Source organism: Chelonoidis abingdonii, chromosome 2 (assembly GCF_003597395.2).
Source record: "Chelonoidis abingdonii isolate Lonesome George chromosome 2, CheloAbing_2.0, whole genome shotgun sequence".
NCBI classification, from domain to species: domain Eukaryota; kingdom Metazoa; phylum Chordata; order Testudines; family Testudinidae; genus Chelonoidis; species Chelonoidis abingdonii.
The window spans coordinates 138,239,996-138,384,174 of NC_133770.1; the positions used below are offsets into that span (position 1 = coordinate 138,239,996).

General features: G+C 41.3%; 1 long non-coding RNA gene across 1 annotated transcript; it reads right to left on the reverse strand.

Annotated features, from left to right (window-relative positions):
- Nucleotides 1-14,851: 14,851 nt before the first annotated feature.
- Nucleotides 14,852-15,875, reverse strand: LOC142046213 (uncharacterized). The gene is made up of 2 exons (XR_012655109.1): nucleotides 15,577-15,875; nucleotides 14,852-15,261 (listed from the first exon to the last, which is right to left on the reverse strand). It is a non-coding gene; the product is annotated as an uncharacterized LOC142046213 (long non-coding RNA).
- Nucleotides 15,876-144,179: the final 128,304 nt, after the last annotated feature.

Here is a 144,179-nt window from a genome sequence, read left to right on the forward strand (position 1 = left end):
ATTCTATGAGAGTTTTTCCCCATTTGAATTACTACATGGGAGTCAACCCCAGGGAATATTAAATATGATTCATGAAACCTGGGAGGGAGAGGAGTTGAGGTCCACCAACTCAGTACTGTATGACTGAGGGAAGTTAAAGTCCCTGGGTGAGTTTTCAAATGAGAACTTGTTGAAAGTGCAACATGATCAGAAGAAGAACTATAACAGAAGAGCCCATATCTGAGACTTCTAAACAGGAAATGAATTACCACTGCTACTACCTGCCTCTGACTCAGCTGGCTCAGTGGCTGTGGCCCTTTCACATCGTGCGAAGGGCTGAGAGTGAAAATTACCAAGTTCGCCAGTCCAGGAAAAGGAAAACAACATAAATATATCACATCAAGGTGTGGAAAGAACGGAAGGATCTCCTCACTCTGCTCCCCACAAGCTTGAACTCAGCCCCCGTGCCACAATGGTTCCCCAGGGAAGGCTTACAACCTGAACAGCAACAGCAGATACACAAATTTAGCAACACATTCACCTCCATGTTTTCAGCAACACCAGGCCAGATGCACTGAGAGTTCCATTGTATAGAGAGTATCAGGGGGTAACCATGTTAGTCTGTATCCACAAAAACAACAGGGAGCCCAGTGGCACCTTAAAGATTAACATTTATTTGGGCATAAGTTTTTGTGGGTAAAAAACTTCACTTCTTCAGATGCATAGAGTGAAAGTTACAGATGCAGGCACTATATAAAGTCATGTGAAGAGAAGGGAGTTACCTCACAAGTGAAGAACCAGTGTTGACAGGGCCATTTCAATCAGGATGGATGTAGTCCACTCCCAATAATAGATGAGGAGGTGTCAACTCCAGGAGAGGCAAAGCTGCTTTTGTAATGAGCCAGCTACCCCCTGTCCCTATTCAAGCCCAAATTAATGGTGTTAAATTTGCAAATGAATTTTAGTTCTGCTGTTTCTCTTTGAAGTCTGTTTCTGAAGTTTTTTTTGTTCAGGAATAGTTACTTTTAAATCTGTTATAGAATGTTCAGGGAGGTTGAAGTGTTCACCTACTGGCTTTTATATGTTACCATTCCTGATGTCCGATTTGTGTCCATTTATTCTTTTACTTAGGGACTGTCCAGTTTGGCCAATGTATATGGCAGAGGGGCATTGCTGGCACAAGATGGCATATAGTAGACTACATTAGTAGACATGCAGGTGAATGAGTCCTTGATGATGTGGCTGATGTGGTTGGGTCCTCTGATGGTATCGCTAGAGTAGATATGGGGACAGAGTAAGAAACAAGATTTGCTACAGGGATTGGTTCCTGGGTTGGTGTTTCTTTGGTGTGGTGTGTAGTTGTTAGTGAGTGAGGGCATGGCAGGCTCAGGGTAGAGGGTTGAAAGGAATGGGGGCAGGGCTTGTGCAGAGCCAGGGGTTAAGCAGTGAGCACCCCCCAGCATATTGGAAAGTTGGCACCTGTAGCTCCAGCCCCAGAGTTGGTGCCTACACAAGGAGCCATATATTAGCTTCTGAAAAGCTGCATGTGGCTCTGAAGCCATAGGTTGGCCACCCCTGGGCTAGGATATGGGGTGGGGGGAAGAGATGGAGGGTAGAAAGGCTAGGGCGGCAGGGGTAGGACACAGGGGGCAGAGAAGGGCTAGAGGAGAAAATGGGAGGCCTGGGTAACTGGGGTGGGGGTAGGACACAGGTGGCAGAGAGGGGCTGGAGGACTTGGGCAGGGGGAGATGTCAGACAGGGGTGCCACTTCCCTAGTCATTGTTTACTCCAAGGGTGCTCCTTGTCCAAGGAGAGATCACTGGGCCTGGGCCTTCCAGCTGCATGGTCAATGCAGAGGCCCCTGCACATGTATTAATGAGCCCAGGGTGCATACCCCTGCTGATATTCATTAACAGCTTGTTAATGTACTTTGATTTATTCATGTTTCAAAGAGGACTAGATCAAAGTGCATGAGGATGCATATGGATGGTTAGTCCACGCCGAAGCAGGCTAATGTGTATTAGTTTGCTGTGAATCTGCCACCCTAAGCAGTTGCCTAGTTTACCTATGCCTGGAGTGGCCTCTATTGAAAGACTATCATATTGTAGAAATAAAATAAAACCTTTGTAACAAGTGCTGGTATGGCATTTCTCATTTCTAGAAGTTGGTCCTAGAAAAAGACACCAAATATCACAATGGTTACAGTTGGCAATACTGCACTTAAGATACCTGAAAGGAGCTGGATTTTAACAAAGGGCTTATCCCACCTTTTCCCTTCCCCTCCCCTTTGCCTTCCATTTGAACATCAGGTCCATTTCAGGTGTCAAGTGGAGCACCAAACTATTCAAGCCCCAAAAATCACTGATCACTTTTAGAGCTGATTATGTTCTTAGTCCTCTTTCTGGGAGCACAGTATTCAGGTCCCCAATAACTTTGACAGGAGCTGTTAACTCTTTCATTCCTACTTCAGTTTAAATAGGAGCATTATAAATCTACTTAAGTCCTACATTCCCAGCAATTCTACACAGGAATTTCCTTTCAACTCCCTTTGTTTTTACAACAGCCAGCACTGTAGCATATCTGTAGATAACAATCTAGATCCAGGCCCTGTTATAACCCAATAATTTAGCCTTTGCTGACATGTTCACTTGGTCACCAATGGCCTCTCTATAACTTTGCTTAGTAAAGCTGATGCTTTTACCGTAGATGTTTTATCACCCAAATTGCTGTTCTGAACATGACTTTTTATATCTACTCATTCCACTGTGGTTTAAAAAAAAGACAATATTTTCTACACTCTTTAGAGACAAATGTAGTATATCTTAGAGGGAGAGATTGTTTCCCTATTTAGAAGAGACTTTGAAAAGCAGTTCAGGTGAATTACGATTTTACTAGTGAGAATGCATTCTGAACAGGAGTACCTGGTAACTTTATAGATCACCAAAAAGAAACTGTAAAGATCTGTATTACATAATAAAAGCAGAATTGAAGTAATAAATTATGAAAACCAGAACAATTAAAATATACTACTAACAGTCATTTATGGATCACCAATTTCTTTCTTGAAAGAGGCAGGCCACAATCAATCAACTCTGACAGGATACAATTATAATCCATACTGCCCTATGCCATGTTTGGAAAGGAAAAAATAATGGTTCAAAATTTCTAGGAAAAAATTTAGTGGTTTAAGTTTTCATGCTTCTCTAGTATTCTCAAATAGCTACTGAAAACGGCTATTTTTAAATGCCAACAAAAATCAATGTAGCATTGCCCGTCCTCTCCCGCACCTCCGTTCTCTATATTGATGCTTTTCCTTTATTTATTGCTGGATCATTTTGAATTGCTCTGTGTTGTGAAAAGTTAAATAGGCATGTTTATAATCTGTACATCCTCTGCTAAGGATTTTCTAACCCTGGATAATACAGGTGTTAAAATATGTGAGTTACAGAATACAAAGCGCCAATTAGTTACTGTACCTTCTGGAACATACAGAGCTAGAAACATCTGGTAACATCCTATGAAGTTTATCAAAAAAGAGAATCATTATTGGAGGTGAAAATCCATGTGTGATCTAAGGTAACATGTAGGACAGAGTCTGGTGTAGCAGTGTCTCAAAACCTTTGTGTTTAGAACTTTAGCAAGCACAAGGTCAATCTGTTGTATTTCATGGTGACTGTGAAATCATTCAAATTAAGTTTAATAGTTTTTCCTCTCTGAATTCCAATGAATGTCTAATAAACGTTGCTCTGAGCTTTTTTTTTTTTTAAGCAAGTCCCTCGTTTGAACGAGTTCCTCTTCATGTCTAGTTAAGCCCAGCTTGCAGTCTTCCATTACAGGCATACACTCCTAAAACGAGTGTATGCTGGGAAAAAAAATAAACATATTTAATTTGATTGAAATAAATCTGTTTCAAGTTTCATATCTCTTAGGCTTCTGTTCTAGGCTACATGAAAAGTATGAAGCTCATACAAGGAACTGCTAGAAAAGCAAACATTGAGCAATTCAAGTGGACGGTCTCTTATTTTTTCCAAAGGTGGATAACATTTTAGGATTCAGATTTGCTTTTGGACTAACTCCCTTCTGAATCTATAATGAAACAGGGTGACCAGATCTGCTAGGAAGCAACTGCTTCTAGCCCATTAGGGCTTTGATTTAGCAAAGTATATTAGCATATGCATGGAGTTAAATATACACTGAAGCATTATGCTGGAGTGAGGTGTAGCTGGGAATGCTTTACACTTCTATTCCTATTCTTTTTCTGTGGTAGCTTTAGCATGTGGAAAGAGTAATATTAGGGCAATATTCAGAAGACTATGAAACACTCCTTAATGCAATGGGTCTGAATGCTATTTAAATACATTCCATCTCCTTTCCAACTTGAATTTTGTATCTATGCTGTTAAATTATTCTGATGAGATACAGGACTCTGTATTTACTAGAACCAAGTTACCTGCAGTGTTAGCTGATCTCCCATTTTGATGACATCTAGAAATCTGATCACAACTGAACATATACTACGGAGAATTTCATCCAGTAAAGATGAGCAGCCATCATGCATGATGTGCAAGAAGGCATCTGGGCTTTTGAGTTCAGCTGGTCAAAAAAGCTTAAGGGAGTCCTAGCCTGGGTTACAACCTGTAGGACGTGCCATTGGTGGGGTTCAATGACTGTAATCATGAGACTTAATGCCATTAGCTGCTAATCAGTGTTGTAGCCTATAGGGCTGCCCTGCTTACTTGCCTATATCTATCTGTCTATTTATATCTTTTCTTATGGATTTCTTATGATTATTTGTTTTATTATTATATTTATAGGTTATTATTAAAGTATTTGAGATGTAACATCAGGCACCTACAGGCCACATCCTGTATGTTGAGCTAAGGCAAAGTTAGCATAAATATGTCTGGGACCTTTCATCCAAATAGATAGTGATTAGTTTAATCAAAAGCTTTATCATATATAATACCATAAGGTCCATATATGGATGTGACCTTTAACATAGATAGATAAAGGATGTATTGAAGCAGATTGGCATAGGGGGCTTCCTAAGTTCATACTCCTTTAAACTTAACAGGTACACCACAAAGAAATAACCAAAATAACCGGGTAGAACCAGGGCCAGCTCCAGGCATCAGTGTAGCAAGCAGGTGCTTGGGGCGGCCAATGGGAAGGGGCGGTACGTCTGCCTCTTTGGCAGCAATTTGGCAGTGGGTCCCTCGTTCCCTCTCAGAGGGAGAGATCTGCTGCCAAATTGCCACTGAAGAGCCGCTGATTGCGCCTCCCCCCCAGCTCCCTCCTCCCCCACTTGGGGCGGCAAAAACCCTGGAGCTGGCCCTGGGTAGGACAAAAATAACAGATGTGAGAATGATCTAATGCCATTAATATGTACGTATATGTCATCAATACATACAAGCATACCAACCTATGGAGTAAGTGCACCCTAACATTTTGTGGGTGAGGAAACCAAGGTAGGACAGAGAAGGAGGGCCTGAGTGCTCAAGCTCTGTAAGACAGGAGATCCTCCATGCAAAGAAAGCTTCTGAGCTTCTAAGTTTCAAAGCATCTAAGTTTCAAGACTTCTTTGTTTATTAGTCTGTTAGTTTTAGTTGTAAATTTTAATTCAGTTAAGTAAAATTCCAAATTGGCTTTGATAGCTCTTCAGCTTCTCCTAAGCTCTGCACCTCCCACTCAAGCACTGAGGAACCTGGACTTGAACTCTGTTGACATGCCAGAGGTGAGGCTACTCCTTTGTCTCTAACCACCAGGTTACCAAGGAAGGGTGTGAGTATATTAATCAAAAGCTTTATCATATATAATACCATGTGTATCTTTAGAATAACAGTACTGCATTTGTAACTCTGATTATTTTATCATTTGATTACTATTTAAGTACGATTCCATTTATCTCAGTAAAAGTCTTTAAGACTGTATTTGTCTCAGTGTGAGCATCCTGTCTTACCCCGAGGGTCCTTTGCAAACTCTGTGTAGCCTGATTCCAGGAAAGAACCTTATTATCTTCTGATCAGGTTAACTGGCAAGCCTATAACCCATACTATCCAAATTAATAATAATAATCTCCTAAAATCAGGCAACAATGCACAGAGATGAGAGTCAATCACTTGTACGAAAAATCTTTTTAAACAAGAAGATCATAGGTAGGAATAATCATATTATGTTATATAGATGCCTCTTTCTTAGATTTCAAGGCCAGAAGAGACCAATCTGATCACCCAGTCTGACCTCCTGTGCAACACAGCCTATAGAACTTCCCTCAAATAATTCCTGGAGCATATCTTTTAAGGAAAAAAACATTAAATCTTGATTTTAAAATTGCCAGTGATGAAGAATCCACAAGAACCCCTGATAAATTGTTCCAACGGTTTATTACCACTCACAATTAAACATGTGCACCTTATTTCCAGTCTGACTTTGTCTAGCTTCATTTTCCAGCCATTGGATTGTATTATATCTGCCCCTGCTAGATAGAAAAGCCCACTGTCAAATATTTGTTCCCCATGTAGATACTTATAGATTTTAATCAAATCACCCTTTAACCTGGTCTTTGTTAAACTATGTAAATTGAGCTCCTTATGTCTGTCATTACAGGGCATGCTTTCTAATCCTTTCACCATTCTTGTGGCTCTTCTCTGAACCCTTTCCTGTCCCTTTGGAAGCCACTTTGTGCCTCTAAGGTCAATGCAGAGGAAGGTGGGATAATGACATGAGCTATGGGTAGGAGAGGCCAGGCTGGGGCCTAGATCAGAGGGCACACACTTTGTTCACCTTCTAATATCACAGACCTTAGTCTCAGGCTGAATCTTCCAGTAAACTAACCTTAGGATGGGCAGACGGGGCTATCACAGCCATGGCGAGTTCCTTGAAATTGATTGGAACCATGCAACAAGGGACAAGGGAGGGATATGAGGAGCCAGTGCTGTGCAGGGGCACAGGGCCTCCAATAGGATGACACTAGCATCCCATGAACCCTCAGAGATCCATCAAGTTAGGCCCCTCATTTTATTCTGGAAGGTTGAGGAACACCACCCATAGATAGCATGGCTGGAGAGGAACTGTGTAAAGGAATCTTCAGAAATTCCTTTCCCCAGAGCTCCCTCCCACAGATTTTACTGCAAGAAGGGATAGTTCAGATCTTGACCATGAGGCAGCGATCACCTCCCCCGACCTTTCCTGCCAGATAATGAATTATTTGAAGTATTGCCAAAAGACAGAGATTTGAATTACTTTTTAACAAACTTAAGGCAACATTAATTACTGTTCTGCGTTTTATTATTCTTTGGATAAGGAGGGGATTAAGGGTGCTGGTTAAAATGTCAGAATAGAGAGAGAAACAAAATGAAATAAAGCAGGAGTGTTGAGCTGGATGGCTTTTCCCTGTGTACTACTGCAGTTTATGTTCCTATGTTCTCAGAATGTTTTTTACCCAATACATCAAATTTTGTTACGAAACTTTGGAAGGTGTTTATACATTTAAAAAAAGTATATAAATACATCACCTACATTAATACTGAGCAAGAGGGCCTGATTCTGCTGCAATTCATGCTGGTGGAAAATGGTAGTCAGAACTCAAGCCACTTGTGTTACAACAGCATAAAGCCAGCTTAACCAGTAACGGAGATGAGAATCCGACCCTAAGCCTTAAGGGTGAATTATTGTGAACGAGGCTTTTACTGTCACAATATATTTGGTTTAAAAGAAATGCATTTGAAGTTGTAACCTGACAAAGAAATACAACTTTTATGTATCAGCTCTTTGTAAGAGTGGAACACACAGTACTTTGTACCTAGCACAGCAAATAGGTAATATAGTAACAAAGAATTTTAAGCCATTGAAGCAGTTATTTGATTTATTGATGAGATCAAACCAAAATCCCAGGTCCCAGCAGCCCACAATCTTTTATAAATTCAAATCCACATCCAAACTTCTGTGACTAAATCAAGGATTTGGGTTCAGTCCATTAAGAATCATGCCTAAACTCTGGAAAATTTGGATTTTGATAGAATATTGAAATTTTGTCCTCTCTCTGTTTTTATCTGTTTGGTACAATGCCTGCCATTAGTTAAACACCTGTGCAACCGCATGGACTTCCATGAGTGTAATAGAGGGCAGAGTTTAATAGCAACAGAAATCTACACACCAACAATTTAGGCAGTAACATTTACACAAATGTGGGTTACTTTTTGGTCAGTGAAATAAGGTCATTGTTTCCACGTGCAGCATGATTGCAAAAATGGTCAACTCTGAACAATTCTAAAGGAGTTATATAAAAAAATGGAAAAATACAGCTGCCCATATCTATCTAGAGCAATGAACTAGGCATAACAATAAGTCATATTTCTCTCTCACCAGTTGTACATCAGGCTTGGTCTATACTTCAGTGTTTGGTCAAAATTGCTATGAAGCTGAGTTGACCTAAGTACAAGTGTGGTCACAGATATGTCAACAAAAGAATGCTTCCTTCAACCTAGCTACCATTCTTTGCAGAGATAGTGTTCCTACACAATAGAAAAACCTCTTTAGTCAATGTAGCCTATATCTATTTTAGGGTTTTGCTGGCATAGCTGTGCTGATGTGACTAAACCAGTGTAGTCTTCATAGCGGAGACATACCCTCAGCTTCAATGGAGTCATTCTTATTTTATACAGCAATGGTTTGTCTACACACAGGTTTACACCAGATTAGTTAAATTAGTCAAACCTCAGGGTAAACACTCTTATTTCGGTTTCAATGTGGTTTTACTCGAATTTCAGTTTAGTTTATGTTTGTTGGGTTTAAGTTTAAGCTAAACTGAAATAAACCACAAAGTGTCCTTACAGTCTTTTACACCAGTTTAATTAATATTAAAAATCACACCGTAAGTTAAATCCTTTCAACTCAATGTGTAGATAAGCCTTAAATAGGAGGAAAATCAAACCCAGTATTTATTTATTTATTTATGATAGTGGATTTTTTGTTATTAGTTATTGTAGAATTCAGCCAATAAAAGAAGCATCAAAAAAACTTTTAATGCTGATCATTCTAATCATTGTCTACATGCAGAGTTGTACTGGTTTAATTTAAGGTGTTATTTTACACAGCTTTCATTAAGCCAATGCAAACACTCATATCAGTTTAAACCAAAGTTTATTTTAGTTTATCATCAGTAGAAGAGGAACAGATCTGCAATAAGCCACACTTAAACCAGAATAAGAGTGTCTACATAGAAGTTTGTGCCAGTTTAGCTAAACCAGTGCACGTATCTATGAACTGCAGGATAACATACCATCCTCTTAGCATTCCTTTCCTGAGAAAAATGTGATCCAGCAGTTTATTGATGACTACAATAACTTCTCCTTATTGTTACAGGGATTGTCTTTTGCTGGATATCCCCAACAGTTGTTTACAGTGATTCATGGATCACTTGTGGTTTGTTGAGCGCTCCCAGGTGGCCCATGAATCTGCTTCAATGTAGTGTCTTTATAATTTACTGTTTTTGTGTACTAGTATTCAGCCCAGTGTGGTCCTTTACCTACGGAAATGGATCTATGCTTAAGTCTGTTTTGTTCTGGCTTTATAACATGCCCAAACAAGACTCAACTTTTGGCATACTGATGCAGATTTTTAATTTTTTAAGCCTGAGACAGTCCCTAGAAAATGTGTGTGATCTGATCTACAAAAAACAAAACAAAGAAGATACCTCAAAATGGTTTTGAATTTCTAGAGATTAAAATAGCTACTGCATATTTATTCCAAATAATTCAATAGCAGTAGAGCCTCAGAATTAGAAACACGAGAGTTACCTATTGACCAGTCAACCACACACCTCATTTGAAGCTGGAAGTATGCGATCAAGCAGCAGCAGGGACAAAAACCAAAAAAACAGTACAGTACTGTGTTAAATGTAAACTACTAAAAAAAGGGGAAGCATAATTTTTCTTCTGCATAGTAAAGTTTCAAAGCTGTATTCAGTCAATGTTCATTTATAAACTTTTGAAAGAACTACCATTACATTTTGTTCAGAATTATGAACATTTCAGAATTATGAACAACCTCCATTCCTGAGGTTCTATTGTAAGAGTAAACTGAATGCTGATAATTAATATTAGAAATAATCTGGTGATCTGTGTTAGGAAACAGCCTACATTATTCAAGAAATACACATATAATTCATTCAAAATATTAAACTCAGAATATTTCACCTGAAAATAATTAAAGTGATTAGAAGTTTATAATGAATATTTCAAATAGAAATCCTCAAAACTTTTCCTATGAAGTCTATAATAATATTGGACTATATAGCAGTTATTTATCATCAAAATATCATCACACACATAAAAAAACTACCTCAAAGGAAAGCATGATGTATTTAGAGATCAGTAATTTCTCAATTGAAACATGCTGAGGAAAGTAGCTGAACAGAACAAAAAAACTGTAGATGAGCAGAATCTCTACACGTGTATAACTCAAGGCAAAGGATTAAGTGTGTCAAAAAATATTTCAGACAAATAGTTTATTTGCCAAAAATTGCAGTTTCATCAACCCAAAAGTATTCATGAAGTGGACAATTATTTGGTGAATAACTTCAGCTAAAAAAAAAATCTGGGTTAGATTCACAAAGGGATTTTGGCACCATTCACAAAACGGTTAACAAAGAAGCGGGTGGCAGCTCTTCCCTTAAAGTCTTTAGCCCAGTGGAAAGAGCATGTGGAAGAACAATGTTCAGTTGCCTCCTGTGCCCCATAGAAAGAAGGAATTTGAAATCTGGTTTCCCAAATTACAGAAAAAGCAGCAGAGAATCCTTATAGACTAACAGACGTTTTGGATCATGAGCTTTTGTGGGTGAATACCCACTTCGTCAGATGAAATTACAGAAGACTGCCTTAGCCACTGGGCTGTTCTGAAGCAAGGTCTTTCTCAATCTCTCCTGTTAAAGCTGTTTCACTGGGTGTATATAAACAGCCACTGGAGCAGGGACATGATCTTGAATCTCCCACTTTCCAAGTGAGTGCACTAACCACCAGGCCTATAAAAGCACTCTTTCTGGCCCAATAGCTAGTCAAGTTTGTATACAAATAAAATTACTATAGTTGCCCACTGACTAGTAATGTGTCCTATTAATTTCAGTGCGCTTTAGGTCAGACCCAGAACAAGGCATTATTCAACATGTGTAAGTATCAGAATCTTGCCCAAAATGAGAGTGATCTCAGAGGGAATATCCAGAAAGTAGGCATTTTAGCAAGAACATAAGAACAGCCATACTGGGTCACATCAGTGGTCCATCCAATCTCCAAAAGTGGCCAGTACCAGACCTTCATGGGGGGGTGGCAAAGAACAGGGCAATTTGGGTGATCCAGTCCTGTCTTTCCCTCCCAGCTTCTGGCGGTCAGAGATTTAGGGTCTTCCTGAGCATGGGGTTGTATCCCTGATCATCTTGGCTATTAGTTATTGATGGACCCATCCTCCAAGTATCTAGTTCTTTTTTTGAACACAGTTATACTTTTGGTCCTCACTACATCCCATGGCAATGAGTTCCACAGGTTAATTGTGCATTGTGTAACAAAGTACTTCCTCTTGTATGTATTAAACCTGTTGCCTAGTAATTTTATCAGGTGACCCCTGGTTTTGTAGTGTGGGAAAGGGTAAATAACACTTCTCTATTCAATTTTTCCTCACCATTCTTGATTTTATAAAGCACTATCATATCCCCTTAGTCATTGTCTCTTTTCTAAGATGAACTGGTCTAATCTTTTATTCTCTCCTCATAGGGAAGCTGTTCCATAGCTATGTTCATCTTTTTTGCCCTTCTCTGAATCTTTTCCAGTTCCACTATATTATTTTATAGATGGTGTCAAAGTTAGACTCAGGACTCACAGTTTGTCAGACCACTCTGTTTTATTAGCACAGCGTTCTGCTAATAACACCCAGATAATGTGAGTGAATGGCCATGCAAGACCCAAACAGTCTTATTTATACAGATAAAAGAGCGGGAATTAGACAAAGGGACAAAGAAAGCAAAACAGTAAAATTCACCTCGGGCACAGCATGCATATCCTACTTCCTTACTAACTCTTATCGATCAAAGGCTAATACTTCACCAATTGCCCTTAAACGGTGCAATTGTTCTATGTTAATGTCTGTATTCCTGACACCTGGATTGCAGCATCCAACAATTTTGCTTAAAGGTACAGACAACATTTCTTTAATCCTTTCTATTTTTACAATATAATTCATTCTACTTTCACAAATCCCTCCTTTTGGTCAAGCGCACGCCATGACCAACAATTACTGGGTTCCACAAATTAACCGTTCCTTATCTCTTTGTTCATCAGTGATATTCAAAATCATCATATTAGCACTCTGTTTTGGGGCAGTCACCTGGGTGACACAATTCTGGATTACAACAGGAGATTAACTGAAAGCATACAAAAATCACTAAGATTCCAAACAGGATAGTTAGGGCTCCCTGAAACAACCAGTTTCCTATGCCAGAGAAATTGAACAGGTTACTTAGCCACTTCCATAAAGAACTCGGCTCTACATGGGGAAGATATGCGATTTGTTCTAAGTGGCTAGCGCGATCTATTATACCTCATTGGTATCGTCAGGTATAAACACACAACATTCTTTTCCAATGAGAGCACAGGTCCCTCCTTTGGCCGCCAGCACTATGTCCAATGCCTGACGGTTTTGGAGGGCCACCTGTCGGATCGCCCCTGTTTCTTTGGCCAGGGCTCTTAAACTTTCTCCAGTTTTATTTGCCATTATTTTAAACTACTGCTTGTAACCTCAGGAGCCTTTTTGCCTGGTGTATTACTCCCCCAAGTGGGATAAAGGAACTGCCAATAGCCTCTTCCCAGGTGTCATTACTGTTCCATATTGTGTTAAACAGACAAGGTCCTCCAGTGAGGTCTGGGGAATTGAATGGGTAGCCAGGACAGGAACACCAGTTTGAGAGTGGGCTGGGATGTGGCTGCAGACCCAGCATTTAGAAATATTAAGGGTCTGAGCTATCCACACTTGCTGCTGGATAAAAGAATTGTCATTGTGGACCCCAGACCTTAAGACACCAACAGCCGAGGAACAGGCACCACCAGAGGCGCATGTTGGAGGCAGGGCCCTTCTGGTTCTGACAACCTCAACTGAGGGAACTGCAGTCACAGTTTTATGTCCACCAGGCAGCAGGCGCTAGGCTCACTACTGCTTCTTCTTGGGCCTTGCTTTATGTAGTCGTCTGCTTCTGGCAACCCTTACGAGAGCGTAGATTGTAAGGTATTGCAGGCTGTTCCTCTACGTCTTCTTCTGGAGTCAAAATTGACTCTGCGTGGTCCTGAGGTGGTGATTGGTTCACTGGGGGTGGTGCATTCTTACACTGCGAAGCATGTATCCACACTCTGAGATGCCAGACAGTTTAACAGCCGTCGGGGTAGTAAGCAGTGCCTGATGATTCTTTGATGTTCTTTAAGTCTCTTTACTACTTCTTTTCCTTGACTCTGGCTATAACAATGGCCTTCACACCTTATCTTTTCCTGATGCATACACATTCCTCATTCACACAAACAGATTGAGAATACAAACAGTAGTATTTTATATCGAGCAAAAAGGCATTGCAAATTAAACCTTGCTAAGTTTTACAATTAATAACCAAGACAATTTACATTGAGACCCAGGCCTTCAATGTTTCTCTAATTTACTTAACATAGACACAATAGAGAATCCTGTCTCTTACTACTAACTAAATCTTAAAACAAAGAGTTAAGAGAGGGCCAATTTGTAATGCATATGGGAAAACAGAATCTTATAGTCCCAGGGGGTCATTTCTTTCTGCTATTTAAAAAAGGGTGGCTAGCAGGATGAATCAAATTATACTTTAAATCTTATGGGACATTATAAAATCCTGCTCCTACATATCCCCCTTTTTGACACTAAGATTATTAATCGCCAGTGTCACTTCTTATTTAGTCCACGTAATAGAAAAATACTGGGAGGTGATTTGGGCCTGTGGCTTTAGCTTTGCACACATTTGTTTTATCCACCAGCACATTTTAAACATTTCAATTAAACACATACAATTTAAAACCAACCATTATTAAAACCAAAAACAAATTACATTCTTTTTGCTTGTAGTAACATTAGTATGCCAGTAGTTGTGGGAGACCATCCAGAAAATATGTTATACCAATGGTAAGCTGTTATGTTTTTCTGTAGTGGCAATTCTTAACATGTCCCCATTTGGATATAATATGAATGGTGTATTTCCATTGTTTTGGTTTTTTCTATATATGAATGGTCCAGTTTTTTGTTTTTGACATTTTTTTTTTATGCAGGATAGTGGCTGCTGGCTTTAGCTTGCACACGATGTTTTATCCACCAGCACATTTAACATTTTAATAACAAATACAATTAAACCAAAAACGAATTAGGGCTAGCAACATATTTGTAACTTGTTTGCCATTTCAGGCGAAGCGTGATAGAGCACTCGCTAAATCATGCTTACAGGAGCTGAACTTGGTGTTGTGTGGAAATATAATTGATAGGTAAACCATACTAATAACATTACAATGCTCTGGGGTGCTCAACACTTTAAACAATCTTTCCCTAAGATAAACACATAACAAGCATTAATACGTACTGATTACGAAGACAAAAAAAAGATTTTTCTACCCCTTTTGGGGTGGCATTGATTATTACTTAAAAGATTCCTTTCTTTTACAAATACCCTTGCTGATTGCAGGCAAAACAGAGGAATTACCCCCATATTTTTCTGTTTTTTTTTGTTGTTGTTTGTTTTATAGGCAGGCCAGGTTTTAATGGCTTCTACTTTTTAAGGGTTTTGCGGAAATTATTCCACTGTTTAGTTGTTAAATTCATGAGGTGGTGTACCTCAAGTTTTTCCTCTTATATAGCAGACCAAGTTTGTAATGTTTTTCCTGCTGTGTTAAGCTTTAAGTTTATTCACAGGTAATAGCTTAGAAGCATCATTACCATATTACTTTAAAGGATTTTTCCAAAAATCATACACACTATAAGTTGTTACAGGGGTACTTACTAACATTAAATTATTTTAATGTTTAATATTAACAAGAACATAAGCATCAAATCTATTAAAGGTATCTTGTTATACCATGCCTTTCATGTAGGCAATTTGTTTGCTGACCAGGTATGTTCTTTATTTGCAGCTTCTTTTGTGCTGGCAGTTCTCATCTTTCTTTATCTGTTAAGTAATTTGCATCAACACAGGCTTGGCTTTTGGATTCAAAGCCATCAGCAGAGCTCAGAGACTCTGGGCTTGGCTACACTCACACTTTACAGCGCTTCAACTTTCGCGCTCAGGGGTGTGAAAAAACACCCGCCTGAGCGCTGCAAGATGCAGCGCTGTAAAGCCTCAGTGTAATCAGGGCAGCAGCACTGGGAGTGTGGCTCCCAGCGCTGCACGCTACACCCGTAAAGGATGTGGTTTACGTGCAGCGCTGGGAGAGCTCTTTCTCAGCGCTGCCGCTCTGACCACACTCACACTTCAAAGCGCTGCCGTGGCAGTGCTCCTGCAGCGCTGCCGTGGCAGCGCTTTGAAATTCCAAGTGTAGCCATACCCTCTGTCTTAACACACAGGGATCTGAAAAAGAAAACACAGCCTATTGTGGCTCTTTTTGGAGCCCTAATAGGATTTTAATTCAGCAGCACGTTTCATTTGCATTTTTTTTTACCCCTTTCTACAATATACACTGCATGTATCCTAGGGAAAATGCACATTCTTTCTATACTATAACTTTTTAAAAACATTAGCCACATCAATTTTTGCATAAGGTGTAACTGTTTCTTTTGTTCTTACAGAGCTTTCATGTACCCTTATCAAAGTGACAGTCTGATTACACAGAGCTATTTTAAGGCTCAGTGTTTTTAACATTGCTTAGGAATCGCGTTTCGGTCCAACAGCCGCAGTGGCAACACACAAGACCCAACAGCTACTCTCAATTTGCCCTGGCTTTCACACCTACGTTTAACCCAAATGTCTGCTTCATGTTGTCAGATTCCACTCCCCCAGACACACAGAAACCCTTACGGTGCCAATCCCCACAGAGACCACCACAACTCAAACACTCCACAAGAGTACGATAACAAAGACAAAACAGTCCCAGTCACAGGGAAAAATGAAATAATTACCCTGACTAGAATTCCTGGGTCAGGGATCCCGGATCCCTACAGATACAGATGACCAACAGGTGGATCGTAGGACTTCAACTGGATGGTTGGTGCGGCCTTTCGGGGTTCTAAGTGAGCACCATATCGGGGCCAAATGCCCAGGTCTGGCTGCCACGGGGATCGTCCTATCAAAAACGGTCAGGAATTCACGCATTGCCCGCAGTGAAGACAGTTGGCCATCCACCTCGGGCATGGAACTCCAAATTGTCAAAGTTAGACTCAGTCTCACAGTTTGTCCAAGACCACTCTGTTTTATTGCATAGGTGCTCTGCTAATAAACCCAATAATGTGAATATGCCATGCAGACCCAAAAACATCTTATTATACAGATAAAAGAGTGGGATTAGACAAAGGGACAAGAAAGCAAAACCAGTAAAATTACCTCGGGCACTAGCAATGCATATCCCTACTTCTTAACCTAACCTATCGATCAATAGCTAATACTTCAACATGCCCTTAAACATCAATTTTCTACTTAATGTCTGTTATTCCTGAACCTGATTGCAGCATTCATACCAATTTTGCTTAAAGTAAAGACGAGCATTTTCTTTAATCTTTCGTATTTCCAAACTATATTCATTCTACTTTCACAATGATGACCAGAACTTAAACACAGTATCACGGTGTGGCACACCAAGCACTATATAGCATTCATTATGATTTTTCTGATTATTTTCTATCGCCTTTCCTAATAGCTCCTAACATTCCGGTTAGCCTTTTTGACGGCTGGTTCACTGAGCTGAAGGTTTCAGAGAACATCACAGTGCTCCAAGTTTCAGAGTAGCGCCGTGGTTAGCTGTATCGTGCAAAACAGAACAGGAGTACTTGTTGGCACCTAGAAGAGCTAACAAATTTATTGAGCATAAAGCTTTCGTGGTTACAGCTCACTCTCGAATGCAAGAATGGAAATATATTCGAGGATATATCTATAGCACATACAGTAGAAAGCATGGAAAAGGTGGGGTTGTCTTCACAACTCTGAGAGGCCAATTAAGTTATAGAGAAAAAACTTTTGAAGTGAATAAGCCCAGTACAGGCAGTTGAAAGAAGTGTGAAATACTTACGCTGGGAGATAGATCAATGTTGTATGGCTCACCCTTCCAGTCTCTATTCGAGCCTAAGTGATTCGACTATAGTTGATATAATTCAAGTTCAGCTTTCTTCATTCGAGTCCTGTTTTTGAAGTTTTTCTCTTGCAAAAGGGCCGAAACTCAGATCTTTTTATGACCAGACAGGTTAAAGTCTTCTCCAGCTACTGTTTTGACTATTATGATACTGATGTCAGATTGTTCCATGTTAATTTCTTTACGTGAGACGTCCGGTTTGCCAATCGTACATGTCAGAGCTCATTTGCTGGCACATGATGGCATAATCACATTGGTGATGTGCAGTGAATGAGCCCCTTGATGCATGGCTATGGGTAGGTCCTATGTGATGATGTCACTGAATAGATATGTGACAGGTGGCATTGGGCTTATTGGTGGCAGGAATAGTTCCTGGGTCAGTGTTTTTGTTCAGGTGGTGTGTGGCCTTGCTGGTGAGTATTTGCTTCAGGTGGGGTGCCTGTAAGTGAGGACAGGTCTTTCTCCAAATCTGTGAGAGTGAGGGATCATCTTTTTCAGGATAAGGTGTAGTATATTTGATGATGCCGTGGAGGGGTTTCTAGTGGGGCTTGAGCAGGTGACAGCTCAGTGGTGTTCGTTATTTTCTTTGTTGGACCTGTCCTTGTAGAAGGTACTCTGGTATTTCTGGTTCTGTCAATCTGTTTTTCACTTCAGCAGGTGGTACTTTAGTTTAAGAATCATGATAGAGATCTGTAGGTGCATTGTATTGTCTAGAGGATTGGAGCAAATGCGGTTGATCTTAGAGCTTGGCTGTAGTACCAATAGACTGTGTTGATGTCCTGTGGAAGCTGGGCATGTAGGTAAGTAATAGGCAGTCAGTAGGTTCCCGGTATAGGGGGTATTTTTGTGACCATCCGCTTATAGCACATAGTGTCCAGGAATGGACACTCGTGGGATTGATCTAGAGTAGGTGCATGGTGGGATGAAATTATTGAATCATGGTGGAATCCTTCAAGGGCTTCTTTTCCATGGTCAGATGAAGAAATATCATCAATGAGCGCAAGTAGAGTAGGGCATTAGGGGATGAGAGTAACGGTGAAAGTTTCATCCTAAGTCGGCCATAAAATGGCCATGATGTTGGCACAACTGTGGGGCCATGCGAGTACCCCATAGCAGTGCCACTGACTTGAAGGTATATATTGTCTCCAAATGTGAAATATTTGTGGGTGAGGACAAAATCACAAAAGTTCAGCCACCAGGTTAGCCGTTATATTGGTCGGGGATACTATTCCTGATGGCTTTGTAACTGTCAAAGTTAGACTCAGGACTCACTGTTTGTCAGACTACTCTGTTTTATTAGCACAGTGCTCTGCTAATACACCCAGATAATGTGAGCACCATACAAGACACAAAGCTATCTTATTTATACAGATAAAAGGGGGGGGGAACACTTAGCAAGATAACAAAGGAAGCAGAATCTGATAAGTTTACCTGAGCTAGCCATGCATATCTTATTTCCTTACTAACTATTATCGATCTTCTGTTAATATTTCGCCATTAGCACCCTTGTTTATGCCTAATGTTTCTTTTCCTGACACCTGCATTTCAACATTTCTTATTTCTGCTTAAAGGTACATACAAGATTTCTTTAATCCTTTTTTTGTTTTGTCACTCACTCTGCTGTTGCTTCAGAGGTCACTGTTAATTCGTATTCTTTCATTAATGTGGGGCCATGTGGGTACCCATAGCAGTGCCGCTGACTTGAAGATATATATTGTCCACAAATGGGAAATAGCTGTGGGTGAGGACAAACTCACAAAGTTCAGCCACCAGATTAGCTGTGACGTTATCGGGGATACTGTTCCTGATGGCTGGTAGTCCATCTTTGTGTGGAATATTGGTGTAGAGGGCTTCTACATCCATAGTGGCCAGGATGGTGTTTTCTGGAAGGTCACCGATGGATTGTAGTTTCCTCAGGAAGTCAGTGGTGTCTTGAAGATAGCTGGGAGTGCTGGTAGCATAGGGCCTGAGGAGAGAGTCCACATAGCCAGACAATCCTGATGTTAGAGTGCCAATGCCTGAGATGATGGGGCGTCCAGGATTTCCAGGTTTATGGATCTTGGGTAGCAAATACAATACCTCTGGTCGAGGTTCTAGGCATGTGTCTGTACAGATTTGTTCCTGTGCTTTGTCAGGGAGTTTTTTTTAGCAGATGGTGTAATTTCTTTATATAATCCTCAGAGGGATCAGAAGATAACGGCCTGTAGAATGTGGTACCTCCAAGATCTCTTTCTTGGGTGGCAACAGCTAATTTAAACCCAATCATTATATATGTGTAGTTCAGATTATTTTTTCCAATGTGCATAACTTTGCACTTATCAATGTTGAATTTCATCTGCCATTTGTTGCCCTGTCATCCAGTTTTGAACCATTTATTCCTACCCTTTGTTTCCTATGTTTTAATGAATTACTGATCCATCAGAGAAACATCTCTGTTATCCTGTGACTACTTAAGTTCAATAAGAGCCTTTGGTGAGGGACCTTATGAAAGAATTTCTGAAAATCCAAGTACATTATAGTCACTGAATCACCCTTGTCTGTGAGCTTGTTGACATCGTCAAAGAATTCTGCTACACTGGTGCGGCATGAGGATTCTAATAAAAAAGGAAAAGAACTACATTTTTAAAGGTTGTTAAGGCTAGTTTTAAAATTTGGTTCCACTGTAAACTCATTATACCAATGTGCTTATTGGTATATTTGGCATAAAAGTTACTGAACGTGGTCCATTAAGTATTTATTATTTTACTTATCTACAAAGGGCTGACAGTATCACTCAGAAAAGATAGCTCTTAATACAAAGAGATTTGTATATATAAATCAGAAGGATACTTAAAATGTGACATCCCAAAAGTTGAAAATTCAGTCAAGCAAAGGATATAAACATTGTCCAAGCCCTGCAGAAAAAACCTGGATGTTTCTGCATATTTAAAAAACATGTATTCACTTATGCATGGATTACCAAAGTTTTAAAAAATCCACAGAATTTTGATACGATTGACCCTTCCCATGAAACTCCTCTGAAAATTGACACCTTCTTCACCAAACTTTGATCCACCCCTTCACCAGATACCCTTGAAAACTGAGGAGCCTTAAAGCATTCCCTGAGAGTGAACAAACCAAGTGTCTGATAAACCAAGGTAAAGACAATGCAAATACCCTTCCAGCAAACTCCTCTCATTTAAAATAGCAACATGACACATAGTCACTCCCTTATTTTTAGAGTCTTCTAAAACATGTTATGGGACCATCCAGGGATTACAATACTAAAAAGTAATTGCTAATCAGAAGTTTGGAGTCTGCTTTTACCTCTTCCTTTAAGTTTACTTTTACCTTCCTGAAGAAAATTAACCTTTTCAGTCTTCAAAGAATATTCAGGAACTTAAAGCTTTTGTGGGTGCCATGTCAACCAGATGGAAGCTGTGCCCATATGTTCCAATTCTGGAAGCCTGATTAAAGAGGTACAAAGAGAGGGATAGTCCTCCTCCATTGTATGGACTCAGTGAAGGGGAAGGACAGTGATCTCACTGCCTATGCAGAGGAACATGATAGAGGTAAGTAGGTGGGAAGATACAGCGAGTCCTCCTATGTTCTCTTTTGCCTGCTTTGTTTTCTGTTCTCTTCTGCTCATTTCTTACATTTATGTTTATTTGTATTTTGTGTATTTTTAAGTGCAAACAAATAGTAAGTCTGCCACATGTGGTGCGAAATGCCCCAGGCCCACATTTCCCAAAAGATGCACAGGATATTCTGTGGCTCCCCATCCATGAGAATCGCTACCTCTCCTTTACATAAGCAATCTCTCTCTGTCAAGGTTGACTTGCTTCTAAGATTCACGCTGAAAGCTGCCAGACTCTCTTCCTACAGGGTACACAATCCATATGTCCCTTCAATGGTAATGTTGCTTGGCAAGGATGGAACATACTGATTATCAAGAAACTCACCAGACAGAGAAATCAAACATGTATCATGTAGTCTTGGGATGTTAGATGGGGTGGGATCTGAGTTACTACAGAGAATTCTTTCCTGGGTGCTGGCTGGTGAGTCTTGCCCACACGCTCAGGGTTTAGCTGATCGCCATATTTGGGATCAAGAAGGAATTTTCCTCTGGGGCAGATTGGCAGAGGCTCTGGAGGTTTTTCGCCTTCCTCTGCAGCATGGGGCATGGATCACTTGCTGGAGGATTCTCTGCAGCTCGAGGTCTTCAAACCACAATCTGAGGACTTCAATAACTCAGACATAGGTTAGGGGTTTGTTACAGGAGTGGGTGGATGAGATTGTGTGGCCTGAATTGTGCAGGAGGTCAGACTAGATGATCATAAAATGGTCCCTTCTGACCTTAAAGTCTATGAGTCTAGTCTTGATCTCTTGTGTATCTTATGCCAACCCCCATACAACCACTGCTAATCCTCAATTATTGTTTGCCTTTATTCTCAAACTCACCTTGGAGCACATTTACAACATCTCAAACATCAGTTTAACAGGTTTTATTAATGATTAGGTCCACACTTTCAAAGTGGCAGCCTTAGGTTGTCATGTGCAATTTTCACGCACATCTTTGCTCTTGCAACCTACTCTAGGTTCTTGCATTTCTAGCTACCTATGAATGTAAATCAGGTAGTCAGAAGTGAAATACACGTTTGCAGCTGCAGCTCATTTTTTCAGGGTAAAAAACAGTGCATTTTTTAAAAATTGCAGATTGGACCTCCGAGGCTACCATTACCAACTACTGCTAAAACTGCCAAGGTTTGCAAATGCATTTAATATACTACCTACAAAGGCTATTTTAACAGAACATTTGGGTTGCAATGTCAAAACTTCAAAGTGAGATGCGGCAGATGTGCTGTAGTCCATGCAACCTTAGTTTTTTTCCTCATGCTTCTGCGCTGTTCACTGACTGAGGCAGAGGTCCTTTGGATAAAAAATGTAATCATATAATTAAAGACTTTATCATAATGCATATTTGCAAGACGGCTGAATTAAGATTGCATGGGCAACTTTAATTCTGCCATTTCCTAAGTTTTGACAGCCTGACTTTGAAACCTTTGAATTCTTTTAATGTATTTTAATGTATTTTTCTGTATGTAAAGCAAAAGGTAAACTCAACATTTATGTGCAACTGTAGCAACCCCATGGTGCATCAGCAGCACAATTTGATCCTTGAACTTTCAGCATTGCAGGACAGAGCACTTCATCTCAAGTGGTAGCCATAACTATGTTAACTGGCACTAAGAGAAAGCTCTTTTTGAAGAGGTGAGGATGGAACACTGGATCCAGGTGCTGAGTCCAAGGAAAACCCCATCAAAGCGTTCTCTCCCATCCCCTTTCCAGGAGTTGGGTGAGCTATTGCCTCATTTGGCATGTGTAGGAAAGAGGAAGGGCTGCTGGGAGCATGTGATGAGCCTGGGGATGTGACTAGGAGGAAGGAAATGGACCAATAGAGCCAGATGCTGACCCTGGGAGCAGGAAGAGACCCATTCACCCTCAATGATCTGGCAGATCCCAACTTTACCTGTACACTGTCTCTTACTGCTTTGGGGGAAGCTGAAGCCCTATTCTAGTTTTCCTGTGTGTTTAGGTATTTAAGCTGACATTTTTTCCTGAGGAAGATCAGTGAGAAGGGAAGTGGTAATTTTTGACAATTTCTATTTCAGCAAAAACTGAACTGAATTCATGAGACAAAGAAAAGGCATGTCTCTAGCCTGAGGCCCTGTCTCCTGCAAAACATCAAACAACTGCTATAAATAATGGAGATATGAGAGCTACTCAAATAAAAGTTCACAAGAATCTTTTGTAATAGAAATTGTTAGGCAATCTAAAGATAGAGGTCACTACCAGACTCATTTAATTTAAAAAGATATTCTCCTCACCTATATAGGATACATTAATTCTTTAATTGCTGCTCACTTATGTAATAGATGCAATGGCGGTTCCAGACACCAGCGCTCCAAGCACGTGCCTGGGGTGGCAAGATTCGGAGGGCACCCTGCCAGTCCCTGTGAGGGCGGCAGTCAGGCTGCCTTAGGTGGCATGCCTGCGGGAGGTCCGCTGGTCCCGTGGATTCAGCAGCGGGTACGCCGAAGCCACGGGACTGGCAGACCTCCCACAGGTATGCTGCCGAAGGCAGCCTGCCTGCCGTGCTTGGGGCGTCAAAAAAGGTAGAGCCGCCCCTGAACAGATGTATTAGGTAAACTGGACTTTATGTGAGTTAGTGTGTTATACTGGCTAGAAATCCCTACAGTTACTGAAAGGTAATAGTTGTTTATAGCTATTCGTTCACTGTACAATGCTACGGTAGTGAGCACTGTTTTTTTTTTCATCTGGAAGTGTGCTTCCAAATGAAATAACATGATCTACTGGGGAGAAAAGTTTGAACTGCGAGGGCTTCTAAACTATTTAGATTTCTGTTTTGATCTTTCATTCCATGGAAGTATTTTTTGTACAGTAAAGGTAAGTGGTCTTGTAATAAGCCTGTGTCCCAAATCTGGACCTTAGCGTCCAAAATCTGGGTGCTTAGCATGAACCTCCCCCAAGCTTATTACCAGCTTGGATCTGATCTCGCTGCCACCAACCAGGGATCCGTGCCTGGTACACTTCTGGTCTCCCAAAATCTTCTCTGGGGGACCCCAAGACTCAGAAACACTGAGTCTCATCCCAAAGGGAAATCAACCTCCTCCCTTTGTCTCCTCTTTATCTCATCCCCAGCTGTCCCTCCCTGGATTATCCTGGGTGATACTGTACTTAAACTCCTTGAATGCAAAAGAGAGAGGGCAATTTACCTTCCCCCCTCCTTCCTCCCCTGAGGCTATGCAGTCAAACCTAGTCAAGCTAACACAAAGAGATTTTCCCCTCCCTTCGTTCTGTAGCCTTAACCAGAGAAAAACCTCAAACAGGGTTTAAAAAGAAAACTTTATATAAAAAGAAAGAAATTACATAGAATATCAACTCTGCATTAAGAGATCATACAGAGCTATTGCTTATAAGAAAATAGGAATAAACAGTCTGATTCAAAAGATAGCCAATTTAAACCAGTCCAGCAAAGTACACACATGTAAATACAAACTACAATATCAATCTATTGCTTTTCCTTTTGTACTTACAACTTGGTAACAGCAGGGTAGAAAGAAGCTTGCAGATAGAAAGAAAAGCTGTTCTCTCATAGCCGAAAGAAACAAAGAGACAAGGACAAAGCCAAAAACCTCCAGAGGTTCCCTCCCCTGCTTTGAACAATCCGGTTTCCTGATTGGTCCTCTGGTCAGGTGTTTGATTCCCTTTTCAGGTAGAAGAAACATTAACCCTTAGCTATCTATTTATGACAGGTCTGTTAAGGACATTCAGAAGAATGGTTTCTGATTCTGCAGTTCAGAACAGTTACCTGGATACGGGGCATCCAAATGAGTATCAAAGTGCAACATTTAGAGGTGCTGGTAATTCCACGGGTAGCCTTCAACAGAATAGTACAAGTTTAATTGAAAGCATAATTCTGCAGGCCAAATCTTTATAACTGATGAGTTCTTCCCAGCTCATGCATCTTTAATTTCAGTGCCCTGATAAATAATGCCTAGCTCTTATAAAGCACATTTCAACAGCAGATTTCAAAGTCATTAGCATCATTAGTCCCATTTTACATATAGGGAAACTGAGGCACAGAGAAAGGCAGCAAGTTGCCGAGGTCACCCACTAATAGAACCAGAGCTCCTGAGCCTCAGTCTGATGTTCTAGTCCCTGGGCCACACTGCAATTCTGGCAGCTATAAGCACATTTTTATTTATAAAATTGAAAACATTTTCTACAGACTCAATGAGACAAACACAGAACTGAAAATTCTTTTTTTTTTACCATTTCATTTTTTTAAATAGTCCCTTTTCACTGTATAACAACATGTTGTAGGTAAAATTCTAATGAGGAAACAGGAGAACCAAATTGTATATATGAAAAAAATTGGGGACATGAAACTCTAGGTTCATTTCATTAAACCAACTTTCAAATCGCCTTCTCTCCATGATGTCTAAATCCAATCTATAGTAATCAATTCCAGGGTGAGTACCTCATCTTTTACATCATTAAAAGGCACTGTAGCAGCATGTTTCTTGTCTTTTGAAGAAATAGAGTTATTATATTAATCAGTATGCATCTAAAAGGGCAAAAGATTTTTCATGTTACCCTAGATAGGTCTTTTGTGCCATAAATTAGATGAAGATTGAAAATAATCTGCATTGTATCTATTGTAGGCTACAATGTCAAACTACAACGATCTATATGATTTTCCTGTTTTCTATTTATTTAGACATATGTTGTGCTTATCCTATGCATGTATTTAGAAGCCCAGTGTTTAACAAGAGATATGAAACAGTCTGAAAATAAAGCCTACAGAATATTTTGCCACCATCAGCATAGTTTTAATGGCTTCACCATAACCGCCCTCCACCACTGAATGAGCTAGATGCTGTCTAGAATTCACGAATCCCATCAGGATGTGAGCCTCAGAAATGAATGACAGTGTTACGAACCAGGGGATGCTCATAGTCAGGTCTATTTGTATATATAAAACCATTGCCTCCTATTGTTTCCATCATGTTAATATACACTATATTTCAGTCTTATTGAGGCTCATTCTCAGACAGTTCATGCATATCTATACCCCAATCTCCCTGGGAGACTGAGTAAGTCACTGGATTGCACCAGTAGGATCTAAACAGACAGAAATAAATATGGAGCTGTGTCTATCAGTATGCTGAACACCCTGAAAATTGTACTTTCTGCTTTTAGCCCATACATAGATTGGGCACGAAGTGTGACTAGAGGCTGAAGAATCCACTTGGGAGCACCCTTGGAGCAGTAGAGCAACTTCCCAATGCCACCATTCCAGAAAAAAAAGAATGGAGCCACTTGCAAGCAACTCCTGCTAGGATCTGCAGTTACATCAACACTACTAGCATGGAGGTAGCAATATTGCAGGCAGCTATAGATCCAGAAATATTGGCATTGATATATGATCTTCATCCATAGCCAGCAGGAGATTGTTAACTAACCCAATAGGTATTATTTCCATAATATAGCCAGATGTGATATGATCATCTTACATCCTACTGAAGTCAGGTTGCAGCCATGCTGTAGTTTCCCCTTCTAGCAGGATACTTGACTTGGGGTTTAGACCTCCAGTGGAACCAATACAAAATCTTTCCTTCAAGGGCAAATAAGAGCCCAGACCAAAGTCCATCTGAAATAAAATCCACAGTCTTTCCATCCATCCTCCTTGTTGGGTCACAGAGCTGCGAAGACCAGTCCATCATATCTAAGATGTCATGATGACATTTTTCCTTCTCTGGGCCCCAGTTTCATTTCCAATTCCTTTGTTGCAAAGGTTTTTCTACCACCACTAGCTGGCAACTCACACCACTAAACAAGGGTCTGGCCTAGAGACTCTGACTCTTCATCACCCTTATCTACTTCATTAAAACAAAACAGCTTCACTTTTCCCTGGGCCAATTCCTATGTTCTCTATCTCCTCCCAGACCACCTGACTAGCTCTGTCCCAGGCCATTTTCTGACAGCCCATCTCTGGCTCCCTTGCCAGGCCTCCCCTGGCCTTTTTCTAGCTTCTGACTGCAGCCCCTTTGTTGATTCCTCTTCCATAAACCACCACAGAAAGACTCCCCTGTGTGCAGGGGAGGTGAGTTATATGGCCCTGTGGTGCCTGTGCTCCAGGAATATTCAGGGCCCAGGGGCCTGGCTCCACCAATATTCGGGGCTGGGTCTCTCTCCTAGTTCACCTGCCATCTCCCAACATCAACTGCTGCCACAGCGTCCTAGTGGCCCCTATCCACTAGGGCCAGAGCAGGCTGACCTAAGCTGACCCTGACCCTACCCTTCTGCCTCAGACAGATGGACCCTTCCATTTTCTGGCAGGACCCTCCATCAGCACAATCCCCCCCACACCTGAATTCACCACTCCTGCCCCATGCTGGGCAAGGGGAAGCCCCATCCCCCACCCCCAGTGAGGCTACAGTGATGGGCAGCAGAAGAGAAGGAGGTGCATAGAGGAGGAGGCAGCCCCCCCAAAACCACAGGGGAGGCGAGGGGGATTTTTGGACCTGAAAGAGGCCTTGGGAGCATGTGCAGTGCCAGTGTTGTGAGGTTAGTGTGCTGCCAGGGAGGAGTGGGGGGCTCCTCTCCTGGACCTCGGTGCTACCAGTGGGGCAAGGGCTGGTGGGGAGTCTTCCTCTTTGGCCTGGCAGAGGAGAGTCCACCTCTCTGGCCCCAGGGCAGCCTGCCTGCACTGCAAAACCCTCATCCCTGGCACTGCCTCACCGCAGACCCTGCAGCCCCCCGGACACCAACCCTCTGCCCCAGCCCTGAGCCCCCTCCTGTACCGTGAACTACTCATCCTCTGCCCCACCCTGCAGCCCTTGCCCCACCACCCCAACCCTCTACCCCAGCCCCTCCCACACCCCAAACCTCTCATCACCAGCCCCACCCCAGAGCCCTCACATTTTTACATTTTTTTTAAAAAAATATTGGCTGAAAAGGCAGGTGTGAGGGGGGAGGACTTGAACCTGTTCTGGGCACCACCAAAAATTGTACAAACCTGCCACTTCTGCCTGTGTGTACCCCCAAGCAACTCTTTTTCCAGCAACCTTACTTATTGGCTGTAGTCATGTGACCCTCTGGAGGACTATAAATCCAAAAATGGCTGTTCTTAAAGGGCCAAAACTTGGAACAGCAATGAGCTAAACTCAGTCCTATCCTCAAAGGGATACCCAATCTGAAACCAAAGTGAGTGGGGGGAAAGACATTTAAAAACAGTTATTTTGCCACAATCTTCTTCATAATTTTTGGACATTTGAAAGAATGAGAGATGGAGGTATATAGTCATAATGGGAAGTATTTGCTTTGGGAAATTTTTTTAAATTAAATCACGAAAGATTCAAGTACATGAAAATTCACACAAGACACACATTTTCAAGTGCTTGTTCATTCTAAGTGCATCAGTTCTTAGGGATCCAAACTGAAACACTTAAAGTCTAATTTTCAAAGGTGCTGAGCAGCGAGAGGTCCCATTTAAGTTTCAAAATTAAATGGATACTTTTGAAAACATAGGTCAATGGCTCAAGGTCACACCACAGATCAGCAAATCGGTGTCAGAACCTGTCACCTAATTTGTCTGTCTCAGGTTTCTCATCTGCAAAGTGGGTGAATAATTCAAAAATAATTCTTAACTCTTTGTACCTCAACATGGAATGGGTTAGCAGAAGGTTCCTAGCCTTCAAAAGTGCCCAGTGATTTGATGTACTACTTGGCATCATCTGCCAGAAGCCACCTGCCCGCCCTCTAGGGATGGAGTTCAGCCGAGGCATAACTGTCCACACACTTGCAGGGGACAAATTGCAACCCCTTGTGTCCACAGTGGTGAATCAAGCCCCCTGCATGTATCCATTCCACAAGATCCATTCTCCTCATATAAGGTCAGTGGCTTCAGAAAATGGTCTTAGGCTGCCTAGTCAGGCTTATTGTAGAATTTGGGGATACCTGGTGGGCACTTCTCCATCTACCAACTTTAGGTGATACCTATTCTACAAGAGCAAGAAATGACTAAATAAGGAAAGTAAGAACAAGAAAACAATGAGCGGCAGCTGCTAGGGTAGGTCAGCCATACTACCTAACCCTGCCTTAATGCAGCAGCTAGAACTGGGTGAAATTTGTGGACAAAAACTTTCTTTTTTGCAAATAGTGCAGATTCAGCAACACTGAAACATTTCATGAATGTGTCACTTTTGCTGAATTTTTTTGGTTAGAAAAATATCTGAAAAAAAGAAATATTGTGAAAAAATCAAAACATTTTGTTTTGACAATTTTCAAAATGAAAGGCTTCAAATTTTCATTCAAAAAGAATTTCCAATTTGAAATTTCCTTTAATTTTATTTTTAAAAAATCAAAAAAGTGCTCAACCTCAAAATGAAACATTCCATTGTGGGTTGAACAAAATGTTTTATTTCTCCCACAATGATTTTTTCTACTGTTCAATTTGTTGAAAAACATTAAAAAATCTATAATTGTCTCAGCTCTAATAGTAGCTGATACAATATGAGAGCTTCTCTCTTCCTGTTGCTGTCAGGACAGGCTGATTCCTGACATACAAAATCATGGTGAAATTGGGGGAGTAATGGTATCACATTCTGGGGTGCAATCCAGATCACTGAGGGGTTGTGTCACCACCTACATCGTAACCTTGGGTGCCTCAAAATGCTTTGCTGTTGTAGCTCCCATCTCTGGGCTGTTTGTGATCCCAGAGAGCATGCAGGTCACACACTGTCTATGTATAGCAGAAACCCTCATCCATCAACTTCCAGCAGTCTTGGTTACTGCTTTCAGGGTGATCTCAAGATACTGTGAGTCCCAGATTTTCCCCCAAATCTATTCTGCATTGTCCAGCCCTCTCCTGGGTAGTTCAGATATTATAGGTCCATTGTCAATTTAAACACAAGCCTGGATTAGTTTAGATTAAGAAATAAAGCAAGTGTATTTAACTACAAAGAGATTTTAAGTGAGTACAAGAGAAATAAAGATAGAACTCCTTCTGGTAGCTAACACTTAATAGGGTAACCTTGGTTCAGGATGAAACCTTTACCTCATGTTCCCAGGAATGCTGCTGTCCCAATTCTCAAGTCAGGACACCTCCTCTTTGCCCCCATAGTCAAAGGACTGGTTCATTTGTCATCTTCAATGAAAGAAAGAAAGAAAGAAAGAAAGAAAATGAATTTCAGGTATTCTTGCCCATCACTTTTATAGTGCAATCACTCTTTGAAGTGGATTCTGTGATGGGTTGGACCATAGATTTTGTCTATAGATATGTCTATAATTTTCACAGACATAAATGGGAGTGAAATTAACTCCAATATGCAGGACACACACAAGGGTCTCTGCATGGCTGAAACCCTGCAATAGCCTCACAAGGGGGTGGGGAAAAGATGTGCAGAGCTGCCATGCAGGAGGTCTCTGCATATCATATGCGGGACAGCCTGAGGGAGTGGCTACTGCAAAGAAACTTACATTAAGTTTAAGTAAAACTGCGATGAAGCTACCCTACCCATGGGCAGAGTGGGTAGCTTGCTATTGCATATGAACAAGTGCCTTTTTTCGTGTTTGTGGAAATCTAAATAACAAAAAAAATTCCATCCCCCAAGCCCTGAGGAAGTCTTCATACAAAGCCCAGTCACACAGGGAGAAGAGAATTTTAAAAATGTTTTTTTTGTAAAAGGGGATTATCCTTATGCCAAGTTGAATCCAGAATGAGCCCTTCTATGCCACATTTAAATTACTAATGAAACTTTACATATGTATAATGGAGATGTTGGCTACAGGCTTCGTTATAATGAAGTTAGTAACCATTCCTGTAAAACACGCAGCAAAATAGCTGTTTTGCAGTTATTCAGATTCTTGGGTTTCTAATATATACTTCCTGAGAGTGGAGGAGAGAAAGGTATTGGCACTAAGTGTAGCTGCACTGACATTTGAAATATAGTGAAAATACATTTATTAGAGGTTTCTTATGACAGTTAAATAAAAGAGTCTCTTGAATGTTTGCCCTTTTTTGGTGGAAATGTAAAGCAAAAGCAGCATTCTTCAAGGAAAGATCAGCTTCTATGAAATGCCAGAGTTTTCTAAAAAGACCATAATTTTTTAATGAGCTGAAGAATGAAAAATAGGATGTCCCGCCGTCTTGATTTTGTTTAGAGACTTTACGGTGCTTTTTAATGCCATGCTAATGCCTGGTGGTATTTTGGCAGCAACTCCAGCTCCTTACTTTCCTTTTGGGTCACATTGCAAGATATGAGCAATTCAAACATGTTCTCCCTTCAATTTTAAAGGCCAATAATAGTAAATATGTTGACCAGATTCCTCATTTCAACCTACTTCAGAAAAACTATTTACTTTTAAGAACATTGGAATGCATTCAATTCAACAAGTATATAGTAGCTGTTTGCTAAGTTGTAATTAGATTCAGAGGGAGATCAGGATTCAGCAGCAGGCACTTGGTATTAAAGTATTTTTTCCTTCATTCTTTGTAGTATTTGATTGGTTTGTGGGAAGTCACATGGTATCGCTTCTGATCCTTAGTTGAACGGTAATAAATAGCAAATGATGAATAATGAACACGAACTTGCTTAGCTACAGATGTCATTATTTGCATTAAAAGAAAACTATTTTTACTGGATGAAATTCACTACAAAGTGGAGGGGCAACCCAAGGTCTTTATAGAACTTCAGCAGTCAAAATAGGACTTAATAGTGCATTGCCCTTGTGCTGGTCTTTTGCACAAGGATTAATTCATCCAGAGACAACAACTATTCTCCAAATATTCATGGAAACAAACAAACAAAAATTGTTCATATAAATATTTATGAATAGTGAGTAACAAAGGGACATGAAGGTAACTGAGTGAAAGAGTTTGGAATATTCACAAATATTGATGAGCACATTGTTGGGAGAATTCATCCAGCTCTATTTGACAATTTTCAAGGCACTTTTTAAAATATGATATGAAACTTAATATATAGGCCCAAATCTAAATCTTGCCTCTAAAATTGCACCTTCAGTTCTTTGTATCTAAGTTTATAAGTGTATGTATTTTTAGATATCTGTGATTTTGCATGAATAAAAACTGAGTTTTACATGCAAGGTGCCCTTGTGTGCCCAAATGCAGCTATGTACTGTACACAATTCGTATCTGAAAAGGCAATCTATGCTCAGAGCTTTGAGTCTGATTAAACAGTGCTACTTTAAGAGCACTACATATTTGTATAAATTAGTAGTCTTATTTAAGAGTATGTTGTAATTCAGATATGTATTAGATGTGTAATTTTTTTCAAATCAGCTAAAACGCCTTTGTAATTTATATTTTGGTCCACATTAAGGAGGAACTCCATATGTCAAAGACTCAGAGAAGTAGCTATGAGTTTATTGATTATGTATGAATATTCACAGAGCAGTGACTTTTGATCAGATTTCAAAGGTATTTAGGTGCCTAAAGATTCAGATGGTCACCTAGTGGGATTTTCAAGAGCACCTACATGTCTATCTACATCTCTAGGTGCCTAAAAACCTTTAAAGATGTGGTCCCATGCTCTCACGGTCCTGTCACAGTGTGTCATTGACTTAGTATAAAGTGAGGATGAAATCTCTAGTCTCAGTCACTTCTTTGCATGTTCCAAAGACCTACACATGAATGTGTTCAGGAAATCTCTACATTACAATTACTCACTAATAGAAACTACAATTCTCTCAAGGCCCATTTGTGCCACCTGCACTAGCATTGAATGGGACATGATTAAGGGTGGCAAAATCAGGACTTCAGTAGGTAAAGTTATATAAATTAGTAGTAGTATCAAGCTTACATGAACATTTATGTTACCAATACACTGGACATTTGCACTGCATGTTACGTAAACTTGTTTAAAACATTGATTTGCTGTAAAGATTTACATTCAATTTACTGACGAATACATTAGACCCAAATATGCATAAATCATTAGTATACGTACACAATGTAAATATCCCAGGCCAGATCCTCAGTTGGTGTAATTTAACATAACAGTTGACTTCAACTGAGGCATGCTTACTGACACCAGCTGAGGATCTGGCACCTTGTTTCCTGAAGAGCTAATTCACAGTATATCAAATTATCTCATCTTCAAGGCTGGGTTAAATGTCTCTTTATATGCATTTATTTGTCCTCTTGCACTAGGAATATATTGTGCCAAATATCCAGCAGAGGTTCTGCAGAATGCACGGATAGTTCATCATACTACTGAGATTTGGTTTCCAGCAGGAAAAAGAGCTTCTGAAAATTATTTTATCTTCCACAGATTCTTGAGGTGTTTTGTTTGTTTTTACAATTTCTTCCAAGCCTCTTGCCTTTTACAACCACATCCCTGAGCTACAATAACTCAGAGAAGCTCATGTTTGACCTTCAGCCAAAATCCTTTACAAGCTCATGTTTTACCAAAATGCTAAGCAAAAATCTGTCACTGTCACATTCACTTTGAACCATTCTGGCACTTTCAATGTTTTATTAAGAATGATATGTTGAAAATATCTTATTAATCTATCAAAAGTGCAAAGAAAGCTTTACTTTCATAGTTTGGTCTCAGCTTATTACTTATTGTAAATCTTTTTATTATTATTATTTTAAGCATCATTTAATGTATTAGTACACTGATTGCTGTCTGTTAAAAGCCATGGAACTAAATGTAGTATTTCTGTTGACATCAGGTTATTGTACAGACCATTTTAACGACCCATATTTTAACCAGATTAAAGATAAAGATTAAACATTTTATAAGATGGACACTTGATAGCCAATGAAAATTAATGTTCAAATTCAGATAAATTATATGCCAACTTGTAAAACATTGGTATTATTTTTGTCATGCAACTCTTCAAAGTTATGATGTTGGCGTTATGTGTCGCAAACACAAACAAAGTTTGACTCACAAATGGACAGACAAAATAGGGGAGAAATAGACTGTACACTTTAAAGGACTAGGTAGTGAAAAATGAATAAGGAATGCTATATTTTATGCACTGTGGTAATCAATAGTGAAAGCAGTTTGCAAACAGTAGAGGGACCTTATAGAAAAACCAAATATTCCAAAATAAAAGGTCTCAGAGCTAGTTTCCCAATATTACATATAATTAAGTTGTATTGGAAGATGGAACATTTTCCAATATACTCAACAATAGAAAACATAAATGTTGTATATTAGAGGTAGTCAGAAAATGGGAGCGGTAGAGATGAATTGCAAATATTTTTGAAAATTTTCATTTTTGTCACACTTTTTCAAACAGTATAGTTATTATACTACCCTATCCAAAGTAAATCCAGGATCACAGACAGTAGGCTCAACCCTTTTATTAGTAGAACTTCAGCAATCTGTTTCAGACTCTGTACTTTTGATACTTTGCTCCTTTCTCATGCATTTTACCCTAGGATCGCAAAACACTGAGAAAATAATAAACAAATACACAGATGAATATTAGTTAATCCTAACAACATTCCTGTGATATAGGAAAATTTGTCTTAATGCCATTTTTCAGGTTTGAGTTTAAGTTAAGAGACTTGCTAAAGGTCAGACAGCAAATTAGTAGCAAAGATGGGAATATAGGCCAGCAGTCCTGATTTACAGTTGCCCGTTCTATCAGCTAGACTTAGTACCTTCCACTCATCAACAATTATATGCTATTGTCACTGATAGGAGAAAATGGAGCAGAGGTTCCATTTCGTTTCAATCATGTGATTCACAGATTCCTAGAAGGGACAAACCGAGGGACATGTGTCCACTTTTTTATTTTCATAATAGGAGAGCAATGAAACAGTACTTGGCCACAGAAATTTTGATAACTGGCAGAACCCACTGGATGAGATTAAAGTGACCCCCTGACTCTAAAGCCTCTCCAGCACTCCTATGTTTTTGAGTGACCTCTTTAAATAATCTGTGCCATAAAAATGACATGAAATAACAAAGTTAGATATAGCTCATCATGCGGTGCCAAGTAAAAAGCATAGTCCCTCACTCTTGGTTAGAGTGCACCATATTTCAACAAATCCAAGGTCAGATATAGCCTTTAAAATAAATTTAGGAGCAGATAGGAGTTTTTGATCTATAGCTTAATCTACCTAAACTGCTTTCTACAACACAAATAAGATCGCCTCAATTATTATATTTTCAATGATTAATTCTCGTACTGCAGCAAATACCTTTTTTAAAATAGGAATTCATCTTTCTTCTCACCAGGCACATAAATGTTAATAGAAATTGCAGAACCTGGTACACTTCCAGGAATTGCTACCACTCTGCTTGATTTCTCCTTAATTGAAGTCTTTAAAACCAAGTGAGTCCTTTTTATGAGCCAGCGTAGCTACCTCTGTACTATTTGATCTGCCTGAAAAAACAAAGATTTGACCTATCCAGGATCTAACTAGCTTTTCATGTTCTAATTCTGTCTGAAGTGTTTCCTGTAGCTGAGTTATGTCTGCACTGTCCCTCTCAAGTTCAGCTCAGGCTTCTTCTTCCATTTTAAAGAGAAAAAGTGTCCTTTTACATGTAGAGGTAGGTGGTGGCTTTAAGCTACCGTCTTTGGGGTAGATGGTGAGTGGTAACAGTGAGGAAGTGGGGATCCTACACAGCAGCACCCAGAGTGGTGGTATCTGCTGTACCTTTTACAGGGTGAAATCTGCATCATTCATATCCTCTCTCTCTCTCACACACACACACACACACACAACAGTCAGCTTGTGCAGCACAGTACTAGAACCTAGGCTCTGCTTGTATCTTCCATTTCCCACTCCATTTGGGATCCAGCACTATCAGCTGTAGTCAAATTGGCCAAAAGTCCTTCCACTGATTTCAATGGAGTGGCCATGGTGGGGGCAAGGACTGAGATAATGGCTGGCAGGGCCTGATTAATGCAGGAGTTTTAGGGGCTGCAGCCCAGGGCTAAGGGAGGCCTGGTGCAGCGGGGCTCAGGCAGGCTGCCTGCGTGCCATGGCCCCATGCCACTCCTGGAGGCGGCTGGCTACCTGAACATCTTTGTGGCCCCTTGCAGGGGAGGGAGATGGCTCCACACACTGCCCCCACCCCCAGCACTGCCCCCGCAGCTCCAATTGACCAATAATGGGAGCTGCGAGATTGGTGCTTGTGGGCATGGGCAGCACATGGAGATATACTGTCCCCATCCCTCCAGGGGCGCGCAGAGACGTGCCAGCAGCCTGCTGCGCCACCAGCCGGAAGCCACCTGTGGTAAGCGCCTCCTGGCCAGACCCTGCACTTTACACCCCATTCTTCACTCTAAACCCCAGCCCCAGGTCAGAATCCCCTCCTGCACCCAAACTCCCTCCCAGAGCCTGTACCCCTCACCCTCTTCTGCACCCAATACTCTGCCCCAGCCTGGAGCCCCCTTCTGCACTCAAACTCCCTCCCAGAAAGAAACTAATATAACAGCTGTTCTAAGGTAAGAAGTAGGCTAGTTTGAATTAATTTAACTATATTCTACATGCTTTAAGACTGAAATGTAACCACAGAATGGCTTTATGTTAATTAAAAGGCAAGTTTAGTATAGTGTTAATAGCCTCGATGCCATAACTGTGATCATTTTGTTTTAAATTAGGAAAAAAACTTGTATACAGGAAACCCATGAAATCTAATAGCTCCAGGCCCACAGGAGAGTTAATTCAGCCCGGATGGCTGGCCCCATTTAAATCCACAAGGAGGTGTAAGTTCCTGGGAACTTCTCTGCCATTCCACCCACTTTGTGCAGCCGCACAGGGCTAAACACATCGCAGCTTTGAGTGGGAACATACTTGCCATTTGTGAGAAAGGTAAATAAAAAGGCAGACCACAGATGAGAAGGAGGCAGAGGATCAAGTATTTCTATATATAGCATATAATTTATATCAACACGTTGCAAAAGTACCTCTAACCATGAAAAACATAATTCTGGTACTATGCATACAAAATGTAGGCAATGGACTATTTAATAAGAACTGATAAAACATGCAAATTTCTATCTTTTTCTTAGCCACAAAACTTACAAATTCTGCACATATCATCTGCAAAATAATGAGGATTCATAAACAAAAATAGATCCAAACATGAGCTGTAATTAACAATTGGGAAACAATCAAACAAAAATAGCCCCAAAACAATCCTAGTTATCCTCTCCTCTGGACATGACACTGTGTCATTCCGCATACAGGCCAGCTGTTCTATTTAAGATGTTGGTGGGGGGACACATTGTCAAAAGTTCAACACTCACATCTAGCACTAAAATTTCAAGACAGCTCAGCTCCCATTTCTGCTCATAAATAAGGAGTGGATTTTTGAAAGTGCTCAGTACCCATCAGCTGCCAATTAGATATTTGCTGCAAGTAATCTGGCTATTCTATTTGGTACATACATGAGAGTTGCAGTCTTTTTAAAATCTCACTCCATTTGTCCATCTTGCTTATTTTGTAAACTTTCTAGGGGAGGACTGTAGTTTGCAACTTTTACAGCATTAAACACCTACACAGTTCTCGGCTATTATTATTGACATACTTTGTACCACACCAGATTATGAGGAATAAGTGACCTGAGTCGAGGCAATGAGTGTGTGTGTCCCCAAAGCAGGGACAATATGTGCGACCATCCCTGGCCACCCATTTCTCCCTCTGCATATGTCCATTCTCTCCCATGCTCCTCTTTGCACAGCTGCTGCAGTGCCTTCACAGGGTTCAGAAAGGAAGAGAAATGATACCACAGAGACTGGAGATATGTGTGTTTGTGAAGGATCACTTTCATACACCGATCTTGGGGAGAACAATCCAAGTGAAAGGTTTTTCTACAAGAACACAGAGAACATAAAGACACCTTCCATTCATTGCAAAGAATTGTCTATGAGCTATTTAAGTACTGCACCCGAAAGGCGTAACTATATACATTCAGTGATATGCAGACTAAAAACGTGTGAGAGATTAAAGGGAATGAGAAAGCTTTTTTAAAGCATCACACAAAAGAATCTCATGAAGGATTTAATTTCTCAAATTTAAAAAAGGGCATCATTAATTATTCCCTTGAGGAAAAAATCCCTATTTTTGTTAGTGTCCAACTTCAGACCTGTGTTCTCAATAAAATCAGCTACATGTTCAGGAGAAAGAAAGAAAGAAACCCTTGTGGTTATTCCAAGAAAAGCACATGCTGGCTAGGTAAAATGGAGCATACTGTATCTTGCAGCTTTCCAGGGCTTTAACAACTTCCCAGTACTGTCCTCTTTTAACAATAAGCATTGGTCTGAGTTACTCAGGTAGCTCAAAATTTTGGCTCACATGCTATAATTTTCCTAGGTCAGAGTTCAAAGTTGCCCTGGTCTAAAGCCTATTGAAATCAATGAGAATCTTCACATTGACTTCATTGGGGTTTGGATCAGACCCTACAATATTAGGCTATGCTGCTGTTTTATGGTATGTCTACACTGCAGCTGGGAGCAAGCCTCCCCATGGGGGTAAACAAATTTGTGGTAGCAGAGTGTGAATTAAAAATAGTAGCGTGGACATTTTGGCTTGGGGGACAACTCAGGCTCTGTAGTCCACCCAACCTCCAAGGTCTGAGGTGGGGTGTCTAGCTCAGAGTTGCAATATTCACACTGCTATTATTAGTGCACTAGCTTGAGCCCTGCTAGCCTGAGTCGGTCTAGGGTGGGACGCTCACTTTTATCTGCAGTGTAGGCACATCCTCAAGAACTGCCATATGCACAGCTCTTGTACGAAATGTAACTGTTTAGAAACAGCTATAATTAAAGTGGTACAACCTCCTAGTTGTATGGTATAAAGATGTCTTATAGCTGTGTGGCTTATTTCCTTATATTTAGGGGAATAAGTTGTACTGACATAAAGACCTTTATTTCAGTATATGTGTATCCAAACTAAGAGGTTGTACCACCCAACTACCTGTATAAAATCACTCCTCCAAACAGAAGTTAAATTGGTACAAAACCTGTATGTACACAAGGCCTTAGCTTCCAGTCACCATCAAATGGTTTGTTCCAAAAATTAGGTCTATCCACCCCACTGAGCCATGTGTCTGTCTTCCTGCATTACCTTCCTCCTGCTCTTGGAGGTTCCCTTGCAGCTGGAGACTCAGAATGTATTAACACAAACTCTGCCATGGGTTGGTAATAGTGCTTAAGATGGTGGTGGACGGGTCTCAGGGGTGCAATGTTTTTATATTTTATTTTGGAACCCTCCTGGCCTTGATCCTGTAGTGCAAACTCATGCCATTGGGAGTTTAAGTGGGAGATGCAACCCCAAACTTCATTTTCTAAATAAACAAATCACTTCCTTTCCTCTTATGTTTCCATTCAGGAGTTTGAGCATCATTCAGCCCTAGAGGAAGCAAGTCCCCAAGTCAATACTCCACATCCATTGTACTATACATATAGCTGACATAAGTCAGCAGGAGTCAAAATAAACACTAGCATGTGATGTACCTGGAGGTGGCAATTCTGCACAGTCCCATGCACATGCGGTGGAACATTCAGATGTTTAGGTTACCTGTGGATTTTGGTTTGTTTGTATGTTTGTGTGCTTACATTCTAATGACTCCTCTTTTCATCCTTTGAGTGCCCTGACTCTCAGAGCTTCTTCTGAGGCATTGCAATCAAGAAGACCACTTGTGTTTGAGTTCAACCCTTGTATAAGTTTTTACAGAATTGGGTCCTAGGACTATAATGACCTTATTTTCCTTTTTATGACTGCTTTTTTAAATTTTATTTGGGGGGATGGGTTTGATTGCTTTTTATTTTAACAGTTGAAAAGGGATGACGCCAAACAGCACAAACGTCTAGCTCTGGAAGATACTGAAATAGTTAGCTTTAATTATATGAATTTCTTAGGTATAGACAAACGACAATGGATTATTTTTAGATTTGTTTAGTGTCTCCCTCGAAGACTTATAGTGCAAGATAACTAAAGGTACGTATACACTGCATGCTTCTTTCCAGCTGTATTAATGTACATATACACACAGACCCCACAGCACGGGTATAAATAGCAGTGTAGATGGCACTCTGGCAGCTCCTGCTGGGATACATATATCATGTAATATATTACAGGCCATCTGAGACCTAGTGTGGATGAAGTATGCTTGACTTGAGTTCCGCGTTGACAACCAGTGAGAATTTGAGGTTTTAAGCGGTCAAGAGCTGTTTGTGCAAAACAACTTTGTTATGTTTTTGAGAACGATGGAGAAATACCAGCTAAGGAAATAACAATGACCATGTACCTGTTGCAATGTATCTGCTGCAGTTGTAAACAAGAACTGGGGAAGAGGAACATAGTGGGTCATGGTGACCTGCCTGGGACTGTTTCTAAACATCGTGGTTTACGGCAATTTGACCAGAACTGTCCCTTTGAAATTGTGAGTGAAGGGCCCAGACATCTGATGACTTGACAAAGTGGATTTTAAAAAGATGTTTGACACACTCACAATTTGGCATCATTCGTGGGTCAAGAGCCCTGTTTGAATTAAGATATGGTAATGCTGACTCCCCGCATCTTGTGATTGGACTGAACCTCGACTGGCCATCGAGACTCCATTCTGACCTTCAGACTCTGGTGTCATATGCTTGGGGTATGAATTTGGAGTGCGTGAGGTTTATTAGCTTATTATATATCAACATTGTCAGGGCCGGCTTTAGGCCCCATGCCTACGTCTAAGAGGGCCCCATGCCTACGTCTAAGAGGGCCCTGTGCCTTAGATGCCTTTTTAATTTTTTTTTACTCACCCAGCACCCGCTGGGGAAGAGGGGGGCATGAGGGGAAAGGAACCAGGTCTTCGGTGGCATTTCAGCGGTGGAGGGAGGGGTCCACTCCAGGTCTTCAGAAACATTTCGGCAGTGGGGGGGTCCTTCAGTGCGGCAGAAGACCTGGAGCAGACCCCGCCCCACTGCCGAAGTGCCGCCAAAGCCCCAGACCACTGCCAGGTATTCGATTCGGGCCCCGCAGTTCATAAAGATGGCCCTGAACATGGTGTCCAGTATCGGCCTGCTCCCCTATCCCGTAAGGGGACTCTGGCTGTGGGTCTAAGACTCCCTGTTGCTGGAGTCACTCCTTAATCCAGGGAAAGGCTCCAGCAGTAAGGAGGCAGCAGGTAAAGGCTCCACCAGCTCCTTGATGCTGCAGCCTTTCCCCAGATCAAACAAAGATTCTGGCAGTGGGGAAAGGATCTGGCAGTGGGGAGCTCTTGAATCCTTTCCCCACTGCCCATCTTTCACTGACACATGCAGCTACACACCACAATGAGGACATAGCTTGGTTTGCACTGTGGTGTGTAGCTACAATCATGCTGCTGCCAGTGATGTGAAGCGTAGATGTAACCTGAATTACTGTTTTATGTTTCTACCACCTGCAAAGCCAAGTTTCTGTTTGAAAGCAAAATACACAATAATGTGGTAGCCATGAGTAATGTTGGTACTCCAAACCCATGGCAATACTATTTTCACACTAGACCATGCCACTTGTGTCAACAGACGGAGCATGCAGAATTCATTCTAAAAGTAACTGCTGCAGGTGTGCTGAAGTTCTGAATGGACAAAATATTCATGAAGTTGACTGCCTTCCAGTTGGATGTACGTGGTAGCTGAATTTAGAAAAGGAAATTGTATGAAAAGCTTTATTAAAGTAAATTGGAACAGAAATCAATTGAATGATGACATTGAATGAGAAATACAGTCAGACAAATTGACAAACCGATTAAAACATAAAATGCTATTGGAAAACATTGGCTGCTACAAAAAAGTTTGTGCTAATTCACATTGGATATGCGTTACTGGGGGAAGACATGTTTGTAATAAATCCATACCTTTCAGAACCAATTTATTTAAATAGGATGGCTTCAGAAATCTGTAGAGTTGTTTTTAGATTGAAGTTGATTTTCATTTTGTTTTAACTCTTCTTGCTTAACTACCTTTTTTTAAGATTCATTCACATTCATTGCCGACTTGTCAATCAGTGAGAGGAATTTCTGCATTGATTTCAGATGCAGTGATCCCTTTCATGAGCTAACAAGAGATTCTCCATCTGGCACACAAAGGAAGAAAAGAGAAGAAATACAAGGGAGATGTAAAGAGAAAAATAAGATGTACAGGAAGAAGTAAAAGGATGAGAAAAACAAACAAACAGAAGACAAAGAGCAGTTACTTCTCTACAGTAACTGACTCTTCGAGATGTATTGTTCAAATGAATTCTATCATTGGTATATATGGAGCCTATCCATGTGAAATTGGACACGTTTGGCCAGTAGTGTCCATTGTGGCCATTCCTGAGCTGCAGAAGTCATGGTGCACCCCCTCGTCAAACGTATAAAGGGCAGAGCAGACCCAACCATCCCCCTTTTCCTTTGCCAAAACAGAATCCAATCAGATCAGAACTCCACAGTAGCTGGGAACCAGGGCCAGCTGTGGAATCTCTATGAACAGCACATCTCAAAAAAATCACAATTAGTGTAGGATAACTAAAGGTTCTCTCTTCAAGTGGTTGGCCACGTGGATTCTGATCCTGGTGACTAAAAAGCAGTTGTCTGTTTGTTTGGAGGTGGGTACTTGGAGTTTAATTTAAAAAGGTCTGAAAGACTGTCCCACTGAAGCAGGCATCCAATCTAGAAGCCTTTAGCAAGGAACAGTGTCTTGTAGAGTTGTGGACCAAGCTGCCCTTTCTGACTTCAGAAATAGGGACATTTTTCAAGCAAGCAGCAGAGGCTGCCAGAGCTCTAGTAGAATGAACTATAATGTAACTAGGTAGATCTAATCTGGCTAACTTGTAACATGTTTTTATACAGCTGGAGACCTGCTTAGATATGTCTGTGAGAATATGTGTCAAGTCTTAACTCTATCAGCCAAGACCACAAATAGTCTGGGCATGTTTCTGAATGATTTTGTCCTATTATTGTGAAAAGACACTGCTCTTACCACAGCAAATGTGTGAAGTTTAGCTTCTCTGGATTTGAGTGAAGTTTGGGAAAGAAAACCTAACAGGTGAATGTATTGGCCTGAACCAACTTTAGGCTGAAACTTGGGGTGATACCTAAGAGTGACTTTGTTCTTATGCAACACTAAATAAGAAGGACATACCCAGAGAGCCTGTATCGCTCTCACCCTTGAGCTGATGTAATGGATAATAAAATAGAAGTCTTTATTGGCAGGTAATATAGGGAACAGACTGCTAATGGCTAAAGCGTGGAACCCATCTATCTTGTTACTACTATATTGAGGTTCCAAGAGGGAGAGGGCTCCCATACTGGAGGAGACACATGCAGGAACCTATTGAGGAATCTTGACACTGTAGGATGGGAAAGATACAGGGTGGTCCTAGAAAGCAGAGAGATGTGCAGCTATTACTGCAGATTGTTTCAGGGTTAGGAGAAGGCTGGTGCTGAGATGCCTAGATAAAACAACTTTTCCATTTATCTTTGTAAGTCAGCCCAGTTGAGGGTTTCCTGCTTTGGCGCAGAATGTTCTGAATCTCAGCCTGAAAGGTTTATCTTGGTAGATCCCTGGGAAGGGAGGTGGAAGGATGCCATATCTTATACTGACATGTGCCAACTTTTCATAAACTCAAGTTTGGATGATTGGGAAGAATGTCTCCCTACAGAAGAGACTAACACAATAGGAATAGAGATTCTTTGTTCAATTTACTACTCTGAATAAGACACAATTACTTAGTTCTTAGCTCCAACACCTGGCAATTTGCTGACCAGACCTATTTTAGCAAAACAAGATTATCTGTTTACTCCAACTTTCTCTTAGCTAATCACTATTTGCTAGGCCTCTGGTCTCTTGACCAAACTCTGGATTTTGGGTCTGGAAAAGAGCTGGCACAATCCATACACCAGGTTGTTATATAAAATGAACACGGATTTTAACCCTTCACTAGGAATTCAGGGGAGACAATTGGGAGATGCTCAAGTAATCTCCACATCTGGTTCTTATACTGAGTGGGGAAAAAATCAAGTAAAAGAGGATATAGCAATGGAGAGAGGAACAACAAAGGGTAGGAGAATAGACAACAAGAAGAAAGAGAGTGCCAGTACTACTGATTGTAACAGTCAGGTAGGTGCTACTGACAGTAAAATGAATGTATATAATTGGATGAGGAGTCTGGGTGAAGTCCAGCAGAAACAACTAAGATGTCTGTATACCAATGCAAGGAGCCTGGGTTAGAAAATGGAAGAAATAGAAATACTGGTGTAGGAAGATATCATAGGACTAATGGAATAGTAGCAATGACTGGAATACAGATATTGAAGGGTACATGCTGTTCTGAAAAGATAAATAAAGATAAAGGTGCTGGAATAGCACTGTATGTTAATGACGTAAAGTGTAAAGAAATTAGAAGTGATGGAATTACTAAAACAGAATCTGTTTGGGTCACAATCACTTTGGAGAAGAAAGGTAACAGAGGCTCCACTAAGATATTGCTTGGGAGTCTGCTACAGATCCCCAAGATCTGATTTAGATATTGATAGAGACCTCTTTAATATTTTTAATGAACTAAATAATACTGGGAATTGTGTGGTTATGGAAGACTTTAATTTTCCAGATATAGACTGAGGACAAGTGCTACTAATAATAGTAGGTCTTAGATATTCCTGGCTATGATAGCCAACAGATTTCTTCACCAAATAGTCATGAACCAACAAGAGATGATGCCATTTTAGATTTAGTGTTGGTAAGCAGTGAAAACCTCATAGAAGTACTAGCTATAGAGGACAATCTTGGTTCAAGTGATCATTCAGCTTAAACTAATTGGAAGGATAAACAAAAACAGGTCTGCAACTAAGGACCTTAATTTGAAAAGGGCAAACTTTAAAAAAATTGAGCAGTGAGTTAGGGAAGTGGTCTGAACTGAAGAATGAAGAGGCTTGGGATTATTTTAAGTCAAAGTTGCAGAAACTATCTGAAGACTGCATTCTAAGCAAGGGGAAAAACTATAGGAAAGGATTGCAGCCCAAGCATCTCAAACAGGTTAAGCAGATGGACTACAAGAAGGGATGGATCAGCAAGGAAAGCTACTTCTTGGAGGTCAGAAAGTATAGGGATAAAGTGAGAACTGCCAAGAGTTGAACAGAGTTGGATCTCAAAAGTAAATTAAAACTAATAGTAAAAGGTTCTTTAGCTATATAATAAAAAGAAAACAAGGAGTGGGACCATTAAACACTGAGGCTGGGGTGGAGATAAAAGATAATTTAGGTCTCGACCAACAACTAAAAAAAATATTTTGCCTCAGTTTTTAATAAGGGTAATGAGGACTTTGGAGGTAGGGATAGGGTGGCTAATGGGAACAAGGATATGTGAGTAAAAATTACCAGATCCAAGGTGGAAGCCAAATTCAAACAACTTAATGAGACCAAATAATGGGCCCCAGATAATCTCAATGCAAGAATATTAAAGGAACTGACGCATGAAATAGCAAATCCAACTTCAAGGATTTTTAATGAAACTTTAAACTTGTGAGTCATATCCTATGACTGGAGAATTGCAATATAGTACCTATATTTAAGAAGGTGGGTGGGGGGAGTGCTATAAGATACTACATGCCCATTAGTTTGACCTCAACTGTTTGCAAGATTTTAGAACAAATTTTGAAAGAGGAATTAGTTACGGACATAGAGGTAAACGTGATTGGGATAAAATAAAACATGGTTTTACAAAAGGTAGATCATGTCACACCAACCGGATCTCTTTCTTTTGATAACCAATTTTCTAGATAAAGGAAATGCAGTAGATCTAATCTACTTGGATTTCTGTAAAACAATGATACAGTTCCACCTGGGAAATTAGTAGTTAACTTGGAGAAGATAAGGATTAATGCAATAATTGAAAGATGGGTAAGGAACTGGTTAAAAAGGAGACTACAATGGATCATGCTGAAAGATTAACTGTCAGGCTGGAAGGAGGTTACCAGTGAAGTTCCCAGGAGCGACACCAGTGTTTTTGGTGCCCTAGGCAGGGGTCTTTCCACGCTCCTGGTCTTCAGGGCACTTCGGTGACGGGTCCCGGAGCGAGTGAAGGACCCACTGCAGAATTGCCGATGATGACCCGGAGTGCGTAAGGACCTCCCGCCGCCAAATTGCCACCGCGAGCAGCAAAATGCCACCCTCCCAAATCCTGGTGTCCTAGGCAACCGCCTAGGTCGCCTAAATGGAAGTGCCGGCCCTGGAAGTTCCTCAAGGATCAGTCTTTGGATCAATCATATTTAACATTTCATTACTGATCTTGGCACAAAAATGAGAGTGCTATAATAAAATTTGCAGATGACACAAAGTTCAGAGGTATTGCTAATACATAGGGCTGGAATATCATACAGGAAGATTTGGATGGCCTTGAAAACTGAAGTAATTGAAATGGGAAGAAATATAATAGTGCAAAGAAAAAGGTTATGCACCTAGGGACTAACAAGAAGAATTTTTGCTGTAAGTTAGAGATGTGTCAGTTGGAAGGGACAGAGAAGGAAAAAGACCTTGTAGTATTGGTTGATTACAGAATGACTATGAGCTGCCAATGTGATGCAGCTCTGAACAAGGCTAATGCAATTCTAGGATGGATCAGGCAAGGTATTTCCAGTAGAGATAGGGAAGTGCTATTACAATTGTACAAGGCACTGGTGAAACCTCATCTGGAATATGGTGTGCAATTCTGGTCACCAATGTTTAAGAAAGATTAATTCAATCTGGAACAGGTGCAGAGAAGGACTACTAAAATGAGCAGAAGAATGGAAAATCTACCTTACAAGAAGAGATGCAAGGAACTTGATTTATTTAGCCTAGAAAATAAGCATGATTTCTCTCTATACATACATCAGAGGGCTAAAAACCAGGAAGGAAGAGGAGTTATTCAAGTTAAGCACTAATGTTGGCACAAAAACAAATGGATATATTTTGGACCTTATTAAGTTTAGGCTTGAAATTAGATGAAGGTTTCTAGTAATCAGAAGAGAGAAGTTCTAGAACATCATTCCAAAGGGAGTAGTGGGGGCAAACAAACCTAACTATTTTAAGACTTAGCTTGATAAATTTATGGAGGGGTTGATATGATGAGATTGCTTACAATGGCATACAGGCCATAAGTGACTGCTATTAGCAAATATCTCCAATGACCATATGTGGGACACTAGATGGGGAGGGATTGAGTTACTGCAAAGAATTATTTCCCAGGTGTTTGGCTGGTGAATCCTACCCACATGCTCAGAGTCTAACCGATTGCCATATTTGGGATCAGGAAGGATTCCCTCCCTCTCCCATTCCAAGGTCAAATTAGCATTGACCTTGGATTTTGTTTTTTTTTTCTGGGTTTCTTTGCCTTTCTCTGTAGTGTGGGGGCATGGATCACTTACTGGTTTGAATTAGAGAAAATGCTGAATTCTCTGTAACTTGAAGTCTTTAAATAAATATTTGACAACTTCAGTAACTGAGCCAGAGGTTATGGGTCTATGAGAGGAGTGGGTGGGTGAGTCTTCTGAGGCTTGTAATGTGCAGGAGGTCAGATTAGATGATCAAGACCCTTCTGGCCTTAAAGTCTATGAGTCTAAGTATCATAGGTCTGTCTGTTGGTCCCCATCAGTCCCAGGATCCAAGGGATGAGAAAGGCATTGTCAGGAAGGCTGGCCTTGCAAAAATATCTGACATTTGTTTTTCTAGTCTATGGCAAAAAGATCTATGTCTGGAAACTCCCACTTGCAAAAAATGTTTTGTAGGACTGAGTCTGAGATGTTTCTCCTGGCTGTCTGAGAATTGCCTGCTGATCTGATCTGCAAAGGTGTTGTGCAGGCCAGGAAGATGCAGAACCACTGGTGTGATTTAAAAACAAATACTCTTGCTGGAAGATTGCAACACAGCACTATTTTATTTCTTAGAATTCAGACTGATTACACAGAAGAATCCAGAGAGAGAGAGAGAGAGAGAACAGGCTGCTCTCTAAGGCAGGGAGGCACAACTCACCCCACCTTGCTTTAAGATGTGTCTTTCCATCTGACTCTGATTGTATGCTTTCCTACAGAGCTCCTTAGCCCACAAGCATAAGTAGGAAAGTACCTCTACCCTTTGTGCATATACACTTAACGTGATAGTCTGCAATTCCAACAGAGGCTCAGTACACCACAGGAAGGGATGTGAAGACACTGGAAGTGAATAGAATACCCCTTGTCTACATTCCCCAGGACACACCAGTTGGAGGTAATCCTAGCCGAAGCTTCCCAAAAATAAAAAAGAGGTACTTGCCAAAGGGAGAGAGGTGGGACAGAATGGAAAAAAATCCTATGGAGGTTCTACCATGATCTTGATGTTGGCATCAAGTCTGCTGCCTTTTTGAAGCCCCAGGCTTTGGGACAGCAGAGGCAATGGCAGATGCTCCTCTATGATAGAATGTCTGTCAGTTCCTCCGTGGTTCTGAGACCCTCAGTGGCTGATGATAATATTTGGCAGAGAAGTTCTGTATTTAGGATGGCTACTGGTGAAATTGCTTTTTCCATGCAATGGAACGTAAAAGCCCAAAGAGCAAAGAGTTGTCTTTGAGCCTTAAGGAATGGGAGGGCTGACCCATTCCAGTGTTAAAAATTTCATTGTCCTCAAATGAGAGATCCTCAATTGTTGCTTGGATCTCCATGGGAATCCCTCAGGACCAAAGCCATGACATTCTCCTCAATGATATTCAGTAGCTATAATACTTCCAGTGATATCATATATATATATATATATCTCCAGTGCAGCCTATAAGGAAGTGAAAACAATCAGCTATCCCTCTGCCATAATGGTCAATCTCCTCTTGATGCTCCTTAGGGAGCTTGTCTACAAACTGAGACAAATTTTGACATGGCTGAAATAGATGTTGGTTCGTGCCATGTCCTTCATAAGCTCCAGTAGTTTCTCATTTATGGCATGCTTACCCAGTGGAGAAGCATGTAGGGATTTCCAATAGTTTATGTTGTTTCTCTTGAACTATCTCCATGGGAATGTCCAAAGTCTCCACCATGTGCCTCATGAGGTTCTGGAACACCCTGAACTCATCCACTAAGGCTGGTGTGGAAGGTGCCACTACCTCCTCTAGTGAGAATGAGGAGATTTCAGCAGGGATCCATTTTTCTTCTTTTGCAGCTGATGCTCTTCCTCCCTTGCTTCCTCAGTATCTGAGACTGCACCAACTGGCTTATTCAAGAGGGTGAGCCAGTGCTGGAGACAGTGCATGATGTGGGCTTTTTCAAGTATATCTGGGTGTCCAACAGGGCCATGGAATATTGAGGTGGGGGATGTGTGGGTGCACCATGAGGCATATTGTTTATTTGGTCTCTTGAATATATATCATAACAAATCGAAGTGTGGTCAGACTGTCAGAAATACAATTTATCAACAATCCTACCTGAGTAACAGTGGCACATATCAGAGGGATAGACATGTTAGTCTGGATCCGTAAAAGCAGCAGAGAATCCTGTTGCACCTTATAGACTAACAGACATTTTGGAGCATGAGCTTTCGTGGGTGAATACCTACTTCATCAGACGCATGTAGTGGAAATTTCCAGGGGCAGGTATATATATGCTAGCAAGCAAGCTAGAGATAATGAGGTTAGTTCAATCAGGGAGGATAAGGCCCTGTTCTAGCAGTTGAGGTGTGAAAACCAAGTGAGGAGAAACTGGTTCTGTATTTGGCAAGCCATTCACAGTCTTTGTTCAATCCTGAGCTGATGGTGTCAAATTTGCAGATGAACTGAAGCTCAGCAGTTTCTCTTTGAAGTCTGGTCCTGAAGTTTTTTTGCTGCAGGATGGCCACCTTAAGGTCTGTTATAGTGTGGCCAGGGAGGTTGAAGTGCTCTCCTACAGGTTTTTTTATATTGCCATTCCTAATATCTGATTTGTGTCCATTTATCCTTTTCCGTAGAGACTGTCCAGTTTGGCTGATGTACATAGCAGAGGGGCATTGCTGGCATAAGATGGCATATATTACATTGGTGGACGTGCAGGTGAATGAAATATTCATCCACAAAAGCTTATGCTCCAACAGCTTATGCTCCAAAAGCTTATGCTCCAACAGTGGCACAGTTTGCGGAGAAAGGGCAGATGGGTTATAAAAGGGAACTGAGGGAATGTTGGGTCCAATCTGCCCTTTATGAGGAGGTCATGAGGGCATTAAGGGTGTAGGAACAGCCCCAGTGCTGTTCAGCTGTTCCAGCAGCCATTGCTCCAGCAGTCTCGGGGCTGACAGCTGCTCCAGTCCGGCACTGGAAGAAGTCATGGAATCTGTGACCTCCATGATGGAATCATATCTTAGTCATAAGCCCTAATTACTGTTGCACCTAGAGGAGAGTCACGTTTAGCTGAGGTAGTAAGGCTTCTGTGCTTTGAAAAGCAGAAGGATCTAAGTTTCACTCCTGCTGTGCTGTAAAGTCTATGATGGCCATAGGGTGTATTATGCTAAGAATTTTGATCTGTTAGGTGGCAATGAAACAATTCAAACAGAGATTAAAAGGGCAGATCAAATCCATTTATCCAGAAGCAATACTTATGGCTGTTAAGAGGCACAACATTATGCTTTAAGGAGAGCAGAGTATAAAATAACTGGATAGCACAAAAAGCTTCCCACCTGTAGGTCACCAGTTCAAGTCTGGCCCTGATTACACTGACAGCTGTTGATGGTTTCAGTCTAGTTCCTAGCAGACAGGTGTCCAGTGTCCCAGTTATGACTAATGGGCACCTTTGTTTGTAATCTCACCAGAAAGGCCAGCGAGTGAATAAGAACAGAGAAACAACTACTCTTTCAACCCTCGAGGTGGTCTCTCTAGACTAGAAGGAGGTGCATTGATGGCACAGCATGGGGGAGGTTACACTGTCACTGCACTCACTATATGGACAAATAAATGATTTCCACAGAGCTGTTATTCCAGAGCCCTTCAGGAACACTACATCTACTTTAAGAAAAGGAACAAAATAATTAAAGGGTTTGAAAGTGGTAAACAGCAATATGGAAAAAATGCAAATCATCTGACTTAGGGTTTGAAGGGGAGAAAGAAGTTGAGCAATGGGGAAAAGGAGAAGATGAATATCACATTATTACAGTGTTACTAACCTTCCATATTTCACTTAAAAAAAAAAAGATACAGAGATGAGCCCTGCTATTCAGCCTAAAATTCTAAACCTTCATTACTTTCAGATTCTTGCCTTGACATCTCTCATTTCCTCTCTCCTTTTTTATTTGACATAGAATCAGTTGGAGTTGGAGTGACAGTGCCATTGCTTGCTTACAGCTCCGCATAAGAAGCCAGAGCCACCTCTAACCCTTCAGCTGAAAAGAAAACCTTTTTATACTCTTCTCCTCACTCTCACCCTTGAAATTTTAGCCTGCTTTTTGCCACTGAGGTAGATTGCTCTGTGGGAAAAGAACTGATTTATTGTATTGTACTGTATTGTAGTTATTGAAGAGCAGGAGAGTCGAGAGCCACTGCTCTTGCAATTACACAGTCTGATTTTGTGTGTGATACTATAAATAGACCATATTCAGTCGCTTTGATCTTCCCAAACTGAATTATTGATTTATAGTGCAAAGTGCACCAGTGCGGATTAAGACAAGGGATGGGTCATTTGCTATCTTGATAGAATCCATTTTAAAATTTGGTTACATATCCTGGCCTTTGTGCAGCATGATTGAAAATAAGAATAGAAGAAAAAAATATCCTTCTGTGCAAGGCATTACATGGAAATTATTTAATATCCACTCCTTTACAGGCTTTTTTATACTGTAAATTATTAACACAGTTATTCAGTTACAAATAGCACTTTACAATAAGCATTAATTAATGCAAAATAACAATATTCCTGTTCAAAATTATATCTACGTTCATTTGTCCTGCATTATTGCACTATTCCCAATTATACAACTAAATAGCACACCTTGTGCACAATGGATTGTGATATTTTTCACATAAATCTGAGTTATGTTCTAAGAATTATATTTTTTTCCCTTGCTTGTAGACTTTCTTCCTTACCCTTAAAACCTGGTTGAGTACTAAGACACCCCAGTGGCAGTACTAAGATTAGTGGGAGGCATTGGGTGATAGTGGTGAATTTCAGTGAGTAGTAAACCTGCAAAATTTAAATGAACTTGATGTACTGTTCATTTTCTTCTATGTAAATCCTGTGAAGTCTGAGCACAGGTGAAGCATAAAAGTTTAGTGAAGGCTATAATTTCATGTCAGGTTTCACTGTCATTCTGCATGGTTTATGCAGTGTCCTTCAGACCACCTTTAAGTTTCTGAAAGAGATATTTGCAGAACAAGGTGTCAGCCTGTACAGAGCACAGATATTTTTTGATATTTAAAATAAATCAGACTCATAAACTGATTTTTAAATTTCTGGTACATTTATAAATTATTCAAGTGCTGGAAAAGATGAACAATAGCACTGAGTTCATTACCAATGCGCGATATTATCTGAAGTTCAAGAAGATGATAGTAAATAGGGTCCTGCAGACAGATCTTTCCATATATAGAATGAAAATGGTGTATTTTTAACAAAGTGTAAATATTCTAAATCATTTTTCTAGTAGTCACAAAGCCAACGACAGCTGGAGGGTGCAAAGACTGCATGGTTTTTATGTTACTGGAATAAGAGTTATTTCAAAATATGTTTAGAAATTTATTTTAAAACTGAACTATTAGGCAGACCCTTAACTACTGAAAACTGCCATAACAAACATTTAGGGTGGGCCACTTGGAGCCCTACCTTCCCCAAACATCCTCCCCAAGACCCTACACCCCTTTTCCTGGGCAGGCTTGAGAACAATCCCCCTTTCCTGGAAAGGCTTGAGAATATATCCTCACCAATTGGTACAGGTGAACACAGACCCAAACCCTTGGATCTTAAAACAATGAAAAATCAACCAGGTTCTTAAAAGAAGATTTTAATTAAAGAAAAAAGGTGAAAGGAGTATCTCTGTAAAATTAGAATGGAAGATAATCTCACAGGCAATCAGATTCAAAACACAGAGGTTTTCCCTCTGGGCAAAACTTTAAAGTTACAAAACAAAAACAAAAAATACCCTCCCTCTCAGCACAAAGAAAATTCAGAAGCCAAAATAAAAGTAAATCTAACACATTTCCTTGCTAAATACTTACTAGCTCTACAGGAGCTGGATTGCTTGCTTTTTTGATCTTGCTGCCACCAAAGCCAGACCAGACAGAAGAAAAGCCTCCCGCCCCGCCCTCCAGATTTGAAAGTGTCTTGTCTCCTTATTTGTCCTTTGGGTCAGGTGCCAGCCAGGTACTTGAGCTTCTTAACCCTTTAGAGGTAAGAGGATTTGGTGCCTCTGGCCAGGAGGGATTGTATAATACTGTATTCAGGAAGGTTGTTACCCTTCCCTCTATATTTATGACAGTACCAATATGAGATTTCTAAAGATAGCTACAGCACTTGACACAAGATTTAAGAATCTGAAGTGCCTTCCAAAATCTGATTGGAACATGGTGTGGAGCATGCTTTCAGAAGTCTTAAAAGAGCAACACTCTGATGTGGAAACTACAGAACCCAAACTACCAAAAAAGAAAATCAATCTTCTGCTGCTGGTATCTGACTCAGATAATGAAATTGAACATGCATTGGTCCACACTGCTTTGGATTGTTATCGAGTGGAACCCATTATCAGCATGGACACATGTCCCTTGGAATGGTGGTTGAAGCAGGAAGGAATATACGAATCTTTAGCACATATGGCATGTACATATCTTATGACGCCAGCTACAGCAGTACCATGTGAATGCCTGTTTTCACTTTCAGGTGACATTGTAAACAAGAAGCGGGCTACATTATCTCCTGAAAATGTGAACAAACTTGTTTGTCTGATTGATTGGCTGAACAAGAAGTAGGACCAAGTGGATCTAAAATTGTTTTATTTTTGAATGCAGTTTTTTTGTACATAATTCTATTTTATAAGTTCAATTTTCACGATAAAGAGATTGCACCACAGTATTTGTATTAGGGGAATTGAAAAATATTATTTTTACAGTGAAAATACTTATAATCAAAAATAAATATAAAGTGAGCACTGTACTCTTTGTATTCTGTGTTGTAATTGAAATCAATATATTTGAAAATATAGAAAACATCCAAAATATTTAAATAAATGGTAATCTATTATTGTTTAACAGTGGTATTAATCATGATTATTTTTTTAATTGCTTGACAGCCCTAGTAAAAACATAAGATGAAGCATTCCCACTCACTCATGTTTCAAGGCACAGTTTTGTTACCCTCCTGCAAAAGTCGTTAGCCAATTTAGGTAATGATTTGTTGAGAATGTGTGCCCAGAAATTACATTTATTGTTCTTTTTTTTCATGTTAAGTTTCACAACTGTTAGCCAGACCACAGTTTAGGAGGATTACTGAATGTTTGAAAAAACTTGAGAACAGTTGATGAAGAGAGTTTAGATGGGTTTTCACAACTGGTTTCCGTTGACTGTGATTGTGTGCAGAGATAAGAGCACTAACTAGGTGTTAATCACGAGTACCCCCATGGTTCAAAGCAGGAAGACAAACTGGGATGTTTCATGTTCACGGTTTGGGGGTCAGACACATGCTGGCATTCAGGCACAGACTCAGGGCTTGTCTATGAATACAGCAGTGCAGCAGCATGGTCACACTGCTGCAGTGCATCTGGTGAAGACACTCTATGCCAACAAGAGAGAGTTCTCATGTTGGCATTATAAAACCACCTCTGTGGGAGGTGGTAGTTATGTTGGTGGGAGAAGCTCTCTCACCCATACAGAGCTTTCCACACCAGCACTTACATTGGTGTCACTTATGTTCTCAGGGGGGTGGTTTCGTCACACCCCTGAGTGACAAAAATTATGCCGACATAAGCTATATTGTAGACATAGCCTTAGGCTCATCTTTCCCCTCCTGCTTGTTCACAGGGCTCCCCCTAAAAGGGGTTCTGGGTGTCAGGGATTGTGTCCAGGGTCCTGCAGGCACCCCCCACATCACTAAGTTTGGGTTGTATACCTCAGTAACTCCCAGGATTCAGATGGAAGAGGAGGAGGAGCTGATAGAGGTGCCAGTTTCTGGAACTAGCAGTGGTTAGACCAGCAGGTGGGAACCAAATGTGGCATTGCAGTCCTGTGGTAGGGATCCAGCAATCTACACCAGAGAAATGTTTGTGCTGTTTGTCACTCTTCTGCATATCACTGAATGAAAGGACTTGGTGGGCTATGAAGATGGCACATTTGCACTGTCTCTGACCCTTTAGAATCAGCTGGAGTTTCTGCTGCACCAGAAGTTTGCAGACATATGCTTATGGGACTGGGGCAATTTAGATGGAAATAGACTATATTCTAAGCTAACAAATGAGGTTTCATGAAGGGAGCAAAGCAAACCACTGCAAATGCTCACATATCCCCAAATCACCTCCGCAGCATCAGGAAATCAGGCTCCTGTGTTCAGCGAAGAGCAGAAAATGGAAGAGGGAGAGACACACCACAATTGTAATTTGTTCCCAGAATTTTCTGATCAACACCACAAGCCAATCACCTCTCCACTCCAAAGGGATATCCCGTGGTATTTGTGATGCAACTAGAGCAGATCCCTAACCCAACACCCTTTCTCCCGGCTTGTCCAGCATGTCTCCAAGTGGGGAGATGCATACACCAGGGACTAGGAATGCTTGTCAACATTTGTACTATGAGAAATACTCTGACATTCCTTGGAGAGGCACAGGTTCCCCTTCTTTTTCCTGTACATAACCAGCTCTTCTGTGTGGCTCCAGTTTGTAAAGGGGGGAGGTTACTGTAGTGAAAGTTTGTGATATTGATAGGAGCAGAAAACAGCTGTAACTTTGAAGAGCCATTAATCTTGTACAAATGTTATGTGCTCAAACCACACCTATCTACCCCCTCTTACTGTCAGGCTGTTGGCTTATGAGCTCACAGACCCAGAGGTACTTATGATAGTTTGTTGCTAATCTGTTCCACAGCTTTTGCCAAAAGCTTTATAGTGGTTCATGGTATTTGCTGTTGTGTCTTGCTTGGGGATCATTTGGAGGTGCTGTGTGGAAAGAGGGTGTCCTTCAAGTCCTGCATGCAGCCTCAGAGAAAGAGGGAGGGCATGTAGCAGGTAGTATAGGGGTTTAACTTAACAGCCTTGGGTTCTGGTTCCTGCTGAATCTCAGGGTCCTCCTCTGGACCATCAGGAGAAAAATATGCTCCTCCTCCAGGTCTTCAGAGATCTCCTCTTCCAAGGTCCCTGCTGCTTTCCTGCCCTGTCTTCATCAGCATCCAGTCTGATGGTGAGGCCAGTGGGGTTGAAGAGGGGGTTGCGAGTCACCTCAGGGTTTGTATGGGAGCCTGGCAGAGCACCTAGTCAAGCTCTTTGGAAAATGAGCATGTTGGAGGACTCCTCCCAGAATGATTGCTAGAGTTTTTTGCCCTCTGGTACCAGAGCTTCAGATGCTTTATCCACTCCTGGGTCTAGGCCGGATTCTGGTGAATATTCTGCTCCAGCCTCTCCAAAAATTCTCAATACAGGTATAAGTTCCTGGTACTGCAGGAGAAATCATAGAGGATGATGAACTCTGACCACACATTTATCAGGACCCAGGTGTGCTCAGCTGACTAGGAGGCTGCTCTCAGAACATGTTCCTTGTTCACCTGTACAGGTCAAAAGAGCACAGTGCAAAGTTTTTCTGAAGTGGTCAGATGATAGCTGGTGACAACAGGAGGTGCATCCGAAGAAGTGAGCTGTAGCTCGCAAAAGCTCATGCTGAAATAAATTTATTAGTCTTTAAGGTATCACAAGTACTCCTGTTCTTTCAACAGGAGGTCAGGGACCTTTATAAATTTGTGTATGGGTCAGGCAGGAAAGGGTTTGTTGCATTGTAAGAACAGGGCTGGAGAACAACTGAACTCAGGACCCAACATTCTCTTTCCCCCATCCACATCACAAACTGGCAATAGGGCTGTGCCATAGCCCCAGGCATACTCATACCCACTCCTTCAGGTGACCTAATATTCTTGCCCCATACATGCCTTAAAAGTTGTGCTTCTGGGGTCTAGATGTGGACAGAAGGGTGCTTCTGGCATGCTCACGGATCCACGTCCACTTGCCAGTGTAGATGTAGCCATAGAAAACACAGCTCTATTGTCAGTATGTTAAAATGTAAATATTTGTCAGCCCACAGTTTCTCAAAGCATAAATGCTGCTAAATGTTTGGCTTTAAAAGATAAGTTGAGCCCATACCTTTTAATTGGATTTGAAATATCTTTGAAGTTGCCCGTCACTCCGTCTCTGGTAGTAGCTTTATATTACTGTATGAACTTGAGGGTGAAAAAATATATAGAGAGAAACAACACAAATGGATATACTGTCTGGTTTCTCCTGCCTCTAACCTAGACAAAGCCACAAAATAATGGAGTCTTTCTTTTTCTCTGAACACTCTGCTTAGAATTCCTTTGTGCTGCTCACTTTAATGATTGAAGAAGTAACCTTCAGTATTGGTCATCATTTGAATATTGTAAAATGTTTAATGTTTCATTAAAGGAAACCTCTGGATTTAGTTTATATATATTTGTGAACAAAGGTATTTTAAAAGGAGATCTATATGGTGGAACAAATACATTGAATGACTCAATCAACTTGAAAACAAAGAATGTTGGGTCTGAATATTGTATAGGGACATAATAGACTTTCATACTAAGCCTTGAACTTGCTCCAATTATACCTGTTCAGTGTTTGAACCAAACTGAAAAATGTAACTGAGGAAGCTTCTTCATTTAACAAAATACTACAGCACAGTTCTTGTAATGAAGAACATTTTGGATAATTACTATAGGACACTATGATCATTTCCACATAGGGTCACACAGGAGGCAGATACCAAAGCCCTCCTGGAATACCTGGCTCACATAACTAGAATGCCTTGGCCAAACCGGACAGTCTCTACGCAAAAGAATAAATGGACACAAATCTGACATCAGGAATCATAACATTCAAAAACCAGTGGGAGAACACTTCAACCTCTCTAACCATTCAGTGACAGACTTGAAGGTGGCTATTTTGCAACAAAAAAACTTCAGAAACAGACTCCAAAGAGAGACTGCTGAACTTGAATTAATAAGCAAATTAGATACAATTAACTTAGTTTTAAACAGAGATTGGGAATGGTTGGGTCATTACACTAATTGAATCTATTTCCTTATGTTAAGTTCGCCTCACACCTTCTATGGGTCATCTCAATTATCACTTCAAAGGTTTTTTTTCTCCTGCTGATGATAGCTCATCTCAATTGATTGGCCTTTTCCACCTTTTCATGTTCTCTGTATGTATAAATATCTCCTGTCTGTGTGTTCCATTCTGTGCATCCGAAGAAGTGAGCTGTAGCCCACGAAAGCTTATGCTGAAATAAATTTGTTAGCCTCTAAGGTGCCACAAGTACTCCTGTTCTTCTTGCCATCAGTAGACACCTCTCTACCTAAGAAGCCCCAGCACCCACTTTGATTTTCCATTGCTCTTTTCCGGCTCCTAAGTAAGGCTCAATGGTTTCCTCCATCTTTATCATCTCACGGGCCTTGGGACACCTTCCCTGGGTTTTAGGAAAGCAGCTCCTTCTCTCCTGTGTTGGCGCTGGGAGTGGGGTAGCTCCCTATCACAAATGTCTTCTGGGAGAGGGAACCATTCAGGATTCTCCACCAGCCATGTATTATGAAGTGAAACCTCAAAGCTCCTATCATATGAGCTGAGCTGTTGACTTTTTTTGTTTTTGTTTTTGTTTTGTTCAGAAGCCAAAATTAAATGTTGCAAATAAACAATTAGTCTGAAAAAATTCTCCCTCTTCTACTTATGTAGTTCCAAAGAAAAGCTGTAATATTTTCTAAAGTCTGAAGTGAGCTTTACTGAATATTTCCAGATAAATATTATGTTAAAATGGTGTTAAGGATGAGTGTTCATATAATTAATTCATCAATAAAAATGTTAATGGAACACTGCAATAATTTCAAAAGGTACCGTCAGAAATCCAGTAAATTCAGAGTTCAGGTTAAACAAACAGAATCCAAATATGCTAAGGTATGGACATTCACAATTTATACACGCACTCTCCCTTGTATTGGCACCATGCAATAATCGTATAATTAAATAATATTTCTTATCCTAGGTAGGTTAAATAAATATTAGATTTCTTTTCTTTCCTCTCTAGTCCCTCCAATGGCATCACTACAAGGAAACAGAAACAACTCAGAGAAGCCTGTGGCCTCAGTCCCACTGAGAAGAATAGGAGATGGTAACAATTTTTAAACCTGACAGTTATTCATGGAATTCTCTGAAGCAGAATATTATCGCTGAGCCTCTGCTGAAGGCAAAGATTCCAGTTACAAAGAACAAAAAGGCCTAAAAAATTAATCAAATGTAACCTATGCACCAGGTGTCAATGAGTTTTAACTGTATGTGAAATTTGAAGAATCTGCATTATCCTAATATTTAAGAAAAAATTAAAGTCTGATATGAGGTGCTAAATTTCATAAAGGATCTTATATTTTTTAATTAAACTGCTAAATAAACCAATGGATTTATTTGTTAATTCTCAGAAAAATCAGTCTATTCTCCAAGAGTAGGTGATGTAATTTTGGAAAGGATATGTTGTATTTTTCATATTTAAAGCAGGGGTTCAACCTCTTTGTTAAGGGTAAATCTTAACTTAGCCTTAACTATGGAGTTCTATCTGGTGTCTCCTCATTTTCTGTCCCTGGGCTTAGTGTAGCAGTGGCTGCACTAGGAGGAAAAGTGTTTCCCTCTTTTGTTTCTCCACTGAACAAACAGGCTTTCTGCCAGTACCAAGGGTATTCTGGGATCCAGTAAGTGACTTAGGTGGTATCTCACCCTCCCACAAGATACAGCATAGTAATAGTGGACAGTCAGAATGTCACAAACCAATAGAAGAATGTATGCAGCAGGATGGGGAGAAGGATGTAATGGCTTATAAAAATGGTAAAGTAAAGCAGGAGCATTCTAGGACTTTAGGGATCCTCATTCTGTAATGCCTCAGAGCACAGTGTTGTATATTCCCTTGGAGTTGCAGGTTACTCTGCAGGGTGCATTTAATTCACATCACTAAATAAGTCTCATATTGCTTTTCTTTCTCAAAGAGTCAATGATAAATTAATTAAGGAAAAGAACACTGGTGCAGTGGGCAGAAGCTGTGGAAAAGAAGTTGTGAGTAAAATGAGAAGAAGAAAGGAAGCAGAGCTATGGTGGGTTGATTGACTTGAGTGTTAGCTAGACTGTGCTGGAGCACATTCATGAGTCTATTAGCACTACAAACTTTGTACAAATTTATGGAAGTATCAGGCCTTTCAGGAATGGCTGCCTCACCAGTATTCAGCAACTCTCTTGGATAAATTAGGCCTTTTTAAAACAAAGACTTATATTGGAGAGAGACTCCCAGGTAGAAGCTCTTCGAGAAAGTGCCTAAGAATCCCTCTTCTCCCCACCACAGTATGCAGGGTAGTGATCTGAACTCCTCCTCTCATACGTATGTCTGGTCTCTATCTACGAGTTCCATAACCAGAAGATAGCCCCTGTATCAAGGAAGGCTAGGCCTTCTAAACTATCCTTTAGAAGTTGAACTGGACACTAGTCCACCACATAAGGTATTGTCTGCAATGCTCCTATAGTCACAATGTGCAGAGAAAACCAGGCTCCACTGGTGCATAGTTGCAGCAACACTGGACAGGCCAAAGTGTAGCCTGGTCCAGGATCTACGATCAAGCGGACAAGGAGGCAGATTCAGCAATGGGCCCCTGAATTTACTTAAGTGTGTTAGACTTTCTTGCCCACTGATGCTACTTCTTAATAAAAACATAGATTTCAGCTCCTTGGTAGTGCTGATCATCCAAGCATAGTAAAGAGCCAGTAGTGCTCTTGTCTAGGAATGCATGAGCTGCTGTAGCAAAGGATTCTTGAGAGATCAACTGTGGTATCACACCCAATCCACCAGAGTAGAATTCCTCCCCTGAATATAAGCAGATCTTCAAGTTGTCGCCACATGTTGTTTCCCGTCTGAAAATGGGGCATCAGTTAACTGGAAATGTAGTAACTTGGTTTAATCTGTCACAGCTTTCCAGGCAGAATTAACAGTAATGGCATCTCATCAAGGATCTGTCAGAGATATGTGCTCTAGCACATACAAACTAAGGGTTATTGAATAATTCAATCAGCCACTGATAATATAAATGGCCAAATTCAGCTCTGTGTCAACAAGCAATGTGGACCTGTGCTCCCAGACTGCAAGTAGTATTCAGCTAGAGCAAACACCAGGGCCAATACAGATGTCTAAAGTTTGCTCTCCACAAGGTTCCCAATAGCTTTTGGATCAAGGCAGTATGGGAAGAAATCTTCATTTTCAGGTGTTCTAGGTGAGACCAGTAGGTCAGGCCTAGTTTTACTTTCAAGTATGTGACAGCTTCTTGGAATGGCAGTAACTGTCCTTGTACACATATTGAGATGGGTCCATTGGGTAAGACAATTTTTTAGATGGAAATAAGCAGTAAAAATGTCAATGTTTTGGCTGAGACTCCCTTCAATCCTACGTAAATAATTGCCAGTGCAAGCAATACAAATGTCATCAGCATATACATACTTCTCAGCCTGTGTTTTAGGAAGTATATATTGAACAAAGGGGAGCCAGACCTGGCACCTGTGGAAGTCCTTTGCAGAGACACTTAAGGCGACTGGGATGGGGTATACAAACACCATGCTCGGCAATAAGTGGTTAAAGAACTGCTTTGGGCTAAGGCAGCTCCACCCTGACACACCTGTAGGAAGTGCTCCAGTTGGAGAAGGAGATAAAAGGCATGGGGAGCAGCTCACTTGGAGCAAACTGCAACTTGTCGCTCCAGCAGAGGAGAAAAAGGAATCTCTCCCCACAACAACCACCAAGGGTCCCTCCATGAGGGATGAGAGGACCTGCTACAGAGACAGCCTGGGAAGGAAGAATTCCCTTCTCCTACTCATATGGTCTCAGAGTTTTATTAATTCCCCTTTATTTTATTTGGACTATCACAGCAGGGGAAAGCCCTAGGACTGTTCTGGCCCAGGAGGGTGGGCCATATCACCAAAGGAGACAGTTGCTGTCTGAGAAAGAAATAAAGCAACTTTGCTACATGCATCCAACAGAAAGTGACTTGTGATAAGCAGACACCCTTCATGCCGCCTTAACCCAGGTGGCCACCTTGGGATAATCGCGTATGTATGTGTATGGAGGGGTGATAGGCAGTGGCCCATGGAGGGCAACCGTAAGCATCCCCTGACTGTCAGATCAAAGTGCCCTGAGTTGAAATCTGGTAGACTGGGAGGGCCCAGACTCCAATACCAACAATGTCCCTGCAAGGCATGGGCCTAAACCCAACCAACCAAGCCCTGAGGGAGGATCATCACAGCAAATGACTTTCTCTTTCACTTGCAAGATGACGCTTCAGTTACTAATCATTTCTTGAATGAACCACATCACTGGCCTACAAGGATAACATTCAGCAGTTTAGTAGTTAGCTCAATGAGCCACATAGTGTCATAGGCTGCCATTAGATCAATAAAGACTGCACCAAACTGCTTTCCTGACTCAAATGAATTTTGTATATCTTGAGTCGGACAAAGGGGAGAAAGTCTACTGCTTTAACATGACTCCTTCCTGTCAGTAGCGAAAAATAAAGCTAAAAATCGATGAAATGCAAAATTGGAGTGGAGCATGTTGAACTATCCCTCTGGTATGCATGACTCTTGGTGTAATGGTGTAGTTGGATATGTGCAGTATAGTAAAATGTTAATTGAAATCCAGGTTTCCAATACATGGGAGGACATGGACAGAACTGGAATTTAAATCCTGAATGTAACATGGTAGGGCAGTCAGTTTACTATGGTAATACAATTAATAAATCATCAACATCATCTGTGAAATTCCCCAATATTTAGATAGTGTCTCCTGACATTTGGAAGCCTGGATCAAATTCCTTCAGTTCTTTTCAGTATTCAGATACTGAATTTTAGTATCAATTTAAAATGGAAATAGCTTCATGTGATGCCTAAAATGAAAGTGTAGTCCCATAATGTGAAATCCTGCCCTCAAACTCATCCTGCAGTGAAAAGTCAATGGGAGTCATACTTGTGCATCCAACACAAACTTTGGGTTATAATTTTTCTTCCTTAAAATCTTTATTATCAGAGATCATTTTGCTTTTGCACATATATGATTTATTTTCATCTCAATCTGTGTGATCTCTGTTTTATTATTTCAAACATTGAATAAAGACAATATTGATTTGAGACTGTCCAGGGCAGAGCATTTCACTACATGATACCTTGGATGTAGTGCTTGCTTCCTGAAGATATTTTCTCGGCTGATTCTGAGAGTACTTCTACAAGCAAACGACAAAACCTCTTTTTAAAATAGCCTTCTCTGAGATGGATTAGTCCTGCTGACACTAGTGATATATTATTTGTTGGCAAAGTGCTCTAGGATAACTCATAAAGGCTACTACATAAACATGGATTGTATTTTGCTAGCAGTGACCAGTCAAATTCCACAAGGCAGCTGTACGTCTTAAGAATTTTGTGACTACACTATAATATTTTACAAATGCTTAACTGAATTAGATTAATGTTTTAGACAACAAAACCCATGTTTTTGATGATAACCTATAAAGTAAAACAAAACATATAACATTGCATTACACTTATGATACTAAATTATCAGAAACTCACAAACCTATCACGTGCCATCAGTTTTTCAGCAGAAGGTCCAAACAGAAGTCAATGATGACTTCACTTAAAAATTGATGGCACTATATACCTGAACAACAAATTGAGGAAGAAATAATAAATTTTAATAAAACGGACTCCTCTGCTTTTAAACCTGCCTTCCCCCTTTACACATACATGCAAAATAATAGAATATATAAAAGATAATCTTTTATTCAAGCACCTCACAGTCCTGGGTAATACAGTAACTCCTCATTTAATGTTGTCCCACTTAAATGTTGTTTCAATGTTACATCCCTGCTCAATTAGGAAACATGCTCATTTAAAGCTGTGCAATGCTCCCTTATAACATCGTTTGGCTGCCTGCTTCTAAGATTCTGTGGAAGAGCAGCAACTTTACAAGAAAACATTGCAAAGATCCGCTTCTCTGCCTCCTTCCCCTCCCTCCCAGGGCTTCCCCCACCACCAACCAGCTGTTTAGCGGCACTCAGGGCAGGCTCCAGGCCACAGCGCGCCAAGCGCATGCTTGGGGCGGCATGCCGCAGGGGGCGCTCTGCCGGTTGCCAAGAGAGCAGCAGGTGGCCCCGGTGGATCTCCCGCAGGCGGCACTTAGGATTTTCTGGGAGGGAGAGACAGGAGCAGGGAAGCCCTGAGTCTCTGCTGCTCCCACTCCATCCCAGAAAGCCCTAAGCACTGCCAAACAGCTGTTTGGGGGGGAGTGATGTGGCATGCTTGGGAGAGGAGGTGGAGTAAGGGTGGGAAGAGGTGTGCCTGGAGTGGAGTGGGGATAGGAGGATGGGGGCCTGGAGCATTCCTGGCAAAATCCAAGCATGTTCTCCAGGGAAGCTGCCACTGCTGCTGCAAAGGTGTTTCCTAGCGTCCTTGCCTGCAGTGAGCTGTGCCTGTGTGGCGTAAGCCAGGGACACTTCCTATCCACAGTACAGTACTGTACAGTATAGAATATAAAGCCTTTTGTCTGCCACCAAAAAAATTTCCTTGGAACCTAACCCCCCTCATTTACATGAAATCTTATGGGACAATTGGATTTGTTTAACCTTGCTTAAAGTTGCATTTTTCAGGTACATAACTACAATGTTAAGTGAGGAGTTACTGTACAGCATACTGCAATTCCCACACTTCTATTTGGAAGAAACATTTAGTGATGGAAATAAGTGATGTAACCATCATCCAGTCAAATTACCTGAAATGGCAGATTTGTTTTCTAAAATATATTTTCGAAGTGTTTTGTTCATTATGAGGATAATAGATTTGCAGGGTGGGGGGAGAGGAAGAAACTGGGTCAGTCTTGAGTTTTGAAAGTTATGGGACTTCCACAGCAGTCTTTTGAGACCTTCCCACAGACTAATATGTCACTCTTTAGTAGCTGGAGAACTTGTGCCAGAGAGGATAAATGACTTGCCCAGAGTCATACAGAAAGTGTGACAGAGCAGAAACTTGAACCCAAGGCCTAGACTTAGTGCTGTACCTACTGGATCATCCTCCTCTCTAACTTGAATCTTATTTCTTTTCTCTGAACTCCCTCCAGTTCTGGTGTCCAGAAATGAATATAATATTTCATATACTATCATGCCAGATACATGCTATGTGTCATATTACCTTTATACATTCAGCCCAAATCTCATTGGTTTGCAAATCCATGTCTAGTTTATCATCCACTATCACCTCATGGTCTATTCAATATTACTGTTTCCCAGGTTTGTCACTGAATATGTATAGTTATTCAGATTATTTTACCTAGATATATTAACCCGCATTTTTCCAAAACAATTTTTTTTCTGCCAATGTTTCTTCACTTCCTAGGTCCTTTGGTATTATTTCCCTGAATATCCTCCTAATACAGCACCAAATCTCATTGCTTACTACTTCTAGTTCTTTCACAAAGGTGTTAAATAAAACCAGTCATGATACCTATTTTTATAGTAACCCACTAAACCTAACCCCTCATTGTAATATCTTGCTTTTAACATTATCCTTCATCCAGTCTTTTAGACTGTTTTCAATTCCACATGAGTTTATTTAAGCCATTCAACAATTTAAAAGAAAGATTAAGTATATGTGTACATGTAAGGAGGGAGCTGTGCCTCTACTGAATCACACATTTCTTGTACACTCTATAGGTTGTACTTTCCCTAGTATGTTGCTGATTCCATCATAAGTTTGTCTTCTCAGATTTTCCAATGGTAAATTGAGGGAAGAAAGAATATTGCCCACCTTGTCTCTCAGTGAGTGTCCCAAACTACTGAACTATTAAGACCCCTTGAAAGCTGATGCCATTATTTGACAAAGAATGAGCTAAATAATACCACTCCACATAGTCAAAACTACAAAAAGAAACAAACAGCAAAATGAAAAAGTAGAACCAAGAAGTTCCCCTCTTCACCCTCATATCACTCTCCAATGCTCCCTCCCAATGCACATGCATTCCTCTTCAAATTTAAAACACAAAACACACTTCTTAATTAGAAGCCTGGGCAATCAGAAGGACTCCAGGGATCTCTCTTAACCACACAGATGCAAGATTTAGCATTTTATGTGAGAAGTGGACCCTGACAAAAGCTAGGCTATTAAAAACTTCAGTCTGATGCTGGAAACCATCTCAAAAATTAAGTTGTGGGAGACAGGCCAGGCATGTACAATAAAGACTGCTCAGCAAAACCCATTTCACAATACAAAAAGCTATAACTGGAAACAGTTCTCAGTAAATTAGCTGTAACTGCAGTTCTCACAGTCAATTATTTCAGCTAATAACAATACACAAACTGTTCACTGGACACATATTAATGAATACTGCCAAGAATATACCTCAGGCATTAAATGGCATTAAACCTACTTGGTCACCTGCTTCCTCTGCAATATTATTAACATCAGGTCCCGGCTGCGTAATAGCAAGGACCTCAGGTGTGCTCACTCAACCATTGGTCTCTCCACTGCCTGTCAGACTACTGGCCTTTTAGATCTTCAACCCCTTCTTGTCTGTTGAAAAGGCACTGCCCAACTGCCTAGGCAGCTTTACATTGTATCTTTTGTTCCACATGTCTGAAACATGCATCTGAGAAAGGAGCATGTGGTTCTGATGTCTTGTCCATGGCCATGGCTCTGTTTTCTACACTCTTGCACTTGACATATGTGCATCACTCATGCTGTGTTGCCTGCTCTGTTCAGTGATTTTTCGAGGTGACCCTGTGGCAGTTACACCTTTGGCAAGCCACAGTATGATGAGACCTTATAGATTCATAGATTCATAGACTCTAGGACTGGAAGGGACCTCAAGAGGTCATCGAGTACAGTCCCCTGCCCTCATGGCAGGACCAAATACTGTCTAGACCATCCCTGATAGACATTTATCTAACCTACTCTTAAATATCTCCAGAGATGGAGATTCCACAACCTCCCTAGGCAATTGATTCCAGTGTTTAACTACCCTGACAGTTAGGAACTTTTTCCTAATGTCCAACCTAAATGTCTCCAGTAGTAGAATATAATTTAAATCAGTGGCAGTAAGTGAGGCAGACGGTGATTGTCATAAAAAGGGAGGGAGCTCTCTGGTAGGGTCAGGGGTAATTATGGTTGACTTGATCTTGTTCTTTTAGAGTCTACAGGAAATGTTGTCAAAACCTTTGGTGACTTTTTTGCTCTATTCTGTCACATTTATGTAAAGATTTTTTCTTGTGCTATTATATTCCACTTGGCCTTGTTAAGTTTTAATGACAGATATTAAAGCCAACTGTCACTCTGCTTCTGTTCTCCAATTACAAGATTCTACAGCAGTCTCTATTTCTTCCTCTCCCTCTGAGAACCACTCCCTTCGTACACGAACACGAAGAATGCACACAGGTCAGCTGCTGATTCATACCTATTGGCATGTGTATTAAGAAAAGATGAAGTAAGCAGACAGGCTGATAGATCAATCACACATATTTTTAAGTTTCAGAGTGGTAGGCATGTTAGTCTGTATCAGCAAAAAGAAGGAGGAGTACATGTGGCACCTTAGAGACTAACACATTTATTTGGGCATAAGCTTTCATGGGCTAAAACCAGCCCATGAAAGCTTATGCCCAAATAAATGTGTTAGTCTCTAAGGTGCCACAAGTACTCTTTCTTCTTTTTACATATTTTAAATTTTCAAATTGAACAGAACATCAGAATTAAAGGCAGTGGCTTATTTTGCTACAATAATTAGTTATTGGCTCTTCTTTTCTTTGGGCAGATAAAATACAACCACTCAATTGATGGAAAAAAACAATTTTATCTTCTTACTTGTTCATTTCATTTCTGTGATCTACTCTGTCTGCACAGACTACAGACTATTGACACAGGATGGAAGTGTGGTTGAATGGATATAATACAGGCTGAATTTGGTATTTGTATACCTGGAACCTACACTGTTGGCTAAGATATGTTGGGTTAGCATATGTAGGTTCCAGGTATACAAAATACCAATTACCTATACATATTATCTGTATCATACATATATCAGAATGTATGAAGCGTATAATAGTAATATGATAGCAATAATATAGCCTAAATTGGTCTATGTTTTTCTCCGAGTTGTGTTCACTCAAGCTAAATTACATCCTGCAATAGCCTGCAATTCAGCATTTGGAATAAGCAGGTAAGAAATTTGCCCCAAATCAAGATACATTAGATCTATGTCTTTGTACAAGCTATGGTGGCATGATCAGGGACCAGTACCTGGAATGCTACCATCCAAAACAAAGCTAAGGAAGGAACAAACAAACAAGTTAAAGAACTGGAACATAAATGGATGGGATGATTTTTAGTGACTTGTAAAAAGTTTTGTAACTTGTTAAATCATCCTATAAATACGCCTAGCTGTAATGCGTAACTTTGGGAAGACACCTTTTGCATATGGTGAATATAAAACGATGATGCACGAGATGGCTTTCTGAGGACTGGTATGAACATAACAATGGCCATGCTGGGTCAGACCAATAGCCCATCTGTCAAGTATCCTATCATCTGACAGCGGCCAATGCCGGGTGCTTACAAGGAAATGAATGGAATAGGCAGGCATGGAGTGATCTGTCCTGTCATATACAACATGCCCTGGCAACAAGTTCTACAGATTCACTGTGTATTGTGCGATGAAGTACGTCCTTTTGTTTATTTTAAACCTGCTATTAAATTAATTGAGTGACCCCTGGCTCTTGAGTTAATGTGAAGGAGTAAATAACACTCATTCACTTCTTCCACACCAGTCTTGAGTTTATAGACCTCTATCATACCCTTCTTAGTCATCTCTTTTCCAAGATGAAAAGTTCCAGTCTTTTTAATCTCTCCTCCTTACAGAAGCTGTTCTATAAACTGAATCATGTTGGATGCCCTTCTCTGTACCTTTTCCAATTCCGATTCTTGAGATAGGGGTGACCAGAACTGCATGCAGGATTCAAGGCGCGGGTGGATCTGTTTTATATAGTGGAATTACAATATTTTCTGTCTTCTTATCTATCCACTTCCTAATGATTCCTAACACTGTTAGCTTTTTTGTCTGTCACTGCAGATTGAACAGATGTTTTCAGAAAACTAGCCATGACTCCAAGGTCTCTTTCTTGAGTGGTAATAGCAAATTTAGATTCCATCATTTTCTACGTGTAGTTGGGATTATGATTTCCGACGTGCATTACTTTGCATTTATCAACATTGAATTTCATTTGCCATTGTGTTGCACAGTCACCCAGCTTTGTGAGATCCCTTTGTAACTCTTTGCAGTCAGCTTTGGCTTAACTATTGGATTGAACCTTTCTCCTGTACTATATTCTTATTGGCTTATAGTAATAAACCTGATAGACTTTGGTATAAAATATATTCAAGAGACCAAATAACCAAAGTGTGGTCAAACAATTCAATATAACTTTTATCAACCACTCTGTCCTTGGCCTGCTGTACCTCTCCAGTCTCTGAGTCACACTAAGCCTCAGTTTCTCCAGAAGCAGAGTTGTGGGAAAAGATGATGGGATTGCCTCTGCCTCTAGCAGTTATGGGAGCGACCGCTTTTCATAGTACGCAGCAGCAAAAGGCAGAGTTTTGGAAAAACACTTTTAAAAACTTTGTTAACGTTAAGCTTTTCTGAAACATTAGGAGCAAATCCATGTTGAAACACTGCAGATGAAGCAGTCCATCGGGCTATATCTGTGCCCCAGCCAGTCAGGAATTAATCTGGGAAGCTGATGAGTTGCAGCAGTCAAGGGGAGTAAAGATTCTTTACTAAGGCTGGTTGCCTTTTTAAAATTTAAAGCATACTAAGAATTTGATCATTTGAAGAAAGCTCCTTGGTTTTCCTCGTGCTTACCTTTCTCTATCCCCACCTACTCCAGAGAACTTCCTCTTTATTATTATTCTGGCCCAGTTTCTTTCTTTCTCCTCACCCTCCAACTCTATTATCCTCAAATTTTTCTCTTTTCTTATAGCCACTATCTATTCTGAAATCCAGCATGCCCCTTGTTGCATACCATCTTTCCAATGACTGAACTTATTCCAGTCATTTACTGTATTTTACCCACACTGCTTATCTGGTAAGCTTAAAGTGTTAGTATGATTTTTGGTTGTAAAATTTGAAAGACACATATGTCCTAAAACTAAGGGTACGTCTACAGTACAGGATTTTTCTGATTTTACATGAACCGGTTTTGTAAAACAAATTGTATAAAGTCGAGTGCACGGGGCCATACTAAGCACATTAATTCGGCAGTGTGCGTCCATGGTCCAAGGCTAGCATCGATTTCTGGAGTGTTGCACTGTGGGTAGCTATTCCATAGCTATCCCATAGTTCCCACAGTCTCCCCCGCCTTTTGGAATTCTGGGTTGAGATCCCAGTGCCTGATGGGGCAAAAATCATTGTCGCGGGTGGTTCTGGGTAAATGTCATCAGTCATTCCTTCCTCCGGGAAAGCATGCGCAAACAATACATTTGTGCCACCTATTTTCATCTCGTGAATTGCCCTGCAGATGCCATAGCATGTGCCATGCGAGCGCTGTTTTCGCCTTTTTCATCTGTCACGCGTATTGTGTACCGACGAGATGCCGTCTACATGCAGGTGATACTGCGCCGCTCAGCAGCAGATTTTTGCCCTTTGCATGATGAGCAGAGATGGTTTTCAGTTCTTCCTGTACCTTCTGCTGCTTGCCATTGTAACTGCAACGAGAAGACGGTTATCTGTCATCTGTATCGTTGCTGCTGTTCATGGGTGCCCTGGCTTGAGGTCGGCCAGGGGCGCTAAGACAAAAAATGGGAATGACTCCTGTCAATCCCTCCTTTAGGGTATTTCAGCGTAGTCCTGCCTAGAATATGGGAGAGCACAGCCGCTCCGTGTCAGATCCAGAGAACGATGAGCTGCATGCATTCACGGGGGTCCCTGCAACAACCTCCCCGTTGCTTCCTCTCCCCACCTTCCTGGGCTACCATGGCGTGTCCCCCATTTGTGTGATGAGTATAAAGATGCAGGACAAGAACACTGACTTGTTAGTGAGATAATGAGGGGGAGGCAGCTCAGCTGCTATGATAGTCCAGGAGTACAGAATCTTTTCTTTCACATCGAAAGGGGGGGGCTGATGGTAGCTCAGCCCAGTTGCTATGATTTGGCAGTTCTCCAGCCGTTCTGTACCATCTACTGGGAATGACCAGGAAATCTTCCTATTTATACCACAGGCGCCCCAGCGGCCTCACCTGAGGCAGCCAGGAGCACTCACAGGCTCATGCCAGCTGCTATCAGTCCTACTGCACTGTTACCGTCTGCCACCGGGGGGGGAGGAGAGAGACTGCTACTGTTTACTGCTGCAGCACTGTGTCTTACAGCAGAGCAGTAGACATAGGGTGACATATAAAAATCAAGAAACGATTTTTTCCCTTTTCTATCATGGGAGGGGGGGGGGGTAAATTGATGAGTTATCCCTGAACCACCTCGGACAATGTGTTTGACCTACAGACATTGGGAGCTCAGCAAGAATGCAAATGATTTTTGGAGACTGCGGGACTGTGGGATAGCTGGAGTCCTCGGTCCCCCTCCCTCCTCTCCATGAGCGTCCATTTGATTCTTTGGCTTTCCGTTATGCTTGTCACACAGCACTGTACTCCTCACTCTGTTACAGCTGGGTATTTTTTTTCAAATGCTTTGCATTTCGTCTCTGTAACAGGCTCTGATAGAACAGATTTGTTCCCCATAAGCGGCAGATCCAGTATCTCCCGTACGGTCCATGCTGGAGCTCTTTTTGGATTTGGGACTGCATTGCCACCTGTGCTGATCAGAGCTCCACGCTGGACAAACAGGAAATGAAATTCAAAAGTTCGCGGGGATTTTCCTGTCTACGTGGCCAGTGCATCCGAGTTCAGATTGCTGTCCAGAGCGGTCACAGTGGAGCACTGTGGGATACCGCCCAGAGGCCAATACCATCAATTTGTGGGCACATTAACCCTAATCCTATATGGCAATACCGATTTTAGCGCTACTCCTCTTGTTGGGAAGGAGTACAGAAAGCGGTTTTAAGAGCCCTTTATATCGATATAAAGGGCCTCGTTTGTGGATGGGTACAGCGTTAAATCGGTTTAACTCTGCTAAAATCCGTTTAAACGTAGTGTAGACCAGGCCCTAGAGAGCTGCAGTTTGTGGGGATGCTGTAGTTTGAGAGTGAAATTCACATAGTGTGAAGCTCCATGCACTCCTAAAGCCCCACCTAAGTCCTTAGGTTGGGGCCTATGAAGTAGACTTTAAGTGATTCACATGTCCTTTTATTCCTCAGGACCACTTCCTTTCTGTTGCTACAAGGCCATTTAATGGGCTGTTGTTCATTCCAGCTTTCTAACACCAGGTATTCTAGCTCCCTCTACTCTTAAAGGACCTGTATAGTCCATTTCCCTCTAATATCTCCTATATCTAGCCTTCACCAAATCTCCAAGTCTTGAGATTTTACACACACATTACAAAACCTGCCTTGTTAAAATTCTGCCATGCCACCTGATTTATTCATTTAAAATTTAACCTTCACTGGTAGTCATTTGGATGCTATAAAACTCTTAAAACATGTAATTAAATGAAAAAAATGCAGTTACTTTATATCTGTATGTATAAATCACCATTCTTAAAAGTCTCTGGGACTTATCCTGCAGCCCTGACTTTCACAGGTTTGCTTACCTGAGAATTGTAAAGTTGGAATCTGGAGGGTTTGAAGGTGGTGATCTCTGGTTCTATCTCACTCTTCACTTCTGTCTCGCTGCCATTTATGTTGAAGGTGCCACCACTGCAGTATCTGGTGATTGTGAAAGACTTTCAAGGAGTAAAAGGGCAGCCTCTGAGGTCAGGGGCCTGGAGTGATGGCTTCACTTGCACTGGGTTGTTGCTCCATGTATAACATAGACACTTTTGCCTATCCTCTGTAATAAATGGGGAAAGAAAGTCTCTGGTGCCCTTGGTGCTTGCCTGTAGGGGCACTGTGTTGTTGGCTCTCATGTTAGACCTAATCCAAAACTTATTGAAGTCAATATCAGTGTGACCAGGATTCCAGGGAGGGGGGGCACTTTGGGATTGCTCAGTTATGGCAAACTGCAAAGAATGGAACAGATAATCCCCAAAACTGGTGTTTATTTCTAATACTTAGATTCACTAGGCCAGCAACAAAATAGCTTCTGCAATACCATACTGGTTACCCAGAAGACAGAAATACAGTTCCCTTAAAGCAGGGGTGGGCAACCTTTTTGGACTGAGGGCCACATCTGGGTATGGAAATTGTATGGCGGGCCATCAGTGCTCACAAAATTGGGGTTGGGGTGCAGGAGAGAGTGAGGGATTTGGCTAGAGGTGTGCACTATGGGGTGGAGCCAGAAATGAGTTCAGGGTACAGGAAGGGGCTCCAGACTGGGGCACGGGGGTTGGGGTGGGGGTGCAGTGAGGGCTCTGGCTGGAGGTGAAAGCTCTGGGGTGGGGCTGGGGCTGAGGGATTTGGGGTGTAGGACGGTGCTCCAGGCTGGGACCAAGGGGTTCAGAGGGTGGGAGGGGGATCAGGGCTGGGGCAAGGGGGTTGGAGTTTAGCGGGGGTAACTCAGGAGTGCAGGCTCCAGGCAGCGCTTACCTCAAGCAGCCCCCGGAAGCAGCGGCATGTCCCCCTCTGGGTCCTAGATGGAGGTGTGGCCAAGAGGCTCTGTGCACTGCCCCATCTTCAGGCAGCATCCCTGCACCCCCATTGGCCACAGCTCCCGGCCAATGGGAGCTGCAGGGGTGACATTTGGGGCAGGGGCAGCGCGCAGAGTCCCCTGACTGCCCCTAAATGTAGGACCCAGATAGGGGACATGCTGCTGCTTCCGAGAGCTGCATGGATCCTCAGAAGGTGCACGTGGAGCAGCCACTGACCCCGCTTCCCAGCTGGAGCATGGGAGCGGAGCAAGTCACAGACGCACTCCCCAGCGGGAGCTCAAGGGCTGGATTAAATCAGTTGCAGGGCCAGATGTGGCCTGTGGGCCATAGATTGCACACCCCTGCCTTAAAGCAACCCAACCTTGAGCTCCAACCCAGACACTCATGTCAAATATGATGAGGATTACTGAAAATCTAGTTTATCATATAAAAAGTTATACCAATCCCAAAGAATCGGGCACATCAAGCACAGGTTAATGTATATCTCAGAGTTTACCGAAATACACGCTTACAGTAAATGCTTATTAACTAAACTAAGATTTATTAAAAAATAAAAGACAGAGAGTAATGGTTACAAGATCATTATACATATAGATATGAACAGAGTTCTTAGGTCAGTTTCATAGTAGAGATGATGAGCTTTAGAGTTGCAAAGAGTCCTTTTCAGAATTAGTTCATCAGGTTATAGTCCAATGTCCAATATCAGGGTGATTCAAAATGGAACTGGAGACTTCACTCTTGCTACTCAGACTTCTCCTGATGAAGCTTAAGCAGAGCTGAGATACAGGATCCCGGCCCAAGGGTGCTTTTTATAATTATCTGGCGGGTCATCAATAGCTTCTTGACAGTAGGCATTCCTTGAGTGAAGAATAGTGGCTTTCAAGTAATCTCTTATTTCCTAAGCACGACCGGTAATTAACTACATGGATTAGCATATGGCAACTGCCCATCTCCTGCCATTTACAAGTAGTTTATTACACATTTCAAAGAGAAATGAAGACAATGATATTACCACACTCACATTTCATCTAAATGTTAATATTCCCGTTTTGATCTTTGAATCAGTAGAACATAGTGACAGGCAGGAACCATCTGGTTACATTGTTAACCTCTAACAAGTTATAGGTAAACAGGCTACTACAATCACTATCTTCTTCCAGTTCTTTAACAGTACAAGTCTACATTTCAAAGCTGTAGTCTATATAACATGGCTTTGCTAGCTATTTATAAGGAATATCCCTAATTACCATTTACATACTTCCCTGATATGTCTTTAAAGGTAGAAGTTGGGTCATTTAGCCTGCAAGTTCTTTAACCTGTTTTGGCTCAGTGTCATATTCTTTCAATTAACTTCAAAGGGTATTTCATCAAACCCTTTGCTTCTAGAACTTGTGCCTTCCTCTATGGTGTTAGGGCACTCTGCCAATCTTTCTTCATTTTTATTGTTTGTGCTGTAACATTCTGATCCTCCTCTTCCTCTCCTCATTCTTTCAGTCATTCTGGTGACCTCTTCATCTTTATGTGCTTCACTATATGAATTAGAGGAAGCTGAGTTTGAAGTGAAAAGAATAGAGACTCCTTGACTCAGCTTGAAAACAGTTATGAAAAGTTATAGTTTTGGCAAAAAAGCAAGTGCAAAGACTCTGCAATATTGCACAATATAAAATGAGGGTGGGACTCATCTTAAAGCTTAGCATTTAATTCTCGCACTTATTTCAGTGGAAGATTATATTTATATTAATAGGTAGATAGATATATATATATATATATATATATATATATATATATATATAAAAAAAAAATTCCCCTTTTTTTTTGGAAAAAAAAAAAAAAGGGGAATTTTTTTTTATATATATATATATATATATATCTACCTATTAATATAAATATAATCTTCCACTGAAAATATATATATATATACACTTGCTCTTTGTCTTTTACCATATTCTGAAAATCCATTTGCTAAATTGCACTCTACATTGAATTAGGATATGGTGTGCAATTGGAACCACAAGTGGTTAAGCACACAAGGCATAAATGGCTTGTGTAATGCATGTATACACACCATATAGTTAGACAAACTCTGCCCTCAATTATACTTGTGTAAGCCTACTAAAATCAATGGGACTGAATTATTGTAACACAGAAAAATTTTGTGGGGTCAGTATTAGATAAGTACAACACAATGAGGTTTTTTAATTGTAACCAAATTGATTATTGTCCAGTTCCCACAGTTGTTATTACAACATCATATTCCATCATATTCCATCATACGTATTATTGATGGAGGTGCAATTTTATAATGAGGATAAGTATGCTATCAATAATTGTTTACTGATATTTATCAGCTTATTACTCAAGAGTTCTCCAGACAAATGAATAAAACACATCACTTCAAGTAACCATCGCTATTTGGCTCTCAGTTGCATCTTTATCATCAGTCAAAAGATCTGAGCTAATCATTACTTCTGAGATCAGTCTTGAGCGTTTGTTTACAGGTGAATGCACTTCAGTCATACTGGTAACCAAATCTTCCACATTATTTTTGAGAGAATGTGATGAGATGATTTACAGGAAAGGAGGCCACCATTCGATAAATGTGGAAAAGAACATAAATGATGCATCACACTACTTTCCAACCTATGAGCAAAGTCAGGCAGGGCACTGGAAAATGAAAACAATGTTGAATGAAAAATAGGATATTGTGCATCGTTGCAAAGCAATTTCAGCTTATGAATTTACTAAAGGTGCTAAATTGTTATCTAAATAAAAAGGAAGATACATTTTGCAATCCCCTAATTAACTCCTTAAAGGCACATCACTGACACTTGAAGACTAAGCCAGTTCTAATGCACCCCACTGAGTAAGCCTGCTGCCCAATGTCTTCTTATGATATCTAAAATCGTCAAGACAGTACTGTTGAGTATGCCAATAATTTTGAAATGGAAGAGACAAGTAAGAGTTCTTCATTGAGGAGACTCAGTGTTTGGGATTCTCATTCCTTCAGCAGCTATTTTAGGATTTCATTCAAATTGGGATGAGTAGCCTGACCTATATAATCCATCAGCCATTCAAAAATACATAGAAAAATAAATTATTCAAAAGCTCTTTGTATCAAATGGAACCACAGAGTCCAAGCATGTCTAAGCAGCTGCTCACAGATTCCTGTTGTGTTATGCAGCATGAACAGGTGTGACGGTCCTAAAAGACAACCAAAGTAAAGAATTCAGGCTTCTAACCTCTCTGATCCCAACAAGATGCACAGAGTGACCACTTCCATGAAGCCCTACAGCCTTCCACTGCAGCCATAGCTTCATGTTAGGACCAGTACCATGCTGCGTGTCAGCAACTAACAATACCTGCACTCTGATTCCATGGAACAGAATCACATTGTATATCAGGGATTAATGCTACTTCAACATGAACTTTCTGCTATACAGTTCTGTTATGGTCTTTCCACAATCTAGAGACGAGGACTATCTTCCTCCAGCCCATCTATGTCCATAGGTGGAGGGTACCATAGGCTGGGGGAGGCTTTGCCTTCCCAGCAGCCCGGTGTGTCCCCGCCCACATTTTGCCCCCAGGCCACCCCCCCTTCCTGCTTCTGCTCAGTATGGCTCCAGTCTCCCTGTGGGATGGCCCCGGCTAGGGCCGTGCCACTTGCCCTTCTGGTGCTTTGCAGCAGGGGCCGTGGGGGGGATGTGGCTGTGCCTCCCACTCTCTTAGTGCTCTAGGGATGGAAGTCTGCAGCCATGCCATCCACTCTGGGGCTGTAGCGGAGGCTGGGGACACTCTAGGGCTGCGGGCACTAGCCTGGGGCAGGGACTGGTGGCTGAAGTGGAGAGGGCAGAGGGCTCTAGGCTTCAGCAGGGAGTCAGGGATGTGGAAGGGGTGGGGCCTTTGGCAGAAGGAGCGGTGCTGGGGGCCAGCCTCCCCCAGCAGTCAGTTCAAGCGCCACCCATGGCTATGTCCACAGGATTATATTAATGCAAGTTCATTAGATGAGTATTGTGCTCTGTATGGACCAAAGAAGCTAATTGGTAAAGAACATTTTCAAAAGTTAAGGATTACAGCACAAATAATTAGTATTTAGACGTGATCAGACATACAGGTGAAAGAAATGGTTACTTATTGTGACCGTAGTTCTTTGAGATGTGATGCAGACTTAGAAGTGTGTGTGCCCAGCATGCTGGAGCCAGAGACTTTTTCCTAGCAGTACCTGTAGAAGTGAGGCATTTGTGATTCATGGCTGTGTCCCATCCCCTGGCTGTATGAGGTGGCCCTGCCTCAACACTCTCCCCTCAGTTACTTAACAAAGAAAGTCCATTAGAGGAGACTCTGATGCAGAAGGGATGGAGGGAGGGTCATGGAATACATGTCTGCATCACATCTCGAAGAACCAGAGCTACAATAAGTAACCATTTCTTCTTGGAACAAATGCAAACGTATTCCATTTAGATGACTCGTGAAGAGTACCGCAGTCTAGAGGTCTAGTAGACCTAGTAGAGGGTTTGGAGTCTACTGCAATAGGGATCTCAGGACTGCCCTTCTGATGCCTGTATTCACTCTAGAAGATGTGTTAATAGCATAATGGTCTGTAAATATTTGTATGGACAATCACATGGCCACTCTGCTTATGTCCGCTATGGAAATGCTACTGACATCACTTGCAACTTTGTGGAGCGAGCGTGTATTTGCTGAGGAGGTGTAGCAGAAGCTCTTTCATATGCAATCTTGATACAGGATGTTATCCATCTAGAGTTGTTCTGTGCAGAGACCGCTTGCCTCTTGTAGTCTGCATATAACGTGAACAGGTGCAGTGAAGCATGAAGTGGTTTAGTTCTGTCTAGATAAAAGGCTAGACATTGCCTGACAACCAAGTATGGAGATGCTGTTCCTCCAGGAAAGAGTGCAGCTTTGGGGAAAATACAGGTAAATACACTTCCTGATTCAGATGAAAATGAGAGACCATCTTGGACAAAATTTTTAGGTGTGGTTGCAGCATCACCTTGTCCTTGGAGAACTGAGTATAAGGTGGCTCAGCCATGAGAGTCTTCAACTTACACACCCTTCTTGCTGAAGCGATGGCTATTAGGAATTCGGTTTTCTGAGACAGGAGAGGCAGTGGACAGGACACAAAGGACTCAGATGTAGGGCCAGAACCACGTTTAGTTTCACAGGGAAATCAGTTCTTGGCTCATAGGATGTAAGCAGAGAAGCCCTTTCAGAAATCTCATCATCTTGGCATTGGAAAAAACTGACTTCCCTTGAAGAGGGGGATGAAACACTGATATTGCTGCCAAATGCACTCTTAGTGAACTGAACACAAGGCCTGATTTCTGAAGATTTAACAGGTACTCCAAGATGTGTTGGATGGAAAACCCTGTGAGTTCTACGGGCCAAGGACCACACTGAGAATCTCTTCCATTTCACCAAGTAGGCAGTCCTGGTGGAGGACTTCCTACTGTTGAGTAGGACTTGTTGGACAATCTCCAACCACTGCTCATTCTCATCATTCAGCCAGGCAACAACCTGCCATAAGATGTAGGGAGCTAACTGCAGGATGGAGGTTGAGGCTGTGGTTCTGAGTGAGCAGAGCAGGGTGGAGAGAAAGTTTAATGAGAGGTTCAGTTGACAGAGCAAGGAGATCTGAGACCCAGCACTATCTTGGTCAAGCTAGAGCAACAAGAATGAAATTGGCCTGATCTGCCTTGAACTTCACAGTGACCTGAGCAATAACCAGAAGAGGTGGAAAGGTGTACAGAAGAGACGATTGACAGTGGCAGAGGAAGATGTCAGAGGGGGAGCTCAGACTGAGGCCCCCTCGACAGAAAAATAGTCAATACTTTCTATTTTTCCTCATTGCAAAGAAATCCTGGAGGACACTCTCCTTCGGGACCACCTGGGTCTCAGGGAGAAGACACTGCTGAGTTGGTCCACCGGATGATTTTGCACCCCAAACAAATGGACTGCTACAGGAGTGATGTCTATTTCAATGCAAAATTGCCACAGGTTGATCATCTCCAGGCAGAGTAACCTGGAATGTGCCCCCCCCTACACTTGTTTGTTCACATACATTTGTTCACATTGGGGTAGTATTGTCAATGAATATGTGAACCACTGTGTGTCTGATGTGGTCCTGGAAGGTACAACATGCATTGTGAATGCACCAAATTCCCCACACATTGATGTGGAGTGAGGCTTCCTGTTCTGACCCCAGGCCCTGCACCATCAATGAATGCACAGCGAGATAGTCATGGAGAGCTGAGATTGCAGACTGAGGCAGAGCTGTTGAATTACCTGGAAGCAGTCAGTTGGCAGGAATACCCTTCCTCATGGAATCTAACAGGACCTCAATTAACTTGATTTTTTGAGCAGAAGTCAAGGTTGACTTTGTGGTGTTTACAATGAATCCTAGACAGTTGAGCAAATGTAACATGATGTCAATATGGGCGAGATCCTCATCTGTGGAGCCGCCCTTCAGTAACCAGTCATTGAGGTACAGGAAGATGTGGTTTCCCTTTCTCCTGAGATATGCCAAGAGCACTGCCATACATTTGGTGAAGACTTGGGGGGAAGAAGAGAGGCCCAATGGGAGAACCATATGCTGAAAGCAGTGTTCTGCTACCACAAAATGAAACTTCCTGTGTCTCAGTAGAATTGCCATATGAAAGTAAGCGTCCAGAGCAGCGAACCAGTCATTCTGAGACAGTATGGGGAAGATAGCCAGTAGTGACCATGCAGAATCTCATATACTTGATTAATTTGTTGAAGCTGCGAAGATCAAGAATGGGTCTCATCCTCCCCTTGGATTTTGGTATCAGGAAGTACTGGGAGTAAAAGCCATGGCCCTGGTGTTCCAGTGGAACTTTTTCCACTGCTCCCAACTTCAACAGAGAGCTAACCTGCTTGATGAGCAATGTCTCATGAGAAGCGTCTCCTAAGAGGGATGGGGTGGAGGTGGGAAGGGGCCATGGTGAGGTACTGGATTGTGTAGCTCAATCTGACAGTGTCCAGCTATCAGGGGTAAATTGAATCCTAAGCATTGCAAAAGTGGACCAGCTTTTCCCTAAAGGGATGAGGGCTCAGAGAGGGTGGAGTAAATGACTGGATCAGTGCTCTGGACTAAGAAGTCAAAGCGGGCACTTAGACATCACTGAGAAAGGGTGTGTGGAATGTCCAAAGCCTGAGCACAACTACTTCCTCTTGTGGGATCTATACCTCTTTCTACAGTGGTCCCTCTGTATTGGGGGGAAAGGTTGCACAAAAAATCTGCGGGTGATACTGTTGCTGTAGCTGTGCCCCATAGTGGCATCTTTACGCAGCTGGCTCACAGACTCTCATGGACCTCAAAGTAGCCTTGGAATCCTTGAAGAAGTTCAGAGTGTCATCAGTCTTGTCTGAGAACAAGACTTGGCCATCAAAGGGCAAGTTTTCAATGTCCTACTGGATATCCAAAACAATCCCAGAGTTTTTAAGCCAGGAAGCCTTCCTCTTAGTTACTACTGAGGCCGTAACCCTGACCAAGGTGTCTGCAATGTCAAGGGCAGACTGCAAGGACATTTGGCCACCAAACAGCCTTCTACAATGAATCCCCAAAATTCCTTGTGTGAGGCCTTGGGAAACTGGTCCTTGAATTCAGCCATGGCTAGCCAGTTGAGGAAAGCATTCTTGGACAGCAAAGCTTGTTGATTTTCGATCCTCATCTGTAGGTATGATGAGGAATAGATCTTCATGCCTAGAAGTTCCAACCACTTGGAGTCTCTGTCCTTGGGAGTAGCCTTGAACCTATTGTGCCAGGCCCTGTTGTTTACTGCTGTTATGGTCAGGGAATTCAGGGCTGGATGGGAATAGAACCCTCAAATCCCTGCATGGGAACAAAGTAGTGCTTTCCCATGCACTTAGTCACTCATCGTACTAAGGATGGTGTACTCCATAGGGCTCACACCGGCTTGAGGAATGCATCATTGATCAGGGGAGGGGGCACGATCCAAGTTACGTAGGATGTAAAATGTCACCAGTTTGTGTGTTCTCTCTTAGAGAAACACTGCTTGGATTCCCAGGGATTCAGCTACGTGGCAAAAATGTCCTGGGACACCTTAAAATCCTCCAGAATAGAAGGGGAGGACAAATCAGGCAGCATGACATCATCTGGCAATGAGGATGAGGGTCTCAGGTGAACCACAACCAGCTCTCACTCCCAGGAAGATGTACCTGGGAGGGAGGACTCTGGTGGCTCTGGAGCGAGGAAGACTACTGATGCCTGAGCTTGTGGTTGATCAGCAGCCACCACCATTGACCTGGTGGGTGGCCTCAGCTTTTCTGCAGACTAAATAAGCCCAGTTTCCTTGGCATCTCCTCATAAGTCATGCACCCCAGCCCCCTAATCATTTTCATTGCCCTCCACTGGACTCTTTCCAATTTGTCCGCATCCTTTTTGTAGTTGGGGGCCCAAAACTGGATGCAGGACTCCAGATGTAGCCTCATCAGTGCCACACAGAGGGGAATAATCACTTTGCTCAATCTGCTGGCAATGCTCCTACTAATGTAGCCCAATACAACATTAGCCTTCTTGGTAACAAGGGCACACTGTTGTCTCATATCCAGTTTCTTGTCCATTGTAATCCCCTCGTCTTTTTCTACACAATTGCCACTTAGCCAGTCAGTCTTCAGCCTGTAGCAGTGCATGGAATTCATTCCGATACCAGCGTCATTGCCTCACAAGGAGGGTAGTGGTGCCCACAGACATGAGGGTTCAGCGGCTCACTCCATCAGAGAGGCTATATGTGGTGCAGCCCTGGGAAAGTCCTGGATGAATGGTGAGTCAGGACCAAAAGGCAGAGGAAGTCTGTGGCTGCCTGGTACATTGATGACATGTAAACAATCAGTACCAGCATCTCCATCATTGGTACCAGTCTCAATGAACACCTGGAGGCCAGAACCGGTGTCAACATTGTAGAGGTTTTGCCCTTCCCATTCAGTACTGGGGAAGGGTCAGAGATACCTGAGCCATCCCATGTGCTGGAACCAGTACTGGGCCAGTCTGCCCTTTTCCTGAGGGAGGTAGAGTAGTTGCCCTTTGAGCTGCAGCAGTCCTGATTGATCTTATGAGACCTCTTCCTAAGAGCAATGATGGACAATGGCTCCTCCACCTCTTCAGAGAGGTGCCTGCCCTGGAATGAGAGGTTGCAGTGTTCTCCAAGGCCAAGAGCAATTTTTGGCCCAAGAAGGGCCTTGATACTGGATCAGGATGCCTGGTCTGTTCAAGCAGATGCTGCTTGAGGCAAAGGTCCCGTGCCATCTGAGTCCACTTCCTGGACAATCTACAGATCAAACAACACTCTATAAAAGGTGAGCCTTGCAGAGAGAAAGCAAGCACCATATGTGGAGGTTGCTGTTGGGGATCACCCCTCCACAAGAAGGATAAAGTTTAAACTATCTATCTGGTAACTATCATTAGACACTATTTAGCAACTAACACTGTTTACTGATTATTACTGACACTACTCTATACAATAAAATAGGCTAAGACTAAATTTGAGGTTGTGAGACTACAAACACAGAGGTCCAACTCCAGCCACAGGCTGACAAAAGGAATTGAGGGGGGTCAGGGAGGCGCCACCTCTTATAGCCAGGGAAGGGGCCACAGCCACGAGGAATGAGCACCACCCCTCTACAGGTACTGCTAGGCAAAAGTCTCCAGCTCTGCCCCATGGAGCATGTGCACACCTATGTGAAATACATGTCTGCATCTACCTGAAGAAGACTTTTTTACTGTGGTGTCTTCGCAATTATTGTTAGATTCAACAGAACATTTGCCTGGTCTTCACTCTCCACCCACCATCCAGCAAAGTACCTTATGCAATGCTGTTGCAATGCCATCTACAGGAATTGGGAAGCAAAAAGATTATCAACTACATCCACCACTTCACCCACCGATATACAAAACCTCTATCCCTTGCCATCAAGCCTTTCCCCATATTATGGTGAAGTACTTATTAGAGGAAAGGAAGATTAGAAACAATGGGGCAGAGGACATGGTAATGAAAGTTACAATTGCCAATAATTTACCCCTTCCATATTGGTCTTTCCCCAACAGAGGAGCTTAAATGATGCTGATGTACAGAACAGCAAGAGAATAGGTGGCTTATCAATACTGTATTGCCTGCTGAAAATGGCTGCTAAAAGGTCTATCTCCAGAGGAGAGCAGATCCAGCATGAAATGGGTATTGATCCTAAAAATCTGACCAAATGGTTCTTATTGTCCACAAATACTGATGGCAAGATACCATACCAGTGTGATGGTCAGTCGTTTCACCCTCTCTTTCATGGTAGATGGATTGAAAATATCACAGTGTAAGGCACTTAACAGAGCAGAATGGCATGGGAGAAGATGATTGTGACAAATTCAGTTACAACCTTCCCCAGCCAAAACTCAGTATTATTGTTCATTACTAAGATGGATGCTGTTATTGCTACAACACTGGAGATAGACCCAAGCATAGTTTTCTAATGATGACTAATGCATTGATGATAACACATCCAGTTCCTGAGGTCTATTGTGTGAGAAACTGATTACTGATAAGAGTCTATCACCCTTTCTTTTGTAACCTTGTTTGGGAGCATGTTGCTTCTCAGGGTACCCGGGACTGTGAGTCACTTTACAAGAGTGATGCTAACTACATCTCTTGGCATTATGTTGCAGCATTCTGTATAGGGGTGTTTTAGCCTATCATAAATTGTTGATTTTTTGGACTTTACTCAAAGTGTGAAGAATTGCTAGCTTCTCTCTTAAATTTCAAAATTTTACTCATTGTGTCTTTTTAATCTAGATTATGCATTGTCCTATATTCACTGAACATAAACACTATCTTGTCACTGAAATAATTGAATTTCTCACTAGATTAACCTCCTGATGTAACGAAAATCAATATGGAACAGACCAGCTAGTCCTGTTTTCAGAACCAAATGGAAAGAAATAAGGGTAAGGCTAGAGATGGATAGAAAGTTTTAACTGCAATCCATTAAAAACAGATACTTGTAGGCTGTGTTCAAATTTTAGTGCTACAACTCAAATAGTCAGAAAATAATTTTTTTGGTTATACACGGAGCTCTACAATGGCATGAGCACCCACATACTCCACAGACAGAAAGGGAACTCTGGAACACAAGATTTGCTATGCCTCATCAGACCACTGCTCCATCAAGTAAGAAGGGAGTCTGGGGAAAAAGCAGTCTGGAGGCCAGGATGGGATGCTGGAACATGGAATAGGGATGGAGCAAAGAGATAGAAGCCCAGCAACGAGGAGAGGCAGAATGGGCTAGGGATGGAACAGAGGAGCAAAGGCGAGGCGGGTCTGGCCATGGGAAGCCGTGGAGAAGCCATGAAGTTCTGGAAGGCATAATCCGAGAGACAAGGCCAAGAGGGAATGGAAGATGGCAAGCAGAGAAGAGGCTGAAGCAAACACAAAAAAAGCCATGGCTACCACAGCCAACTAGAGGATTTCATTCCTTTCTTCTGAGAAAGGCTGTTACAGTTAATGCCAAAGAATGTAGTGAAACTAACTTTCTTAATTTGCTTATGGACGTTTCACTATTACTCTCAACATGAACAACTTGGAGATGAAGATGTGATTAAAACATTTTAAACACTCCCTCACAACCTTTGAACCAAAAAAGCAGCAGAGCAAAAAGTATTTTTTCAGCAGTGAGACTGGGCTATTCTTTGATGGGGATACAGTCAGCTTAGCACACGTAAAGAATCTGAAAGTTTTTAGAATCAAGTGACAGAGTAGGCAGACAGTGTGAAAAAGAGATCTCTATTTGGCACAAATGTATTTGCTTTTCCAAAACAGCTTATGGCACTGGGAAAAACAAGTGAATCTTTCAAGTGCTGAGATTTTTCTTCACCTAAGAAAATTGTCTTAACTGAAATACAAGTTATATGAAAAACATGTAGGCAAAAAGAAATCTAAATTTATAGCAAGTTAAATGGACATCGGGTCTAAGTCAAAAAATTGTTTTTCTGTAAAGGTTCTTATATCCCGTTCATCACCACAGTATTAAGCTATGTGGCCAATACTGATCACATGTTTGTTCTCTCTTTCCTGCTCTTCCCAGGGGCAGAATTGTATGTGCAGTAGAGCATTTTGATTTGGTAAGGCTTTGTTTTTAAAACACCTACACTCTACCATGGGTTTGTTAGAGAAGGTACAGTCAAAAGAAGTGCTCCTTGAACTTGTTAGAGCAAAAGGTTTGAGTTGGTCATTGGTTCCACAATCTTGGGATGGCCCCTGAGAAAATTCTCTCGACTTTGGAAACAAGTTTGAGAAAAGATGAAGATGGGTCACCAGCTCAGTCAACTACCTATTGATTAGCTACATGCCTGCTCAGATACTGACCAATGACTAAAGTATATGAGCCAGTTAACTTAGATGTGCAGCTGTGCACACCACCACCCACTTAAGGCTCATTACCATGTACTAATAGCAAGGCAAACACAACTTCACACAGTGTGAAAGGCTTCCAGAAGTGCCTAGGCCCTCTCACTACTGCCAGCAGGGCTACTGCTGCTGCTGCCACTGGCCCCAAAAGAAAGCCAAACTGACTGAGGGGAAATAGACATTCTCTACCACTAAGGGTCTGTAAATTAAAAGGAAACTGGAGGCTACAGCAAGGAATTCAGTTCCTACCAGAAGGTCAGAATTTGGCAAATTGCTATAGAAGTAAATACTTTGAGGGATCACAGAAGCCTACTGAGGATTTAGAAAGAAGATAGAGACTCAAAAGAGATATGCTAAAATATAAGCCTGCTGACTGGCAACAAGTTGGCCAGGGTGAGTGAGGGCACCTTAGCAAACAGGCATGGGTGGCTTATATTATTTCCACTGTGGTATGACTGGAGATTAGGGATCATGACACAACACAGCTGAGCAGAAAAAAAACACAATTTAAGTGTTCTGTGTCTTCACGCTGGAACACCACATGTAGTCATGTAGACATATTGTAACTATATGTACTTTGCTACCACATGCCTCTATGTTATCTCCTGCTTTTACACAGTCCCCCATAATCAGAGCACCCATATCACTGAGGATGGGATACATCCAGAAGTATTATTATAATCTCAATCACCAACATTCCTCTATCAGAGGTATCACATGGTCTCTGCTCTAGCCACGGTGTTTGGGGCCATTGTCCAATGGGAGTGTTTGAACATGAACAAATATCTGGTCATGGCCAATGGTGTTCTATATCTATGCAAAGTCCTCATTACCTGTGGGTATGCGATGAATAGTATTGTTTCAGGAACAAGCAAAACTGGCTATCCACACAGATTCATTGTCCATCTACTCAGAGAGCGGGTACCAGAAAGTGGCCAGTACCAGACCATTCAGAAGAAGGTACAAGTAGCACTGTAAGGTTTTCCCCATGGGAAGTTTCTTCTAACCCTGCCTGTTAGAAGTCAGAAGCGTGATCATGTATATGTGTTCTACTCTTTTAAAAATGCTATGAAATGTAACAGTGGATTGTTCTCACTACCTACGTAGATGACTAATTCTATTTTCTTAATCCTACTAAGCTCTTGGCCTTAATGATACTTCTGGCAATCAGTTCCACAGTTAATTTTACATAGCAGATAGTTATTTCCATATGATGGCTCTAAAAGGATAGGTATGTGGGTCTTCAGTGTTTAACACTTACACTGCATCAGGAAACTATTGGCACTGCTGCAGTGTGTTCACTGTTCACTAAAGCCAAAATTTGCCTCTAATTTTGGGCACTGCATTGTGTTTGTGCTTGATGTAACAAGCTTGATTTTCAGCTCAAGTTAACAGGAGCTGCTGGTGTTCAGCACCTCAGAAAATTCAATCCAAATGTGTCTCAAATAATCCAGTTTTAGTGCATAGAAATAATATCCATTTGTGAAAGTTTTTGGTCTAAGGTTATTTGTGCAGGGCAATGATTTTCTCCCAACAAACAGTAAAAACCTGTATTTTTTTATGGCATTGTCATTAGCTGCCAATATTTTTCCCTTGGATGCCTTGATTAATAACATCACAGTAAGATAGCATTTGATATTTCAAGGATGATTTCCTGTGCTGATAAGTGACAGCTTGAAGTCCCCACTCAGCAGCACAGCACCCTCCCAGAGCTGTGTAGTCAGAGATTGGGATAATCACACAGCAGAGTCAGAATTCATCTTCCCAGTATCAGAAGGGTAGCCGTGTTAGTCTGGATCTGTAAAAGCAGCAGAGAATCCTGTGGCACCTTATAGACTAACAGACATTTTGGAGCGTGAGTTTTCGTGGGTGAATATCTCCCCAGATATTCCTATGTAGCAGGATACTTGTGTACTGCCCCAAGCATGAGGATATATGCAATTGAAAGTATATTGACTAGTTTTGAGGATAGCATTGTGATAACGATCTTTATATTGCAAGGTTACTGGCTGGTGACTACCAAGTGATGTCTCAAATTGCTCTCTGGAAGGAGCCCATAATCCAGCAGATGCTCCATAGTCATGACATCTCAGGGCTCTTCCATCTCCTCAGAGACAATGGGCTTTTGGCCAAATACATACTTCAGAAACATGTGCTTGTCTGTTAGCTCTAGAAAGTCAATATGCTGCCTATGTCCTACTTCCTAATATCTCATTTGCCTCTGATTAGTCAGGTTCATTAGTTCTGCCTGTGCATCTGGTATCTAGACTTCCAGTTCCCACTATATGTTCATCCCAGGAGCTGCCCTTTCACCATGACAAGAGAGTCCAAACCATATGCACCTTGTAGATACCAATACACAATTATCACAACTAGCAGCAAACATCAGTTTTGAGCATGCACCAGTTCATGAATAAATGTACAAGGGGCACCTAACCTGTCCTCTTGAAAAGTGTGCTTACATTCAGAGTCATTCTTAGGCAAACAAGCTCTGAACAACCCCTTAATTGTTCTACACTTATGTTTCTCCATCTGTAAAATAATTAGTCTTTGCTTTAGGAAGCACTTTAAGAACTTTTCATCTGAGGATCTATATAAGCACATAATATTAATGTTATGCTTGCCTAAGTTTGCAGCCTGAAAAAAAAAAACCTTGGTTAAACTTTTCATGCTCTACGTAAATGCTTGTTATTTTCATTGACAAAGAACCATTTTACAATTAAAGTCTTTTCCACCGTTAACTCAGAATGGTTCTTCTTTTTGTTTCCATTTATTTTAATTTATAAATTCCTCAAAAGGTGAAGAGAGGAGTGATAACGTACACCAAGATATTCAGAGGAAAAGTCATACAGTATTACTCATATTGGTCTTTTTATACACTTATAAGCATAACAAATATGTTCTTGTTTTGCAGGCTTGCTAGGCTAGCTGCACTCATTATACTTAAAATTAGTGATGTTCTTCCTCTGAATATCCAAAATGTGTACTATGAATCAATTGCACTGATTGTGGCACAGACATCAGAAAGGGCTTACTCTTGGAACATTTTATTTCTCATACGAGGTCCTCATTAATTTTTGATAATTAATATAATTTACTGTTTTGCTCCATGAATAACAAGTGCACTTTGGGCTCTTTTAAACTGGTCATCACTGATTATGAATCTCAGTCTTGATATTTTTCATATAGTTTTATTTGAATAAACAGATACTATTTTTATTGTTTTCTTTATATTAATACTTAACACATTGGCAGTGAAGTGTATTTCTGGAGCCCAAGCATTGGTCTCATTACAGAAACATCCCTTGTTAACCAACAGTATTTCATGACCAAAATTTACCTTGTCCTAAACAATTATTTTCAGTCTAGCACATAGAAAAGCAGCTTGCAGTTGATTGCAACTTTTTTAGATTAAGTAAAGCAAAATTCTGTACTGGACATTCAAGGACCAATTTCATGAATTTTTAAAAATTGCATATTACCTCAAATGCAAACAATATTACCACTGTAAGGTTATTTTTCCACTCGACCACTTGAGGTAGACATATCATCAGTGTCTTCATAATGGTGAAATCTGAGGTAGAGATTTTTTCCCTAAAGGAAATTGTCATCATTTGTTTAGTACAGTTCACTATAGCTAGACTTGTTTAAGTAACAGTAGTGGTACAATATCAGTCTTCTCTGTGACAAATGACAGTGAAGCAGTAAACTGTTTCAATTCCAATCAATGTTAGTGTTGCCTGTTGATTGTCTTACCTGCCACTCCCTCCAAATCTGATGACAGCTCTACTTTATGTTTAAGTAGGGGTCTTATCCTGCAAGGAGCTGAGACCCTAGGCTATTGATAGAGAGAGAAAGAGCATTCAGCACCTTGAAAAAATGTAAGCTCTCAAGGACTCAGGTGTGCCAAGTTCTATTTACAGCTATGGCACTGTATAAAAAATTATATGCCAGATCCTGACATCTATGCTTAGATTTACTCAATCCATCTTCAGGGATTTTCTGGTCTTCAGCACTTTGTAAAGATCACGCCCCTTATTTATTTTAGGTATTTACACACAAATTTGAAAGTTTTGCCATTACTGTACATTAGAAGCAGCATAATGCACGATGGGTGACAGAAAACATATTTATATAATTCAGTGACAAAAAAACCCCCACAAAACCCAATGTTAATGTAGAGTTAAGGTTGCTTGGTGGTGTGTCATCCCCTTGCAGAATGTTGAGTTGAAAACTAAAAAACAATTTTCTGAATACCAGGAAATGCAGAATTAATTCTGCCCTCTTTCAGCCCTGCCCCAATATGCCCTGTTAACAGACATGCCTTTACTTTGTCAACCCCACAGTTGCTGAAATGCATGAGCTCTTCACATCCTTTTACAGCCCAGTCACTCTCACTCACAGGTTTCCAGGTAACACTATTAAAGGATAAAAAGGAAAAAAAAAAGTTACCCATGCCACCTTCCCTCTACCCTCTTTGAAGAGGGTGGTTGTTATGCAATGAATTTAGGGTGCACTGGCTGAGCTGAGGAGGTTCTATGCCTCCCTCACCTGACCCCCCAATCTCACTCACCTCCATTGTCATCCATCCACCTTTATCCTTCTTTCCATAATCCTGATTCCCACTCGCTGCAGCTCCAAATCCCTCTTCCCTCATCCCCTAATACATATCTCCTTCCAGGAAGCATTCATATATCTAACATTTCCCCAAAAAGATGATTACATTCCCCTTAAAATAAAATTGCCACCCATGATTGACAAATTGGAGCAACCTCCAGCCACTTAGTCCAAATGTCCTTTACTGTAGGTGAGAAGTTGTGATTACTTTATCCTTAGTTATGTTAATTGAAGGGTGAGTTCACAGCCATCATGAGGTCCTTGATTCATTCAGCCATTAGTATTTTTTAGTTTAATAGTACAAAGCAGCAGAACAAAACTGGCTGGGGGAGGTCTGGAACCTCTCAGTCAAGTCTTCCCAAATTTGGATCACTAGCCCTGCACCTATTCAGAGTAACCATCTGGATTCTAGAGCACTTACAGGGTCAACTGTTAAAGCACTTAGTGGGAATAGAAATCCTTTAGATTTTTTTGTGTGTGTATTGACACATGCACAGTGTAAAAAAATGTACTTAAGAAAATATTCTCAGTTTGGGTCCCCTAAAATTTTAGTCAGTATCTGCACTATCTTGGGTAAAACTCAAATTAAGACCATTTTGGGCCATAGATCACCTTTTTTAAAATAGCTATTTTGTTTTAGGGCTTATATCTTTAGAACCCCTGATTCAAGTGACTCTACATTAGAGTCATTAACCATACCTGTCACACTAAAATTTCAAAGCAATCCAACTGTGTCTGTCAATTTTAGAGGACTTAGAAAAGTCCACCTTTAAACACATTTTGATGCAACCTTAACTATAGTGGCACTCCCACACCATTAAAGTATAGCACATGTCACAGTTCAGGGCAACTACACCTGTACTGCCCCTCTGGTCCAGTGAGGGCTCCCAGTATTAGGTTTCCAGCTTACTAGTTGCCACCTCTCTTGGGCAGAGACAGAAATCTCTTTGCTTCCTGATAGATATTTCCAGGCTGCACAGCTCCCTGCCGATACTGTGAATCTCTTAGCAAAGTCAGCTGCACAAACAGCCTGCTTTACTTTTCTCTGCAGAGACAGTAAACAGTGTAATTGCAACAGTTCAGTTACCACACAGCTCTTTCTAAGCAAGCACATTTATTTTTAAGGTAAAACCATTACAGAGAAAAGATTAAAACAATAAAAGAACCTACACACATGTTAATAAGCCTAAAAGAGATCATCCCAACTCTAGCAAGGACTCTGGTCAGTGAACAGTCCTTCAAAGTGCTTCAGACTGGAAATAAGGTGTAAACTGACAGTGAGGGTAATTAACCGTTGAAACAATTTACTAATGGTCATGGTGGATTATCTATCACTGACAACTTTAAAATCAAGATGGGGTGTTTTTCTAAAAAAGATCTGCTCTGGGAAATAGTTTGGGAAAGTGCTATGGCCTGTGTTATGCAGGAGGTCCGACTAGAAGATCATCATCATCATAGAATCTCAGAGTTGGAAAGGACTTCACAAGGTCATCTAGTCCAACCCCAAAAAATTAGTTGGAGATATACCTATCTCCTAGAACCAGAAGGGGCCTCCAAAGGTCATTGAGCTCAGCCCCCTGCCTTCACTAGCAGGACCAAGTACTGGTTTTTGCCCCAGACTCCTAAGTAGTCCCCTCAAGGATTGAGCTCACAACCTGGGATTTAACAGGTAAATGTTCAAACCACTTAGCTATCCCTCTTCAGGCCTGGAATCCATGAATCCTCACCAAGGATTTTTCTCTGTCCTTCAATGGTTTGCCTCAGAGCCTGTGAGTTACTCCTCTGTGTTAGCTGGGCCTTTTGATTCTGGGAATAGGATAAAGTTCCTCTTCCCCAGGGCAAAACACTTCAAAAGTTCAAGTATGGAGCTAGGCATTTGCATTCCTCTTCTCCCAAGTATTTCCTAGGAAACCTCCTCAAGTAACAGTTCATTCTTTTCTTAGAAAACTATTTAAATGAGTCCACTGAAGCTCAGAACACAGCCCAAGGTTTACATTAGTCATGTCTCCCAGACAAAGTTACATACACTCCCACAATAGCACATGAACATTTGCATTTGTACTACAATGAGATCTTAAGATATTTAAACTTAATTTAATAAGGTTTAACTTAATTCAGTCAAGGATATTGCAGAAAATTGCCACACCTGTCACAAGCACCATTGGTAATACATGGTACCTAATAATCATTCAAGAAGCCAGGCTCCCTGCGTTCAAAGGCTTGCAATGTGAATAGATGAAATAAAGTCAAACGACAAGAGAAAGAATGAATCACAAAAGCAAAACTGAGCAGTAACATTCAAGTTGCATACACTGCAGAGAACGTATCTAAACCTGGTACATAGCAGAGCTGGAATCTTACTGATTGAGCCTCAGAAAAGTACCATACAAACAAAACCACAGAGAGAATAGTATGGCCATTTTATAATCTACACACTGACAAATTATTTCAAGCAAGGTAGTGATTTTAAAATCTGTTTCAGCTTTGTGCTGAAGATTTGACCCTAATGCTTTTAACACTTGTTTGCTGTTCTGAAAAGATGATTCACAATTGTTCATCTACCAGTGCCTTACTCTATTGTCTTGAGTATCAGAAGGGTAGCCATGTTAGTCTGTATCCATAAAAACAATGAGGAGTCCGGTGGCACCTTAAAGACTAACAGATTTATTTGGGCATAAGCTTTCATGGACAAAAAACCCCAAGTGCCCAAATAAATTTGTTAGTCTTTAAGGTGCCACTGGACTCCTTGTTGTTTTTGTCCTGACTGGATACTTTGGAAATGTTTGCAGATAAGAATACACAGCTCAATTTCCAGAGCAGGTAATATGTACAAAGGGTGAAAATGACCCCTTGGGCACTGGGTTAGTATAAGATCTATATGTCTTTTAAGCCACATGTAAATCCTATTTTGAAAGTGTGAGGTATAAACTTTGTACTGTCCACTCTGCCCAGAGGTAACATTAACCCTAGAACACTTGCTGGAGCATTCTTTCCCATATTTATTATTTATGCCAAGAACTCTTCTTTCCTGAAACCGAAGGACAAGTTCTTCATACCACATATGATTTTTGCAGCTATATTATACTAAGGGGGAATCAGGAGGTGCTTAGCACCTCTCAGGTTATGGCCCTAAATTTTATTTCAACCTCTCTTAGACTATTTGTGTTTCACTTTCCTATTTGCAAAATAGGGACAACAACATATCTCTCCCTAAATGGGTACTGAGAGGCTTCATTCATTGTATTTTTGACATTCTATGATGAAAGGCACTGTGCATCAGGATTGAAAACCATCTAGAAAATATTAGAATGGACAACCAAAACATGGTGATGGAAATCAGACTTGGTAGTAGAAACACTCTTTTTACAAAATTGATTAGATGGAAAAATGGGTAGCACCAAATACTCTGTTCATGGACAACAGGGACCGAGAGTCTGTGTTCCTCAACTGGATAATGATGTTTACTTACCACCTCCAAAGTTGTGTACATCATGGCACCTGCAGCATGAAATCAGAATTTGGAATGAAATCTGGGAACACTAACCTTAAGGTCAGGAGTGAGAGTAAAGGAAAAGCGGCTGCTGAAAATCAGAGTGGAAGAAAGACCCTGACATTTGCTAACATAGAGAAGCAGAGAAAAAGCCAGCCTAGACAAAATTTGTTACCAGGAGCCGCACAGTGACAGGATAGAGGTCTAAACAACTCCATCTGGATCCACTTAGGCATTAGAGAATCCGATCCTAATTCTGCACTTAGTCCACAATGAATTCAGAGCAACTTGGGGATGAGGGAGCAAAGGTGGCTTTATGTTAGGTTTGTGTCCTTGATCCTGTGATCTGTCAGGGGCTGACTGGTCTATTCAGTAAGTTAGAGAAGCCACTGGACTATGGTAAACAGTCATTCTAACTCACAACAATTTTCCTCTGGTCAATGGTCAATATAATGGTGATGGGTGTGCAACCAAGCCTCCTATGCTAAAGAGAATCCACTGACTGGTTAAACCAGCCAACCTAAATGGGCCAGTGATCTGGCCTTCATACTGCTGATCATAAGTAGAATTCAATAGGCCTATGTAACCTTGTTGTATAAGAGTAGGCAAGTTTGAGATCAAATAGAAGAGAAGACAAGAAAAGTTAGGCTTGTGCACCTCTCTAGCTGATGTAGGTGATTTAATGCATAATCCCTCCTGTAGGGACAGGAGCATTTTCTACACTACTTGGACATTGCAAACCACTTCATTTTTAGAGTCACTTTTTGCTGGTAGTACAGCAAGTCATAGTTTTCCCCATGAATTTTTCATATTTCTAATGATCAAACTGACAAACCATTTTTATTTTTAAGATTTTCTTAATTGTTATAAAACAGTACTTTATAGTAGGATCTCTGTGGCAGCAGTGTTCTTGTCACTGAGTCCCTTACTTAATGAAGAAAAATAGAAGAAAGAAGAGCTAGATGCAGTGAATCAATGCCCCACTGTGCAACATCCATTGACCCTCAACATGGGAAGTCAAAGCTACAGAAAAGATGAATTAGTTAGCCTTTCCTTTTCAGATGTCCACATTTTCCTTCAAAAAAAAAAAGCATCCATGCTGCAATGTTCATTGTCCATTATACAGGGTAAGATGCACACCAGCTCCCAGGAATAAAAACTATTTTGCTAGAACAGATAGATTTGTACATTCTCTTCTTAGATGGGAGCAAGCATGTATCTGTAGGTCCAAGTAAAGGAGTATCCTGAAACCCAGTTTTCACTCTTCCCAACAGCTGGATAACACCTGACTTATAACAATGTTGCTATTGATTATTGCTCCTCCATCAAAAAATTTCAATATTTATTGTAATGGCACAGAAGAAATTTTATTTAGCTTATACTATTGGGAAAACCCTAAAATATCTGGAATCTTTTGGCAGGGAGAAGAGGTGGGGAGGGAAGGAAAGAAATGAAGGACTCTCTCCTGGACAAAAGTAAGTGGCTAGAAAAATATCTATGCCTTCTCTGCTCAAGCGGTGAATTAGGCATTGCATCTATCTAGTGTAGCTTAGGTCTTTCTTGCTGAGTAGGGTTTTATACCTGCATGCTGTCTATGCTAGCACAGTCACACTGCTGCTACCACCCATACAGTGTTGCTGGTAAAGAAGTATATGATTGACTTTTGCTAGTATAGACAACCATAGTGAGAGGTCAAATGCCCTTTCTACACTGAGATATTAATTGTTTTAGCTCCTTTCTAGAAAAAATATTTTTAAAAGGCTCTTGAAGAATGGTGCCAACACAAAGTCAAAAAAGATCAAAACCAACTATGATTTTTTATTTTATGGTATTAAGGATTTCAAGTATTAACCTGAGACCTAGCAATTGAGGCAGAAAGCAATATTTTCAGTGGGATGAAATTCAGCCTTAATTCAAGCACATTCAAATCTCACTCGAATGAAAAGTGCAACTACTGTACTTACATTAGAGCTGAATTTGGGGCTTGTAACATGTTTTGTTCACATGTGATGTCTATTTTTAAATTCAGTTTACCAATAATTAGTGCAATGATTCATGACTGTAGTTACAGATGACAATAAGTATGTTGCCAGTGCTTCATTCACAATTGTTCCTGTGATATAATTAAATAACAAACATTAACAGGAATGTCATGAATAATTCTGCACAAATGGTCTGACTTTGAGAGTGACATGCAATGAAGTATGTAGGACTCCCAGGTACAGCTGGGTAAAATTTTTCTTCCAATTTCCTTTCCCCATTGAAAAAAAAGGCAGATTTGGATGAACTGATACATTTTGTGACTTTGTGTCAATTTTAGCAAATAAGTTTGGCTAAAAAAAACAACAAGCTGAAATGTTATAACAAATTAAATATTAATTGATAAGGAACTGGAAACAGGGTTTTTCCCCCCTCTGCAGCTGGGTTCCCTAACCATCCAGCAAGAACCATCCTCATACTCTTTCTGGCCCAAATGAATTATTTCTAAAAAAGTATAACAGCTCCCTTCTGAGAATCATTATGTTGTTGTGGTGGGGGGGGGAGGTTGCGTGTTCTGATGAACCCCATGTCTATATCATCCCGAGCCTAGTGCCCCTGGTAGAGTCACACTAGTTGAAAAGGTCTGGGAGAAGGTTCCAGACTAAAAACAATCCACCTCAAGACCCTCATGAAAGCCTAAAAATGACCATGTGAACCTCGCCTGGACTAGGGATACTGGGACCTACCCATGGGAGTGGTGTCAGGCAAGCATCTTGTGGTTATAACCCAGTCAGGCTTAACATGAAAAGGTGACATGGACCCATCTCATGGTCTCGCCACCCCTGAGGCAAAGAGTGAGGGTGGGGTGCGATGCCAGAATGGCATCAGAAGGGATGGACATCGATGAATTGGCCCTCCATGATGGAAACTGCCTCTAGGGACATGGAACATCACTTCACTGGTGGGAAAGGAGCCAGAGTGGTGGAAGAGGTGGACAGGTACCAAATAGATATAGACATCCCCACCTCCACACATAGCACTGGCTGGTGGTCTCTGTCCTACTCAGGAGTAGTCCCATGTGAGAGGCCCCAAGCGCGTGTGGGAATACTCACAAGTCCCCATCTGGGTGCTGCGCAGTCAGAGTTTGTCCTGGTTGACAAGAGGGTTGCCTCAATGAGACTTTAGGTAACAGAGAGGAAAATTGTGACTGTTGTTTGTGCCTATGCGCCTAACAGCAGTCCAGAGTACTAAGCCTTTCTGGAGATAGTGGGATTAGTACTCAACAAAGTGTCGCTGACTGTAGTTCTATGGAGGAGACGTCAATGCTCATATGGGGAATAATGGAGATACTTGGAGAGGAGTGATTGGGAGGAATGGCCTCCCTGGTCTGGACCTGAAAGGTGAGTTGTTATTGGACTTCTATGCTAGTCATGGATTGTCCATAATGAATACCACATTTGAATGCAAGGTTGCTTATAAATGTACTTGGTACCAGAGCACCTTGGGCTGAAGATCAATGATCGACTTCATAGTCATCCTGTCAGACCTTAAGCCACTTGTTCAGGACACCTCAGTGAAAAGAGGGCCGAGCAGGCAACTGATCAATGGTTGGTGGTGAGTTGGATCCAATGCATGGGATACCAGCCCAAACAATCAGTGCGAGTTGCCTGAGAATGTCTGGTGGAGGACCCTGTGTGGAAAGACTTCAATTCCCATCTCTGGAAGAACTTGCACAAACTGGGTTTTAGAATAAACAAAAAAAACAAGTTTATTAACTACAAACGGTAAATTCTAAGTGATTATAATGGATAGCAAACAGAACAAACACATTACTGAGCAAATAAAACAAAACAATCAAACTAGACTTAATACATTAAAAAAATTGGCTACAAATAGTAATTTCTTACCCTAAATATTGTTTTATGCAGGTTGCAGAGTTTCTTGGTAAACTGCACTGCTTGTAGCTTAAATCTCCAGGTATATGCTGAATTCCCTTGTTTCTTCAGGTGTTTTCAGCAGTCTTCCTTCTTGGGCAGAGATCGAGTGGAGAACAGCCTAGATTATCTCACTCCCCAGCCTTAAATAAGATTTACATATGGTAGGAATACTTTGTTTCCTAGTTTGACCCCCACCCCTTCCAATGGAAAAATACCAGAAGTCCAAAATGATGTCCAGTCCACATGACATGATCACCTGATCCTGCAGTGTTAAAGCAGCATGCCAGGAAACTTCTCAGGAAGGTGGGAGACTAGCATCTTCAAAGTCCTATTGTACTTCCTAAGGTCCATCCAGGCTGAGTGCATAATGTCTGGTGGGCATTTGCCAGGTGAAAACACAGTTGCATTCTACATAGTCCATATTCCTAACTTCAGATACAGCAATGATACATGCATGCAAATAGGATAATCATATTCAGTAAATAATAACCTTTACAATGATATGTCACATGACCCATCTTGCATAAAACATATCATAATTATGCCATATTCATATCGTAACCATATTTATATGAAGAATATGGGTCGTAATGTCACAATGGTTCGCTCCCGGAAGAAAGTGGACTGCTCTCTCTAGGAGGGGATGGAGCAGCTGCCCTTAGTGAACAAGTTAAAGTATCTAGGAGTCTTGTTCACAAGTGATGGCAAACAGGAGCCTGAGATCAACCGGCAGATTGGTGCAGTGGTGGCAGTGATTCAGGTGCTGTACTGATATGTGGTGGTGAAGCAGGAACTGAGTTCTCAGATGAAGCTGTCTGTTTACAGGTCTCTCTACATCCCTATCCTCACCTATGGTCTTGAACTTTAGGTAATGACTGAAAGGATGAGATCACAAGTACAAGGTTTCTGCGTAAGGTGGCTGGGCTTACTCTTCAAGATAGCGTGAGGAGCATGGCTATACGGGAGGGCCTCAGAGTAGCGCCGCTACTCCTCTGGATCAAGAGGAGCCAGTTGAGGTGGTTCAGGCACCTGATAAGGATGTCCCCTAGGAGGCTTCTGTTGGAACTAAACTGGGCACATCCCACTGGGCAGAGGCCCTGAGGCTGACCAAGAACCCACTGGAGGGATTATATCTCCAAGCTGGCCTGGGAATACTGGGGAGGAGCTGGAACCTGTTGAGGAGGAAAAGGAGGTCTGGTCCTCCCTACTCTCCATGCTGCCAACGTGACCCTTATCAGGAAAAGTAGCATAAAGGGAAAAGAAGAAGATAAAGAAGTATAACAACTTCAACAGGAGACACTGAGACATCCACTCTAGAATAGTCAATAGCTCAGTGGTTAGGGCTCTTTCCTAGGGGGAGAAGAGGGGTAACCCAGATTCCAGTCCCTGTTCTAGAGCAGGGAGTCACTGGGGATGTGAGAGACCCAGATTTGAATTCCTGCTCTGGAGTAAGGGAATTGAACCCAGGTTTCCCCACTTCCAGGTGTGCAACCCAATCACTCAGTAAAAGGGGACTTCCTCTTCCTCCATTTTGTGAATAGCACCTAAGTCTCAACTTTGTTTCCAAGTTTTCTTGGCTTTTATTTTAAAAGAAAAAAAATGGTTAAATATGCCTGAAATCAAAATGAAACATTTTAGGTAGAACAGAATATTTCACTTGACCTGAAATAAAAGTTTTTGGAATTCTTAATTCACCAAAAAATGTCAATTTGGGATTGACCCAAAATGAATATTTTTTCTGTCAGAGAACTGTCAGAGAACCCAAACAAACAACTAAACCAAAAGAGTTATTTGCACAGCTTTACTCTCAGGTTTCTTTGTTTGCACTTATGTCTGCCCAGTGAAGTGTGTCCCAAACTACCCAGAGATTTAGCATTAACTTCCCATTTTTTTAACTTTGGATTTTTTATAAATATTTGCTCTTTTCCTGTCCCTTAATGGAAATGGTGCTCTGAAAAGCTGTGGTGTTCCTGCTTCCTTAGTTTTGTTGTTCAAATCCATCAGGGTTTGAGTACCAGAAGTATTCCCTGTTCTGCTTATCACTACAGGCATCCTAGGGGCAAAGGCATGTTCAGGAATTTAAATTTCACTTCTTTTGAAGGAGCAAGTTGTGTGTCCCTGCTGCAGCCCTGGAGCTACAGGAACTATCAGCTCCTGCTCTGGCCCTGGAGCAAGGAGCTCTCTCCCTGTGGCCAGAGGAGTTCTGTGCCCCCACCAATTATTGGGGGTTCCATGCCCCTGCTTGCCCCCCACCCCCATCCCTTGTGCACACCTCTTCCTAGGGGCATCAAGGGTTTGTTTTTTTTTAAATCAGGGAATCCCTGGTTATGACATCAGCTATGCTTTCAGGGGAGCAGGGATGAGGAAGTATAATGACACTGCAATTAACTCAACCTTCCCTTTGAAGTCTAAATCCACACTGAAATTAGTTTTTTCAGCATTTATTAATACTCAGAGGAAGGCCTGAAGGTTTAAGTTTTATTTCCTCCACCCCCAGTCTTGCATATCCTCTACTCTATGTGTTTGATCTAAAATGAAAACAAACTCACATATAAAATAATAAAGAGATTACTAACAGCTTCTTTGCATTTTCTGTGTACTGGTGTGCCTGACAGCTGAAAATCTAATCTTGATTCCCTTAAAGGGGCCGTTATCATTTGCTGTTCAACATCACAGCTGTATACATCTTTTAAAAAAGGTCTCATGCTTCCTCCATCTGCTACTCCCCAAGTTTTTTACTGAATTAAGAAATCAGAGACTAAAGGTTATTCACTATGAAGATGTGGCATTTATCACTGGAATGTATTTAGCACTATTGTGATATTACAGGCTTTCCTATATGGAATGGTAGATTTATCACCACTCAAGGAAGTGCAAATTACCCACCAGTGCCATGGAAGGTTATTGTGCCCCACAGGGCAAGAGGGGAATTCACCTCCCGAAAAGCCCTGCCAGCTGAGACTGGCTAGATGATGTGCTGAGTCATGCTGTATCAGCTATGCCAGCACTGCCCACTGCAGACTCCCGGCAGGACGGGAAGTCACAGGTCCCTCGTGCCTTTATGATGTCGCCAGCCCTGTGCCAAGCTCTACAGCTCTATCCCTTGGGGTGAATCTGACCCACAGCCAAACAACACAGTAATGCCAATTACTTTGTGAAGCTAAATATCAACATCTCTTCTTTCTGAATTCCAGTCAGAACTTGTTATTGAAAACAGAAACTATCATCTCCGTCATTCTATGGACATTACCTTAGCTTTTCATCTTAAATCCCTCCCTTCAATAGATGATGGTCAAGCTATGTACCAGATTAAAAAAAAATCCTGACTGCATAATAAGATGCAAAGCACTCCTAAGAATAATTGTATCCTAGATTCTTTAATCTGCCAGCAATCACATTTTATTCACCTGTGGCTGTCTGTAGTCCTTTGTTGCAGTTTGGGAGACTCTCTGCTGCAAAATGAGCTTTGCAAATCTATTTTCATGCAAGATGCTAACAGTTTTACATTACCCTTTGAAGTGCAATTTTACTCTGAAAACTAACTATGTAGAAGTAGTACCTTCCTACAGAACAGATCTACTCCTGGGGCTAATCCTCACATGGCATACATGTGTCATAAACTTGAAAACTATAAAAAAAAACTTGGAGCTTTTAGATGCAGTGTTCTAGCGAGGCATTTATAACGTGTTTTTCACCATATCATCTCAGGACCATAACAATATGTAAAATTTAGGTCAATAGTCCACAGAAAAAATTGAATTCTCTTTTTTTCCAGGTAGGAGTTGCTTAGAATTTGACTTCTTTCTTTTAATCATATAAGAGTCAGAAACAGTCTCTGTACCAGGATGACTGATACTGGTGTCTTCTAGTATGTCTGGTCAGTAAGGTCTTGATCAGGCAAGGTGCTGAGCATCCTCAACTCTCCAGAAGCAATCAGCACCTTTAGGAGTTGTGGGGTCAAACCCTAAGGAAGTTAATATGTACGGCACTAGTAGTCCATTGCCAGTAAAAACTCACAATTTGTAAAATCCATATTAATGAGGAAAAAAAAATATTTTGACATTCTGTGGTTTTGCTCAGTTTGCCTAATTTTAATTTGCTCCTTCCAACTGGGGTAATTAATCCCACATTTTTTCCTCAGCAAGTGAGATTTTTATGAGTGTTTTGCAATGTGTTCTTTTCTCTGTAAATAAGATTTGATTGAATAAGACTAGGTAATTGACTGTTTGCAAAGTGTTCCCATCCTAGGAGTACTGTGACATAGGCAGGAAGGTTGCAGTCATTTTGTTAGGTGGTTTCCTTGATTGATGGAAATTTGTGACAAACTCATTCTTCTCCCTCTACTTCATCTGTGGATGTCTTAGTTTTGACAGAAATAGGAATAAACCTATCTGCTAAGGTTAGAAGAGAGACATTGCTCTCTTTGCCAAGCTCTTTTGCAATTAGGAGGTATTGTGTCAGTGAGTCTGCAGATTAAAGGTTCCCCAGTGGAGTAATGATTACAGCTTTGTTCCATTTATATCTACACTATGGAGAAACAAGGAAATATTTAAAAATAATGCTGCATCATTGGAGAAAAAATGAAATGGACATGCCAGGCAGTATAATGAAATTAATCGCCTCTGCTTTTCCAATTGTTTCTATGCTACCATAAACCAAAATTAAATGTAAATACTCAAGTTCAGAGAGTGCAGGTGATAGTAAAACATGCTCATGGCCACTGTAGGAGACTGAATTATTTCTCCATCCCTCACCCTTTCACAGAGTTGAAAAATCTCTTCAGCTCAATGGTAATCTGATCCAAAGCCAATTGAAGTCAAGGTAAAGATTCCCATAGACTTCAGTTGGTTTTGAATGATTGAACCTTCTGACCATTATGGGTGGTGCTGCCCCATTAAGTTCTCTTCCATGACTAGTTTACAGTCAGTTAAGGAAGATTTTAAGATATTGGTACCACACTGCACTTCCTGTGGAAAGTATTTGCCAAGTTACCATAGTGATACATGAGATACTTAGAATAGCAAATAATTGTGGAGAGTATGGCATATTTGTTGACAAATGTTTACTGTAAGTATGTATTGACTGGGACATGTGTGGTCTAACCTAATGCTCAGAGCAGGGGACAGGCCAGAGGGCAAAACAAGAAAGCAAGTGTCAGGTGGCAGGCAAGATCAGGTTACCAGGAGATCAGCAGCAGGCAGTAGAAGCAGGTATCACAGGGGAAGCAGTCCAAAGCAGGGATACCCAGCTGCATGGATAACTTCCTGTTCCTGTGCTGGGTTTATATAGAAGCTGTGGATCAATCAGGGTGCCCAGCATTCAGCCAATCAGAGCGAGTAATCTGTCAAGGTTCATCTTCTATTCTGGCAAGTGTTAGTAAGTGTCTGAGTGGCAGGTTAGACTTACTAGGGCCTAACAGCCCTGTAGACTAGTGTTCATGATCTGTTGTCCCTGGCAAAGTGACAGTCAGAGTACTTCATGGAAGGCTGTTTGTGATGTTTCTGGTTTGTGGTGTTTCTACTAAAACAGCAAGTATTGGATTCTTACAGGGAAGATTTTTGAATTAATTTTGCAAACACAAGTAGCCTGAGTAGTTAGGATAATAATTCAGATGTTAAGATGATCTCTCAGAATGAATCCATTATTCTTTCGAAGACCCCTGTTTATTGTGAATTTTAACTGGGTAGTACGATCACAGATTCATCTTTATCATGGAACTGAACTAATTAACTATGAATTAACTATTTTATAGCCTCATCCTGAGACTCTGTTTAGGAAAAATCTCCCATTAAAATGAACCAAGCTCATTCTATATACATTTTTTTGAAAAACATTAATGATATTTACAAGATACTTGCCAAGGGTATTGGGAGCTTGCATAGACATTTTCAATATAAATGCCTGAAATCACACAAACATTTATAGTATACAGATAATATCCTCCCACAATGTTCCTCCACCAAGATACCCTGATACTGTAAAAAACATAGCTGCTTTGATAAAAAGAATGGCCACAGTGAAAAACAGGAACCACCAATAAAAACACCTGTGAAAAGATTGTTTTCAGACATTTTTTGAATGTTGTGAGAGGATGAGCTTAGTGCTGTTGAAGAAAACAGAGTCTTCACCCTCAGTTTGGTTGCAACAAGTCAGAGACAGTTTATTTTCCTGACACTTGCAAGGGGAGAGTATACATGGGCAGGGGGTCCCCCGCGTCCCAGACAGGTCTCTGTTAGATAAACATTTGGGGTAAGCTTTTTTATACTTTTGTTACATATAGCAATGATCAACAATTGCATCTTGTTTATACATATTCCTTCTGATATCTTACTTTTCTCATCAATTTTCTGCTACAATCTGTGTTCCATTCTTATCTAACACAAGGTCAAAATAACCTCTCACAATTTTTTCCACTCACCCAGGCCCTGCATTAAAAGTCTCATGTTATTAAATAGAAGTTAGCCTGACTCTTGCTCTTCCTGGAAGACTAAGATGTCTGCACTTTTCCCAACTTCCATAGAGCATATGAACACACACACACACAAACACACATACACACACACAAAGTGAATTCCACAGAAGATTGCAAGGACATAGGAAAAGTTTGGTCATCAATATGCTAATCTAAGGAGGTGTCACATGAGGAAATCTTGCTAAAGTTGCACATACACCTGTAGCATGGTTGAGTTTGCATACTGGGGGCCTGATTCCCTAACCTATTACTCACAAACAGCACTCATTTACATGCAACTTGTTTAACTGAAGTTAATGTGACCAGTCACATGACTAAGCACTACTTGAAATGAATAAAGGACGCAGAATCAGGCACTCCATTCCTATAAAATCTGTAGGAAAGCTGGGATACTGGTATACAGTATATGGTTCATGGCATATGGAGTAGAGTTAACATGAAGAGATATGCATTGGGGCCTGATCCTCAGCTAGTATAAATAAGGAAAATTACACTAATGTTAATAAAGCCATGTCAGTTTAGACCAGCTTTGAATTCTCAGTTGCCTTTTATTGTATTCCTTTATTTGTCAGGAAGAGTTGCATAAAAAATTGTAGAGAACACCATTTTTTAAAAGGGCAAGTATAACCTAACTATGAAAGCAAGCATGCAACAGTCAAGAAAAGTGGAAGGAGAAAATACAAACAAAACATGAAACAATGATGAAAGTCTAAACTTAATAGCATCCCAAGCTTCAATCAAATGCATTGCTGATATGGTTCAGAAGTGTGCAACAAACTGCTGACCACACTGAAAACATGAATAGTTTAATTAAATTTTACTTCAGTTATATGTGAGAAGTATGGCCATATTTACTCTTATGTAAATATATAAACCTTTTGAATACACACCATTAAGATACTTTGTAAGAGGTGAAATATGGACTGCAAGTCTGATTCCTGACTGCCTTGCATCTTGTCCAGATCCTTGCATAAAGTAGAAGTAGAACATTGCCATTCTGGCTTGGTAGAGCTTTACGTTACCTCTGCATGTGTAAATGACTCCATAAGATGTGAGGGAGCAGGGAATTACGCCTTGCAGAGTGACACCCTTGGGGGAAAAAAAAGACCTTCAGAGTTTTTGTGCACGAGTAATTTCACTATTAGGATATACACTTGATTAGCCAGCATGTTCTATTTGAACAAAATTAGTCTTTACTGTAACTAGAGGGGGGGACCCAAATCAAAATCCTGTGTGGGATTTGGGTAGAATTCTATATCCAAACTTGGACTGAATGTGAATGTTGCAGGTGGTACCTCTCTCTCAAAAAAGCCCAAATAAAACCCTAAAAGCAAACATTGGGCGGGGACGGGAGAAAATTTGGGTCAGAATACGAACTTCTCGGCTTTGACATTTTAACACTATTAGGGAGTCAACGGAGGGAACAAGGCCAAATAGTGTTGTAAATACTATGTATTATATATTAAAGGATAGGACTTATGAGCTGAAGAAATGTCTTTTGGCAGTTGTTGCAAAGTACTTCTTAAATGTTGAACAAATCACTGGTGAAGTCTATATACTGCATCAGACTCACTCTGACCAAGAATCATTTACTTAGGAGTAAGTGTTGTCTATAGATTATACCTACACAAGCAAAGAAAACATTGCATGGTACCAAAATAATACGGGCTCATCCACATCTATATCATTAATTTCCATAATGTACTCAGTAAGTCCACTATGTTATACAAAAAACTTGCACTGTATCTACATTTCAGTTTCTAGTATAAATATTAAAGAATATGCCATCTGTTTCACTATGACATATATTTTTTTTCTGTACGCAACATAGTTTTCTTTTAATGAGTTGGTATACCTGAAGTCTCAGTATCTATTATAGTCTAACAGAAATGTTTCACTGTGCTGTTCATATATTTCATCTTATGTATGTTTCTGCGTATAATGTAAGAGAGCTTGCTGACTGCAAACTCTATGTAGGCCTGATTTATGTCTTGATGGCCCCTTATAAAAGTGATGTATTCTACTGCTGATGTGTAATTTATTTGCTTTAGTGGGTTTCCAGTCATACATTTATCTAATGCAGCTTTCCCCTTTCCTTCAAATTTGTGTATTATCCTCTAGTAATAGGTGTTGCAGTGTCTATATTGACTCAGTGGTCTGTAGTAAAAGCATGCTTTACTAGTGGCAAGGTGAGGGCTCAGAACCATGCCACCCTACAAAACAACTTTAAAAACTGGAGAAGTCAGTGGCCTTGACCACATGCCACTCACCCCCAAAGAGGCCTGCTGAAGAGTAGCACCATCTAGTCCTGCCCCTTGTGAAAAGGAGATGGGGTGCGAGGGGAGGGTACTTGATCTCAAGAGCAGGGGAGGAGAAAAAAGGAAGACTCCTAAAGACAAAGAAGGAAAGGAGATGGCATCCCAGGACCTGGCATGAAGGGGATGGCCAGGATGTTAGAAGGAAAGTGTAGGAATAAGGATTTCCACTGAAAGTCTGGGATGAAACTGAGCTTTATAGTGAATCTACAAGGGTTGAATGGACATGCAGGTTTGGTTTGCAAATGACACTGAGCTCTGCACCACTCAGAGAGGCTTAATGAAAATACACTCAAGCCTACAAAGCAATGGCCACCTAACCTACTAAGTAACCCAGTTATTCCTAACCTGAGGGCAGTGAGCAGGAAACGGATTGCAAAGGAGAAGTTTCTATGGTCACTAGTGAACAGCAGGAGACAAGGCTGCTCCTGCTGCTACCCCACCCTTGTGCCACCTTTCCACACACTGTTTCCCTCTGGAGCTGGGAAGCAGGAATTGCAAAGGCTGTGGAGCTGGCTTCAGACTCTGGAAGAAGCACAGTCCCACAGGTGAGCAATGGGCAGGCAGGGAGAGCAGCAGAGTACCCTACCCAGCACTACAAATAGCCACTGACAAGGTCAGGCATCTTCCTCCCCCCCCACTCCCTCCCCACATCCCTCACCCTCTCCTATGCCACCATCAGCAATCCCCACTAGCCAGGTCATTAGCATCCTGAACCAATCTCTCCTTCCTACCCCACAGCACCAACCCATCCAAAGTGACAGCAGCAGACCTCAACACTGAAAAGCCTCCCATTGTTTCCTTCTGTGATCCATGTGCCACAACCTTTTGCAGCTGCCACAATGGGATGATTTTTCAGTCAGTCAGTGGGTTTTGGACCAAGACAGCTTGAGATTCATAAAGTGATTACAGGGAGATTTGCAAAGCACAAAAGCCAGTTAAGTCCCCAACTCTTACTGAAAGTCAATACAAGTTGGATGCCTAGCTCCGGTTCATGCCTTTGAAAATCTGCCCCTATTATGCTTTTTTATCTCATTTCTAACCACTGACAAAAAATACAATAAATCTCAAACTTTGCCCTTTGTTCATAAGCCATTTTCTCATTTCAGAGATATACCAAATTTGACTCCACACTCCTTCTTCAATTAACAAAAGCTATTTCTATTTCTAACTTAGAATGAGCTGGAAATAAAGAATAAAAGGTTAAGTTATGTTTCTTTATAACTAGAACCTCTATGTCAGAAAAAAAGTAAAGAAAAGTATTGAGAATGGTTACCCAAGAGAAAGCTCAAACATTTCATAAACACTTGAAAAGAATTTTGACTGCGAAGAGGGATGCAATTCTTTATCAATTCCTAAACATTAAAGAAACATTCATGCCCATCTAGACTTTAGGATTTACTAGCTAGTTTCTAAGCATGTGTGTAGGTCCAACTATTTAAATAGAGACTTGCTTGTAAGCCATTTGTCCATCTTTTGATTAGGAACTTGCCCTTTCTTTAATCTTCTATATATTCTTACCTTTTATTAGAGCTGGATGTAGCTCCCTCCTTTGCCTTGTTCCAGACAAACCTACTTTCTCCTCCTGTCAAGGTTTTTTCCCCAACTTTGAACTTTAGAGTAAAAATGTGGGGGACCTACATGGACCCTTCTAAGTTTAATTCCTAGCTTAGATCTGGTAACGCTGCCACTAGCCAAAAATATAGTGTTTGGCACACTTCCTGTTCCCCCAAAACCTTCTCTGGGGGAACACAAATCCAAACCCCTTGGATCTGAACACAAGGAGGAATTAATCTTCCCCCTCTCCTTTCCCCCCACCAATCCCTGGTGAGTTCAGACTCAATCCCATGGATTTTAAAACAAGGAAAAAATCAATCAGGTTCTTAAAAAAGAAAGCTTTTAATTAAAGAAAGAAAAGGTAAAAATTATCTCTTTAAAATCAGTATGGAAAATGCTTTACAGGGTACTCAGATTCATATAGCCTAGAGGGACCTCCCCACCCAGCCTTAGATTCAAAGTTACAGCAAACAGAGGTAAAAATCCTTCCAGCAAAAGGAAAAGCATTCACAAGTTGAAAGAAAACAAACATAAGACTAATTCGCCTTGCCTGGCTATACTTACAATTTTGAAACATGAAAGACTGATTCAGAAAGATTTGGAGAGCCTGGTTGTACGTCTGGTCCCTCTTTGTCCCAAGAGCGAACAACAAACAAAACAAACAACACAAACAAAGACTTCCCTCCACCAAAATTTGAAAAGTATCTTGTCCCCCCATTGGTCCTCTGGTCAGGTGTCAGCCAGGTTCACTGAGCTTCTTAACCCTTTACAGGTAAAAGAGACATTAACCCTTAACCATCTGTTTATGACACGCCCCCCACATCTCAGCCAGTTCTTGGAAGGACAGGAGATCCAGGGAAAAGGGAAGCTCTGGGGGGAGAGGGGGAGAGACTCAGAGGGGCCGGGGGAGGCTTCCCCTTGCACTGCTGTCAGTGCCACTCCCCATAAATGTATTACTGTTAAGCAAAGCTATAGAAAGCCCTATTTACTTCATTTAACAAACTTCATGCCCTAGATTTCCAAAGGTAAGCTTATTATGGCTTCTGTCTTGCATTTGTTCATTTTGTAGCCAGCATTCTTTGATTAGATTAGATCACAGGTACTATGCTAATTTATTTATTACTTCACTCTCTTGCCCTCCACATCCTTTCCGAGAGCATGTACCACTCAGTTATATATATGCAAGCTGCCAAGCATATGCTTGGGAGTTGAGTAAATTAATTTCTAACACTAAGATAAAAACAATATGTTGTATGCATACAGGCAGGATTCTTTTGCATAAATCCTAATTTTATTTCTCCATTTTAATCACTTTCTTTCCCCTCATAATAAGATTTTAAATGGTCCCTTCTCTATTTATCCTCTTGTTTTGTTTGTCACTCAACTGCCCTGTGTTTCTTGTTTTTGTTTTTAAATCTTCATGTTTACTTGCATCCCCATTTGTGTTGTATTTGCTCCTGTCTCTAAACCTTCCTTAGTCTGATTTTCCTCTGTAGCTCTATTTACTTTACCTCTAGCTTTCTCTACCTCTCTACACACATCTCATGCTGCCACACTCCACTGCTTCTTGAGAAGCAACTAACAGGAAGGATGACTGAAACTGACAGGTGGTTGTAATAAGCACAACACTTGATCACAACAATGTCTGATTTTAATTCTGTTTCAAAATTATGCAGTTGCTTATGTGCCTTCTGATCCCTTAATTAATTTGTTGAGCCTTAATGTGGTGAAAAGAATGTGAAAAATAAAACACTGTGTGAAAACAAGAATTTGAGCTCACTGTCTGTGAATGAGACTAGAATTGGTCTAACTTGTCTGGTGGCACTAGGAGAATGCAAGTAATCATTGACTGCCTTTTTTATTCATATCATTGGGACTGATTTAGTATTTTCGCTTTATGAATGGCAGAAGTTTGCTGAAGTGGTCCCTTTCAAAATTGCTGGGGTATCACCTTACATGGTTTAAGATTCCTACCTTCTCTGACGCAGCCCATTTCGCTAGTGATAACAAGTGATGATCCTTCAGGCTCTGGTACAGGAATATATCAAGTGATTTCCTTCTTTTGATGTGAAGAATTTCTGCAGTGTGTTGCTCTCAAAGCCAGTTAATGGCTATCATTAATCTTAAATCTTAAGCTCCTGCTTCCTCTACCATTGTCCCTGATAAGAAAGTGAAACCATACAACAGTAACAAATATACAAGTGATATTACTCACATCTCTTGACAGGGTCTTTGACTGCAGTAAGCCTATCTTTTTAATTATAGACCCACTCAATAGAAAGAGAAAAGTAGATAGCCAGCACACAATCTTCCACAAAAGTACACTGTACATAGTACCTGTGTGATATTTCTAAACTGGTCTACATGCACAGTATTATAAGTAAGAGTCAGATAGATTTTCTTCCATTCTAACATTCCCTCAATGCTTTGTGTATTTGTGCATATCTTTCTTGCACAAATATCTTTTGGATTAAAAGGTATTTTAAAAGATTAAAAGCCCAAAGATGCTGAAAATTTGAGTGATAGATCAGCAATTTTCTGAGCTGTGCAGTCAGGAAAGATATAATGTTCTCATATGTTCTAACTGAAATATTTGCATTTCAATAACTCAAACTACTGAAGAAAGAAACTTAAAACTGGGCTTTTGTTTTACAGTCTCATGAGGAAGGAAAAATAAGTCAAGTCTGAAGACAATCCTTTCTATATTTGCTATGTTACTAATATTTACATTGTCATTTCTCACATAGAATCATAGAATAATAGAATATCAGGGTTGGAAGAGACCTCAGAAGGTCATCTAGTCCAACACCCTGCTCAAAGCAGGACTCCACCACCTCCCTAGGTAACCCATTCCACTGATTCACCACCCTCCTAGTGAAAAAGTTTTTCCTAATATTCAACCTAAACCTCCCACACTGCAATTTGAGACTATTAATCCTGGTTCTGTCATCTGTTACCATTGAGAACAGTCTAGATCCATCTTCTTTGGAACCCCCTTTCAGATACTTGAAAGCAGCTATCAAATCCCCCCTCATTCTTCTCTTCTGCAAACTAAATAATCCCAATTCCCTCAGCATCTCCTCATAAGTCGTATGCGCCAGACCCCTAATCATTTTTGTTGTCCTCTGCTGGACTCTTTCCAATTTTTCCACATCCTTCTTGTAGTGTGGGGCCCAAAACTGGACACAGTACTCCAGATGAGGCTTCACCAACGTCGAATGGGGGGAATGATCACGTCCCTCGATCTGCTGGCAAAGCCCCTACTTATACAGCCCAAAATGCCATTAGTCTTCTTGGCAACAAGGGCACACTGTTGACTAATATTCAGCTTCTCGTCCACTGTAACCCTTAGGTTCTTTTCTGTAGAACTGCTACCTCACCACTAGGTCCCTAGTCTGTAGCAGTGCATGGGATTCTTCCACCCTAAGTGCAGGATTCTGCACTTGTCCTTGTTGAACCTCATCAGGTTTCTTTTGGCCCAGTCCTCTAATTTGTCTAGGTCCCTCTGTATCCGATCCCTACCCTCCAGCGTATCTACCACTCCTTCCAGTTTAGTGTCATCTGCAAACTTGATGAGGGTGCAGTCCATGCCGTCCTCCAGATGCCCATATCAAAAGCTTTGCTAAAGTCAAGGAATAACATGTCCACTGCTTAATATACTTGTTAAAGTTTCCTGTTCTTTGTTTGCCACGACTAATTTATTACTAACTATTTGAGTTAGTAGAGCACCAACTGTCAGGGAAGTAAGCAGTAATAACATTGTTTTAAACTCCCTGGTAATCAGGGACTACTAATGTGGTCCCTTTGACTCTTGTCTATTAATGCAAAGTGAGAGATGGGGTAGTGAGACTGATCCAGGGACAACTTTGGTGCCAACTGGCAGAGAGCACAGGGAGTGAATAGGGCTTTACAGGGATCACCTGGGATCCCACATATACATAATAGCTCACCGAAGAGAGGCATATGAGGTTTCTTGCAAGAGTTAGTAGCCACTGGTTGACATAATCATTATTAAATGTACGTACAGATAATATATAAGGAGTTATGTATCTACACTAAAAATATGGTCTTAAGGTTTCATCAGGAGGAGACATAGCTCAGAAATGTTACTTTCAGGCAGGAGGTAGCAGACAACTATATCCATGTCTGGCCATTTGGGTATTATGTATTGTGTGCCAGGCACTATATGTCTATTTGCATACTAAGCCAATGGTAAAATGATTGTTTTATACATAACCGTTCTTTTCCCAATACTGCTATTTGAATTGCTGTGCTTTGTTAAATAAACTTATACTTGGTTTTCACTATAAATAAATCTAAGTGCTCTGTGTTAAGCAGAGAGGTGATCTGAGGTGAAATGGGTAAGCTGGAATATGCTGCTTGTTTCAGAGTAGAAAATCTGTGAATACTGCAAGTGTCCAGAGAATCAAGTGCTGGACATTCCAGGGAGAAGCTTGGAGGGCTCACGGGTTGGAGTGTGACTATTGCTGACCTGTGGACTAACAGCAGGGCCAGCAAGGCCTAGAGGGGAGTGTTTGTGTTAGTGATGACTGATGGAGCTGACCCATGGAAGAACAGACACTAAAAACAAGTGGTAGTGAGGTGCCTCACAATGCTGGGAACCCCTGGGAAGCATCAGAGACTTCTTGTGTGCCTTACTGCAAATGCCAGACACAATTGCGCCCCTGGACTTTGTGGGGAGCTTAAGAAGCTTGCGTTATGTAATGCAGACACAGTTGGAACTGAGATACAGAATTGGCCACATATCTGTCAAGCTGTAAATCTCACAGTGATTACCAAACACCACAGACCACAACCCTGCAAATGCTTGTGTGTGCTGAACTTTACAAAGATGAATAAAGTCTGACACATGCAAAAGTGTTTCCAGGATCAGGGACTTAGTACTTATGCCATATAATCTATATCATATAAAATATACAGTGAGCAAAGTTTTGCCTACTGTAACAGAACTACCTGTTCTGGCTTTTGGCCTGTCTGCTGCCTCATTTTCCCCTCATCTCCAATGGTTCTTTCTTGGCACTCAGCAAGTTCAGTTACTGAGGTGCCTTAACCCTCTGGCTAGCTAAATCACACAAAAAGTCCACCTCTTTTGGAGTACAAAGAAAGTCCAAACACACACAGAACCAATCTTTAAAAGAAGAACCAATCTTCTACCTCAGTCTCACCAGGCACAGTCCTTTTTCCCTAAGGGTCTGTCCATTTTACTGTCTCTTCAGCCTTTCTCCTGGGCTCAGACGCCAGCCCTCCTGGGCTGTAACCAAACACTTCTTCCCCTTGTATACAGGAGTCATTGCTCTGCCCCCCACACAGACACAGGGCCTAAACAATTAGGCTGTCTACCTCATTTTCTTAACCTGTCCTGCTTCTTCCCAGAGCCTCTACCTATCCTCCCAGACTTCCTGGGTATCTCTCAGTCTTGTATATAGCACTGATTTGCAAAACCATTCTCCCTGGAGTCCTTCTCTATTAGGTTACCTCCCTCCAGCTGAGCTACCAGCTGCTCTTGTTTTCCTAGCAGGCCTTTCCTTAGTTCCCGCCTCTTCTGACGCTATTCTTTTCCTCCACTTAGGAGAGAAACACCTATCACTGGTGCAGATAAGCGCCAACTCCCTGAAAAGGCCAACTAATATTGTGAAACTGTTAGGTAATCAGACATACTGCAAATCAGATCATTTTATAGATTAAAAAATGTGGTTATAAATTGCACCCATAACGAGGAGTCCAGTCCTTACCCCAAATGAAATATATTCCTTAATCTTCGTACTACCTGACATGTGATACCAAAAAAAGGGACTTTACAGTTTGGGATAAGTTGTTCACATATATAGGCAGTCCTTGACTTTACGCCGTTCAACTCATGACGAATGGCACTTATGACACTTCTGAATTTACACCTTGATTCAACTTATGACAGTTGGTTTTGACTTTACGATGCTCGGTCCCTCAATGGAGTGGTTTGTCGTTCCAACGTTCTGATGTACAGTGCAATTTTCAGGAACCAATTGTGTTGTAAGTCTGAGGACTGCTTGTACTCCACTCTCAATGAACTTGTGCCCCATGCACTTAGGATGACTGTTCATTTGGCCAGCATTATCCACATGGGCCAGTGTGATGGGGTGCGGTTTCCATCCAGTGCGGGGTGCGTGCTCCCTGTCCCGCAAGCCTCCTGCCTCTAGGCAGTGAAGCTAAGGGTTTAAGTCCACTGATCAGCTCTTTGCTGTAGGGCTGTGTAGCGTAGGAGTCAGAGTCAATAGCGATCCCATGACTCCCCAGGCTGTAAGGGCTAGTGGCCAGAGTCAATAACAATACCCTGACTCCAAGGGCAATGGGGCCTAGTGGCCAAAGTCCATAGAAACAGCCTGACTCTCAGGGCAACAGGGCCTAATGATCAGAGTCAGTAACAGCATCCTGACCCACAGGGCAGTGAGACTTAGCAGCCAAATTCGTTAGGTTCATCCTTGTCAACAGGACAGTAAGGGTTGGTGACTGGAGTAAATAGAGTTGGTTAGACTTAGTTTTGAATTGTGAGTGGAGAAGAGAATAGAATTAGAGCAACCAAGATATTTCTATCACTGAAGTGTACAGAACTACCCCTTTCTTTCCAACTTGTTATGCTCAGACAAGAATGCATATAATTTATTTTCCAACTTTCAGAGTAGTCCTTCAGTCCATAATAAATAATCATTGAACTTAATAAATATATAACACAGTAAAGTGTTTCTCATGATCTAGCTCTGAAGGAAACAGAATTCAGGATTTCAATCATCTGAGCTCTAATAAATATTTTATCCATTTTATAGTTTCCGAGACTACACCTAAAATAATATTACACTTCTATTACTGAGGAATGAATGACATTTGAAATTTAACAGGTTTACACAGAGGAGAGAATAGAAAAGCCATCACTGAAGTAAACAAATGAGTTATTTCTTTTCCAAATTATCAGCTCAGATATATTTTCCCTCAGTTCCTATTATTGTGTTGCAATGAACAGATACACACTTGCATCCAATAAATATAGCTACATTTCATAATGATTTTTCTGCTAGGTTTCTATTAATGCACACATGCAAGTGTCAAATGGAACATATTACTTACTTTGTCTTCTACTTGATACATCCTAGGAAGTAAGAGAACCCCAATAATATAATTAATGTTACTAGCAGTATAATATCAATATGAAAGGTTATTTATTTATTTATTTATTAGCATTTGTTTCACAGACTACAGTATACTTTTTAAAAAGAGCAATGATAAACTTTTCAAAACGCATTCTTATTTCTCATCCATTCACTGCTCTGAATTTTCATTACCCATAAGGAAATATACACTGCTCTGCTTTCTTTCAATACATTGCACTACCCTAAAGCAACATTTTTGTTAAAAGGAAAAGTAAGGGGTTAGGTCTGACAAGTCATCTTTTCTTTCAAAATAAGGTCTCCATCTCTAGTGGATTTTGAACCTTCTCCATTGTGGGCATTTCACTAATTTCCTCTTTACCTCCTTTTTTCAGATACACTAGAGACTACTGATGGTGCAGAGGGATGGGATACCAACTAGAAGGGCTAGGATTCAGTTTATGGCCTCTCCCCTTCCCCTGCAGCCTAGTAAGCACCCAGACCAGGGTTTCTCAAACAGCAGTCACCACTTGTGTAGGGAAAGCCCCTGGCGGGCCGGGTTGGTGTGTTTACCTGCCCCATCTGCAGGCACTGGCCGCGGATCGCTGCTTCAGGCCAATGGGGGCTACTGGAAGAGGTGCGGTCTGAGGGACTTACTGGCTGCCACTTCCAGCAGCTCCCATTGGCCCACAGCAGTGATCCACAGCCAGTGGGAGCCACGATCGGCCGGAACTGCGGACGGGACAGGTAAACACACCAGTCCGGCCTGCCAGGGGCTTTCCCTACACAAGTAGTGAGCCCTGTTTGAGAAACTCTGACCTAGACCAGGGGTGGCCAGCCTGTGGCTCCTCAGCCGCATGCAGCACTTCAGAGGTTAATATTCAGTTCCTTACCTAGGCACGGATTCCAGGGCTGGAGCTATAGATGCTAACTTTTCACAGTGCTGGGGGGTGCTTACTCCTCAACCCCCTGCTCTGCCCCCACTCTACCCCTTCCCTCAAGGCCCCTTCCCCTGAGCCTGCCATGCCCTCACTCCTCCCCACCATAGCCTCCTGTGCACATGAAACAGCTGATTGCAGGGGGAGGGTGGAGTAGGTGCTCTCTGGTGGAGGCTGCCAGCAGGTGGGAGGTGCTGGGGGCTGGAGAGCTGATGGGGGGCTGCTGACATATTACTGTGGGCTCTTTGGCAATATACATTGATAAATTCTGGCTCCTTCTCAGGCTCAGGCTGGCCACCCCTGACCTAGACACACAAGGCACCAATTAGCACTTCTGTCTCTTTTCTTGCCAATGCTAGCAACAACAGTAAAGGGGCAAAAATCCTGGGGGGCAGCCCTTTCCCACCTTGCAACATGAAAAGAGAGGGGTGGGGGGCAGTGATTGTGACAGTCATGGGGGAGGACAGAGGTACAGGATGAACCTTTTGAAACTAGATACTTGATACAGGGACCATCCTGGTCCTTCCTTCTTTGAAAGCAGGTAGGCATATGAAACATAATTTCATAATGGTGTGTTGGTTAGCAGACTGTGGACTGAAGTCAGGTAAAGGTCACTCCAACATTGCAGGGAGGGATCAGTCATGCATATGTGGTAATCTTGTTGTGCAACACGTTTGATTGGCAGCCAGATTTAGCAATTATGATTGATCTAAAGTATGGACCACTCAGAGAGAGTCCAAAGCTGATTGGAGGATAGGCATGCTAATGCACCATTTCTCAAATGCAGCCACCATGTGTGCATGAGGCCACCATGGGGTTTCCTTATGGCCATGGCAGTTTTCTGGGTCAGGGAGGAAGCATCAGCCCCTCCAACTTCCCTGTAAGCTGCACTGCCATGCAGCAGCCTATTTAAGTGTGCAGGTCTCAGGGAACCCACCCGAGGACTAGCTGGGGGAGGGGTGCCCCTCTCCCAGCCCCAACCTAGCCCAGCCACCAACCTGCCATGGCTGGGGTGCCCCTCCACTGGCACCAACTCTGCTGAGGCCTGACCCTGCCCAGACCCAGCTGCGACTGGGACACCACAGCCCCAGGAATGACGAGAGTGGCCCTCCCCTGGCCCCAGCCCAGCCCCACGCCGGGCGCCCCTCCCAAGCCCAAACCCAGACCTGGTCTGGACCTATTGAGGCAAAGGAGCACCTATCCTGCAGCCCCAGAGTTGCCGCAGCAGAAAGAGGCACCTCTTCCTCCCAGTGCAGGTGCTGCTGAGGGAATAGATCTGGGGAGAGTCCTCTCTCCTCACCATAGCCCCAGAAAACCCTCCTGGCAGGGCAGTAAGGCGGTGAGCGGTGAGCCAGCTGCAGAGTGAGCAGGCGAGTGACAAGGCAAGAAGTGAGGAGGTGAGGCGAGTGATGGGAAGGCTAACAGGGGAGTAAGGAGGTGAGCGGCAAGCCAGCAGAAGGGTGAGGAGGCAGACAGTGGGGTCTGGCTGTGAGTGGAGGAGTGAGGAGGTGAGCGGTGAGCCACCAGCGAGTGGGAGTTCTTGCGGTGGGCAGGGGAATGTCTGTGGCCGGGGACTGAGGAGGAGAGCGGTGGGTGGGGGACTGCGAAGGGATGCAGAAGGGTGGGCAGGGGGGGTCAGGAGGCAAGCGCATGGGCAGTGGGTGGAGCCCCTTTTGGGGATGCTAGCCCTTGACTTCACTCCTGCAACCCAACCCCCCGGCAGCCAGAGCCTCAAGACCCCTCTGCCCACCCTGCATCTGGAGCTACAAGCTCCCCACCCAGAGAAGCCCCGAGCGTCCCGTCTCTCGGCTGGAGGATCCCTGGCTGGTTTAAACCCGGAGCTGTGGTAAACATCTGTCCCAAATCTGGACTTTAGCGTACAAAATCTGGGTGCTTACTGTGAACCTCCCCAAGCTTATACCCAGCTTGGATCTTATTTCGCTGCCACCAGCCGAAGTTTTCCAGGGTTTCGGCCCCCTCGGGTTCCCCAAACCTTTCCTTGGGGGACCCCTCCAAGACCCAGAGCCCCTGGGTCTCCTCTATCTCATCCCCCAGTTCCCCCCCCTTTCCTGGGTTAGCCGGTGCGATGCTGTCCTATTCCCTTTGAATACAACCAGAGAGGCAATCTAGCTTCCCCGAGGCTATGCATTCAAACCTAGTCAGCTCACACAAGAGATTCACCCCTCCCTTTGTCCCGTAGCCTTTTCCCGCCCTGGGACAATAGGAAAGTAAGACACAGAGCTTGGGCTTTTCCCTCCCCCCGCCTAGCCTGTCACAGATATAACAGAGCTCCTGGCACAGAAATTCCTCTCCCCTCTGCCTCACTAGGAAAAGAAACTCCCACAAGTTTTAAAAAGAAACTTTATATAAAAAGAAAGAAAATACAGAACAATAATACTGCATTAAGAAACTCAATACAGGAATATGGCTTATAAGAAAATAGGAATAAACAGTCTGATTTAAAAGATAGCCCAATTAAACCAGTCCAGCAAATCAACACCCATGTAAATACAAATCAAAGCACATCACAGCCGATTACTTTGTTCCCTTTTGTACTCACAGAGGTTTAGTAGAATATTTGAAAGAAGATGGAGTTAGAAGAAAAGCTTGTTTACTCACAGCCGAGGAAAACAAAAAGACCCCGAGTTTCCAGTTCCCTCCCAGACTTTAAAAAAAATCCAGGTCTCTGATTGGTCCTCTGGTCAGGTGTTTGGTTCCCCCTTTGTTCACCCTTTACAGGTAAAAGAAAATTAACGCTTACCTATCTACTTATGACAGGAGCACTCCCCACACACCCTCCCTCGTCCAGTGGAGCTCAGGACCAGCTGAGTCTCCAAGCCCCGCCATCTGACCAGAGGAGCCCAGGGCCAGCTGCAGCCGCAGCTGTGCCTTCCCTCATTTCCCCTCCCCAGACCCAAGCTGCCCAGATATGTTTTTCATTATTATTTGGACTTATATGATGTCAAAGCATTTTTAAATTTATTTCAGAATTGTTGTACACCCACTTTTACCAAAAAAGCAAAAGAAACAATAAGAATAAAAAAGGCAAGAACATGCAAAGTGTCAGAGAAAAACACAGTTCTCACTCTCTGGTTGGGTGCAGCAAAGTCAGATATTTTATTCTCAAGCAATTGCATAGAAGGAGGGAGTGCACTAGGACACAGGGTTCCCCCTCCTAGGCAGCTCTCTACAGGTAAACAATTACAGCAAGCATTTATACCTTTTGTTACATACAATAATAAGCAACAGCGGCATTTTGTTTATACATAGGTCATCTTGATAGATTATTTTCCTCAATTATTTAGACTCTAGTCTACATTCCATATTTATCTACACAAGGTTGCAACAACTTCTCTCACAGTTCTTTCCCACTTGTCTCACACAATCCTCGCTTCCACAAATCTTGCATTATTAGGGTTACAGTTAGCCTGACCCTTGCTCACAGAGGTGACTGTTTGCAATGAAATCCCTTTCAACTCCTTGTCACTTCTTTCTCTACTTTCACAAAAGTAACATATTTGTGTTTCTATTCTGTTAGGTCCAGTAAAGAATAGAGATAACTGCATTATTTTTATTATTGTGTCTTCAAAACAACAACAACCAAACCTTACATAAATAAATTACAATGATTTGGATATAGCGATGTGCATATTACTTTATTAATGTAGGAAAAATAAATAATTTTAGGAAAAAGTGTCAGTGCAGCCACCAGCAAGAGTTGGTGGCCACACTCTGAGGCCACCAAAAAATTTGTTGAGAGAAATCCTGTGCTAATGCTAGGGTTAAAAAATAAGTCATTCAGAACAGACCAAATACTGTATATAAGGCAGAGCATAAACAGACAAAAATCAGTCAGGTTAGGAGCAGGAGAAGAAGAACGAGAAGAGCAGAGAAACCTAAATGAACAAAGAACAGCAAAAAAGAAGCAGCTGCAGGGTGACACGAGCAGCAGTGGGATTCTGGGACAGAGCAGAAAAGGATCCTGAGAAAGAGCAGAAGGATACTTAAGACAGAGCACAAGGAAAGATAAGAAAAGGATGTTGCAGCAATCAAGACATGAGATGGGAACTCGGTCAGAGTTTTAGCTGTGTGAATTGATAGGAAAGGTTGTATTTTAGAAATGTTATTCAGAAAGAATTTACAAGATTTAGACATAGGCTGGATGTGAGGACTTAGAGACAGGTCCAAATGAAAGATGATGCACAGGTTATGGGCCTGAGTGACAGGCAGGATAGTGGTGTTACCCACAGTGACTAAGAAATGAGGTAGGAAGGAGGGCTTGGGGGAGAAGTGGGATTAAAAACTCTGTTTGAGCCAACAGCTAGACATCCATGTGGAGAGGTCAGAGAAATAGATTTTAGTGTTGACAGGAGACAGATCTGCAGAAGATGGGTAAATTTGTGAACACTGCAACATAAAGATGGTAATTGAATTTGTGTTGGTGAATAAGATTCCCCAAGAATACAGTATAGATGGAGAAAAGAAGGGGAACAAGCACAGAGCACTTTGGAACCTCCAGAGAAAGTCAGAGGGGGGATGAGGAGGATCCTCCAAAGGACATTCTGAAGAAGAAATTAGAAAGGAAGGAGAGGGTAGAGTGACAGAAGCCAAGGGAGGACAGGATTTCAAGAAGACAGTGTCAAGGGCAGCTAATCAGTGAAGGTGGATGACAGGAAGACATCTTGGAGTCATTGTGGATAGTTCTCTGAAAACATCCACTCAATGTGCAGCAGCAGCCAAAAGAGCTAACAGAATGTTGGGAATAATTAGGAAAGGGATAGATAATAAAATAAAATATCATATTGCCTCTAAATAAATCCATAGTATGCCCACACCTTGAATACTGTGTGCAGATCTGGTCGACCCATCTCAAAAAATATATATATTGGAATGGTTAAAGATACAAAAAGGGGCAACAAAAACGAGTAGGGGTATGGGACAGCTTCCATATGAGGAGAGATTATTAAGACTGGAACTTTTCAGTTTGCAAAAGAGACAACTAAGGGGGTTATGATAGAGGTCTATAAAATCATGATTGGTTTGTAGAAAGTAAATAAGGAAGTATTATTTACTCCTCATAACTCAAGAACTAGGGATCACCAAATGAAATTAATAGGCAGCAAATTTAAAACAAACAAAAGGAAGTATTTCTTCACACAGTGCACAGTTGACCTGTGGAACTATTTGCCAAAGTATGTTGTGAAGGCCAACATTTTAACAGGGTTCAAAAAAGAACTAGATAAGTTAATGGAGGATAGGTCCATCGATGCCTATTAGTCAGGTTGGGTAGGGATGCTGTCCCTAGCCTCTGTTTGCCAGAAGCTGGGAATGGGTGATGGGATGGATCATTTGATTACATGTTCTGTTCATTCCCTCTGAAGCACTTGGCATTGGCCACTGTGAGAAGACAGGATACTGGGCAAGATGGACCTTCGGTTTGACCCAGTATGGCTGTTCTTATGGAGCAGTGGTTTTAAGTTTTAGATTGGAAGAAGTCAGCAGAGACTTCAACAACAGTGGCTTCTGTGAAATTCAATGGTCAAAAGCCAGAATAGAGAGGGTTTCATATGGAATTGGATGAAAGGAACTCCAGACATTAACTGTAAACAGTATGTTCAATGATCTTAGAGATGAAAGGGAGAAGGAAGATGATGTGGTAGTTGGAGAGGGAAGTAGAGGGTTGGTTTTATGATAGGAGAGTTTAAAGCATGTTTGCAATGTGAAGGTAAAGAGCCAGAGGAATGGGAGATGTTAACGAGTAAGGGCAGAGGGAAGGTAAGTTGAAGGGAGGAAGAAAGTCATGTTGAATTTTGAAAGAAATCAGAAAGATTCTGTGCAAAGAGAAGTGGAGGCAGAAGAGGAAGGTTGAGGAGTGAGTCAAAGGGGGTGAAAACACAGCTGGGATTGAAGGCATGAGATTCATTTAAGTTGGATGAGTACAGCTGGTTAGCCAGGAAGATTGCATAACCGAAAGAAGAGAGAACAAATGTGTAAAAGAGGGAGTGTAACGGAGGTAGGCCAAAGGAGACAGAATTCACCATTCCCTGTTCCAGTAAGGCCTCAGTGCAAACTTCATTTGAAAAGCTCCAGTTAGTTTAAATTGGCCACCAGGTTTTCAAATGGGTCTATCAGCCTATTGGTTCCTGGGGCTTCTAGTCCTTTCACTAGAAACCAAGAGACCAAAGAAAAGGTTATAAAAGACTGTACTGTAGTTTCCATTAGGAGACTCCATCTATGTCATCAGCAGGGATAGAGCTATCTGCCTGTGAACCTGAAAGGAAATGGGGCAGTTAGTGAAAGAAATGGAAGAATTTTAGTTTTTAGTTTTAAAATAGTGGTTCAAAATTTTATTTTTAAAGAAGAACCCAAGATTCCTCTCATACATACTCTCAACTGATAAAAAGAGGTGACATCAAAACAATAAAAGTACCAACACGATCCAGTGCAAGAAATGGATTTGAGGGAGAGAATCTAATTTATGTATCAGTTTTTCATAGATGTTCATGATGTAAAAGGGTGTGGGGGAGATTGTATGTGCCAGTGGCACATTTAGCAATTTTTCATTTATGTCATTCTAAAAGGATTTTGCTAGTTAAGACATACATTGGCTGCATGCATACATGCAGATCCAATTCCAGGTGACATGGAAGAGTTCTTTCATCTAAATATACTTTGTTCTATAATCATAGGTAAAATATATTTGTCTTGGCTCCTTATTTTGCAGAGGAAAAGGATGCACTGCTTACAAATCAATTACATTTTATATGGATGTTGTAACATGAGAAGCAGATTATTTTTCTGTAGTTTATATGCAAAAAGTAATTTATCCATATGCATAGGCAATACAGCATCCACGTTCATGAACTGTTGCTGGAATCATTGTCTGTGGCTTTAAAGATAAACAATCTACTAAAAGATGTAAAAGAAAGAAAGATTTGAATTAACTAGATAAAGGAAAATTTGCCCCTGTAACAAGTTACTAAAATTCTGAAACACACAAACTAGTGGTAGTTGAAAATAAAAATATGGAAGTCATGGACAATTTAAGCCTATGTTCTGTCATATCTGAGCTTAGACTATTAAGATCTGAGTGACATAAATCATAATGCAACAAGTTAGTTGGCCAAATGCTGCACTTGCTTACACCCATGACATTATGTCATTAAAATCGATGTATTTTTTGTAGCTTGGTAAATTATATACATTAATAAAAATAAGTAACTATTTTTCTTAAAATCCAAACTGATGGCAGCTACTGCATCTTGTTCAAATAATACATGGGATGTTTAATTTTTTGTCAGCTTAATTATGTTTTACATCATCATGTTATGCAGTTGCTATAATATCTCAGACAGTAACTCAGCAGTTGATATGTGAAGGAAAACTAGCTAATTTTTGAAGCTGATACCTGATGTGAATAGTCAGAACAGACTGACAAATTATTTTGATATATGCAACGCTGTTGTAGGTGTGTCATAGAATGATAGAATATCAGGGTTGGAAGGGACCTCAACCAGTCCAACTCCCTGCTCAAAGCAGGACCAATCCCAGACATATTTTTGCCCTAGACCCCTAAATGGGTGGGAAAGGCAAGTAGGACAGGGTGTTGGGGGATTATAGAATGTTGTAATAACCCATAAATCCCGTGATTCTATTCATTCATGATTTTTAGTGTCGAGCAAAGTTATGGATTTAAGCTCCGAGGCTCATCTTTTGAAAGTGTTGTGCAGGTTTCATTTGAGGATGAGGACTGATCGGTCAGCGATAGAGTGATATCTGTGTGAAAAGTGTTCATCTATAGGTGATATGGTGTTTTTGTCATTTATCATTTTCCCGTGTGAGTTCATGTAGTGATTATTTAGTTTCACCCACACAGTTAACAGGCCACTTCACCTTGAATGATCCCTTGAAATATGTGCTATACAATCTGTTCCACCTTGTATTTGGCTGTGACCCTCTGAGTATGTTTCCCAAGCTTGAAGAAGAGCTCTGTGTAAGCTTGAAAACCTGTCTCTCTCACCAAGCAGAAGTTAGTGCAATAACATATTACCTCACTCACCTTGTCTCTCTAAATTATTTGGAGATATTTATTATAGACTTTTCTTCAGTATATTATCTGAGCCCCTCACAAGTATTATCCCAATTGCTCTTTCTGGGAGGGAGAGCAAGTCCACCAACATTTAAAGAGCTTAAATCACAGATAAGTTAAATGAATTGCCCAAGGTCATAGAGGAAGTCAGAGGCATAATCGGGGATAAGATCCATTTTTTTCTAAATACCCATTCAGGGCCATTACCAAAAAGACCCTTTTGTTTACTTCCGTTGCCAGGGGTATATCTGTTTTTTGATCTGCTGACCATTGCAAGAGGCTAAATCTGAGAGTTTCTAGACATTGCTAAAGGTTATTTGCAAAGAGCTTCTGTTCACTGGTGCAGGAAGAGCTTTTGATATCATCTTTCATCTACAGAGAACTTCAAATTCCAGATCAGGGCCAGAATGAGAACTGCCTTGGAGTTTTGTACACTTCCAGTACAGGAATTCAAATACCATAAATCAGTATGTAGAATAACTCCTCCCTGCCTTAAAATATGTCAGTCTCAATCTCCAGTGTTGCCACATCTTTCCCCAGTATTCCTCACCCTTACTTGCTTTTCCAACTGCTCAGATATATGCAGACAGACTTTCTTCCTTCAGTACTGTAGTGCTGACAGACCCCAGTGGCAGCAATCAAACCAGGCAGCTCTTGAGCTTAATACATGAGCCTCTACTACCTGAGCTAAAAGACATGTCTCAGCCAACACTGTAGCAGGCTCATCGTCTCTAGCAGGCTAGCCACGACTAGAGCGGGACAGAGTGCCATATAAAGCAGGCATGGGTTACAATACTTTTGCTAGCAGCTAGGTAGCTTCTGAGGCCAAATCCTGCAAGGACTTCAGGATTAGGCTCTAGGTTGATTGTTTGGGTTTTTTTATGATGTATCTCAGGAACAGTGAAAGGGTATATTTCAGCCAATGAGGAACTGAAACGTTAGGAACCTGCTCCAAATATTTCACAGAGAGCATGCCTGTGTGTTATGATTTTTTTTTTTAGAGGGAGAGGCATGTCTTACAGCATAAGCATAGAGAAGTTAGATAAAAACATCAAATATTTTTGCAGGAAGGTTGCAACCTAACATTACTTCCATTCTTAGAATTCAGAATTATAAAACACAAGAACCCCAAATCAGAGACATACTAAGAAGGCTGCTCCTTAAAACAAACAGGCACAATTCACACCACCTTCCTGTAGGCTGGCTGAATGCAGATTGACTGCTGTAACGCCCAGACTGCACACTGAATATGATTATGCTATTTGTGTACATGTATCATTTTTGTATCTGAAGCTATGAGTATTAACTATGTACCTGTAGTTCAAATGTTTGCTCATTTGGTAACTCCCACAGGATATTTAGCCTGCACATCATGAAGGGACTGTTCATGTTAAACGGTCCATCAAGGAACACTTAACTCACAATGGACCATGGGAGATACCCATGTACACATAATGGACTTTCCTGTGAACATTCTAAACAGAGTATGGGCAATGGTCTCTACTATGACTAAGCGAAGCATGCATGGACATGTGACTTGCACATGTGACTCCAAACACCATCTTGGTACCCGCAATTTTTCACAGTGAGAACAATAGGTTTCCCTCCACATAGCAGAAGCTATTGAAGGTCCTGGAAACATCTTCATTTTGCCAGACTGAGGACTTATACTAATGGAAGCATTCTAACCAAGAGACTGAGGACCTTTCAATGAGGGTTAGCTCAGTAGTTTGAGTATTGGTTTGCTAAACCCAGGGTTATGAGCTCAATCCTTGAGGACGGAACTGGGGTAAAAAAATCTGTCTGGGGATAGGTCCTGCTTTGAGTAGGGGATTAGACTAGATGATCTCCTGAGGTCCCTTCCAATTCTGATATTCTATGATTTGGAAGCAACCAGAGACTTAACAAACCAGCTATTTATTTCATCACTGCTACAAGCCTGAACCAAGAACTTTGCAATTATTGTATGTACTGGATTCCTTTAACCAATTTTAACTCTCATCTTTTTTCTTTCTTTCTATCTAGCTATAAATAAACCTTTAGATATTGGATAATAAAAGATTGACAAAAGCATGATTATTAGGTAAGATCAACTATATACTGATGTGGGTATGTGCCTGGTCCTTTGGGATCAGAAGAACCCTTCTGTTTGATGACATTGGTTTTAAATAACCACTCATCTTTAAGTCTAGTGTCTGGGTGTTGAATCCAGGATTGGAATACCTAAGGAGGATGCATTTCTAATTTCTTGTTAACCAGTGTAGTGAGACAGAAATTTACTTTTGTTGCTGGTTTGGAATCTCTTTTGGAAGAATAACTACCAGTTTTGGAGTGTGCCTGACCTTTTTCCCAGCAGCTTGTCCTGAATTTGGTATTCTCAATCATGACCCATGGAGGCACGGTGACAGTGGTGCAGTCTGGCTAGGATGCACAGAACCTTTGGATCAGAATCCCATGCTATTAAGATTTGAAATTTGATATTGAGAGTTTTAAAGGTTAAAGACCAGTGACCCTGAGCCAAATGGCATCAGCAGAAGCAATCAAACTGCAAGCCCTGAGAGAGAGCCTGTGTCTTGAACATGAACAAAGACTAGCAGAACTTAGAATGCAAGAGAAGAAAGCCTTGGCCCAGCTGGAAAAAGAAGCTGCAGAGAGAGCCAAGCAATCTGAAGAGAGAGCCAAAGAAGCTTACTGGAGGCAAATGGAATGGATGGCTGCTCAAGAGAGGGCTCACCAGATGCAACAAGAATCTGCCAGATTTAACCTCTAAATCAAAAAAAGCAATGGAAGAACAGCAGACACTGTATCATCTTGTAAATCCAGTTTATAACAATGTTGATATGTTGTTTGATTTTGACATGACAGATGTGTTTAATCAGGCTGATGTCATAACCCAATCCCAAGGCAAGTGTGACTGTGACTCTTCTGTGTTATCTTTAACTAACAGTGAGATTTGTGAAGTGGGGTTGTATGACTCTAAGCAGTTGCCTGTGTTTAACCAATTTTGCTATGACCAGAAAGAGAGTAACCAAATATACCCCAACATGGCCACCTTTCATGTAAATGCTATTACTGTGATCTCGAAGAAGGTGACCCCATAAACTGTGCCATTGCTATGTATGGAAGTGGTAATGGAAAATTCCTAGAAAGTGTAAAAGCCAATGCTAAAAGCTGTTTAGGACATATTACAGCTTCTAACATCACTCTAGTTAAAGCAGATCTTCTCAAAGAGGAAGATTACTTACCAGATAAGAGTGTGAATATTGTAATCCTCTATGTGCTTACTGTAAATGTGCCTTTAGCCAGAATACACCTTGAATGGAATGGTACTAAACATGACGTTATAGCTGGTGTAAGGAAGTTATTGACTATGGACCATTTGGTTGGGAATGATATCAAAGCTTTGTTCAGTCAAGTTAATATCATGAACAAGTCACAAGAAAGGAATGATCCTGAGCCTGAATCAAGTAGGGGCAAGGACTTGCCTCTGCTTATGAAAGGTTTCGCCAAATGTTTATCTGAGGAAGATAGCTGTCTGTGCAGAAAAGCAGTTTATATGTGAATGAAGTTTCTGATTGTCTGTCTAATATCTCAGAAAAGAATTTGGAAATAGATGAAGCACAAAGAGAATTCCTTAAAGTTGATGGTCAAGTTAAAGCCCTAATTGAGGAAGAAAAGGGTAGACTTTTTGTGGGTGATGGATTGTTGGCAAGTAGGGCTTGTAAAAGTAAGACTGAGCAAGATAGAACTGGTTTGTATAAAGTAGCTCAGTATAAAATGAGCCACTGTCTGTGGACAATAGAAGTTTGTCTGTTGGGAGTGGCATCTTGCATATTAAGGAAGCTGTCTTGCTTTCCAAGTATGCGTCTGAAATCAGCCATTGGTGTTAGGACAAAGGAAAGGCTATCTTTCAGTTGTCTGTGTGTTAAGAATAGTAATGTGCCTTCTGCAAAAGAGTGTCTCTAGCTCTTTGTCTGTGAAGCAGACAGAAGAAACCTGTCAGCCTATGATAGCTAGAACATAAGAACAGCCATACTGGGTTAGACCAAAGGGATCTGAGTTACTACTAATTTAGTTCTTTTTTGAACCCTGTTATACTCCTGGCCTTCACAACATCCTCTGGCAAGGAGTTCCAGAGGTTGACTGTGCATTGCATTAAAAAATTCTTCCTTTTGTTTGTTTTAAACCTGTTGCCTATTAATTTCATTTGATGGCCCTAGTTCTTGTTAGATGGTTGGAGAAAAATTACCAGTTGTATCAGAATTGGTTCTGGATTTAACTAAAGCCCAGGAAGGAAATGTTCCTAAGCTTGTGTCTGCTAGGGAGAATAACACTGTAACTAGGTCACATCCAGTTAGTGTCATAACTAGATCCCAGGGACTAGACAATGCTGCTGCTTCTACTTTTCCTGTTGCTAGTGTGTTTCTGAGTAAAGATATGACAACTCTGTTTAATAAGGTTGATGTCATGGCCAGTGCACAAGAAAAACATTCAGGTAATTTGACTATGTTACCCACTGACAGTGTGGAAACTTGTAATAAGGAGGGAATAGTCCCTAACCTTCTGTATGTTGAGCCTGGTAACCTGCATGTTGCCAGCAAGAAGGGCTGAAAAGGAGAGGAGAATGTTCTAATCTTTAAACTACTGAGTGTAGCAGCTTGCCTAAAAGGAGGCTGTGTAAAAATCCTCCTAATGTGCCAGAGATGATTCTAGGTGTAAGTGAAACTCATGGGGAGTTGTTTGTAGCTCAGCAGAACAATACTGCTGTGGTAAGATATAGGGGAATTGTTGCTTAAAGAAACTTTTAAGGAGAAGAATCCTCATGGCAGTTTTTGCAAGCAGGGGTGTGAAAGTGAATTAATTGAGGTAGAACAGGATCAGTTTCTGTCCATAGAAGGCAACCGTTTATTTGTTGAGAGATATGTTTCAGTTCCTAACAGCCAGAATTTTTCTGTTGAAAATGGATCCACTGACTTTTCTTTAGACAGACCCAGTGTGAATACCTCAGAGAAGGTGTCAGATGGAATGAAAATTGTCAGAGAATTTGAACAGCCCTATGATGACCAAGTGGCTGTGCTTGACCAGCTTTTTGGGGAGACAATGCTGTTGGGACAAGAATGTCTCCATCTTGATTCTGTAAGTGAAGAGTCTGTGTCTCAGGTTCAGAGGGAAGACTGGGTAGCTGAATCTGCAGAGCACGACAGGTGTGCAGTGGATCTCTAAAATACAGAGGATAGCAGGCAAACTCTCATCTCTAGACACTTTGGCTGTCTTGTAGTCTCTTAGCAGACTTGACATCGGATTCCATGTGAAAGCAGAGTTTGGTAATGAAAGGACAAAAGAACCCTGAGTCTAACATGCTAGTGAAAATGAATGGTATCTCTTTAAGATAGAGTCTAGCCTTGGAATTGGTAAAGGATAAGGATCTGAAAACTGGTGAACAGGCTAGTGTCTGTGTTGATGCAAATTACCTGACTGACAGGGGGGAGAAAGATTTGCCCTGTAACGTTAGCATGGAGGACTCATCTAACCAGCCAATGGATTTTGTTGAGCAGGAAAGCTCATGGCCCTCCAGGACAGGAAGGAAGGAAAACAAAATAACCTGCTAATGGAAGCCACAGGTTAACCCTAAAATGCCAAAACCCCAATGCTACTGAACCAAAGGTGTGGCATGACAAAAATGTTTGTAAATGTACACTTGTGATAAATTTGATATTAATATGAATGCTAATGTTTGTTGCTGATAGCAAAAACTGTAAAAATATACGATGTGCATGATCTTTTGGAAAAAAATCCTTGAACATGTTAGAAAAGATACATAAGAACACACAATGCGGTAGAAACTTTTATGGTTATGCTGTTTCATTACATGACATCATGTTTTATGTTAAAAGGCCTTGGGATACTGATATTTCACAATTAATGCCTATGAACAATCTTAAAGCTCTTCACAGCAGAAAAAAAAACATTCCAGACCTAGTGTGCTGCATGAAAAGGGAAACCAAGGCATGCCATCATATTGCTTTCATGGCTAAATGCCAAGATTCCTACATTATGGATAATATTAATACCTATGTTGACTTGATGTTAACTGGGTTCCAAACATTTTCCAGTGCTTGTATGGATAAATTAACTATTTTTGTTAGCTCTTGGCAAGATCACATAAGACATGCAGGAATTATGCTGCAAGAGTAGATCCAATCCACTATTGGTCTAACCAAGTTCTGCCTTGCATTTGTGAAAAAAATCAAGAATATTGTTACTTCCATAATAAGTCTTACAAAGAAACATCGTGTTTTAATCAAACATGATTTTGATGAATCATTTCTATTATACACTGATACTTTGAATATTGAGTTAGAACCTGTAATAATCCAGAATCAAGAATGAAAAGTTCCTATGAACAGGAAGATCAGCAGTGTCTGGGACACCCCTTCCTGCATCAATTTTGCACTGGTGGTGTAACGTTATTGCATTAAAAATGTATATATGGAGATATACCTATCTCATAGAATTGGAAGGGACCCTGAAAATTTTTTGAGTCCAGCCCCTTGCCTTCACTAGCAGGATCAAGTACTGATTTTGCCCCAGATCCCTGGGTAGCCCTCTCAAGGACTGAACTCACAGCCCTGGGTTTAGCAGGCCTATGCGCAAAATGCTGAGCTATCCCTCCACCCATATGACCATGTAGAGCACTCATGCTACCACCAATTGCAACAAATCTTGCACAAATTATGGCATGTGAGACATCTATGGAAGAGTTATGATTTCCTGAATATGATTATGCTATTTGTATACATGTCTCATTTTTGTATCTGAAGTTATGAGTATTAGTGATGTACCTGTATTTCAAATATTTGCTTATGTGGTAACACTCACAAGGTAGTTAGCCTGCACTTAGTGAAGGGACTATTAGTCTTAAATGTCCCTTCAAGGAACACTTAACTCACAATGGCCCATGGGAGATGCCTATGTACACTTAATGGACTCTTCTGTGAATGTTCTAAATAGAGTATGAGTAATGACCTCCACTATGACTAAGCAAAGCATGCATAGACATGTGATTTGCCCATGTGACTCCAAATACTTGTTGCCTGCAATTTTCCAGAGTGAGAACAATGGGTTTCCCTCCACACATCAGAAGCTATAGAAGGCACTGGAAACATCTCCATTTTGCCTCTTTCCTGCTCAAACCACTGGACTATAAACTTACACTAATGGGAGCATTCTAACCAAGGGACTGAGGACCTTCCATTGATTTAAAGCAACCAGAAACTTAACAAGCTAGCAGTTTATAAAAGTTTTGGAGTGTGTCTGCCCTTTTTCCCAGCAGCTTGTCCTGAATTTGGTATTCTCAGTTGTGACCCACAGAAGCACGGTGACAAGGTGTGCACCCCACATTTTTGCTGAAGGAGTTAATGTAGGTCAGCAACCACGGTCACAGTTACAAAGGCATGAACCCTAGTAGCAAGGTCTAAGGCTTCAGTAGTTTTACCTGAGTAATAAGGACTTTAGTATTTGAGGCCTGTTAGTAACTCAAAACTGTGGCCCATTTTCTCCTCTTTCAGTCAAGATGGAAGAGAGAGCAGAGGAGGGAAGGATTTGAAAGATTTGCCCTTGGAAATGGAGGATTTTGCAAATCTATAGAAGATGCATAGATCTTCATTTGTGTGGAGGTTGAGAATTCCTAGAGAACTATTGTCCAAATCTGCAGATGATCCTTGGGGCATCAGTACATGAAGCTGGACCTTTTTCACAGCTCCTTATTAACTGGTTAAGCCACACCCTTGTACTACTGATTTATGGACTATTATACTTTTCAAGAGCATTATCTTCCACCATTTCCCATTGGCACTCACACCATTTTACACAGCCAGCATATCATGCAGACTACCCCCAGTGAGTAGCCCTCCCATTCCAAAAATCCATGGAGTTTCCATGGTAAGGTAGTCATACAGATGGGATTTCATGGGTTCCCAGAGAGGAAGATCATTCCACAGTCTCATCATTCTTTTCCTTCTTTCCTTTTCCATTCATTTCCACATTTTCTTTCTCATTTGCTTCTACCAGCATCACCCACCAGTTTAGACCATATCACTCCATGCAATATCAATATCCATGCATATAACACCACTTACTTCGAGAAGAAATAATTGTTTGATCAACTTTTATTTTTCTGTCATACTTTGTTTCAGCTTAACAAAAAGCCTCTCATGGATAAAAAGTGTCTCAGTGGGACCATAGGGCTTTCAGGACTTCATGACAAAGCCATTTACCTTTATAAATGTGAAGTTTAGGGACCCTATTCTGACACTGAAGAAGATATAGCAAAGCTTCTATTTAGTTCAATGGAAGAAGCATTGGGTCCTAAATGAGAAGTAATTAATGTAGGAATCAAGAGTACAGGAGTAAATTTATTCCTGACTCAAATTTGTTGGCTTCAGTGGAGAAGTGACAGAGATGAATTTGGCCCACAATACTTTTTTCTGACCAAAATCTGTAATCTTTAGTTATACAATTTTTTAGATTTAAAAAATAATAGAAATGCAGGAACTAATTGCATTGTTTGGTTCTAAGAGGCATTACACTTCACAAGGTATTTGCAGTACATATTGCTTTGATCCCTGCCATTTCTATAATGAACTCAGATTTTGGAAGAGTGCTAATAAATATTGCAGTTTGTCAGATCTCATTTACCAAATATAAATGATTAAATAAGAAAATTCATGGCATGAGTAGTTTTGGCCCCCAAGCAGTCTCTAACAAGTCAGGAAAGGTGAAGAAAGGTGTGCAGCACAAGGATTCCCTGTTATACAGTTAGCACAGTAAAGCATGTCATTAAATACCACTGGTATTAGCAAATCTAGAGTCTTCTACTGCTCTCATAACTGTTCTTCCTGTTGCAATCAATGGTCAAAATCCCACACACTTCAGTGAGATGCAGATTGGGTCTCTAAAGAGATTTGAGAACAAGGACATTTTTCACTTACAGTTCTTTCAGAAAAGACATAATGGTTGCTATAAAAGTTTAAGAATGATTTAAAGAGCTCAATAATCTATTACCCATTTTAAGTATAAGGTTGTAGAATGGGCAATATATTTCAGAATGTTAGGTTTGAGAGCCAACCTTGATTCCATTGCAATCAATGTTGCCATAATATCAATGGGAGCAAGAGCAGGCTCTTCATCCGTTCTGACTCATTTTCCTCAAGTAATCAGATTCATGACCAAGTCCAGGTTCAGCAAAGCTATTAAACACAGACTTAAGTGCCTTGTTGAATCAAACCCTAACCGTACTAGAGTAGAGAGTACAAAAAATAAAACAAAAAAATTAAATAAAATATCTCAGTTATGATAAATGGTCAAGTATATGATTGTGCTATCAGCAATATTTAGAAAAAGTGGGTTTAAATAAGTTTTTCAAATGACAGTTTTATTATAATGTTGAATACTGTGGTAGTTTCAGAAGTGCTTCTTTTACAGATAATCACATTTTACTGCAGACATAACCCAAAGGTCTACGTTACAATCCTTTCATACCGTAAGTGAAATGCCTGAAAAGCAGTCAGCATTGGTCATCTCCTTTGGTTTTATCTTTATCAGTCATTCCAAATGAAATGCTTTCAGACCAAGCATTTTACACACAAAAGGGCTAAATCCTGTTTTCCTTACTCAGGAGAATAATCCAATTTACTTCAGTGGGGTTACTTACATAAAGCCCAAAATGTCATTTATTATTGTGAAATTCTTGAACTAGTGAGTCTAGTATTTGGTATCATAACTTATTCTGTCCTGGTTTTTATATTTATATTTTCTTGAGACTATATTACTTGGTCTCTCTCTATATATACATATATCCAACTATAGCATACATCTATTTTTAACATATATCAGGAAGAAGAATAAGACTTTGAAGATACTAATCTCCTGCCTTCCTGAGAAGCTTCTTGGGTTGCTGCTTTGACAGTCCATGATCGTGTAATCATGTCACCTGTACTAGACCCCCGTCTTGGGCTTCCAGTGTTTTTCTATTAAAAGAGGGGTTGGTGGATCAGACTGGAAAAGAAAAGATTCCCGCCATATGTAAATCCTATATAAGGATGGGGAGTGAATTAATTGTGGCCCTTCTCCACTGCCTCCCCAGCCAAGAAGGAAGACTGCTGAAAACATCTGAAGAAAAAAAGGAACTAAGCTAGGGGGAGCGTAGGAGGCTGAGTCCAGGTGAGACAAAACAGCCTGTAAAAGGAATCTCTGAAAATATAAGCTGCATCAGTGCAGTTTACCTTCAAGAAACTCTGCAACCTGCTTGATACAATATTTAGGGTGAGAAATTATTATTTGTAGCCAGTATTCTTTAGTGTATTAAGCTTAGTTTGCATGTTTTCTTTTATTTGCTTATTAATCAGCTTTGTTGTGTTTGTTATCCCATATAATCACTTAAAATTTACCTTTTGTATTTAATAAACCTGATTTGTTTTCTAAAACCCAGTTTGTGCAATTCACAACTGGGGGACGCAAAGTGCATTTCTTCCTTCACCTTGGGGGGGGAATTTATGAATTTATACTACATAGATCTCTACAGAGTGCAAGACAATATAATTTTGGGTTTGCATCACAAAGGAAGTGTGCACTTGAGTGCTGGGCAATCCCTGAGCTGATTCTTCCCACACCGAGCTGATCTCAGTGTCTCTGTGTCCATTTGCAGCTGGGTGTGTCCCTACCTGTGTATGTGTGCTGGAGAAGGCTTGAGGGCCTGGCACAGCAGGACAGGGTGAGGGAGCCCACACTTGTGGAATGGGCAGGTTCAGTGGGACCCCAGCACAACAGGTGGCATCCTAGAAGGGGGGGGTCCAACCCATCACATACAGTGTGTGCAAAAATACAGTATGTTGTAGTAAAGGGAGAAGTTGTTGGAATTGAAGAGTTAAGAGAAAGGGCAAACAAACAATCTCTGCTTAAAGACTCAAAGGTAATATAGTCATATTATCAATATTTGCGAAATATATTTGTTCCTTAAGGTATTTTAAAGGATGCTTTTTTGGAGAGCAGCATTCTTGCTATGGTACCTATCAGAAGCCACTGGAGTCTCGTGGCATACACTTTTTTGCTTGAGTATAATTCTTTTGGAAATAAAGCAAAACATTGAGTATCCACTTTACCTAACATGTAAGTAGATTAAATTGTTTTCTCTGCAAATGATACATGACATCTGTATTTGATGATGTGTTTAAAAGCTCTCCGTTTAATGTACTAAATGATTTGCAGATTCTGGAGACTTGAATTATTGAAAAGCAAAACAGAGATAATGGTAAAAAAGACAAAGAAAATGAAAACAGTCCACTAACTAAAGAATCCCAGGACATTTTCACTTGGATTTAAAGGATGGATCCTCCAAACAAAATTCCCATTGCCATTAATGGGAGTTTTACCAGTGTAAGGACTACAAGATTATAGTACAAAATTTTCGTGAATAGTTATAACTTTTTCAAATATCATCTGATGATAGAGCTAAATGTTTAACAAATATTAATGATATTTTGCACCTCTCTAGTATATTCACCCAGACAGCGACACATAGAAATCAAGCCATTTATAGCAACTAAGTCATTTAAAGACTATAGAGGTCTTATCACTTATCCACTCCATGAAAAGCCCTTTTTTTCAATCAAATACTTTGGGCACCATGATTACTGCATACAGACTGGTGGAGGACTGAGTGAGTTCAAAATCAATTAATTTCATTCTTCATGAAATGAAGAGAGAGACAGTGGCAAGGAATGGAAACAAGACACATATTAGGAAGAAAAATAGATTACAAATCAGTTCAAATCAAGTTGTCTTTGTCCTATCCCATTTATCTTATGTCTGCTGTAATACAGAAAATTAGCTGTTTAACAGTCACAGAAGAGGAGTGCAGGATGGGCTGTACAGGGATATTTTTCAATGCTGATGCATATAGAAGGAGAGAAGGTAGAGAAAAAATAAAGATTAGGGGCTCCTCTCCAGGGGATAATGGGTAGAAGAATCCTAATATACTGTTTGTTTTTATTTTAATTTTTTTTATTTACTATAATGGTTAGATGTGCACTGTAGGATCAATATTATCAGATCCCCTTCATTTTCCCAAACCAATATTAATGGTCAACTTCTTCTTTGATTCTGGATGGAACATTAAGAGATATTTTATAGGAAAGTAGTCATCCACGGGTTAACTGGATTATTTAGAATATGATGGGTTGAGCCATCTTCCATACCTCCTTCACCTCCTGTTTAATTAGTGGGTGTTTTCACTCTCTTTGTTGTTATGTAGTTGAAAAAAAAGCAGCATGTTCCCAACCTTCAGTATTGTAAGCAGAGAGATCTTCTTGTGCATTGACTGGAAATGAGGAAAGACATAAGAATGGCTACTTATGGGGAAATTGAGCTTTTTATTGCAGAAAAAGAGGACTGGCAGCAATATATTGAAAGATTGGGCCACTATTTTCTGTTCTAGCTAAGGATAGTCAGAAAGTAATGTTCCTCAGTGTTTGTGGCAGTTAAACCTATTCTTAAAGTGTTTGTTGTAACTTCAGAAACCAGAAGATAAAAGATTAGAAGATATCCAAAAGATTTAAATAGACCACTACAATCCAAAGCCAAGCACTAATCTAGAACATTATAAGTTTCATAATAGGATGAGGAGACCAGGTGAAACTGTAGCTATGTGTGTGGTGGAATAACAAAAATTAACAGAATATTGATCATTGGGAATGAGATAGAGGACATGCTGCATATCTGTGGCATTAATAATGAGACCATTCAAAGAAAATTGCTGGCAGATAGGACTGTAACCTGGCCCAAAGCAGTAGATTTATCAGCAGCAATGGAAGCAGCTGTGGAAAACTTTCAAGATTTGTGCTTAGAACATAGTGACAATCAACATGCAAAGCAATCTGAAGGGACTCAAGATCCCGAGAGGTGTTTCTGCTATGTGGTGATCATTTTACATCAGTTTGAAAATTTAAAATGGCCCAGTGTCGTAAATGCCTCAAGACTGGTCATTTAACCAGATAAAGCAAGGGTGACCATCCAATAGCATTTGAAGTCCAGAAGGGTGTAATCCGGAAAACTAGAGGTTAAGGAAGCAAGATTTCTAAAACCAAAGCCATAACTGTCATCCTAAAGACAGAGCATTGGACCCAAAGGGCCTAGTCTGTACCAAAAGTTTCAAAACTCACCAGCGAATGTGGATTCTGGGTACTACCCTAGAACAAACTGGACTCTTGAATTTTAAATTCTGTGTTTCCTAAACTTTTTAAAACTACAGCTCTCTTTATAGATATTTTAAAACTTGGTGCTCCACACAATCATTTTACCATTTTTTTCTTATGATTCAAGACAGACACTGGAGTTGATGGTTTTGTGACTTAATCCAACCACAAACAGTTTGTATAGTTATGTAATCCAATTTAATCAGTCTTTTTGAAATTATCATTTGATAATATAGATTTTTTTGGTGTGTTCAGATAGCCTAATGTTTTAATGAAAGTTTGGTTTTGAACTGCAGGGTTGTGCAATGTTTGTTAAATCTGTGATAGCAACCAACATTAGTCATTTGTAAATTTAAATGATTTATACATTTATTTTTCACAGACATGAGTGCTGAAAACGCAGACTTGCAGAGATAACTGGAAGTGAATGGAAGCAGTACTTTCATAGCTTTACCACTGAGTTCTTTGTACTCTGATTTAACAGCAATCCAGAATTCCTAGTTTGATAGATTTGAAAACTTGGTCTTCAGCCTGTGATCACTTGAGAATTCTGAGGGCTGGTCTACACTAGGGGGGGATATCGTTCTAAGATACGCAACTTCAGCTACGTGTATAGTGTAGCTGAAGTCGAAGTATCTTAGATCAAGTTACCTACCGTCCTCACGGCGCGGGATCGACATCCACATCTCCCCCTGTCGACTCCGCTACCACCGTTCGCTTTGGTGGAGTTCCGGAGTCAACATCTTTGGTGGAGTTCGTTCGGGGATCGATATATCACGTCTAGATGAGACGCGATATGTCGATCCCGGAGAAATCAATTGCTACCCGCCGATACGGCGGGTAGTGAAGATGTAGCCTAAGATTTTCTTTTGATAAGACACTAGAGGTGTGAATGTAGTCAACTGTTACTGAGAGTGGGTTTCATAATCCAATCAGTATCACCTTCCTCACATGAAGATTTACCACATGTAGGCTTAGCACATGATAAAAATCATTCCATTATAAAGATAAGATGTGCCTGTCTCTCATTTAGCCCTCTTCCCCTATCTGCTAGTGATACTGAGCTGCTAGCTTTGGGAACCTCTCAGTGCCCTTTGTTCCTGCCTGCAGGGCTGGCTCCAGGTACCAGAGCAGGAAGCAGGTGCTTGGGGCAGCCAAGGGAAAGGGGCGGCACATCTGGGTCTTCAGTGGCAATTCAGTGGTGGGTCCCTCCATCCCTCTTGGAGGGAAGGACCTGCCGCTGAATTGCTGCCGAAGACTGAAGTGGCGTGGTAGAGATGCCACCGAAGTGCCGCTGATTGTGGCAATTTTTTTTTTTTTGGCTTTGCCACTCGGGGCAGTAAAAAAGCTGGAGCCGGTCCTGGCTCCTGCACAGGGCTTTCATCTTCTGAGTGCTGCCCCCAGCAGGGAGTGTCTGGGATGAAGGCCCCCTGCAGGAGTAGAGAGCACTGAGATGCTCCCAGCCCCAGCAGCAACAACAGCATAAGATGCAGACCCGAAGATAAGAATCAGGTGATTTTTAAGCCTACCTTAATAGTCTCCATTGGAAAGAAAACAAAACAGGGATATCAGTTTTAAAAGTGTCCTGTACACTCATGGCTTTTCAATAAAGCCTTCTTGGGTCTCCCAGGGAGCCAGGGCTCATAATTTGGGATGCACTGGTTTAAGAGACGGTTAAGTCATAAGATGACATTGGATTTTCAACTTTAGTTGGACACATTCCTTTAGGTTTCATCACATGACATTCTTTAATTCCTGGAGTTTCCAGAACAATGCTGGAGGGTTGGCTCTCGGGTCAGGTCTTCTTGTGGAGTGATACGCAATCACCAGAGCCTTTCCCCTTGAGACACCTGGTGGAGCCAATGCCAGGAGAGCACTTAGTTTTGCTGGGAATGCCTGAAATGGTGATATCTACAGAATTGCTGAATCAGGACACTGGGGGAAGTGTTTCTCTGCCCCTGAAGACAACCCCAGCTGCTGAGGAGAGACAGTACTCCACGAAAGAGAGACCCCCTGGTTATTTAAAAGATGACATCACGGCTGTAAATTAAGAAAAGAGGGATTACTAAAGAGATCATCAAGAGGTATCTAGGTTATTCAGAGTATTATGAACTGAAGCCATGCTCCACCCCTCCCTTTCTTCCTTTTTCATTAGTGTGTGTTTTCTTTCCGTTTGCTATGTAGCTGAATAAAGCACACATTCCCAGCCTGCAGTTCTGCAAGTAGAGAGTGTTGCTTGTAAACAGAACAGTTCCTTTACAAAACCTGTTACATTTATTTTTAAATATTGGTTAAAACAATGTCATCAAATCATTAAGCCAGTCAACTAGACCCAAAAACATATGAGTCATAATGGTTTGTCCTAAAAATGATTGTTGCAGCTCGCTGTATGTTCCATTCCTGCTGGTAGCCTTTTCAGTTCTCTGCTACTGTGCACTGCATGATTTATTGGTGAACAAATACTGTGTTTTCATCAATATTTGCATCATGGAAGGTCTTTTTGTGTTTGTATTTTTAGCACTTTTAGGTGAATGTCCCCTTCCTGATCTTAATCAGAGTCTGGCCTCCCCTCCGAGTACTGTGGGCTAATCCATAAGTTGTTGTTTTGCCTTTCCAGGTACTTCAGTTATTTTCCCTATGTATGCGCTGCAAACTCCCAGAACAAAACCATTGTCTGTCTAATAACCTGTAGAGTGGTGACAGAAGAGGACTGACTACAACATCAACAGTGAGTCCTCAGGAAAATATTAATGTTACTTGGATCTCTTTTCAAATAATTTTTAATCTTGAAAAACTGGCCCCCAAATTTCACTTTATCTTCTGTAGATTTTATTTCTCAAGGGATCAGTATGGTGCATTTTAGTTCATTTGGTGGCTTCAGGCTATTTTCCTATGCTCATGATAAAATATTTCTTAAGTGGAACTATTTATAAAAAAGTTGGGCTTACATTAACTGAGCTATTCCATATATTTTTTTTGCACATAGACAAAATTTGCCTATTTCTCTTACTTAATGTAAGAAGAGTTATTTAAAATGGATCTCTATCCTTGCTATTTCATGTCTTAGTGCAATAAAATATAAGGCACCAATCCTGCAAGCTATCCCAATGGTTTCAATGAGGGATAAGGTTGGGGGACCACCTTCACACAGTAATGTATAGCACCAGAGCCTAAGCAAATAGCTTTCTTGTTGGCTAGAGAATTAAATTGTATAAATAACACACAATTGGCCATAAAGCAATGTAAGGGTACGTCTACACTGCACGATTATTTCGAATTAGCTTAATCCGATATTACAAAACAGATCTAATAAAATCAGTTTAGTGCGGCCACAGTGGGATCACGACATCGATTGTTTGCGTCCATGGTCCAAAGTTACCATCGATTTCAGGAGCGGTGCACTGTGGGTAGCTGTTCCTCAGCTATCCCATAGTTCCCACTTCCGTGTTTAGAGCACAGTGCCTGATGACAAGAGAAGGTCGCAGCGCAATCGTCTGCTGATGTTTCCCGGAGGAGGAAATGACTGACGACATTTACCCAGAACCCCGCGAACCATTTACATTAGCATCAGGGGCAGGGATTCAATGGGAGGCTGGAAAGGGGGTGCTGAGGACTCCGCTATCCCACAGTCCTCAGCATCTCTTAAACTATTTCATTTTGGATGAGCGCCCAATGTCTGTAGCGTTCACAAACACGTGTCTTTTTATGGTTCAACGGAAAGCTATCAGTCTCTTCCCCCCCACCCCGGCACGAGAAAATGAAGTTAAATAAGCAATCCTTGGAGTACTTACAATGTCACCCTCTTTGTAACTGAACTGCTGCTGATAGAGGCGATCGCTGCAGCATCTGAAGAGCATTAGAGCTTTGCACGTGGCAGTATCATAACAAGAAGTTTAATCTAGGTGTGATTTTGCTCGTTGAACCATCTGCTCCTCTCGCCCCTTCCTGGTGGTAGATGGTACAGTACTACGTAGACAGCAGAACTGTACTGTCTTCATCTCTTTTTGTTACACTCATCAGTAATATGGGCCAAGAATGGATTAATAACCCTGTGAACATTTTTGAAAGCAAAATGGGCGATTGACTCACTGGGATTGAAGTCAATCCTGCCTTTACAGTTAATAAAAATAGAGTCAGTCCAGACAAGAATGAGGATACATGTGTATTTAGGAATCAGTGTATGTCACAGCCACAGCTGCTCTGCATCAGTATTCACAGAGGGAGCCACTTGCAACAGAACGCAACTGTTGCTTCCCACCTAATCTGTGCTTCCAACCGCAGTGTATCCCCCCCCTTGTTGGATGAGTGTTATGAAGACAAGCATGAATAAGAATCACAGACAGCTTAGTGAAGATACAATGAGGGGGAGGCAGGCCTCCATGGGCTATGATAGTCCATGCAGTTCAGAAATCTTTTCTTTACACAAGAGAGGAAGGGGTCTGATGAAGCTCAGCCCAGGTGATAACGATGAAGACAGTTAACCAGCCGTTCTGGTACCATCCACTGTCAAGAAAAAGGGAGTTATTCCCATTTTTCACGCAGGAGCCCCGGCCAGACTCAGCAGGAGGCACTCACTACGGTGACCATCTCCCACTGGGAGGGGCAGAGGAGCTGGATACTGCTTTCACCGCAGCAGCATTGTGTCTGCCCAGCAGCATTCAGTACACCAGAGGGTGACATTTTAAGTATCGGAATTATTTTTTTACTTTTCTTGCACGTGCTGGGGGGGGGGAAGAGACTGAACGATCTGTTCTTTGAACCACGCAAGACACTGTGGATTAAGCTACAAACATCGGGCCTCAGCAAGAATGCAAATAGTTTTTCAAGAGACCGCTGTGGCGACTGTAGCTGTAGTCCTCATTACCCTCCCCTCCCTCCATCGACCATATTCCCTTTGAGTGTCTGGCTTCCGTTACGGGTTGTCACGCACACGTGTGTATGCCTGTAGTTTATTTTTCAAGCCTTTGGCATTTCCTGTTCTTTAACGGAGCTTGCTGATAAAACAGATTTGTTGGCACAATACACGGCGAGTCAAGATCTAGTAATCTCCCGTAAGGTTCAATGCAGGAGCTACTTTTGCATTTGAAACTGCAATCGCCACCCGTGGTGATCAGAGCTACACGCTGGGATCCAAGCAGGAAACTGTCAATTGCAAGGGAGTCCGGGGCTTTCCTGTTTACCCACTTCCGCTGCATCGAGTTCGGATTGCGGACCAAGAGCGGTAGTGGGGCAGCTGTCCTGGCCTAGGAAATTAATAGGCAAGTGTAAAAAGAGATCCAGTGTATCAGAGAGAAGCTTGCTCCGTGTCAGTATTCACAGGGGTTGCCCCTGCAAGAAGCGCACCCGTTGCTTTCCCTCCTCCCTCAAACTTCCTGGGCTACCGTGTCAGTGCCCCTCCCCCGTTTGTGTCAAATGAAGTTGTAAGGATACAAGAATATAGAAACAGAGACTTGTTAGTGGAGATAAATGATGTCGGGGCGGGGGAGGCCTTGGGAGGCAGCCTCCTGGGGCTATGAACACACAAGTCCAGGCAGGATGGACTCTATGTTTAGAAACCATAAGGGAGGAATTGAACTCTTGCCAGCGAGTCAATCCCAAGTTTGCTTTCAATTTTTCAGCCCTCAGTTCCCATGATGAACTGGTTTTAGCGCCGTTCTGCTCCATCTACTGCGGGAACCGGAATCAATTGCCTTTCATTGAGCAATTAATAAGGCATGGCTTTCTCCTGGATGGTGGGCATCTGAAACACCATCTACCACCAGAGAGGAGAAAATGAGAGGACAGAATACTGCTCTTCAACTGCTGTAGGCATCCCGTCTACCAGCAGCATCAGTCACAATAGGGTGAGTGATAGCAAAGATAGTCAAGGAATGATTTCTTTCCCTTTTTTTCACGTGGTGGGGCGGGGGGAAGAAACTGAGGAGCTGTTCCCCATGAACCACCCAGACACTGTGTTTGAAAACCTACAGCCATTTGAGCTCAGCCAAGAATGCAAATATTTTCAGAGACTGCTGTGGACTGTGGATGCTGAAGTCCTAGTACTCCTCCCTCCCTTCATGAGCGTCCATATTGCAGTCTCTGGCTTCCCGTTACGCTTGTCACGCAGCGCTGTGTATCCTGGAGTTTTTTATTCAAACGCTTTGCATTTCGTGTTTCTGTAACGGAGCTGGATACAACAGATTTGTCTCCC